This window comes from Ixodes scapularis, unplaced genomic scaffold (genome assembly GCF_016920785.2).
Source record: "Ixodes scapularis isolate PalLabHiFi unplaced genomic scaffold, ASM1692078v2 PGA_scaffold1__304_contigs__length_218370807, whole genome shotgun sequence".
Taxonomy (NCBI): Eukaryota; Metazoa; Arthropoda; class Arachnida; order Ixodida; family Ixodidae; genus Ixodes; species Ixodes scapularis.
This window is the reverse complement of record NW_024609846.1, coordinates 101,268,879-101,413,057: the sequence shown is the minus strand read 5'-3', so window position 1 is coordinate 101,413,057 and position 144,179 is coordinate 101,268,879. Positions and strand designations below refer to the sequence as shown.

The 144,179-nt window shown below is 44.0% G+C and overlaps 1 protein-coding gene across 1 annotated transcript; it reads left to right on the top strand.

Moving 5' to 3' along the window:
* The first annotated feature begins 41,262 nt into the window (after positions 1-41,262).
* Positions 41,263-133,966, top strand: LOC115317762 (endothelin-converting enzyme 1-like). The gene is made up of 19 exons (XM_040217923.1): positions 41,263-41,392; positions 43,287-43,334; positions 68,264-68,425; positions 69,785-69,874; positions 72,642-72,838; positions 75,946-76,029; positions 83,377-83,507; positions 93,599-93,824; positions 100,000-100,098; positions 100,153-100,230; positions 107,056-107,168; positions 107,271-107,329; positions 107,967-108,018; positions 110,760-110,831; positions 115,219-115,346; positions 120,324-120,385; positions 120,484-120,573; positions 122,587-122,663; positions 133,816-133,966. Exons 1-19 carry the CDS (start codon positions 41,263-41,265, stop codon positions 133,913-133,915), a joined length of 1,998 nt encoding a protein of 665 aa, XP_040073857.1. The 3' UTR covers positions 133,916-133,966.
* Positions 133,967-144,179: the final 10,213 nt, after the last annotated feature.

Genomic DNA, 144,179 nt, shown 5'->3' with positions numbered 1-144,179 from the left:
TGCTGTTATCGCCGAACATATACACTCCTATTATATGATTTTAAATCTCAGTTTTCTGTTGACAAGGAAAGGTTGGCGCTTTCCAAGCGTGGGGACACTTCATAAAAACAGTGTATTAAGCTCAAATCATTAGGACATTACAATCAAAACTATACTATATATATATAAAGTAAATATAATGAAGACAGTATTCAAGAGGCAATTGTTTATATTGTTTTATTTTGCAAACCTGCGGTACAATTTGATATTGAAAATATTTTCCTTTAAAAATAATTGAACCTTTTAAAACAACCTTGTTTTAAAACAACAACTCTTGAAATATTTTTAATTGGAAATCTGAAAAGGAATCTTTTTCCAGCACTGGCCAATCAAAGTGTAATAATTATAGAATTGGTACTTTCTGAAGCCAGAAACAACCTTGCAGCTTTCTTAGTGGCCCCCTTGAATATGAAACAAGCCGATAAACTCACATGAAAATAGGGAAGATTTAACAAGAAAAAACAATGTGATGTATGCATTTCAAACATTTTAAAAGATGCAACACTGCAGTTATTTAACAATTCTAAAAAAATATATCTCAAGATAGGTATAACAAAAAAGGGATATGAAATGCACCAAGCAAGATACTGGGCCATAAATCCAGTTTTGGCAATAAAGAAAGTATGAAGGCGTACCCAAAAGTAGCTTGGGGCGTTCGTATTAGCAGCATTCGCCTCCAGTAGCGCTAAGCAGTACCCTTCCTGAGTCAGTTTGCCCACCAGGGTCGTCTGCTAAGGATCTAGCGGCATTTTTTCCCCAAGCACTTCAAAATCATTCCTCGTTTTTTGCAATGTCTAACGTGGAGGACCTTCCACATTCACAAAACTATTTTCTTTCAAATCTTTTCATACGGGCGAAGAGAAAAAGTGACACAGGCCGAGGTCCTAAGAATAGGGCAAATGGAGAATCGGCGTCGTGCCATTTTCGCTAAAAAAATTGTTGCACTGACAGGGCAGTGCGTGCTGGGGCATTGTTGTGATGGAACTATCATTTCCCCTTTCCCTCTATCGGAACAATTCTTTCTTACTGAGTTTCGCAAGCGTCGCAATATTCCCAAGTAAAACACCTGATTAACGGTTTAATTAAGAGGAACAAACTCGAAGTGAACAATGCCCAAATTGTTCTATATTTTCATCAGTTGAGGAGGTTGAGGGTCGCCCTGAACGAGGTTGGTCGGCGATCAATAGTAACTCTCCGGTCTTAAAGTGAGAAAACCACTCGTAGACTTACGATTTCTCATTAGCACCTTCTTTGTAAGCTCTCTGAGTATTACAAGAGTTTCCGGCACCGTTTTTCGTAAAAGAAATCAAAATTTCAAGGCCGCATGCTGTTCCTTCATATGAGACATTGCAAAAAAAAAAAGACGAATGATTTTTAACCGCTTGGGGAAAAAAATTATAGCGGACAATGCCGGTCGGCAAGCTCACTCAGAAAAGGTGCTGCTAAGCGCTGCTAGCTGCGGAAGCTGGTACTACAAACGGCCCGCCCTCAGAAATTTAATCCGGTTACTTTTGCGGCCACCCATCTTTTCAAAACAAAAAAAAAAGATAGTAGCCAGTCAATTAGGTTCGATATACCTTAACCGAAGTCTCTTGGTGCTCTGACAACATTAAAAGCATTGCCATTTTAATGTTGGCAAGCATCGTCATTACCAAAGAGCGTTGGAGGCATCGGAGAAAGCAGTATAGGCAGTGTGCGATGGCCAGATGCTGTGTTTTCTGCCTTCCGACCATGGAATGTGGGCGAACAGTTTAAACAAACTACCGCAACTGTCTGACGAAATTCTCGGAGGCCTGTGCACGCTGGCGACAACCTCGTCGAAGCAGCGGAGCAAGTCCTACGCCTTCGCTGTGGAAGCTTACACAGTGTGGGATGTCACCAGCCTGTACACAGGCCTCTGAGTTTTGTCAGACAGTTGCGGTTGGTTGCTTAAACGGTCCAGATTTTATGGTCAGAAGGTGGAAAACACAGCTGCTGCGCCATCGCACACTGCCGTACGGTTGTCCTTGATGCCTCCACCGTGTACCGACAACGCTTCCTGACATCAAAATAACGACGCTCTCAGTGTTGTCAGACCACCAAGCAATTTTGCATAAGGTTTATTGAGATAACGCAATTTTCTCTGTAATAGACCCTTTCGTAATCCAATAAAGCAACATTGGCGGTCACCATCTCTTGGGCACGAAGCCTGTAATGGCATCAGAGTCATTGCCCAACACTGACGCAACATTCATTCTCGATCCATGCCAAGCCGAGCTCACGGCGAATGCTTGCACAGCCCTTGTGTCCAATACATGCCCAGAGTGTGGGCCTAAACAATGGCGGACTTCGATAATTGGTGCTGCAGCTACCATACCCTTGTTCACCACTAAGCTGAGACTGCGGTGGAATCTATGCCCTCGTTAGACCAGTCATACTCCTCTCTTTTGCCTCGTCATCGCGCTCCCGGCCATACCCATGCGCGGAGAGCCGGGTCAGGTGATAAGAAGGAGGCAGCTGCTTGGTCCGGCAGGCGCGTAGCTCCCACTGTAGTCTCAGCTTAAGGGTGAACGGAGTATATATGGCGCACACTTTTGGAAAGGGTTTATTCAAGGGTTGCTGACAAGCTGTAAGGGACTGAAATACAAATGACAGAACCACATGCTGCAGTATTTGCTACACGGGGCAGGGCCTCAACAAGCTGCAAGCCCTGCATCTTTTTGCCCTATCTCCCTCGTTTGTATATAAAGGAAATAAGTTATTTGCCTTTGTTATTTATATTCACTCGTCTCCTATTTTTGAAATACCTAGCCTTTTTTCTTGTCGTAGGAAACACTGGATCCCACCACTGCCACCATGTCGTGGTCGAGACAGGTTAACGACGACAACTGGTTTATTGCATACTATATGCCGTCTTGTGGGCTGTCGGGCTGGTGGCATCGATTACACGATCGGCCTTTTCTGCCAACCCTCTTTCGCGTCTTTCTGCTGGTGCTTGCCACATGAGGTGCTGCACTCGGCGGTGGGCTGCAATCTTGCTCATAGCAGTTCTAAATTACTGTAGAAAAAAAAGAAACATGGTGACAAACCTGTAACAATGTAGCGAACAGAGATGTTTTAGACTGGCTTGACAGGAAGAAATTTTTTTAACACTTTGACATCGCAAGGCAAACACAATTTTGAAATTTCAGGGCCTAAACCAATTAGCACGCCCCACCAAAGGATTGATGTTTCATTCCCACCACGTGGCCATGGCCTGACAAGCAGCTGAAATCTCATTTTATCTTGAAGTCGCAATAGATGCAATGGACTTTTTCCACATACCGGCGACACCATGTGGTGGCTGCACCAACTAAAAATTGAATAAGTGACTTGCGCTACCAATCGATAATGGGAGCTACGCTACCACTTTCATCGCTCTCTGAGCTGTGGCGCGTGCGCGACGGCATGCGAGCCACGCGAGCAGTACGAAGGTACGCTCCTGGGAGTTTCGTACCTACCCTAGTGAAAAATACACCAGGCCGAGGGCTGGTGTGACTTGATGTTACACCAGACTTTTTTACAGACGTGATTTGGGACATTTTCACATCAGCAATCCGGTGTTCTCGTGTGACACCAGATATCTAGTGTGCTGGTGTGACACCAGCAATCTGGTGTTCTGGTGTGACGTCAGGTTTTTTTGTAGTGCGATACCAGAGCACCTGTTGATTGGGTGTTGCTTTACTCAGAAAGAAGGCTACAATGATAAGTTTGACAATAACGCTGATGTCATACTTACTTTATTCGAAAAAAACAAAAAACGACAACACTAAACCTTCGGAAGCTGTACTGTTGTAGGGAGTTGGCTAGTGATTTTTTTTTAAAATACGCTGCACAATAAAATACGGCAAAAAGAATATCCTTACCTCATTTCTGCAAATTCCCACGTCAAGATAACCTCCTTTCGTCAAGCCAAGCGATGTTGAAAACCAGTGTTGCTGCTCGCGCTGAGAAACTTTTTATTCCACCAATTTATGCGAATTGCACAACAGATGTGATCTTGGCGGATCTTGAAGGATCACGAAAGCTAAAGAAGAACATATTTTATAGCCTTTTTTAGTTGTCTTAGTCACTAATATCATTTACGACTGCCTGCACGCAAATATTGGATTCGAAAGTGACCACACTCTGCCGTAACCTGCAGAGAAGTGGTCATTCCGGTTGACATTTTGTCCAAAGGCTAGTCACTCGCTTTTCGGGGTAGTCAAAGTCCTGAAACTGTACTTTGACTACCCAGGGTAGTAATTTTTTCTTAGAGTGTAGGAACACGTAAAACAAGCCACCCCACAACGGTTTCGTCCGAAAAGGTTAAAAGCCTCAGCGAAACACGTAAGTACCAAATATCAAATATCAGATATGAATAAAGAAACCTTTTTCGTTATTGGACTTTGTTGCTATCTTTTAGATCATTGCATGGTTACTCCAGCTCAGACAAGTTTTCCATTGTTTCCAAAACTTCCGGAAAGGAAATTGTTTTTTTCGTAGTTTTTTTTTCGGCCTTAAAAAATACGAAAACTTTTTATCCCCACTTCCACACCTTTACAATTCTGACAGTATCATGCACCAGCTGCAATGAACAAGCTTTCCTCTCTCTTCATGGTAAAGGGCACTTTCATCACTTGGTTGGAGAAGCACAATGTTGTGCAATAAGGATTCGTAAGGAACAATACGGCACCCCCAACCAGTGTCTGAGATGAAAGGGTACTCAGCGTGGCAGTCGATATCTTCACAAACAAATAAGGCAAGATATCTCACGAGACTTTCGAGAGCAATCTTTTACTCAAAATACTCAAGCAATGATGGCAACAATAAAGATTTGAATAAACCCTTTTCATTCGTTTTTTTTTTAGGACAGTAAAGTTGGAAGTAATGCCACGAGAGTAACGGGTTACTTATTGGTGTAACGGTCTCTTCCGCTAAATAAAGGTAATTGTAATTGTAATTAATGACAGTATTTGGCTTTGAGTAATTGTAAATGTAATTCCTTACTTTTCTTATTGACGTGTACAAGTCTAGTGTTAGGCCAGCGGAAGAACCTTGGCATTCTCCTTTGGTTTGTAGCTGTCTAGAGATTGCGGCTTTAATTCAGTAGCTTTGTGACCGTTGGGCACTTTTTCATAACGAGCAGCTCAAAGGTATCACCTGGTAGGCAATTTAAAAATTGCTCAACTCGTTCAGGTTGAAGCACTTCGGTTTTAGCCTTCCGGCTCGGAAATATTGCATGCATCTTTTGTGTAGGCCACACATCATTCTCTAGATGTATAGACCCGGGTTGACAGCTTGCGCTTTGCCTAAAGGTTGCGTCTTGTTTGACGATCGAAAAAGTCTTGGGTTCTAGTTTTACAGAGGTGCTGTGAAGTAATTTCTTTCTCATGGATTTCTTACCACGTCTAGGTGGTGTCAATCAAGTAGAAAATGATGTTCCCAAGCATGAAGGTACTACCCCAGTAATTACGGACGCTTACCCTCTCGCAGATTTCGCTCCAATCTGAGAGTCCTCTAGAGTACTATAAATGAGACCACACTGGTCTCACTTAGCGGGCCGTGGGGGAGCTGGAGCGCCTTCGGGGGGTGTGGCAGAAGTTTAAGCCGTCCCAGGCTGCACACCAGCATTGACCCAACGTTTTGCATTCCGATATGGAACCATTAATGGAGCCTAAGCCGCTAACACGTTGAATCGATTTAAATATCTGATATTGGGTCAACGGTGACCCGGGTTTACTTCCATTATTATTACAAAATCGGTGATGGAATTTATCCAATGAAATACCAATATCTCTAAGCAGAATTACGCCATGATTTTCAATATTCGATCCCAATAATACTCTAGGATTTCCCATATAGGTCGCCAATGAGAGGTCAAGATATCCGATATTGCTATCGAATGGTACGCCAGGATTTCCGATATTGGTATCTAATATTATGCCGCGATTTTCGATATCGTATCACGATTTTGGATAGTGATATTAAATGATACGCCATTTTGGTGCAAAACTCTTAACAAATAATAGTCCGACTTTTTCTATTTTGTAATCGAATCACGAACCGAATTCTCCGAAGTATTTATCCAGTTACATACCAGTTTGTCCGAATGCTTAATTTAGCGGCTGGAAGAGGGGTAGTGGTCGTAAACATAACTTATCAAACTGACCTGTCCTTTTCACGAAAATAACAAGTTTATTAAAAAGCGCGACGATTTCTTTTCTGCCATTGACAGTTTTGACGTGAGCGTTGTTGCACTAACCGAGACATGGCTCTCGGCAAAAATAATAGATACAGATTTGTTCCTTGGACATAAACGTTTTAACACCTTTCATCTTGATATGAAAGTAGGAAATGGTGGCGGCGTCTTAATTGGAGTAAGTAATAGTATAACATATCCTTTGTTGTAAATATTAAGAGTTTTCTAGAGATAATTTGGATATGTATTACCGTTAAACTTCAGAAGTGTCTACTGGGATGCTGTTTTCGTCCACAATCCTATGCTGCCAATATTTTTAATTACATCGTTATATGAATTTAATTACAACGCGCTTTCAAATTACCTCTGCTATTGATGGGTGATTTTATTTACCCTATTTTTTTTTGCAGGCCGAGTGGAGCCGATCGTCTAATTCATTGTCAGTTGACTCTGCCAAGTTTTAGAAGTGCTTCCCGATTATCTTTTGCTTCAAGTAGTTCATAAGCCAAAAAGGATAACGTCTACTGCATCTAATATTTAAGACCAACGTCTGTGCCTAACTTAATCGGTTTAATCAGTTATCTTTAGGTCTTAGTGATTATTTAGCATTGCATTTCACTGTATGTGCTCCGTTGAGTCAAAAATCAAAATAAAGTTATTAGAGATGACAGCAAAGCCACCTTCGATACCATTAACACTGAATAGGGACATTTTTAGATGCTTTGTTCTAGATATTCTGGGAACGCTGTGTTGAGATCAATTGGACACTTCTTAAGAAAAGGTTACTTCAATTACTAAAAAATGCAAACCACTAAAAAACAAAATCTCAAATCCTAATTCTCCGTGTTCCAAAAGAGCGCGCCTCAAGTTGACCAACAAAAAGAAACGCTTATTTTAAGCCGCCATGCTGACATCATCGTGTCCTGGCCGATAGCAGAATTATTTAGTTGCTGATCACGGTCACAAAAAGAGCTGTTCAAATTGCTAACCTTAATTTGTTTGGTCACTCTACTCCAGTCGTGTTATGAAATAACCATCGTCAATCTTGGAATATAATGTCTCACTGTGGGGGGGGGGGGGGGGGGGATAGACCCTCCATTATCTCATTGAAATCACCGGACGGAAATTTGATTTATGTGTCACTACGTGCTGCAGTGTTTCAGCAAATGTTTATTACGTAAGTTTCTAACACGCCTAACAATGCCACTCCCACTTATCATTTTAACTTTCTTTCGTTAAGGTATCTCGTTATGATTAGTGCTGATGCAGGTTTAAATATCCTGAATGGTCTGACGCTGTCTTCGGCAACCAGAATAAATAAAATTAACTCAAAATTCTTCAAAACTACAGCTCTTTCCTAGTTATTTCACATATATTGCAGCAGTCCATTGGAACTTCATTTCTACTAAGCGACTGAAATTTTTTTAAAGTAATTGCCTTGCACAAATCTGGTAATGAGCACTGTCTTATTAATATAGGCCTATCTCACTAACCACTGCTTCCTGTAACATATTTGAACATGTAATTTATACAGAACTCGATAACTTCCTGGATACAAATTTGTTATTTTCACCAGTTTAGCATGGCTTTAGAAAATACTTTTCTTGTGAAACACTACTAATCTCTATCATTAACAATTTTCGTCCAGCTCTTGGTAGGAATCTCAGGTTGACTGCATCCTGTCAGATTTTTCAAAAGCTTTCGACAAGGTGTCACATAAACCTCTGTTGCTTGAGGTAGGTAAACGTAACATTGACACTAACGTGTGTAATTGTATTGTTTTATTTTTAAACAATCACTCACAATTTGTAACGTGTAATGACGCTAACTCCGTCACTTATTCTGGTGCACCTCAAGAGTCAGTCTTACGTCCCTTACTTTTTAGCTTTACATTATTGACTTGCATACTTGTGCTTTTTATTCAATCAAAGAATTTGCTGTTGACTGTATTATTCACCGTGTTATACGCAGCGACTCCGACTCACAAAAACTGCAATATAATTTAGGTTCGAACTTGCAGTGGTGTGAACTCTGGTCAATGCAGCTTAATACTACCAGATTGAAAACGATGCGCATAACACGTAAAGTTAAATTCTCTGCTACCTATAACCTTTATCACACCCCCTTACCCTTATAGGTTCATAGAAATATCTCGGCGTTCCTTTGATCAATATGGTGCCAAGTACTGCCAATAATAGACAATAGAGTGGAACGGCAACAACGTTTCAGTGATGACGGCTAACATCCCACTACTATTCACCCTGCAGCTCCTGCGCCTGGTCTATGTCGGCGGCGTTACTTCCACCCACACGGCGGAAGCCATCGCATCATCTGTGGCAGCGGAGATGCCCCCGCTGATTTCTCTGGCCGACGCGTTTCGTTACGATGACTTCGACTCTGGATCACTGGCGCTCCTTTTTCCGTCAGTGCGGCCACGCATGAAAGCCCTACGGGCATCGACATCAAGTGCACCGGTACCGCTATGGTGCCAGGAACCATAGAGTTATTATAATGTACGCTAGAGGTTCAACTGGCGCTAGTGTCTATGCGACTTCCGGGAGGCACATTGAAGCAGACAGCAACCAGTCTACTTTTGCGGTGCTCCTGTGCATTCCTATGGAAAAACGCACGTGCATTTTGTCTCTTCGCCGGAAACTAACATGAATAACTTTTATTATTTCGGTTGTACCGGATAGTATGTACATTTATTAATATTGTAAAAGTGTAATTGCTTTAATTACAGCATTTTTCATTACCACTGAACGATGTTAAGCTTCGCTATATTTCAGGCCCGAACCTATGTTTCATGGCAGGTATGTAAAAACAAGCGACGATTCTAAGCAAACTAACGATCGAAAAGAATGTAGAGTGTGTTCAAGGTTCGCTAGCAATGCGGTGGCGCTTATATATTGCTAATATGCCCGTCCGGTCACTCTATGAAAATGACTCCGTCGTGCATCTTTACGACGGTTAAACAACATTCGAATGTAAGAAATAACGTATGTGGACCGCGAAAGGCATGCCTTTTTATTATCTTTTATCGGGCACCTGTTTTCCGACTTTTCCTTATCTGCAAATATTTAGAGCGAGCGGTTGATGATTTGAACCCAGAACATGCATCTTTGCACATATTCGTGAGCAGAAAGAATAAAGCAGTACTCATTTATTGCAGATCTGACTATATTACGTGGCTTTCAATTTATTTTGATCGTCTGCATTCACAGGACGTACTTATCCAGTGGTACTGCGTAGTTCTTGCCGTCTCTTTTGGTTTTCCACTTGTCCTTCGTTCGTTTGCACGTATAACCCCCATGCTGAAAGCGCCGACGCCGTGTTCGCGATAACAGTGTCCGACAGTGCTCACAAATACACGTACGAAGCGGTTTAAGCACCGTTTTTCATGCCACACATTTCAAATAAAAACACAGTAACTGACTAATTATTTCGTCTGCGTAACTGAGAAATTTTCGAATGTGCCCAGTACGTACGAATTGTTTGTGATATTTGCTCTTATAATCAAGCGCAGAGTGAAAATGCACTCGCTTTTTTCCATAGAAATGCATTACCGGAAGTCAATTTCGGACTGGTTGCTGTCTGCTTCAATTTGCAGCAGCACACTAGCGCCAGTTGAACCTCTAGCGTACATTATAATCACTCTATGCCAGGAACGCGTCTCCGACTGGTGTGTTTACCGCGGCCAAAAAAGTGGTCCCTTGATTTCCACCTGATGACGTCATAGAAGTATCATGTTGTCGCCGGTCGCGACCCTGGCGGCGTTTCAGCAGTTGTGGTATATTTGGCAGACGCTTGTTCTGTTGCGGGTCGCTCTTTACTGTGACAGTTCACGGAAGCTAGAGCCACCGGAATTTGAGACGCCTGGGACGCCGTGACGACAGCGACACTCGCGTTCGCTCGTGCTTTTCGCCAGCAGTTCTACGGCCAACCGTCAGGATCGCGACAGGCAACAGCATGACACTGCGGCTTCGGTGACGTCATTTATTGCCACTTTGGGACCACTTTTGATGTACGGGTGGGATAGGACGCTAAGCACACCAGTCAAAGACGCGATCCATGCACCATACGTACCGCCTACAAAAGCTGCTGCGCGGGAATTTTCTACCAGTGGGCACGGCAACAGCGTTTCAGCGATAACGGCTATCATCGCATTAGTATTCACTGTGCAGGTTAGTAAGAAAGGAAGCTCCTGTTCAGTTACAAGTGACTGCGTTTGTCTCGTAGTGTTGCCGTGCCCACGGTCGTGTTTAAAGCGTTTTCTTGACTTACTTTTGCTACTCAGTGGTGACGTTGAACGTAACCCTGGCCCCAAGTCTAAGATGGAGGCAGAATCGTTGTCGAAGATAGAAGCAATCGTTACCCAGTTACACGCCGGACAGGGAAGCGTTATAAATGTACTAAAAGAAATAAAAAATTAACGCAACAACAAAGATTTAGACAAGGGTGGAATCCGTTTACTCGCACATAGCACTTCTTCAGCGTCGTTCGGACGATGCCTAAAGTCGTTCCCGTCGATCTAACCTGCTTTTTTGTTGGGCTAGAAGACGTGGCCAGGGGAACATGGGCCGAGTCGGTGAAACCTGTTTTGGACGTGTGTAACGATAAACTTGGCATACAGATTAACGCCGATACAATAGGCAGGACGCATCGGATTGGCAGGTTTAACCCAGATAAGGAAAAACATATTGTCGTAAAGTTTCCTTTCTTTAAACATAAGAAGCTGCGCTGCGGTCATCCTACAAGCTAAAAAATACAAACATTTCTGTTGGCGAGGATTTCCTGAGAAATGTGCAGCTTGCGAGAAATAAACTGCTAGGCTTCGCCCGTACACAGAAAGGTGCTTACAAACATCGCGCTGACAAACTGTTTGTAGGTGATAAACAATATATTTTAATTATGAAACTTGCCAAGTCTATGAAGCTACCACCTAACTAGACACACATAGCTTTGATTAAAACTGCAACTTCGAAGTTAAAGAAAATCAATGATAAAGAAATACAAAGTTCACTCTCAGTTTTCTTTACTAATATAAGACGCGTTATTCGCAATTGCGATGATCTGTCACCAGTTATTGATGCGTCATCTAGTGATGTTGTTGCTCTAACTGAAACATGGCTTTCCAGTGCTGTCCGCGATTATGAACTTTTTTATTGTACTGAAAGTTATAGGTTTTTTTCGTTCTGATCGAATTGATAGACGTGGAGGCGGGGTTTTAATCGCAATAAAAATTAACCTTGAATGATATCATGTAGGCATTGCTACATCACCAGAACTCGTCTGCGGGCGTTTGCAGTGTGTCTAGAGAAATGTTATTGTGTGCGCGTGCTATCGTCCTCTTAACGCGAGCGCAAACTTTTGCTCCAAGTACACGATACTTTAAATACAATGTTGTCTAGATTTCCTTTTGCGCCCATTTTAATGCTGGCTGACTTTAACCAACCCCTTATTGATTGGACTGATGCTTTCCCAATAACTCGTTGCAATTCGCCCGCTTACTCCGATTTTCTTGATATTTGTTCTGAGTTTTTTTTTCTCAACTTGTTACTGAACCCACTCGCATTACCGATACTACAGCCACTGTGTTGGATCTAATTCTTTCCACTGACCCTAGCCTCGTCTCTTCCGTAACCCACTTACCAGGAATTAGCGATCATTGCATTCTACACTTCAACTTGCATACTCCAGAGCGTATTTCGAATAAAACTACTAAGCGATTTTGTGATTATAGTAAGGCAAATTTCGATGTAATGAATAACAAGTTAGCTGTCTTTCTGGGTGAATTGCTACTTTCTTTTTCAGAACGTTCGGTTGAAATACTTGGGACTTGCTTAAAAATAAGGTAAATTCTCTAATCTCATTGTTCGTTCCATGTAGGTCCTATCTTTCTAAACCAGAATCTCCTTGGTTTAATGTCACACTGAAACGTCTTTCTAATAAGAAGAAGCGTTTTTTTTTTTTCGTGCTGCCACGTCCTCTGCCCTTAGCTTGTTGGGATCTTTACAAAGAAGTTTCGAGCTCCTATAGGAATGCTGCGAAAGAAGCCAAAACGATTTTTTAATGTAACCTTACCTTCCATGTTATCCAATAGCACCAAGCAGTTTTGGAGTGTTGTGAACGGCCCCAAAAATACTGTTCTCTCACTTACAGGGAATGACGGTGTAGATATTCCAAACGAGCACTCTGCATCTCTACTAAATTATATTTTTGAGAAAGCGTTTTCTAGTGATGTCGACTCTGATTGCCCCACTTATCCTGTTTATAACTTATTTCCAATGGACCCGCTTGTTTTAGGGGCAAAGCTCCTTAGGGGCTAGCCATGTCCGTATGTCCGTCCGCCGTCCAGCGTGCCCCTGCTCGTGAGTTCAGCAGCGAGAGCAAGACAAAAAGGAAGAAAAAAAAAAATGAAAACACGAAGAAAAAAAAAAAATAGGGGGCTCTGAGATGCCATCCCATCTGTCTTCTTACAAAAAGGAAAAGGAGAAAACCACACATTCTTCTACTGACATGAATGAAAACGGCTCCATCGGCACTACCTCTGACCAAAATCAATATCAAGAAAAAGAAGAAAAAAAAGAGTAGGGGGTTCTAAGTTGCCATCCCATCTGTCTTCTTAAAAAAAGAAAAAAAAGAAAACCACACATTCTCCTACTGACATGAATGAAAACGGCACCATCAGCACTACCTATGACCAAATTCAGTATCATCAGCACCACCCGAGCTTCGCCCCAATCAACATCATTCACCACGTGGAGATGCGGTAATTTTTTGATTATGACATGATTTTTAAACTAATCGATCTTAAAGTTTCCTCGTCGAGTGGTGTCGATAAAAGGAGCTCTAAACTTTTTAAATCTACAAAACGTTAACTTTCAGTTTTTCTTCTAAAAATTTTCGAACAATCACTTGACCTTGTCATTTTGCCGGACGATTGGAAAATAGGAAAGGTGGTTCCGCTTCATAAATCGAGTAACAAACATAGTCCTCTTAATTATCGACCCATTTCCTTAACCAGCACATCATTTACTGAAATCTAGTTCGTTCCTTAGATTCTAATTTTTTTTTCACCCTCGCGACATGGTTTCCGGAAATCCCTGTCATGTGAAGCACAACTTCAAACTTTTAGTAATGATCTCTTTTCCATCCTTGACCGTGGATCTCAGATTGGCTGCGTCTTTCTCGACTTCAAAGCCCTTAATAAAGTATCTCACCAACTACTGCTTCTTAAACTTGACAAACTGAATATTGATCCTAAGGTCTTATCCTGGATTAAATGTTTCCTTACTAATCGATCACAGTTTTTTTACTACCAATGAGGCAGTGCCGTCACCTCTGGTGTTCCCCAGGGGTCCGTTTTTGGACCCCTTATGTTTGTTATTTATATTAATTACTTACCAGTGCGTATATCATTCCCTATTAGCTTATTCGCAGATCATTGTGTAATATATCGAGAAATTACTAACAACAGGGATGCCACTGGATCGTTTTTTTCAACCGCAACAGAAGATAAGACAGATGTGTTCCAGGATGCTTCAGGTGGTTCACTATTCTCGCAAATTCCAATTGACAGTGCCTGCATGACCTTCAACGAGGTGACCTACAACGAAAGAACGTATTGTCCTTTCCCTTCATACAGCAGCGTGGTAAAGTTTCATGCTCAAGGTCAAACCTACAGAGCAAGAACATCATTTTATTCCACCGTGACGTCATGTGATCAATGTTGACAGCGGAGTCCTTATTGTACAGATGTGTGGTGACAATTTGATGGAATTTAGGATGAGATATAATTTATTTAGAGGTTGAAGTCTTTTCGCATTCCTCGTGAGACATACAGGATATCAGGAAAGGGACCGCGGACAGTCCTTCATGGAACGTTTTTTTTAGCCCATTTTGAGCCCATCGTCCGAAACAACTACCTTCAGGGCAAAGTGCAAAACCTACGGCAAAGTAATTTCGGGATCAAAAACTTCCAACTTCAGGCTTCATCTCAATCGGCGTCGCCAACAAATTTGAGAAATGTATTGCAGTATGAGTACTTCTGTATTTGCATTTCTGCCCTCCCTAAAATGCATTCCTGTATTTGTATTTCAAAAGACTTTTTGCCTCTATTTAAAATGTATTTCCGATGCGGATTGCGATATACTTTTAGCGATATATTTCAGTATCAGCATTTTAGCTACTGTTTTAATGAATACCGGGATTTGTATTTCCAAATACATTTTTGAGTATTTCCGCCCAACCTGGGTGACGACGACTGCGCGATATTGTAAAATATTGAAAGCTGATTGGCACTTCATTGTAAGTGTTATCGTATTTATTCAATGAAGTCCCAATTACTTCCCAATACACAACAAAATTGGAATCCCATTGTAACTTTGTTGAACGTGGTATCCAGTTCATGCGTTGGGGTGCCAGTTACCATCCAATATTGGTCGACATTAGAACCTCGTTGGCACCACATTGGAACTTGTTTACAATTTATCCAATGAGGTTTCGATGGCTTCCTAATATTGGTAATGGATAGTGTGGGAACCACGGGTTCCCCGCATCCCTATCTAGGCCTAGCTCAGGCAGGCCGTGGGACGTCGCCACGTGGGGGCGCGTCCCGGATGCGAGGGCGAAGCCGTGTTCCCTGGTGGGCGGCTTTCCCTCGTCCTTCTCGGGTAATTTGCCTAAGGCACACCCCTCGGGATCATGACTTGGACGCGTCCGCCCCTCCGGGGAGCCACCTACATCCGACCCACCCTGGGCGCGTCCATTCCAGCAGGCTATATAAGACGGCCCTAATCCAACGGGCGGGACTCTCGCTGGGGGAGGCTCTGCTCGACGGAGCCTTCATATCCATATCTGATCCTCCCCCTCCGTGATACTGTCCCGAAGGAAAAATCCATCAATGTAACCCTGTTTGGCAGTCAATGTTTTCTAGTAGACCTGTGACTGTGCCTAACTGTACGTCAAGCATGTCTGATTGGCCAACAAATTACTCTGACCGACAGTCAAACTCCAGTCAGACTCCGCTTGTCGTCTTTCTGATGGTTTCCTGGTGGCAGTCGGCCGCCGCGAAATGCCATCAGGATGTCTTGGTGGTGATTCTGACTGTACATCAATTGTCTCTGACTGTACGTCAGAAAGCTTTGACGTGCAGACAAACGTACGGTCAAAGGATGTAAACGAAAAGTAATCTATGCACGAGAAAACGATTTCGGGACGTGAGCCCATAAAACCGCTGACGTTAGAGATATGACACGCAACCGACCGACAACCTTGATCAGAAGCCCGCCGAAGCGCCGAACACGACACCACGACACGTCGCACTTCGCTTCGCCGATAGAGGCTTCGCCGAGCTTTCATGAACGATCGCTCTCGACTCGTTTTGTTTGCCCGCTTGCTCCAACCTGTCGATCCTGCCCGGGCTCTACAATGTCTTATGTTTTAGTAGAATTTCTACTCGACAAGACCCAGCCTGTTGTGAGTTCCGACGATGTAAGGGACTTTAGCGGTGTAGTTGAAGACGGCAAGGTGTACCAGGTCTACTGGGCCGGTGACGCGCGAACAAAAGGATCGTTATACGACGCGAAAGTACTCTACATGGCAGGTGAGTAGAACTGAAGTACGGCGAGTGATGTACGAGTGCTTTGCATAACATGCTGACGGCTAAACTGCATTTGCAGCCGAAGCATCTCGTATACAACGAATAGTCAAATCGAGTTTCTGTAGCGGTGGCATAGCATTGGGGTTAAGGTGTCCGATATGTACGCATGTGGTCGCGGGTTCGATACGCGGTGGTCCTGCTTTTTTTTTTCTTTTTTTTCTCGAACATTTTGTTTTATCGGGGCATTTGGCGATATTTATGAGTGCGTATAGCTTTACTCTTATATAAATGCTGCCCTTGTCGATGAAATTCCCTTGGCAGTGGCAGTCTGATGCACCATCAGATGACGTCTGATGGTCCATCACGTTCCACCAAGGCTGCTGACTGGCAGTCAGTGTCCCAAATTACGTATCTTGATGGAATTTTCAATAGGGGTCAATAGCGGCAGCGCGGACTCCGACTGGTGATCCTGTCAAAAGAGACAGCGCCGTCACCTCCACCATTGTTGGCCTTCGGGCAAGCGTGTTGGCATTGCAGTCAATAAACACGTTTTTATCCGGACCCAAGGAACCTTCTCTGTTTCTAAGTGGTAACCCCTCAAGGGGAAATCCCACATCTGGCGCCCCAACGTGCGGCCTGTCCGGCGACTGCAAACAAAGCAGCACTCTCGCAATGACAGCGAACCAGGCCGATTTCCGGCCAAGAACTTCGTGGACAGAGGGAGAGGCAAATACCCAAAACACGATGCCACTCAACGGCTTTGTGGCCACATCAGCCACGCTCGGACACAATGAGCAAGTGTCCTTAAAGCCGAGCTTCCCTAATGGGTATGACTCACAATGCCTGGAATGCAACCGCGGCACTCCTCGGAGCGCGCCAGCCTTCATCGCTGAGCCAAGCGCACCCGCGACTTTCGAAGTCAACACGGGTCCGACGAGACAAGAGACAATGACGCAACAGCAGGCAAATGCAGCCTCTTACAGCTTCGATCTCTTAACCTCAGACTGGCCGTCAGCTTCTCCGCACGGAGATAACACTGACGCCGTCTACGAGCCGCAGCACAGCACAGCTGCTACAGGCGCAACGAACCACTTGGCGGGCCCATACAGAGGGAACAACCCGCCAGCCGCACATGCGGAGAGCGATTCTCTCAACAGAGAAAACACGCTTGGCGCGTATCACCCCCTGCGAGAAAACGCAGCTCGGGTGATCGAAAGCCTGACGGGCGCACTGCAAACAGCAGTTAGGCCCCCGCCGCCGACACGGCCACCGGTCAGAATCCCTATCCCGACATACCAAGGGTACGGAGACCGAGTGAGTGCGACAGACTTCCTCGAAAACCTGAAAAAGTACCAACAGGCCATGGGAATGTCGGACCACGAGATACTTGAACGCATCTTGCCAATCTCGTTGGTCGACCAAGCGGCGCGGTGGCTCCGTCTAACCGGAAGCCAGCTGTCGTCGATCGAGCAGTTCCGCAAGACATTTCGCCAGGAATTCCTCCCTGCAGACTACGAACGCAGGATGAGGCGAGAGCTCGAACAACGGACCCAACACCCAGACGAGTCACTGTTAGAGTTCGTTAGGGCGATGCAAGAGCTCTTTGAGCTAGCAGAACCCTCAGCGCCCAATGCAGAGCGGGTAGAGCGAGTCATTAGACAAACGCACCCGACTTTTGCGGCATATCTCCGAGGCAGTCGTCCCCCACCGCCAGCATCAGCGGCACTCGAGCCGCGCTGCGCGTGGAACGGTGACGCGGCGTCCCGAGACAGGAGACACGAAGCCGCCCACTACGCAGACGAGCGAAGTCGAAACATGTACGACATATCAGATCGTGCGCTCGACCCCTACTCCTATGAACGGCGGGCAGCAGAGACTGCGCCGCAGTTCAACACTCGAGATCGGACCACAGAGTTACCGACGCCACGGGAGGAAACGCGGCCAAAGCGTCCAAACACACAGGACGAAAGGCGCGGCGCACATCAAAGCGCACGACAGGACTCAAGAAAAGTCCCGCAACAACGATGCTTTCGCTGTAACAGCGCCAACCACCTGGTTCGACAATGCCCAGAACGGCAGAACCCTGCTCCCCAACAGTCGGGAAACGAGCAAAGCCGCCGATAACCAACCCGGTGGCTCAAAACGGCACGGAGCGAGAGACTCTTTTGCCTACAGCCTACAGAATAGGCTTTCCGACCGGCACGCTAGCGCCATTCATAGCCCTGACGATTGTCGGTCGGACGTTCAAGGCACTGCTGGACACAGGAGCCAGCGCCTCGCTTTTCGGCGACGAAGTGTTGACCCACCTCCAGCAAAACTCAGCGCATATGAGGGAGGGCAACACAGCCTTTCGACTCACGTGCGGTACCGCCAATACAAGCGGTACTGTGCGGTTGGTTGCGAGATGGGAGAATCGAGTAAGACGGCAACGCTTCGTTCATCTTCCCAGTCTTTCCGTTCCGATCATCCTGGGCAGAGATTTTCTCGCCAAAACAGGGATCGTGATCGACGTGAGTAGCGGTGGCTACCGAAAGGGCACATTCGCACCTCTGAAACCCTTCTGCGAACCCCCAACGCCAGAAAAAACACTGGTTAATGGGGCAGACAACAGCTGCCAAAACAATGCAACAGAATCACAAAAACCGGGTATCAACCCCTCAGCAGGTACCCCGACGCGGTTGCAAACAAGCGCCGTAGCGGCGGAGGTCACCCCCCCCCCCCCCCCCCCCCGCGCCCCTGCTGACTAAGTCATGCTGCGGGTCAGGGCAAGAAAAAGCCCGTTTGTCGAAATTATTGCGACGCTATGACGCCATGTTCACAGAGCGTCCCGGCTGCACAAACGAAGTGCGACACCGGATCGACACGGGCGATGCGCTTCCTCGGAGGCAAAACGCACGACCCGTCAGTCTGGCTAAACGAAAAGCCATCGACGTCGCTTTGGACGAAATGATCGAGACCGGAGTTGTCCGGCGGTCAAACAGTCACTGGGGATTTCCCGTTGTGCTGGTCCCAAAAAAGGACGGCAGCTCACGGCTCTGCGTAGACTACCGCCGTCTAAATGACGTAACGCGGAAAGACGCATATCCCCTTCCGAGCATTGACTCGATCCTTTCCAACCTCGGCAGCGCAGGGTATTTCACAACCCTGGACGCTAGCCGAGGCTACCTCCAAGTTCAAATGGAGGCAGGTGACGAGGCAAAAACAGCCTTTCTGTGTCACCGCGGGCTTTTCGAATTCACAAGAATGCCCTTTGGTCTGTGCGGAGCGCCAATGACGTTTCAACGCTTGATTGACCGAGTACTGGGAGAAGCCAAATGGAAACATGCAATGGCCTATCTCGACGACATTGTCGTGAACTCCAACACCTTCGAAGATCATCTACGAGATCTGAAGGATGTGTTCGACAGGCTAAAGGCTGCGGGTATCACTTTAAACCCAGAAAAGGCCCAAATAGCCGAAACCCGAATCAACTTGCTTGGGTTCACGCTCGATTGCGGGCGCATCACGCCAAACCCCAAGAAGCTAAAGGCTATCCGGGAGTTTCCGGCGCCGACGGACGTAAACTCGCTCCGTCGCTATCTGGGAATGGTAAATTTTTACCGCCAATTCATCCCAAACTGCGCATCACTTCAAGCGCCACTGACACGGCTACTGAGAAAGACTGTGAGATGGAGTTGGGGTCCCGAGCAGGAGGCGGCATTTCGCTGCACCTCTAAAGCGCTCGAGGACACAGCTGAACTAAAACTGCCCGACTTGAACAAGCCTTTCGTCATCCAAACGGACGCGAGCAAACTGGGCTTGGGAGCGCTCCTGCTCCAAGAGCACGAGGGAGTGCTTGGTCCGGTAGCTTTTGCTAGCCGCTCGCTGACACCCGCTTAGGTGAACTACAGCACATGTGAACAAGAGTGCTTGGCCATATTATTCGCCCTCAAGCGCTTCGACATATATGTCGACGGGACCACGTTCACGATCGAAACAGATCACCAGAGCCTAATATGGCTGTCCAGACTTCGCGAACCCGCAGGACGGTTAGCGAGGTGGGCCTTGCTACTGCAAAAATACGACTATGTCGTGCGGTACAGGAAAGGCAGCACAAACGTGGTGGCGGACGCACTGTCGCGAGCCCCCGTAGACTGCGCAAATCTTTCCGCGAGGACCCAGGCCGAGCCAATGGCAAACCCCAAGCCACGCGGAGCCGAAAATCAGTCCAAAATGGAGGCAACACCACAGACCTCCTCGGACAAAAACGTGAACCACATAGACGCAGTGAGCGGCGCAGTGGGGATCGTGTTCAGCAAAGAAGAGCTACTGAAAGCTCAGCAGAATGATCCGTTTTGTCGAAAGGTGATCGACGGACTCTCGAGTGAGTCGGACTCTGTGGAGTCGGGCGGCGCGTCCGCCGGGCGTACGACTGCTGGTATTGCAGTAAACGCCGAATGTCGGGATGTATCTGGTACTGGTACTGACACGCTGGATCAATATCTGCTGAACGCCGACGGGCTCCTGCTGAAGTATATCCCATCTGAGAAGGACACAGATAATGTGTTCAAGGTGGTATAGTGCCAAAAAGTCCGAGGTGCGCAGTAATGCGTTACTATCACGACTCGCACTTGGCCGGACACGCGAGTGGCTCCAAGACTTACACAAAGTTATGCCACATCGCAACCTGGCCGGGCATGAAAAGGGACGTATTCCGCTACGCCCGCACGTGCCACACTTGCCAAAGCTTCAAACCAAGAGGCGGCAAACCTCCGGGCCTAAGGCAGCCGATCCACAGCCAAGAACCATGGTCTTTGGCGGCTTGCGACGTGGTCGGGCCTTTACCAAGGAGCCCCAAAGGACACCAGTATCTATTGGTTGTCACTGATCACTTCAGAAAATGGGTAGAACTTTTCCCACTACGAAAGCTGACGGCCCGAGCAATCACTGAAAAGCTCATGGAGGTGTTCACCCGATTCGGGTTCGCTGAAGCTCTTCTAACAGATAGAGCAAGCTACTTCGTCGGGAAGGTATTTGTGGACGCTTGCAAAGCGCTGGGCATCAAGCACAGAACAACCACACCCTACCACCCACAGGCGAACATCACGGAGCGATGTAACAAAAACATCAAACCCATGCTGGCATCATTTGCCGAAAAGCACCGCGACTGGGACGCATACATTCCCGACATTGGGTTCGCTCTCCGTTCCACTGTCAATCGTTCGACAGGCTTCACCCCCGCCTTCCTCACATTTGGGAGAAAATTGCCGAATCCAATGGACTGCGTCCTGGGGGCAAACGCTGGGGTGAGCGACGCACAGTCGAAACAGACTGATCATGCGCGCACGCTACAAACCCGGATGACGAAAGCTTTCTCGGAGGCCCGTCGCAATCTCGGGGTAGCACGAGCTAAACAAAAAGCTCAGTACGACCGCTCTCGCCGGGATCTCCGCTACAAAGTAGGCGATCTCGTGCTCAGACGAAACCATGTTCTGAGCGACGCCAGCAAAGGCTTTTCTGCTTCACTGGCACCAAAGTGGTTGGGCCCGTACCGAGTGCACGAAGTATTTTCACCACTCGTGTACAAGCTGACTGAGAAGAACTCAAAAAAAGTAAGCGGGCCTGTGCATGTCTGCGATCTCAAACCCTACAACGAAAGGGAAGAAGAAGGGGACGAACAATCGCAGCCCCCGCAGCAATATGCACGCAAAACGCGAGACAACGCCGACGATGAACAACAGGCCTCTCGCTACAATCTGCGAACTCGGAAAAACTAATATCCGAAGTTTTCGTAGAGGCAGCCCCAGTAAGTGGCGAAATGTCACATTAAGGGAAGTGCCAAGCACAATGCACCTGCTGCCTTCGCGAACGCGCCAGACATCATTGTTTTACTGGCAAGTGACCTAGATAAAAGGTCACCTCAGCGTTCGCTCCCGGATCAACCCGTAGGGGAATCCCCCGAACTACGGCATCCGAGGGAAAGGGTAGCATAACGGCCATTGGTCAGTTATTGCCACCTACGCTCACGTGTCCAACACGTCACCGCAAAAGCGCGGTGCGAGCGTCGTCACAAGCGGTCGGAGACCAAGTGGTCATTCGACCGCAGTACGTCCCCGCATCCACGAAGAGGATTCCCAGCCAGCACAGGGCTGTGCGCCGTTCGGGACCTGCTGTTTCCTGGCCACGGCGGTTCAGCGGCGTTCATGGACTACGGCCGCGCGGCAGCCCCACTACCCCAGCCGGCCACGGGCCGAATCAGGACCTGTCGTCGTGCGCGTCGGGATCGACATCAGGTCAGGGACTGCCCGCTCTTCTTCAACGGGACTCGTGCGGTGGTCAGACAGCTCGCCGACCAGGGACCAGCCGTTCCCGTTCGTCTCGTGACCAGTCCCAAGGGCCCCGCGATCCATGTCTACCAAAGACCCTACGCTATGGTGAGCGAGCTACGGCAACGCAGGGAACGTCACCGAAGACGCCACTTATTTGTTACCCCATGCATGTGGGAGCCGGCACCGCCGCGTTGTTTATTTTTGTTTTGTTGTGTTTTGTTTTCGAGAGTCGGTAGGTTAATATTTATTTTTCTTAAACCTACCTCAGCCTTAAGGAGGGGGGAGTGTGGGAACCACGGGTTCCCCGCATCCCTATCTAGGCCTAGCTCAGGCAGGCCGTGGGACGTCGCCACGTGGGGGCGCGTCCCGGATGCGAGGGCGAAGCCGTATTCCCTGGTGGGCGGCTTTCCCTCGTCCTTCACGGGTGATTTGCCTAAGGCACACCCCTCGGGATTATGACTTGGACGCGTCCGCCCCTCCGGGGAGCCCCTACATCCGACCCACCCCGGGCGCGTCCATTCCCGCAGGCTATATAACACGGCCCTAATCCAACGGGCGGGACTCTCGCTGGGGGAGGCTGTGCTCGACGGAGCCTTCATATCCATATCTGATCCTCCCCCTCCGTGATACTGTCAATAGCGGCAGCGCGGACTCCGACTGGTGATCCTGTCAAAAGAGACAGCGCCGTCATCTCCACCATTGTTGGCCTTCGGGCAAGCGTGTTGGCATTGCAGTCGATAAACACGTCTTTATCCGGACCCAAGGAACCTTCTGTGTTTCTAAGTGGTACCCCCATAAAAGGGGCAAACCCACAATAGGATAAAGGGGGTCATTCAAGGCCTCATTTTTCCAAGATATTCCCAATATCGATTCCAGAAAACACAAAATGGACCGATGATGTCCTCTTTTCCCAAGATATTCCCAATATTGGCCCGATGGCCCGTGCTACCTGGGATACCGGTGAAAGGTGGGAGACGTCTGCTTCGGAGTTCAAGGTCAGAGTCAATCCGTACCTCCACCAAAAAGTGTTACCATGAAAATACTTTTTTTATACATAGATTATTAGCGATGGCTGGAAATATAATCAAGTTGTTGCTGTAAGCTTCAGAGATTGAAACGTCATCTTCGAGAAACCTGTCGGCGAAGAATGTTGTCTGTTCAATAGTCGTGTGGCGAAAATGAGCAGCGCCGACATCGGTGTCGAAAGGGACGCCGGAACAGTTTATACAACCGGTTTAGCGGACAAATCAAGCCGCAGGCAACCTTGGACGCGACGGAGGATACGCAGACAAACAGGCAAGGGCTGGCAAGCGAAATTCGCTTAAAAAATCCTGAAAGACAGCGCAATGTCCTGTGTGCCCCCTTTTGCTCACGCAACGTCTACTACGTGATACTAATGACAGCGAGAGAAAAAGAAAGGGTATTGCTGTGGTGCAGTTACTCGCCTGCCCCCGCCCGCTTGCCTGCGTCTGTTTCGTTGCCTACGTAGACTGCCACCTGTTCCGTGGCTATGCTGTTGGTTCTATACGGTTTGCAACAGGTATATTAGGTTGGGCTAGTGCTAAAGTTTCCACACCACTTACTGGGGGCCATCGCGGGTGACATATTGAACTCACACGAGTGCTCCGTCAGTGTTCGGTTGGGACTCGTGTTCTGACCAATTGAACAAGTTTACATTCGAACGTTGAATCAGCACTCGTGTCGAATATGTGCCCGCGCTGACCATCGGTAAGTAGCATGTGAAATTAATTACTACGGCTTGCTATCACGGTCCCTATCAAAACGCCTAAAATCAAAACACCGAATTATGAAAAGGCCGAACATTGAAACACGGAAAAGTTAAAATGCCGTAATCTCAAATCGCCGAAAAGCAAAACACCGGAAAGTATGAATGGTTAAATATAAACTTAAGCTTAATCATTTCTGGGGAATCAGATATGTATCAGCTTAGTTTGCGTGCTTCTGATTTGTTTTGTGCAAACTATATTCTTTCAGATGAAATTCATGCAGCAATCAATTTCATTATAGAAAACGCTTCGCTGCCATCACATAGTCTTCCGTGTGTCATTCACATCATATTGTACTGCCACGAGGTTTCTAGCGCGTTGTACAGCAAAGCATTGATGTCAAATTGAACTAGAATTTTATTTTTGCTATCTCTAGCGCATATCAGCTGGACAAAGGTGTTCTGGTTGGCCGGAAATGAAAGCACCACTGCACAGTCCCTACAGGAAAATGCCAGACCAGTGCGCAATATTAGTTTTTTTGGTGGCGTACGAACGGAATCAACGAAGCCGTGGTTGTCTTTTATTTCCAAAAAGGAAAAAGAAAAAAAAAAAAAAGAAGAACAATTTAAGTGGAAATTTGATGGTTTCGTTTACGTGCTTGACAAAAAAACAAATGGGTGCAAGGCACTGCTAGATGTGTGAAAAACAAATGAGTGCAACGCCAGACTGATTACCGACCATTACGAAGATGATATTCACAAAATTGTTTCGAAGACAACGCCTAATTGAAGTTACGCCCGGATGTCTGCAAGGTAACGATTCTTCGCATGCGAGAAGAGAGATATGAAGGCTCTTACGACATGTTCAGGCGAGTGTCCAGTGTAGATTCTACAGCAAGTCTCGGCTAGTGTAGAAGCGTCTTCGAAGTAGCATGTATCCAAGGAACGAAGCCTTGCGCCAGCTGGTAAGAAGGAAGAGTAAAGCCGACTGTCCACGCAAACGCTCACAGCAGCTTACCATCGAATCCGAGTTCAGGACCAAGATGAACAGGACTACCTGCATTGCGACTGCACCTGCAGTCCTGAAGCGACTGACTGAAGCTACAACATAGTTGATGGATGCTAAGATTGTGTCGCCGCTCTTTGAAGAGATGCACACATTTCATGGTTTTTGTTCACGGTCGCATGCATCCTCTTGTCTACCGCCTCGTGACGAGATGAACCTAAGCGGCTTACGAGGCGCTTACCGAAGAAATGCTTAATTCCGCTGCAGACCTTGGACTTGCATAAAGTTCGAAGATTGCGAGCATGGACTTTGAATTTACAGCAATCAACCCAGCAAACACACTTCTCCCGTCGTCGAAAGTGCATGGTGGCATGTTCCACCTATGCCTTTCAATAAGGAGGAGAGTACAGAAGTTAGGACGGCTTTACAAAGGTGATGTGGATGGTTTCGCTATCAAAGCTTCGGCAGCTTGCCGCTTTCTCGTTCCTGCCAATCGAAGTGCGAGTGTGAGAAGTGTACGCATGTTTCAAAGAACTCTCCTCACAACAAACATCTGCGCTGGGAATTTAAAAAAAGCGGGACAAAGTAGACGTCCCTGCCTTCTGGCGAGGAATGGCACGCCATTCATCAGTTTGAACAGCATTAAACAAGCGATTTTTATTTTATGTGACAGAACAAAAAAAAAATTGTGTCCTCTGGCTTCTCAAGGGAACAAGGGCGGTTGGTATTCACCGTCATATTTTTGTAGTTTTCTATATTTTGTGTCATAGTGTTCGGCCAATTGAAGAGCTGTTTTCCTTTTTTCATCTTTCTGCTGTGTGACTTCTTGGCGTTTTACTTTTTAGGCTTTTTAGTTTTACGGTGTTTCGATTTTCGGCGTGTAGATAATTAGCCATATTAATTTTCGACATTTTGAATACCTCTCTTCCTATCTAGGTGGTGTTGACTTTGCCCCTTTCTTTATTTCTCCCGCTCTCCACAGTGTCAGGTGGAATATGTGCACAGACAAATGAAGACATTCGAGCTAGACATCACGCGCGGCATCTGGAAGTTTCCACAAAAGGCCCATTGCACCTTTGAGTCAAAAAATAGGAAACAGGCAATGTAGCTACTTCTGCAGAAACGCAGCGCCGGACATCATCTTTCTTGTCATTTTGGGCCTTCTACAAAATGAAGGCGAGGAACATGGAACAACCTCGCTCACTAATCTCGCGGCATAAGGGAACACGTAGCTATAGCCTACGGAAGCCCATTGTCAGCCAACATGTGTTTACACGGATGTGGAGAAATCGGACGGTCATGATAATGTCAGAGTGGAAGTGCTTTTTCATTGGTCCCCATGGAGCTTTGTTCTTGAAAAGGTTGGGAGTTGTATCTTCTCCATAAAAACAACTATTTTTTCGTTCGTGATCACTCAAGCATTTTCACTTCGTGAATACAGTGTATTCGAGCAGAAGGTTTCAATCAGACCTTTGAAGATCCGTGGTGAGCGTTGTGGTTACTTGCCATACAAAACTTTAATGTGAGTACATTCCTGAATATTCAGTAAATATAGTGTAAATTGAACTGGAATATTAAACATAGCAAGCCGCTTTTGTCCGTGTATTGTTAGGCATTATATTATATTTAATTTGCGAAGACAATATTGCCTGAAAAAGATTCGAGATTCGCTCATGTGTAATAGGTTGCAAACAACACGCAGTGGGGAAAAACAGCTGGCGTTCAATAACCGAATCTCACTAACAAAAATGGGCATAAATGCAAAACTCAACAAACACGTGAACTCGCGACTGTAACTAATAAAAAACGTGTACCTAAATCTTCCCACAGAATGGCGACTAACCAGAAAAAGGGCTCTACATCCCCTTTCATATATGCACTAACCTTAGAATACCAACAGAAAGCACTTTTCGTAAAAAAAAAAAAACTAAGAAAAACTGAGCCCTTGAAGTTTGAACAACGTATCGCCTTCAAAACATTCGCGATGCTAGCTCCATCACACACGCGTCAGTATCTTAGATGCTTAAATATCACAATACCTGGTATTTGAGCATAAGGTTTAGACTCTTTTCACACAGGCCGGGTGTTGCATCCATACTTAACTTTCTGTATAATGCCGAAGATGCGGTAGATGTGGTGATCCTTGGGCTGATTATTATTTTATTTTTGTACTTAATGAGATTTGCACAGTTCAATAAATAAAAGTAAAGAATTACATTTAAAATGACCAAATATTAAATTGTAACTTGTTACTGTTACAATTACCCTCCCATATAAAAAAGTGACCCTTCAAAAAGTAACCCCTTGCTTTCACGGCGTTACTTTAACTTTACTTCCTAGGGTAAACAAGAATTGGGCGCCGATACGCAGTCCAAAACGAATGTAGCACGGAACAGCCGCACAGCAGCACACTGTTCTTTAGGTAGATATGAGGCAAGGCAACAACAGCGAATTGCGACGTGGCCACAGCTAACGACAGTCAAGTAGGGAATCTAGTATTTAACATTGTTAATAAAACGTTCTAAAAAGCTGTCGACAGATATATATATATATATATTCATTTTAGTTGGTTTACGGGGACTAGAATAGGCAATAGGTTCCTCGTCAAAAATACGCATTCTACCGACAGCCTGCTCTAATTTGTGGGAGGGCATCACCAACAAAAATGATCACAATCTTAATCTGGTCACAAAATGCTGGCGCAAAACAAAAGCTGACACCGATATGGGCACCCTGGAGTTTTAGAAGAATAGGTGAAGAACAACACAAGATTAAAAGAAACATTTGCATTTCCAAAAGATGAGAGGTGTGCTGATACGTTTTGGGCAGCATGCTAGTTACTGTAACATCATTTCCAGTCGATTTCCATGTCGAATTTTATTTCACGGGAGTACGCCCCTGTTGTGACATTGTACTAACTCCAGAAGTCACAATAACCAAAGAGGGCATTGCTGATTGTCTCGAGCGTTTGGGAGGCGCGCAATCGTTTGGTATTTTCGTCTTCGCATCTTGGAAAGCAAAGAAAGAGTGAGAGGACGGAAAGAACAGGTGCGTATCCGTTCGTTACACCAAATAGCGTGCACTTCGACAGTTCTCTTTTCGTTGTTATAAGAAGTCAACATTTTTACCTTAAGAGCTTGCAACCCTTATGTTGTTTGCACCGAGGATCCGGATCTTTATATAGATGTGCTTCTTACAACGATGTCGGTGAGCAAGCTCAATTTTGCAAACAGTCAAATCACGAAGAAAAAAAGTCGAAGTGTCAGGCGGCGTCAAGAAAGATTTTGAACATTTGAAGAGGACTGCCAGGCACTGCGTTTTGTAAGGAAAGGTGGCTATGTCATTCCATTTAAGCTCATCTTACAAACAAAATTTTCTATTTTAGTTTTTTTTAAAGTTCTCGTTTTCTTTCCAGTGTGACTGAAAATGAAATGTGAGGAGCTACAATCATAATTTTACATAAATAAGTAAATAAGTTACTTTACAATTACTGTGCAAAATATATAAATATTCATCGTACTTGGCACAACAAAATCTACACACAGCTGGCCCATTACCATTGTTGAGCACATGGAAGTTCACCCTAATATTTTGAACGGTGTCTTTCGTGCTACGGACCGGACGGTTAAAACGTATCCAGAGCAAACGCACCTCCCGTGTTTTGAGAACTAACCAAAGTGTGCACCAGGGTTTTTACTGCGAAAGTTATCTGCTAGTGAAATAGATTGGATTCTGCTGGATTTCCCCTTTCAATCAAGTTTCTTTTTTGTGCTGACAGTGGTCAAATGAGTAGCGAAGAATCCCATAAATAAAAAAAACGCTCGCCTTGACGCTCAAAAATATATTGTACAATAATAATAGACCACCAGAATTTGCAAAAACTCTCTTGCGTTATAAACTTTTGTAGCTCTCTTTTAGATTTTTGCCGGATCACTTCTGCTCAAACAATTATTTCAATGTTTCAAAAACTTCCGGGGAAATAACTTGTTTCTCTAATACCTTTTTTTTTCGGCCTTCAAATATTCCGGCAAATGTTTATCCCGACTTCTATAGTTTCGCGATTCTTACACTATCCAGCATCTGTTTCAACGACCAAGCTTTTCTCTTTCTTCAGTGTAAAAAACACATACTTCGCTTAGCTGGAGTAGCAAAATGTAGTGCAGGAAGAATTCCATCCAGTGCCTTAGATGGAAGGGTGCTCAGCGTGAACTCTTGAATAACCGCCCTCCCTCTGCTTCTTATTTGAGGACAGTAATGTTGGATGCAATGCCACGAAAGTGACCAATTACTTTTTGGTGTAACGGGCAACTTCTGTATAGGGATAATTGTAATGGTAATAATGACAATTAGGCCTTGGGTAATTGTATATATAATTCTCTATATTTCATAGTAACGTGTACAAGTCTGGTGTTAGGCAACCGGAAGAACCTTTGCATTCCCCTTCGGCTCGAAGCTGTCTCGGGCTTGCGGCACTCCTTCGGGACCTTGGCGACCGTTGCACACTCTATGATAACGAGCACATGAAAGGCATCATCTTTTAGGCATTTGAGCAACTGCTCAAGTCGTCCACTTTCGGGCATCTCAGAGCTTGCCTTCTGTCAGAGGGATATTGTGTCTGTTATGTAGGCAACATATGACTCTGAATATCTCCACCCGGGACGGCAGCTTGCACTTTGCCTAGAGCTTGCTTCCGGTATAACACTCGAAAGAGACTTGAGTTTTGGATTTATTTATTTATAAAGTAATTTCTTCCTCATGGGCTTCAAACCACGTCCAGGCGTTGTCGATCAAGTCCAAAATGATGTTCGCGAACATGATGGGACCATACCAGTAATTATGAGTGCTTACCGTCTCGCAGAGGTCACTCTAATGTGCCTTTTGCTATAAGGTGCTAGAAATGAGGCCAGGATAACGTGGCTTTACGACGACCAGAGCGGGCGCTGGGGGAGTTGGAGCGCCTTCGGCTGGTGGGCCAGAAGTTGAAGCCGTAACAATGTGCACACCAGTATTGGCCCAACGTTTCGGATTGCAATATGGAATCAATATTGGAGCGCAACCAGTACTAATGTTGAACCAATTAAATTTACAATATTGGGCCAATGACGATCCGGGGTTACTTCCATTCAAAATCAAATATTGGGATTCCAATTTATCCAATTAAATGCCGCTATATCTCACCAGTATTACTCCATGATTTCCAATATTGGATCCCAATATTGCACCAGGATTTCCAATATAGGTTCCCAATGAGAGCCCAAAATATCGGATATTGGTATCGAATGATACGCCAGCATTCGGAAATGAGTATCCAATATATTTTGTATCTCAATATTTTTCTCATTATTATATTACGATTTGATGGCGACGAGAGATATACATATTTTTTTTATTTTAGTTGGTTTAGGGAAACTAAAAAACAAGGCAATAGGCTCCTCGTCGAAATACGCATTCCACCGACCACGTGCAATAATTTGTGGAAGGGCCTCACCCGCAAAAATCATAATTTTTATCTGGTCACAAAATGCTAGCGCAAAGCAAAAGCTGACAGCGATATGCGCACCTAAGAGTTTTTAGAAGAATAGGTGAAAAACAACACAAATTAAAATAAACTTTCGTTTTTCCAAAAGCCGACAGCGGTGCTGATAGCTTTTGAGCAGCATGCCAGTTACTGTCACATCACTTCCAGTCGATTTCCGTGTTGAATTTTATTTCACGGGAAGACGGAGCCGTCCGCACTTATTGTGACATTGCACTAACTGTCGTAGTCACTATGTCCAAGGACGAAATTTCTGATTGTCTCCAGCTTTTGGGAGGCGCGTAATCGTTTGGTGTTTTCATCTTTGCATCTTAGAAAGCAAAGAGAGGGTGAGGGGACAGAAAGAACAGCCACGCATCTATCCGTTAGACCAAATATCGTGCACGTCGACATTTGTCTTTCTGTTGTTGTTGGAAGTAAACATCTTGACCTTAAGACCTTGCCTTATCTTGTTTGCACCGAGAGTACGATTCTTTAAATCAGCGTGCTTCCCACATCGATGTTTCGTGAGCAAGCTGCAAGTTGCAAACAACCAAATAATGAAAAAAAATCGAAATGTTAGGCGATGTAAAGAAAGGCTTTGACCATTTGAAGATGACTGCGAGGCACGACTTTTTCTAAGTGCAGGTGACTATGGGTTTCCAATTAAGCTCATCTTAGAAACAAACCTCTCGATTTTAGTTTTTTTTTAATTCTCGTTTTTTTTTCTGTGAATAAAAACGAAATGTGACAAGTTACAATCACTATCTTGCCTAAATAGGTAAATAAATTACTTTATAATTACTCTGTAAAATATGTAAATATTCACTTACAAAATTACTGACAAATGTAACAGACTACAACTAATTTCGTCATTTGTAACGGTTTACGTGCAAGCATGGTCTGAATGCTGTTTTCTTGAACTGAATTTTTCGAAATGTTTAATTTTAATGTGAGTTACCCCTCGATCTAACGACTAAATAAACGTCAGTAACATTTTGGAATATAACAGATAAACATTCTTGTGGCTATAGTTTCGTTGTAATATAAGAAATAATGTTTAATGCTTGCGAGCACGTGTCATAATTGAGGACACTGAGTGAGGAAATATTTGTTGGCGAGTACCTCATAAAACACATTACCTGATTTCCGAGGTGTGAATGTACTGCATACGGTTCATTAGGCAACTGCATGAGTCCTTTAGTTCTCACGCGCCCAGGAGATCAATAAAAACTTCGATAAATGTAAACAAAATTTCTTCTAAATTTGTATTTTAGCCCTAAAAAACGCAAATGGCGAAGCGCATGGCTTTCATTACATGCGGCGCCACCTTGAGGTGTCGCCTCAAGGTGGCGCCTTAATAATAAAAATGCGCAATGGAAATTAAGGGTTCAAGAGAGTGGATCCTACGTACACCTCCAAGATACCAGAGCCATCAACTTTTATTTTCTAAGTGACTCACAACAGACCAGTGCGGATCACATACTGCGCATGATTGCTCAGCGAGTGTTCGGTTGGTGTTTGATCAGGAGGAACACAATTGCCAGCCATACGCTGACGCAGCACTCGTGTTTCTTGTGCTGATGGCTGCAGGTGACGTAAAAACCCCAGCGCTGTGATCTTGCTATCATAAATTGTCGACGGGACCCGCACCCTGCTGGACCCCACCTCCACTGCTAATGAGATTAAAAGTACTAGGGAGCATGTTCCTGATTGTTCAGGTTTAGTCATAAAAGGTTTAGACAATTATAAGGACAATGTGAACAAGTCACATGTAAGTTGGGCGGTTTGCTATAAGATTTGCTCGTAGCGTAGCGCTCGCTTCCGTCCCGTGGGTTTTAGAACAGAGAAGCAAAGGCAATCGGCCCACCACGAACCACGACCAGCAGACGACCCTAGCAGCTGAGCAGCTTCAGAAGACAAAGGTTTGTGTGGTGTCGCGCGAAGCCGAGACGGGGATGGGCCTTTCTAGAATGAGTGGCTGCAGAAATCGAACTGGTCATCGTTCTGCGAGGGCTTCGCTTCACCGGCATGAACCTCACGAGTTAAGTGAATGTCGTCAGTTTTCCGAGGGCCACTGAGCTGTACAAAGGACGAATTTCAGACATTGGCCAGCGCAAAAGGGCAGCTGCCGCGGGCCGTACCCTATCGAAATGGAGTTTTGTGAGCTTTAAACTTGATGTCATCGACAAAAGCGTGCCAGTTGGTGTCCCCTCCCAATTGAAAAACCCGGCAAAAACTTCCAGTGACATCCGGTGAAAAGAGGTCAAGTTTCCCTCGTTTTCATCCGAAACCAGCCTAGTTTGCCAGTTCTTGCTTTAAGTTTTGCCGGTAGCCACTCTCGGTTACCAGATTTTGCTGGAAGTTTTATCCGCTGTCACTCGTTTCCCACTTACCGAACTTCAATGAAAGCCGACGCGAGGGGAACGACTAAAGCCTAGAGGAGCCGGGGACTGGGTGCGTAATTATGCCAGAGGCGCGTCTCCACGATCCCTCTCTCCCTCGCGTTGGGTCTGTGGAGAAAATGTGAGGGGCACGTTTTGCTGTTTCTTTTGGAAAACCCGTTTTTACGTTTAGTTTTACGATTAACGAACATCTCTTATCATTCCTTATCTGGTTTACTACCGAGAAATAAACCTAAACATTCTTGAGAATGTTTAGGATCGCCAATCGAGTTATGAAATATAATGATAGCTAATCCTGCGAATAAATATTCTAGTTGTGTATCGATACATCGTGGTGTTGTCCTTTTTTGTGTGTCGCGCTCTTAAAACGATGTTGAATTTGCTCTCTACAACCTTCATTTATTTCTCAACTACCTTCGTTTCTTTTTTCTCTTTCTTCCTTTGCTATCAGTTTTAGTTTATATATATATATATATATATATAGGTGAAGTAAGGTAAATATAAAAACAATGGACCGGGAAAAGTAAATAAGTCAAAGATGCCTACTGTCATAATTATTAATTCGAAGTTTATTACGACGTTTCGAGCGGAACCTCTCCTCATGAGGTAGCGAGTGGAGAGCCCGTGAATGTTTATATACTTCTAAAAAAGTAGGAAATGGAAACAACGTTGTCAAAAAAGATAGTACTTCACACATAAAGGAAAGCGAACCAAAACTTGCAAATGCAAATGCAAATGCAAATAAAAAAAAAAAAAGACCGGTTGGCGAAAAGATTCTTTACGCCCGCACAAAAAAAAAAAGAAAAAAAAACGGTTACCGGAGAGATTATTCACGCTCGCACAAAACAAAACAAAAAGCAAAAAAAAAGCGCAAAAAAAGGTGTTTGAAAGTTTTTGGTTGGGAAGGGGTCTTGAAACCAAATATAGGTCGCATGTGACCACCGACGCGCCCAAATCCCGAGGCATTCCTTTGCGCCAGAAGATCGAAGTTTGAGGTGGATTAACACTTTTTTTTTTCCTTAAATAAGGAGTGGTAGGATGTAACAGTCTATGCCTGCCTGAGATTAATCACTTGAGCCACATTTATTTGTTTTGGAGGTTCTCTTCGGACTTCAACGTATTAGGATGTGGTTTAAAAATCGATTGTTAAGTTTGAAGATCTACTAGTATCTTCGGCGTGTGCATCTCGAGAATCTCAAGGACGAAGAGGATCAGCTATCCAACGAGCCAGCTGTAAACTAAACAGCCTTCCCGGACTTTCATTATTGCCCTGGTTGAAGGTATTAAATTCATAAATAAAATATGATTTGTTTTGCTCTTTTTCAATTATGCGCTGAAGCCTGATTCCAAAATTACAACTGAAAAGTGCTTGATTGAGTGATTAGAAAGTGATTAGAAAAAGACAGGTGTTTTGAGAGCGGAAGGTCGGGGAGTGTTTGTGTGTGACAGTTGTGGTTGTTCAAGCGTAGTCCGAAAGCCAGATTAGTCTCTCTGACGTACTGTCAACTGGCCACTACAACGAGTTTCAATTGTACCAAGATTTGGACAAGTGTGCACGAAACATGAGGCTCCGCGAGTACTTTCACGACCGCCAACCGAATCCTAACCAGATGATCCTGACCAACCCAGTAAAGCAATGGAAGCCTAATCCGCGAAGCGATAAGTATCTCGACATGTACATTGACATCACGCAACGCGAAATCATTTCCGCTGTGAAGAGGCAAAGACCGACAAAATATAACCTGTCTCGGTCAGAGAATGAGGGGCTGTAAAGACTCAGCGCCAGGGCAGATTTAATTATTAAACCTGCAGACAAGGGCGGCTCCATAGTTGTTATGAACAGACAAGATTATCTTGATGAGAGCGTTCGTCAATTGAATGACACATCATTTTACCGCGAACTACCGACAGACCATACACAAAGTCTTGAAACGGCCATCATAAAGAAATTAGTAGTTCTAAAGAAAAGTGGCAAAATAACCAAGGAGGTTCTTAACGCCATAAAGCCATCCCACTCCAAACCCGGTCGCTTTTATCTCCTTCCTAAAATACACAAGATCAACAACCCCAGGCGACCCATAGTGTCAGGAATAGGTACAGTCACCTAACGCATCTTGAGTCTTGTCGATACACTAATCAAGGACATTTCTCTAAAGTTTCCTTCGTTTGTTAAGGACCAGCCACTTCCTGCAGAAAATTGCCCCTTTAGACATTCCGGATAACGCTTTTCTCGTAACCATTGATGTGGCTTCCCTATATACAAATATACCCCACAGAGACAGAATTGCGGCAGTGATCAACGCGTATGAACACGCTCATCACACACTTGACATCAAGGGGGACGTCCTTTTGATTCTGATGAAACTGGTTTTGGAGAACAATCACCTTGAACTTTAGAATAGGAACTTCCTGCAGACCAACGGAACGGCTATGGGAACTAAGATGGCGCCCAATTACGCTAGCATATTTATGTCAGAACTGGAAACCACCTTTCTCGCCAAACGGGTTCGTCCGTTTTTTTTATCGTTCCCCATCTCAGGGTTTACAAGATGTCGATTGATTACCAGCTCGCCTGCACTCTCTCACTGCTTACACTCAACCGCTCTTTTACACAAGATACATCGACGACATATTCATGATCTGGGCCGGTACTGAAGACGAACTCATGAAATTTATCGCCGCCTTCAATTTAGCTCACTCATCGATAAAATTAACTCACTGCGTATCACAAACGTACATAAGCTTCCTGGATGTAACTGTGGAAATTGCTAATAAAAAATTAAGTACGAAACTTTACAGAAAACGTACCGATAGACAACAATACCTCCATTTCAACAGCTGCCATCCTCGACACTGTAAGACTAGTCTGCCCTACTCTCAGGTGCACAGATTTAAGCGCATATGCTCAGACAGCAACGACTTTGAACAAAAGGCTCAGGAACTTAAACGCGTACTAACCCAGCAGAGGTATCCAGCAATTGTAACCGATGACGCTATAAGCAAGGCAAGAAATCTCGAATGCTCAGACATCATTGGCAACCGAATAGAGCGCCCTCAAGAAAGCAGACAGTCTAACCCTATTTTAACGTATAAAGGCAGTCTTCCAAACATCAACAACATACTGAGCAAAAATTACAATCTTCTGTCACAGAGCGACCGCCTCAAAGATATCTTTCCCGCCGCTCCTCAGGTCGTCTATCGTCGCGGCAGGAATCTCTAGGAAGTCTTAGTTAAGTCAAAAACTACCACTTCCGCAAGCCTAGGTTGCCGACCATGCCGAAAGCCCAGGTGTAAAGTATGCAAGCACTTGTTACAAAAAAAGAACGCCACGAGCACAAATTCAGAGTTCACGTGGAACATAAGGGGTAGCTACGATTGCGGCACGTCAAACGTGATTTATCTTCTGCACTCCAATGTCTGTAACAAACAGTACATCGGACAGACTAATCTGGCTTTCAGACTACGCTTTAACAAGCACAAATGTCACGCACCAACACTCCCCGACCTTCCGTTCTTAAAGCACCTCTCTTTCTAATCACTCAATCAAGCACATTTCTGATCCAATTTTTGGAATCAGGATTCAGCACAAAAATTGAAAGAGAGCAGAAAGAATCATATTTTATTTATAAGTTTAATACCTTCAACCAGGGCTAAATGAAAGTTCGGGAAGGCTGTTTAGTTTGCAGCTGGCTCGTTGGAGAGCTGATCCTCTCCGTCCTTGAGCTTCTCGAGAGGCACACGCTGAGACACTATGAGATCTTCAAACTTAACAATAGATATTTAAACCACCATCCTGAGACGTTTAATTCCGAAGAGAACCTCCAAAACGGATAAATGCGGCTCAAGCGGTTAATCTCAGGCAGGCATAGGCTACGTTTCCATGGATGCGACCATGGCGCATCGAATCGAGATGTGACCAGTCACGCGCCCGCGATCCTCCTTTCCCTTCCTCGTCTACCCAATCATAGGCGGTTAATCTCGATCCGATTCGCTACGATCGCATCCATGTAAACTCAGCCATAGACTGTTACATCCAACCACTCCTTATTCAAGGAAAAATCCCCCAAAGTTTTAATCCACCTCAAACTTCGACCTTCTAGCACTAGGGAAGGTCTCGGGATTTGGGCGCGTCGGTGGTCACATGTGACCAATGTCTGGTTTGAAGACGAGCCACCCCTTCCCAACCGGGAACTTTCAAACACTTTTTTTTTGCGCTTTTTTTTTTTTTTTTTTTTTGTGCGAGCATAAATTATCATTTTGCTAACCGTTTATTTTTTGTGCGGGCGTAAATAATTTTCGCCCACCGTTCTTTTTCTTTTGCATTTGCATTGGCAAGTTTTGGTTCCCTTTCCTCTCTGTGTGAATTACCATCTGTTTTGATAACGTTGTTTCAATTTCCTACTTTTTTAGGGGTATGTAAACATTCACGGGGTGTACACTCGCTACCTGATGAAGAGTGGACCCCGCTGGAAACACGTCGTAATAAACTTTGAATTACTAACTCCGACAGTACGCATCTTCCACTTATATATATATATATATATATATATATATATATATATATATATATATATATATATATATATATATATATATATATATATATATATATATCTTGTAGGGCTCGGTGCTACTGCTCAAGGACCAGCGGGGCAGATCTCAGAAAACATACCTTTACTTTATGCTTGCGGTGAATGATCCCCTGCAGCCCGAGTCTCGACCGTGGCTCGTGCGCCGAGTGCGAGTTTTTTTGCGCGGTGATGGGCCACAAAGCCCACAATATATATATATATATATATATATATATATGTATATATATGTATATATATATATATATATATATATATATATATATATATATATATATATATATATATATATATATATATATATATATATATATATACGAAGGCCGGACTCCGACCGAAACGTCGAAGATTAAATCGTCCGTTGTTGCTGTTTTTCACTAAGGGTTTTTTTCTTCTCAGTTTTATACCCACGCCTTCGGCCTCCCGCCATCATGCCCGTTATATATATATATATATATATATATATATATATATATATATATATATATATATATATATATATATAAGTGGAAGATGCGTACTGTCGGATTGACAGTACGCATCTTCCATATATATATAGTATTAACTTGTTTTGTGGACTAGTCTACAGCTAAAGCAGCGATTGCCAAACTAGTTCGTTCGCGACGAAGCGACCATGCGCGCAGCGCACAGGTGCATGCTTGACCACTTGCATGTTGCGCCAATCGCGTGAGCAGAAATGAGTGCGCTGTTAGCGCCGGTTCTTGGCCTTGCCTAGAAGAGTACAGAAACTAGCTAACAACTAGCGAGCCGCACCTCCTCCGCTCGGATTAGCAGGTTTTAGTGAATGGTACATCTCAAACATTGTTAGCCTCTCTCATATACTTTGGGAGAAATATTGCATCAAAATAGTGGCCCTGTAGTTCTTGTCCTTGACACTAAAGATGAAGATCATTTTTTCATCCAATGTAAAATATATCGTAGTTGCCCTTTAAAAAGGTTTGTTCATTTTCTTGAAATGCAGAAGTGCAATACCTTTACTGTTTTTTCCTTCAAATCACGGCAACAAATTTTTCAAATGCCGGAGTCGATATCAGGTCTTTTTTGTTTTTTTGAAAAATATCATAAAATAACTCCTTTTCAGTTCAATACTAAAACTAAGCCGAAACCCCCTTTGTGAAGGCTAACAAAATGTTTAGTGCGCAGTGGTCAGTGTTGACAGTAACGCGTTTCTTTCTTCCCGTAACTTGTAACATACTGGTTACTTTTTTTCAAAACAGTAGCGGGTAACGCACTTAACTTATTGCGAGTAACGGGTAACGAAGTTAAGTTACCTGTTCCGTTTTCTTCCCAAGACTTAAACAATTTACACTTATATTTGTTTCAAGTTTCTAGGCCCTAAGTCAAGTGAATTTCTGAGTTTTTTGCGTCTTCGTTAGTGTCTTTTCCTTGCGAGTATTTAGATAAAACCGTAAAAGGATAAATTAAATATGTGCAGTTTGTACATGGACGTAATGTTTCTTAAAATATGGCGTTACGCATACCTGCACCGTCAAAAGAGTCAAACATCTTAATCCATAATTTAAAAAAGTTACGCAAAATTAACGTGCGTTACTTTTCATCGGTAATGGTAACGGTAAAGCGTTTCTTTTATTACAAAGAAAGGTGGGACGGTAACGCATTACTTTTATTTGCAAGTAACGAGTAACGTATTTAGGTACATTTTCGTTTAAGGTTTACAACTTTGGTCACGGTATTTTCAAACGCAGGTTCAAAATAAGGTCGCGAAAATACGTAGCATTCTTTGCAATTCAATCAACGTTACTAGAATGCACAGTTGGGAAACTGCCGTAGAAGCCTGAATTTAAAAAAAAATGGCTCCGTCCAGTACTCAAGTTCCGAACTAAACGCGATCGCAACGCCGCCATTTCTCCCGCAGATGCCACTCCAGGAACTTCCCGGCATCGCGTATTCGTTCAGGTCGAGTGGCGCGAGGGCAGATGGCGCCATCTTGCAGTAACCACAATATCGCATTCGACAGCGTCCGCTGTAACTCTTATATTGTGGCTTTGATCTTTTTTGGCGCCAAAACATAAACTGTGGAAGAAATTTCAATGTAAGAAAAATTTATATGCGCACCAGTGCGCGTTCTCACTATGAACCAGGTCATAGGTGATGCATGCTCCGCACCTAAGTTTACACGACTCAGTGATCACTCGGGCCGCCGCAGCCGGCGAGGCAGGACCACAGAGTGACCGTATTACACCATGTCCAAGGACAGGCAAGTCAGTTGCACCGGGCCGTTGAGCACCGTCAGGTATTGGCAGGACTAGCGCCGCAGGAACTCGCACTCCCCAAGGAGTAACAGCTGACACTCCAAAAAAGTGACTAGCTTTCGTTGCAGGTGCCATGACAGTGACCGCGTCGCCCGTTGGCAACGCTGCCGCGCCTTTGAAAAGCAACGATTGCGCCATAAGACCCATTCGGCCATCGCCATTACAAGGAACGTAAAATACCCTCAGGGCCGACGACCCTGATTGACATAAGTGATCGCACCAGCGTCAGGGAAGGCATGCGCCAGAAGGCGTGAAAAGTTTTGCGCCACATTGCACTCCGCCATTACGTGGGCGTTTGTCTCCACTGTGCTGCAGTTGGAACACACACCTGAGAAAATAAAACGCCATCAGACTGGACGGGTTCTCGCGTCACATAAGATAGTTAAGAGGCTCTTAACAGCTACGGTGGGCGCTGAAGCCATGACGACGCTGAAGCCATGACGATGCGCCTCTCACTACGTTGAAGAAACGGGCGACGAACCAGGGAACACCTGGCCCGCGAAAAGTATCGGAGACGCACCTGCAAACCCCCGTCTTCCACGCGGACTCACCGCAATCAATCACCGAAGTTCAGACGGAACCAGGTTGGGACACGCTACCTGAAGTCATTGGTGAAACATGGCTGCATGAAAACAATATTAATTGTGCCGCAAAACCTTGTACACTTAATATTCATGAAAACATAACTCTCCTGCAATTTCGTACTAGTTTCCCATCCAATGTCCCACAAAAATAGCTTTTCCCGCTTGTTGCTTCGCAAGAACTTGCTTCCGAAAAGCTCGTGGTGACCACAGTAAAGAAAATAATTAAACCAGTGAACAAAAGGTTAGGGCGCGAACGAGCTGGTGGTGATTAAGCATTTGACTGAAAATTCCCAGAGTGGAACGAGAAGGTACGGACGAACACAAAGTTTCAAACACAGCTTAAATTTATTCGACAACGAAAGTGCTCATTTAGGCATCAAATCCTACACAAAACATTAGAGACGAGAGAGAGAAAGAAAGAGATAGAAAGAGAGAGGGAGAAATGGGGAATCCCACGCCGCAAACATGATGCCTGTATAAGCCCTTTCGTTGTCGAATAAATATCAACTGTGTTTGGGACGTTGTATCTGTTTGTCCCTTCTCATTCCAGTCTTGGAGTATTTTGTCAAAATATTGAACCGCCATCATGGTACCTCGAGCTCTGGAGTTTCGGTACTCTGGAAGCATTCACTGACTAACATTAGCCATATAATGCAGCTATCATTTTTCAACTCGTCGCTGAATGGTGGCGCTCTTAGCGTATTTAGTTCGGTCTCAGTGGACGCCACAGGTCCAGGTCTCAAGAATGATTTTTCACAATTAAGTGTTATAGTAATATTTAATTCAATACTCTGGCACTGAAGTGCAGAGTTGTCAGCCGCGTGCAGTGACAACCTTGTGAGGCACGCAGCTATGCAATGGTGAACAAGCGAACTTCCTGAAATACGAGCAATATACACATGTAATCCGTTAAACAAAATGCTTTAAAAGGTTCTCTTCACGAAGACGGCTCTTTCTTTAACGAGCAATCTTTTTCTATATTCCTCAGAAATTATGCGCAGACGTGAAATTTGGTCATCGAAGCATAAGTTCATGATTCCTCATGCTCAACAGCTGTTTGCAATCTGGGCATTATGTATGGTTGTTGAATTAGCTGGACTCAGCGAAGCAATACCATCATGTGGTGAGTATAAATATTTACGTTGCATATTTTTTTTTCGCGCTATATAATACTTCGACAAAGTGTTTAAATAAGCACAGGCAGCCGTAATCACCTCTCGTGATTAACTAGCGCTGTTTTAAAGTCAGTATTGCGTCTATTAGCATTTGCGAGCCAAGCAAAAAAGTTGGCGAATAAAGAGCGAGTAGGCCCTGCAGTATTTACAAGTGCGAGGCAAGCCGCTGACTATCTTCTCACGAGTAACAAGCGGAAGAGGCATAGAAAGATAGGACCCGGATGCTTCGTACTTAAACGCCACTACCTTAATGGGGATTTCTTAATGTAAGAACTAATACTTAATTATCTATTAGCAAATATAACACGTCATCATGAGATTCGGATTTCCCAGACAAAAAAAAAAGTTCTACAAAGAAAATTAAAACAAAAAAAGCAAAAGGGAGCAAAGACAGAGGCTGCATTGCCGGCGATTTTAACAAATATGGAAGTGCAAATTAATGTGAACTCTCTCGTCGGCCAGCGCCTGGCTGATATCGTTCTAGCGGCATCTCTGAACTCTGAACATGCCCATTAACACCATGTTTGCTGCTCCGATTCGTTTTAGATGTGTCCAACAACGTTCCAACACTGTAATTGCTTCGTTAGCGTTGACGGTCAGCTGTGATAGAAATCGTCCATGGCGCTGTGCCGCTAGCCACTCGTCGTTGAACAGCCGTACCCTCTGTCTAAGTTTTATCGGTCGATTCCTAAGTCGCTTATGGTTACTAAGCCCTAAACATGGGTGGTGAATAGTTAGCTCTGATTACCACGACATACCACGTGATCATTTTAAGAGGTGAAGTCAAACCTCGGAGGTTAATAATACTCTAGTAACGTCTGGCAAATACGGCTTAGGGTGTTTCACCAGAAAGTGAGAATACTATAAAATGAAGACATTAAATAAACAAGTTATTTCTCCTAGATAACGCCATCGACCGTAGCAGATCTAAGACTACGAGCGTTAAACGACAATTACCAAATTAATGCTAGAAATTAACTACTGAAAAATCCTTCATTTTCGCGCGGCCCCCTTTTATTTTGGGGGCGAATTGGTTACAAAGGACATAATCGTCACAACTAAATTTCCCGAATTTCAGACGCTTGCATAGAAACACTTCAGGATCGAAATTTTCACGTCCACTTAAATATCGCTAATTTTTTAATGCGCGAAATTCGCTAATATTAAGGGTTTTACAGTAATTATATACAGAAATGTTTGCATTAGCCAGCACATTTTAATAAGTTAATTTTTGCCTGTTGGCAAATTTTGTCATTTCTGTTACAATTCAGTGAGCTATATTCTGCTGCGATAAATTCTCTAGCATATCTGTTCCGTAATATAAGACTCCATTGCCGGATAGCAAATCTTCGCCAACCGATCTGAGAACGTCGCATAATCTGAAATCACGTGGTCATATAGGTCATGGAGCTGGGCGTCACATTTGATATATCCTCAGGTGTGCACATTTAGGCACAGTCTTTACTTAGTTTCCGTATGGCTGACGGCAGACAGCCTCACATCCTTATGAGAATTGCCACAATAATAAACGTACAGCATCAAAAAGGGTGAAAACAGTCGGCAGACAATCAACGAATATCTACTTGGAATTTGCCAGCTAAGGAGATTATGGCAAAAGTTAGTAAGAAGCTTCTAGTCATTAATTCACGAATAATCACCTTATACCCATAATTTGACTTCCGCCGGCTGCAGTCCTTACCTTTATCCCAAAGAAATTGTTGTTTTAAGTTTACTTTAAAATAAATATATCAGTTGCCATGGTAACAATTCGCATATTTTCTGCTAACTATTGGATCAATGTTGCCTCTCGTCCAAGTATTTATTACGTTTTTATTTCACTAGGTGTTCCCGAAAAAAATGTATGTCGCACAGACGCCTGTAAACAAAGAGGTGAGAATACACACTGACATACGTTGGGTAGTATAAAAATATGAAGTATTTTGTTATATATTGTAGACGTGGTGATGACTTTTTAATTAAATTATTATAATAGTAATGTTTCTTAATGTGATGTTTAGTAAATTGCGCGCCACTCTGTAAAGACGAAGAAGCGAGGTAGGGGTCCGGAGGAAGAGACTGGGGAAGTGATGAATACTCAGGTTACTGAATCCGGCTCGCTCTGGGGGTCCCAAAATACGCCTCGACGCAACAGGTCATCGGCATGATGCCATGCCGCACTCTATACGAACTCATAACACTACAACTCACAACGCGACAAGACATTCAAACAAGAGTGGCAGATCATATCCCTCATATACTACGATACCGCAATACTAGAGACAACCACCAGAGTCGCCCCCATTGGACGCCCTGCCCAACATCCTGGCAAAGCTACTACCGCGGAACATGGACCCAGACAGAAAGAAAAAAGCCGCGGAAATTTCGAGCGCGCGGTCTTACAAAACGTTTACAATCCTTAAAACGAGAAGGAGCTTAAAATTTATTTTAGATATGCGAGTCTCAAGTCCGATACCAACACAGGGAGAATAGCATATTTCCGTGCGCCAAGTAGGCAGCGCGGCCGCGGCCTAACTGCGAAGTGTTTTACCTGAGTGCGTCGTTTCGTCCAGTGTCCGTATGTGCGCCGGGGTGCGAGGCTATATGCGGGAGGCTGAGCTCTTTTTTAGGATATTGAAGGTTAGATTTTCAATGGAATACCTTAGCTCGTTTAGACGTAGAAAATTTTATCACGATTTAATCGATGTGTTACTGCCAGTACCTTTTTATAGATCAATTTACAGTGAAGGCCCCAGCCTAGGTGTGCTAAAACGTGTAAAGCAGATGCCAATAAGACCAACTGTGAAGACCTTTTTCTTTAAGCTGCATTGCGGTGCACTGCCTGTGAAGACCTGGTTTGAGAGGAAGGGGATAGGTGTACCATGATCCATAAATTGTATTCTTTGTAAAAAACCAGAAACTATAAAACATGCCTTCATCAATAGCTGGGACGCGGTTTTCCACTGGGATATACTTCAACGTGCTTTAAAAAAAAAAAAGAGCTACCAATAACTCTCCAAGGCATTCGTTTCTTACCTGTGGAAAACGAAGGCAGGGTTCCGTATGACATGTTTATGGTTCTTGGTCTGCACAGCCCCTGGAAGAACAGAATGGCAGTACGCCACGAACCCCTGAATCTCCGCACTGCCAGAAAACATTTTATTGAAAGTGTGTCGTACATTAGAGCAGTTTTTAGGGTACAACCGGAACCCCCCGATTGGTTGTCAATCCTTGATGAACTTGTGTGTTTGAGGCGATTTTAATGTAACCACTTTTGACATAGGGTGGAAGGCGTGTTTTAGCAATTGTGCTGTAAGAGCTTTTTATAAATGTCAAAGCAGCAATAGAGAAAAAAAAAAAAAAAAACGACCGTGGCCTAACGGTTATCGCACTTGTATCCCACGCGAAGTGCCAGGGTTCGATTCCTGGGAGTTACGCGTCCTTTTGTTTATTCTTGCAGTTTAATGTTCTGGTGAATTCGAGAACTTTGTCGACGCTTCGTTCGGGATTTAGCAAGGATTTCCGCACCGCTCACAAAACTCACGAAGAACACCGAGAAGTTCGAATGGGCCGAGGAGCAGCAGCAGGCACTCGACGAGCTGAAGCGAAAACTCCAGTCTCCTCCTGTTTTTGGACATTTTGATCAGGAGGCTGAAACCGAGATTCACACGGACGCTAGTAATGCAGGACTGGAGCGGTACTAGTTCAAGTACAAGAGGGCACCGAGTGAGTCATCGCCTGCGCAAGTCGGACGCTGTCCAAACCGGAGAGAAATTACTCCACGACTGAAAAAGAATGTATTGCGGTCGTATGGGAAATCACGAAGTTCCGCCCGTACCTGTACGGGAGCCCGTTCCGCGTAGTCACGGACAACCACTCGCTCTGATGGCTTGCGAGCCTCAAGGATTCGTCAGGACGCCTCGCTCGATGGAGCCTCCGACCACAAGAGTTCAACATGACTGTGGTTTGCAAGTCAGGACGCAATCACAGCGACGCTGACAGCCTGTCGAGGGTTTCTGTCGAAGCACCTTCCGGCAGCAGTGACGACAATGACTAGGAGTGCTTCCTAGGAGCAGTGAACACCGACGACATGGCACGACGTCAACGAGACGATCTGGAGCTGCGCGCCTTAATCGAGCACCTGGAAGGGTGCGGGGGTACCGTACCGCGTATTTTCTCACGAGCCCTGCCGACCTTTGCCATTCGACGAGGTGTACTCTACAAAGAGAACTTCGGGGACAACAACTCACCCTGACTGCTGGTAATCCCGACCGACTTTCAGGGGGAGATCTTTCAAGCATGTCCACGACGACCCGACGTCCGGACACCTTGGTTACAGCAGGACGCTGGCCCGTATTCGTGAAAAGTATTACTGGCCCAAGCTCCCCAAACCTGTCCACTTCTACACCCGATCATGCTACGAGTGCCAGCGACGCAAGAAACAACCGACAAAGCCGGCAAGTTTCCAGAAGCCAATCGCCCCGCCAACCGCACCATTCGAGCAGATCGGAATGGATCTACTTGGTCCTTTTCCGCTGTCGACCCTAGGGAATCGTTAGACAATCGTTGCCACCGATTATCTCACATGGTAGTCCGAGGTGAAAGCCCTTCCATCAGGTACGGCTGTTGAAGTCGCCAAGTTTTTCATAGAGTTCATCGTCTTCCGGCACGGCGCCCCCGAAGTCCTAATTACAGATCGTAAATCATCATTCATGGCCCAGCTGACGCAAGAGATTCTTTGTCTTAGTAGCACCAGCCACCGTCAAAGCGCTGCGTACCATCCGTAGACAAATAGACTGACAGAATGGCCGAACAAAACCCTCGCCGACAGGATCTCCAAGTATGTCGACGTACAGCACAATACCTGGGACGAGCTCTTACCCCACGTCACGTTTGCCTACAACACGGTGGTGCAAGAGACCACAGGAGTCACACCATTCCAGCTGCTCAATGGCCGCAAAGTAACTACGATGCTGGATGCAATGCTGCCCCACGAACCTGATGACGACGACAGCGGCGACTCCCAGATCGTCACTCAGCGGGCCGAGGAAGTCCGACAGCTCGCCCGACTCCTGATTCAAGACCAGCGACGCGTCAACGCGGGCCGCTACAACCTCCGTAGCAGGGATGTCCACTTCCAGCCCGGAGACAGGGCGTGGGTGTACGCCCATCCGTCGCCGCGGCCTCAGTGAGAAACTTTTTGAACGGTGCTTTGAACCGTACAAGCTACTTCGTCGCCTCGGGGAGCTGAACTACGAGGTGATGCCCGACGGAACAAGAACATCATCACGCCGCCCACCACGACCTGAAGTCGTCCAGGTCGTGCGCCTGAAGCCGTACTGCGCTCGATAGGACTATAAACCTTATGTGTTTCACTTTAGTTTGCCGTTCTTTTTATGTACTTTGTTTTGTTTTGTGTTGCATCGGGGCGATGTACTTTTTAAGGGGGAGTAATGCCGCGCGCCAAGTAGGCAGCGCGGCCGTGGCCTTCATTCCACTTCCGGCTGCCGAGCGCGACGGACGTGTTATCATGTGCTCCGTAGGAGCGGTGAAAACGGCCGCGTCAGGCCGCGGTATTTCTGTTTCTGGATCCCCCGACGATTACCAGGTTATCTTGCCTCCGCTGCCAAACGGATACGTTGTGACCAACGCAGTCTTCCTGCACTGTGATGTGAAAGGACGTCCGTACAAGATACAAGATTTCCGTCAAGAGTTGCAACGGCTGGATGTGATGAAGGACCTGGCGGCTGCCGGGCCCCATCAAATGAACCACGTGTGGTTGCTGAGGCTGCACTCGCTGGCAGCAAAGCAAAGGCTGGTTGATGCGAAAGAACTGACTGTGAAGGGGGGCCGCTGCCTCGTCATTGACCCAGCGAGCTTGGCGGTGACACTTAAGCTGCACTGGGTCCCATACGACGTTCCCAACGTCCTTGTGAAGAAAGAGCTGGAGCGCTACGGCAAAGTCGCCGACGTCACCAGAGAGCGATTCCGGGAGAAGGGGTTTGAGGCGGTCGAGTCGAACACCCGGATCGTGCGCCTGACCCTCCAGGAAGGCAACACTGTCGACAGCCTCCCCCATGAGCTCCGTCTGGAAGGATGTAAGGTGTTGGTCGTGGTGCCAGGACGAGCTCCGCTCTGTCTCCGCTGCCGGCGTAAGGGTCATATTCGCCGAGATTGCCGCATCCCTCGCTGCTCCGACTGCCACCGCTACGGCCACGACGCAGAGGACTGCGTCAAGACGTACGCAACCATGGCGCGTGACCGAAGCGAAGACGACCACTCCGACTTCCTCATGGACGTCGCGGAGGCAGAGGAAGCGGTAGGAGGCTCTTCGCCGCACTTGCCTTCACCTCCCGACAACTGTGGGTCCCCTGCCCCTGCGAGCACCAGCCCTCCTGCTACCGCGGCTCCACGATACGCGACGGAAGGTACGCCAAGTGAACCAGGAACGATGGCCGCGGACAGCATGAACCCAACGACCCCAAAAACAGATGTCACCCACCCCGCAGCACGCGAACCGAAAGGCGCAGGTGACAGCGGTTCTGACGGCGCGGCGACCAAAGACTTGGATGAAGACACGACCGATGGACAGCCCCCCAGGCGACTCCGAGACTCACTGTCACCTCGCAAGAAGTTGTCACAGAGCAAGACACCAATACAAGGTCTTGGAACACCCCTGACAGCAAAAAGAGTCGTGTAGCGAAATCACTAGTTCTTTCCGACGACCAAAGACGGAGGGAATCGAAGTCAGGACGACGAAGGATGGGGGTCAGGGTCAAATGGCTTGGTGGACGGGGACTGCGGGCGCGGCTGCTCGTGGGAGGGATGGAACGGTGTCGGAGAAGATAGACGTTACCACAAGTGCTCCGGGTATGTGTCGTCACTACGCAGTTAAATTACAATCGAACGCTGTCTCGTCGAGGCAACACATGCCGGTTCTTGTAAGCACCGTGTTTTCCGTCTTGCCTCCTCTCGCCCTCTAATGCAACTCGCAAGGTCCCTGCGTGTGGGCACGTTAAACGTGCGGGGCTTATGTGCCCGACGCCGCCAATATCAAGTAAACCGCTTGCTTATCGAGAAAGATATGGATATTGTTGCGGTGCAAGAGACGAAGATGGAAAGTGAGGCCCAGACGGAAAGCATGGTGCGAATTTTTGAGGCGCGATACGACGTTTGCGTAAGCTACGCCGTTGGGAATTCGGGCGGGTGTCTTTTGTTATTAAGGAAGTCTTTAGGGACCGTTGAACAAGTAGTTAGCTGTGAGTCTGGCCGATTTGTAATGTGTGATTTTCTTAGTTCTAGCTATAAGTTTCGAGTCCTGTGCGTTTATGCACCCACCAGAATGAATGAGCGCTTAATCTTTTTTGAGCATCTGGAACAGTATGTACAAACCGACAGACTAGTTATTTTTCTCGGCGACTTTAACTGCGTGTGTGCACCGCAGGACCGTTCTAACAATATCCGGTATAGAGACGCGAGCACAATGTTTTTAAGCGACATGATCGAGCAGTACGGGATGGAAGACGTTGGTCACTCCGTGTCAGGAGCGTCAGGTGTGCGTTTTACCCACTTCCAAGGGGCCAGTCATGCCCGCTTGGATAGGGCCTACGTTTCACTTGATCTCGTCAGGGCGTGTAAGAAGTACACAGTAGAGCCCGTGTCGTTTAGCGACCACTGCCTCGTTTCGTTTATGTTGTGTGCCGCTAAGGAAGCTCCCAATAAGTTTACATGGCACCTTTGGAAACTAAATTCGCAGCTGTTAGGGGACGAATTTTTCGTAAAGGGAGTTCGAAAAAAGCTCAGTGAACTGGGCGGCCTCGACGAAGGTTTCGGCACACGATGGGAATTGTTTAAACAAGAGATTAAGATGAGTGCAATCGAGCGTTCTAGTTTGATAAAGCACGTCGAAAGGAAAGAAATAAAAGAGTTAAAAGGCCTGTTAGACCAGCTAGTGCGCGAAGAGTGCTTATCGCCGGGTATTTTTTCGGATGACATCAGCAATCTTAAAAAGCGGCTGGAAGCTCTCGATACCGAACGGTTTCAGGGAGCCATGGTGCGGGCGCGTTTAAAGCGGTTATCGCTTGGAGAGTTGCCAACAAAAAGAGCCTTGGGCATAGAAAAGAAATATGCAAGCAAAAATGAAATAAGTGAAATCTTTTATCAAGGAAGAGTGTCTGGTGATAGAGACGTAATAGAAAGCGCTTTTGTCGATTATTATACCCAACTTTTCAAGTATCGCACCCCGCAGAAAACGGAGTTTAATAGTATTTTTTTGCCACTTATGCCAACACTTGAGAATGAACTTAAGGAACGATTAGAACAACCGATAGAGTTAAGTGAAATCGAAAGAGCTATTGATAATTTGCAACAAGGTAAATCGCCCGGCCCGGATGGTTTGGGAGGGGACTTTTATAAAGCGTTTAAAGAGGACGTTGCTCCTTTTTTGCTCGGTGTTATCCGCGAGGCTTATCACCTCGGCTTTTTGCCACCATCTTTTTTAAGCACACATACCGTTTTCATTCCGAAAAGTGATGACCCCGCGAAACTTCGTCAAGTCAGTTCTTATCGTTGACTAATGTTGACTATAAAATTTTAATGAAAGTCTTGGCGGAACGTTTACAGTCTGTAATAGCTAAGATTGTTGGCCCGCATCAAACATGCGGCATTAAGGGGAGAAGCATTGTAACCAACGTCCATGTGGCACGCAGCATTTTAGAGTGTTGCGATGCTATGGAGCGCAGAGTGGCGGTACTGCAAATTGATTTCGAAAAAGCATTTGATAGAGTGTCCCATGAAATACTTTTTTCTATTTTAGAGCATGTAAACGTAGGCTCTATTTTGATTGAAGGTCTGCGTATGGCGTACCAGAACTGCGCCACCAGACTCATTGTTAACAAGCGGGTCAGTGACCGCGTTCCCCTTTTTTCTTCAGTGCGGCAAGGCTGTCCACTTTCACCACTGCTTTTTTGTATTTATCTAGAACCCTTTTGTTTAAGCGTCATACGTAGTAACCAAATATGTGGCTTCAAATTACAGGCCCGTGAAGTTCGGATCTTGTCTTACGCGGACGACGTGGCCGTTTTTTGTTCGGATAAAGAGAGTGTTAAAAAAGCCGTAGAGTTAACTGTGACGTTTTGTGAAAACACGTGTAGCTCTGTCAACTGGCAGAAGTGTCTGGGTTTCTGGCACGGCGACTGGCCCTCCACGCCTCCGGTTTTTGAGCGCATTGAATGGTCTGTCACGCCGGTGCGCTATCTCGGCGTACCGTTAGAGTACTACCGCTCCAGCGATCAGTTTTGGCGCGAGGAAACGGAAACTTTGCGTGCAAGGACTGAGAAGTGGAGAGGAAGTGCCATGTCTATTTTTGCTCGCGCAACTATCTGTAACACCTTTTTAGCAGCAAAGCTGTGGTACGTACTACAGGTGATACATTGTTCGCGAATTAACATACAGCGTATGCATCGGGTTTTTGCTGTTTTTGTCTGGAGTTCCTCCTGGGAAAGAATGTGTCGAACCAATATTTTTCGTCGGGTGAAAGACGGAGGGCTAGGCCTCACACACATGTTCATAAGACAACTGGTCAACAGATTTCTTTTTCTTCGTGACCAGAAAGACCCTTTTCTTAGGACTGTTATTCAGTTAAGGCTATACAATGTTTTGCCAGAGTTTGTAGTTGCGTCGTGTGATGATTGTTTTTCTGGTGCATACGGCTATTTTAAGGAAGTCATCGGTGCGTACCGCTTTTTAGCGACGCGTTTCTCTTTGGATTATCTCGCTGAGGTTTCGCGTAAACGTTTGTCAAGAGATTTGATTGATTTGTTATTTCCTGTCCCGTTGTACCGGTCCAGATACAGTGCAGGCCCGGGACTAGACGTTTTAAAAAGAGTTAAAAAGATGGTAGTTCCCGCGAACGTGAAAACTTTCTTCTTTAAGTTGCACACTGAAACCCTGCCCGTTAAAACATGGCTTATCGCTAAAGGCGTACCAACAGCATGGTCAGAGCACTGCGTCCTCTGTAAGCAGCCCGAGACAATAGAACACGTATTTATCGACTGCTGGGACGCGGTGTTCTTTTGGGATGTTCTGCAGAGAACGCTAAAAAAGGACTTACCCCTATCGCCTCACGGCATCCGATACCTGTCTGTAGATGGAAAGGGCACGGTGCCTTATGATTTCATAATGCTTTTAGGCCTGCACAGTATTTGGCAGTGTCGTCTTGCGGTGCGTCATGCCGATATCAACGTCCGCCCAGTGCACAAGTACTTTGTAGAAACGGTGTGTCACTTGCAGGAAGTGATGAAAATGCAACAACCGTTACCTGAGTGGTTGCCCGTTCTTGAAGAGCTGGCGACCATTAAGGATTTTTAATTTTCGTTTCTATTATCGGCCAGGGTGGCTCTTTTAGCCCTTCATTGATGTCATTTTCTGTGTTGTAAAATTCAGGAAATAAAGAAAAAAAAAAAAAAAAAAAAAAGCGCGGCCGTGGCCTTACGGTTATCGCGCTTGCCTCTCACGCGAAGCGCCAGGGTTCGATTCCCGGGAGTCACGCGTCCTTTTGTTTATTCTTGCAGTTTAATATTCTGGTGAATTCGAGAACTCTGTCGCTTGTTCGAGGTGCGAATGTTCTAGTCGCCGAAACTTCCAGGTCGATTTTTCCAGAAGCCAACGCGTGTACATAAGGGGCTCCGTGTGGCGATTTGCAGTCAATCTCGCCCCAGCGCTAGAACCTGCTGTTACGCCGACTTCGACGCCCGCGACGATTTGTTTTCATCTTCTGTTTTTCCTTTCTTTTTTTTTTTTTTTTTTGGGGGGGGGCACAAGTTCGCCTTATTAAACGTTTAGTTTCTTCAGTTATTCTTCGCCTCATCATTCGTCATTCCGGACAATACCTCCCCCCCCCCCCCCCCAACAACGCAAACACGTAGTAGATTATAATAACCCACCAGCCATCGCAGCCTTAGAGGAGCAAGTAATTTCCCTAGCGATAGGGGTGTCTGATTCCAAACGCACACCCAGCCCCCAACATTAACAACCTCAGACTCTTAACATGCCCATCGCAGCTACGTACCCAACCAAGTCAACTTTTATACACGCACCTTCCTCACTTTCATACTGCTACCCTACCCTTACCATCATTTGCGTTTAGTGCGCACCAGGCCACGTCTCAATGCAGGGTACAGCAAGAGCCAACGTGTTGGCTTAAGTTCCAGTTCCTGTGCCCCCTCCTCCCCCCCGCCCCCCGTCCCTTTCGCTGGTCTAACCTATACTCTCCTAATACACAGAGAGTTGTCAACAAAAAACAGGCTCACGCTACTACTGCCATAACGCGCCGACCTTAGCCGAGCCGATACACCACTCATCAGACAGGTGTAGACATTTTCACTGCCATTCCAGCACATCCTCCAAAGAATTTACCGGCCCCCCAGCCGTCCCCGTTGACAGAACTATAGGATCTACTCCTCGAAGCACCACGCATACTGAGCCTGCCCCCTGAACCCTCAACTTTCCTTTTTCCCCCTCACATCACCAACTGGAAGGAGTGGTTTTCTCCATCTCCAGGAATTGCGTGACCATTGAGGCCCTCACTGATCACGCTAGGACCTTCTCGGCGCAAGTTCCAAAAAGAATATGAGAACCTGACGCCACTCAAACACCTCTAGGGCACCATGACCGGGTTTTTCTTTATGTAAATAAAGTTGATTTGCTCTCTCTTATATTATGGAATATTTTCAGGAAGGGCAACTTTACCTCCGCCACCACAACTCAAAGCACTTTAATTATTCATACACACTACTGTGTGATATATATAATTTTAACACTTACCATTCTTGTCAGCGACGGACGAGATATTTACTCAATGATGTTCTTAATCAACACCACATAAAATATTCTATGTCTAAAAACACCCTCTTCTTTCTTCATGGAATGTCGACATCACAATCAAAAGGGACAAATCAATAGGCGCTTACTCCGAAATTGACCTTAAACAGATGCCGCCGTAATAACGGCCGTTCTTGAACGCCGGCGTCTGAAACCTCTGACTGCCTTGCCGGCTCCTGGTCCACTTCTGGTCCCCCGGGTTCTGGGTCGGAAGGTCCATCGAGTCAACCTGGCGGCCTTCCTGGGAATCCACCGGGCCGTGTCTGGAGCGAACCTGGTCCCGATGTCGACGAGCCGTTTCTCCCGGAGTCTCGATGACTAAGATTCTTGAGCCCATATTGGACGTGACCGTGCCTGGTGACAACCTTTCGGCTTTAACAAAGTTCTGGACCCATACTTCTGCTGCGAGGTCCCCGGATGCTCTCCTTTTATTCACATTGTCATGCAACACGGGGCGTGATTGTACACATATATCCAAGCGTGACCGAATTTGGTACCCTAGAAGTAGTTCTCCGGGGATGTACCACCTGGTAGGGGCGTACTGCGGTAGTTGATGAGGAATTATGCCAGCTTTTCTTCTAAATCTCCCTTTTTCATCCTTGCGAGGCCGTTCTTAATCGTTCCAACGGCGCGTTCCGCCAGCACGTTAGAGGGGGGTGGTATGGTGCACTGCGGAGACGGCATACATTGTTACTGTTCATGAAGTTTTCGAAGTGATGGCTTATAAACCAACACCCATTGTCTGTAACTACCGTTTTTGGGAATTCAAATCTGCTAGATATCTCTCGAAGTTGGTTTACTGTTGCTTCGGCAGCAGGGTTGGGCAGTATCGCGATACAAATGTATCGCGATATTATTTCAGAAATACATTTCGTATCTGTATTTCTGTATCGCGATACATTTTTTGCACCAGTATCTGTATTCCTGTATCGAAATACATTTCGATACAGGAATGTATTTCCTGTATCGAATACATTTCGATTGTTTCTTTGTATCGCGATACAATCAGGATGAAATGTATTTCGTTACATTTCTTGAAAAATACCCCCCCCCCCCCAAAAAAAAAAAAAAAAAAACAAGTGCGAACGTATTTTTTTTTTTTTTTACTTTTGAGGGCACCAAAGTCAAGAAAATGCTGGTGCATTGTTACTATGCTGATCGAGGTTCCTTTTGATTCTGCAAACTATTTTTCTATGTGTACTCTTCTCTCTTCTGAGAAGTGTTGCGTAGTCGGAAACTCGAACCAGGTGGCATGCCAGGAGTGGAGTCAGAGCATCTTCTGCCGCAGGTTCTTAAGTAGGGATTTCTTGAGTCATTGTTTGCTGGCATCCAATGCCCGCTGCTAACTGTCTCTCTCGCCTCAGCGTACAGAGTACACCCAGCCGGCAAAGCTGAGTCACATTCCGTTGCAGCACGAGCCTGGCGGTGGTCGACTTGAAATAGCAGGAAGACTCACGCTGTGAAGTTCAACACATATTCGAATGCATCTGGGGCTGCGCCCGTAACATTTCACGGCTCAAGGGTATACGTCATCAGCCGACGTGAACGCGACCCGCTGCTCTGGTGATCCGAAACCCAGAACGAGGCCAGAAGTGACCTTGCTGTGCCATCCCAGACTACGTTCCCGCGACTCGTCTCGAAAATGCCGTTTCTCGGACAGCTCGCACCTTTGCCGGCAATATCAGCTCGCTATCCACGAAATCTCTGTTTGGATAATGCTAGGAAAAACTTGAGGACTGCAATCCGTGCGTTGGTGGCGGAGGGTCGGTAGTAAGGAACTACAAAACAGGGATGCTATCGTATCGTTTTTTTAACCGTAACAGAAGATAAGACATGTATATTCCAAGATGCTTCAGGTGGTCCACTATTCTCAAAAATTCCCAATGACACTGCATGCACGATCTTCAACTAGGTAATCTAAAACGAAAGTACGTATTGTCCTTTCATACAGCAGCGTGGTAAAGTTTCATGTTCAAGGCCACACGTACAGATAAAGAATACTAGTTCATTCTACAGTGACATTGTGTGATCAAGGTTGACAGGATTCCCTCCTCAGACAGACAGGATATCATGGAAGGGACCGCGGTCAGTCCTTCATGGAACGTTTTTTGGGGCCCATTGAAGACTCCTTGTCGTCCGAAACCACTACCTTCAAGGCAAAGTGTCAAGCCTACAGGAAAGTAATTTCGGGATCGAAAACATCCACTTCAAACTTCAAGCTTTATCTCAGTTGGCGTCTCGAAAAATTTGGAAAATGTATACGCCTCGCAAGTGGGCTCATTTTCGTCTTCTGCACATGAGAAAGGAAGTAGCGGTGACGTCAGAACGCCGAGTCCTGATTGGCTGATCGCGACCCCCTATTGAGCGTCGTCTGCTCCTATGCAACGTCGTCTGCTCGCAACATCGTCTGCGTCTGTCTTACCTTTCCTGCGACTTTCGGAGCGAACTCGACTTCGCCTTTAAGGGAGGGCAGACGAAATAACTCGAGCGGTACGTTGTTTTGGTCTAACAACTAGCAGACGCGCATCAAGGAGGGAAGTCAAAGGACTCACTGGCGAGGTGTCCCGGGGCGCTGAGGTTTGTTTGCTTAGTGTCCGCAAGTTCCCTCCCAAATACTTTTTACCTCCATTCGTGTGCGGCGAGACCCCTCACTCTTTTAACGGCGCCGGTGGGTTGGCGCAGTTAACGTCGTCTGCTTTACGTCTGCTAGTCAAAGCGATGGCTGCTTTACCTTTCCTGCGTCTGTCGGAGATTCGCCGCTTCTTCACCGGCGAGAGTCACCGTTGCCTCGGGAAACAAGGAGATAACAAGAGGAAGAAATTGACCTTTTAATCTAAAATTGAGGTCAGCGATCAAAGTATAACACGGGAAGGGTTCACAAGGGTCGCGCGGGCATATTCCATTCAGCACGTCAGCCGGTCGTGGGCAGACGGTCGCCGAGTCGCGGAGTGCCTGCTAGGCCTAACTGCCCAGCTCGTTTGGTCGCGTTCGGTAGAATCGTCGCCGTTGGAGCTTTTCCCCGGTGTCTGTGGATCCAGCGTTCTTGTTCGTCGTGCTCTGTTTCAAGTAATTTTTACTTTTTTTTTGCTGCTTGAAGTCAGGACGCGTGAGAAGCTCACGTAGAAAAATAAACGTCCGTGGGTCGTCGCGACCGCGACGCTGTCGGCCATGCTGACTTGATCGTAAGAAGTGCGTAAGACAGCTTCGGAGCTGTCGTAGGATTTCGCCGTAACCTGCGCAAAACTTACGAAAATTTCGTTTCGTGAATACGAATTTGTTCTTAAGTTTTGTCTTACGCACATTTTTGGCGTAAGATCGTTTCGTGAATCTGGCCTCTGCACTTCCGAAAGTCGCAGGAAACGTAAGACAGACGCAGACGACGTTGCGAGCAGACGACGTTGCAAAGAAGCAGACGACGCTCAGATAGGGGGGCTCGATCAGCCAATCAGGGCTCGGCGTTCTGACGTCACCGCTACCCCCTGCGCAAGGAGCAGACGAACTTGCCCTCCGCATTGCACTATCAGTATTTTTGTATTTGTATTTCTGCCCTCTCTAAAATGTATTCCTGTATTTGTATTTCCAAATACTTTTTGCCTCTTTTTAAAATGTATTTCCGATACGTATCGCGATACATTTTTACAGATGTATCATAGTATCAGTATTTTAGCTACTATTTTAATGTATTCCAGTATTTGTATTTCCAAATACATTTGAGTATTTCTGCCCAACCCTGTGAATCAGCAGTAGTGATTCGCATAATAGAAACTTTCATCCACTTCGAGTGTGAGTCAATAACAATTAACAGTCTTTTGTCGTGAATGGGCTCCGCCAAGTCTATATGCAGTATCGACAATCTTTCGTTTCTGGCCATTTCACTGTTGAGCACTTGGGGGGCATTGGGGCGGCTTTTAAGCACTCTTGACAGTACTGCTCAGTGGTTCCACCTCACTGTCAAGTCCGGGCCACCAGAACGACGACCGATCCTTCCTCTTCATGGCAGCGATCCCATGATGTGATTCGTGTAGCAGTATCAGAATCTCCTGGCGGCCCTTGGTTGGGACCACGAGGCGCTGGCCAGAGTAGAGTAACGCCTGGTACACAGACAATTCGAGCTTCCTGTAAAAGTACGGTTGCAAGAACGACCAACTTTCTGGCAACACATCGGGTCAGCCGTTTTGAACATACTTCATGGTTTGTAACAACGTGACGTCCGTTTTTGTCAGGCCTTTCAATCGCTGTGCGGAAATAAAGGTGTTATCTACCTGGGTCATCGTTAACACGTATTCTGGAAAGCTCTTCCCGTAGTGGCCCATGCTGGGGCATTGGCAGGCGACTCAATGCATCGGCGTTCGCGTTTTGTTTCCCTGGCCGAAATCCAATACTGTATAGAAAATCGCTCAGCAGCAAGGCCCACCGTTCAATCCTCCCGGATGCCAGCAGCGGAATTGGCCGGTCTTCCAGTAGCAGGCCTACCAATGGCTGATGATCCGTGACTAAGATAAATCTGCGGTTCAATAGATTGCCCGGAATTCGGTGACGCCAAATACTAAAGCCAGGACCTCCTTTTCCAATTGTGAATAATTTTTGTCCGCTGGCGTGAGCGTTCGAGACCGAGACGTTATCGACTCATCGATACCTTGAGCTTTGTGCGACAGCACGGCTCCCACTCCGGTGGTTGACGCGTCAAATTTTAATCTGAGAGGCATGTCAGGGTCGAAAAATGTTGGGACCGACGACGTCAGCAAGACCGCTTTCGCCCTTTTCGCGGCTTCCTCTTCCCGCGGCTCCTAGCGCCACTTTTGATATTTCCCGAGCAGCTCGTATAACGGTGCCAAAAAGGTAGACATAATGGGAAGAAACCGGGGGTAATATGTCAGCAGCCCCAGGAAAGAGCGCAGCTCGGTTACATTTGTGGGTTTTGGTGCCTCTCTGATAGCTTACAATGCCTTCTCCATCGGGTGTTGGCCTTCTTTGTCAATCCTATGGCCCATGTAAGTGATGTCTGGTTTCCTGAACTGGCCATTTCGATCGCCGAGGCTTGACACCCATTTCCCGGAAACGCTGCAGCACACGCCTTAAATTGTCGGTTCCTTGTTGCTCTGCCACTAGCTAGAGCATCGTCTAAGTGCACCTGTACTCCCTGTAGTCCTGCCAATATGCTTTCCATCTTCCTTTGAAAGATCAACGGCGCCCAGGCACTTCCAAAGGGAAGACGCTTAAAACAAAAAAGCCGTCGGTGCGTGTTGATAAGCGTTAGTTTCCTAGATTTTTCGCCTAGTTTTACCTTGGTGTAGGCGTCTCGGAGTCCTGATGTGCTGAATATTGACCCGCCTCGCAGCGAAGCAAACAGACCCGCTGATCGGTAAAGGATATTTTTTGGTATTGCATGCCACGTTTGCCGCCGGGGTTGCCCAGTCAAAATCGGGCTCCCCATTCAGAATGACTGGCAGGTGAAAGCACTCTCGACTTTATTAACCGATCTATCCCCTCGGAGCCTTTTTCGCAAAGAGCGTAAGGTACTAGCCCTGCCTTTATAAACTTGGGCACAGCCGCGTTTTTCTCGTGCAGGTATACTGGTGCTCCCTTGATGGTCCCCAGCCCAAGCTCAAATAGGTCTCTGTACTCGATCGTAAGGTTTCCTGCGCCGTCCGGTGGTGCTGGAACGACACTTGACACTGTGGGGTCGAGCAAGCTCAACTTTTGAACCACTTCTCGACCGCAAAGGCCTAGTTCCTTGCAATCCACAACCACCAGTGACGCCGGTGCGATGACGTCTTGAATGGCCGCTCTCATGTGTAGCTCCCTGAGAACAGGTAGCTTCCCCAAGTAGCACCGAAGTCGCAGTTTGCTTTCGGACAGCGCCGGCCAACGCTCCTTGTGCTGATGGGAAACCTCATGCGAAATAACACAAATGGGGGAGCCAGCGTCCTCTTGCATAGTAAGGGGCACACCATCCCAGCAGATCTGTCTTTCGACGGGAGGCTCGAGTCTTGTATTTTTACAGGAGTGTACACAGAAGACAAGTCCAATTCTTCTTCGCTTTCCACTTTGGCTACGGCTGCTACTGCTGTCTTCTGTCGACCGGGCGACGAAAACTCTTTTTTTTTTTCCTTTGGACTTCTTTGCAAAATGCCCTTGTCGGCCGGATCTGAAGCACTTGACAAACGTTTGGCGGCACATCTCCCGTGAATGGGATCTGTTCCCGCAACGCTCGCATTTGTTTTTCATCGACTGTTCAAACTTTATTTTCCGGTCAACCGATTTTCCCGCCATTCTGTTTAACTCGGCTTCGGTCTTCACCTCGTTCTGTTTCATACTCTTTACCTCTCTGGTGGCTATTTCGGTCGCGGTCGCCAAATCTTCAGTCTTTTGCCATGCGAGATCTCGCTTTGACAATAGCTGCCGTTGAATCATCTGATTTCGCACTCCACAAATAATACGGTGCCTTAGCATTTGGTCTATGCTGCCGCCGAAATTGCAGTTATCAACTATTTTCCGCAGTTCCTCGAAGAAGTCTTTTACAGACTCGCCTTCTTGCTGCTGACGGTTGAATAATATGTAGCTCTGCGCGATTTCATTCGGCAGTTGAGCGTAGTGTTGACTGAGAATTTCTACAAGTTCTTTGTACGCTAGTTTTTTTATCTTCCGTGGGGCATACAATCTTTTTAATACATCAATCGTCCGGAAGCCCAACGCAGCCATCAACAACGCTCGTTTCCTCTTGTCTTCCGTAATCTCATTGCCCTCAATATAGGCTTCCACTTGAATTCAATACGTATCCCACTTATCTCGAGTTTCTTCGAAGGAGGGAGCTTGAAACACCGTCGTCGTCGTCGCAGTTGTTATTGCTGTAGTGGCCCGCTTGTGCCCGTCGTTGCTTGCGTTCACCTCGACGCAACTGTTACGTTTTCGTCCGTCGCATAGGCGGTCTCCGCTGCGCGCTAGGATAAACCACTCTGGTCGGTTTCCAGTGCATAACAAAAGTTTATTCCCACGAGCCCCAAAGGCACAGCCCGCACTTGGGGGCGTCACAACAAAAGTGTGTTATCGCTTGATAACAACAAGTAACATCTGAATAAGTAACCTTGGCGGATTCCACCGGAATGATGACGCTGCAAACTACCATGACAACCAAAGAAACTAACTTGGTGATCCGGCTAGGTCTGCTCCAATATAAATGACCAGCTAACGCAATACCCATCTTCGACAAGTATGTTTGTTAAAGAAACCCACATCACTAACAAGCAGTGCCTGTTCTGCAAATTAAATGACCACCTAGATACGGTGATGATGATGCCAGTAAAGCCATGTTTCAGTGGCACGAGAAATAAAAAAAAGCGTTCGGCATTCTCGTCTAGTACACGCGCTGGAACGATGTTCCATGTTTTTCAGGAGATTTCAAGTTCTCCAAGCTGAACCTGAAGGACGCATACCCTACCAGCAGGTTGAAAATTGAGCCTGAGTCCCAAAAGCTTGTTACCATCAATACTCCAATAATCTTTTTAAATGCGCCATACAACAATTCAGAGTGACCTCAGCTACTGCGATCTTTCAGAAATAAATGACAAACCTCCTGCAGGACATGACCCCTCGTCGGTATTTCGACGGTATTTTGGTGACAGCCGCTATGACGAAGGCCGCCTGGAGAAGCTGGAACGAGTACTCGTGCGTCTGGATGGAATAGGACTCAAACTTAAATTGGAAGGATGTACATTCGTTTTCCCCGAAGTTGAGTAACTGGGTCATATTTTCAAAGCGGGAGGACTGAGACCAACGCAACGAACGTTTGATCCCCTTATGAATGCTGCTCGATCAGTTGACCTCAAGAAGCTCTAAAGCTACTTAGGCTTATCAGCTACTACCGCCATTTTCTTCCCAACCTGTCAACAGTTCTTTTACCGCTGTATCACCTTCTCAATGCTAACGAAAAGGCTCGAGGTACACCTAAGCACTTCTTATGAGCTGTGAATGCAAAAGCACGCACGCCGCTCTCCGCTCTCTTCTTTAATCTGTGACGTACAACGCGCTGACATTGGGCGTGGCACGACGGAGCCGCTGCCTCGAGGACACGCAGCGCCATCGGCTGAGAGATCGTTAAACTGTCATGTGCCTTGTGGCGCGAGCAAGGAACAGACAGCAACGTAGTTCCCAGCAGAACGAACCACTTGGATTATTCCATGCGCCGTATACGCACAGTACAACGGATAAGAGGCAGCAAACCCGGGCATGTGTACAGGTCTGTAAGCATGATAGGTCAGTGAAAACACAACAGTGCTATAACACATTGAGGATGACACCACACAAACTGACACGGAGCGGCCAATGGGAGCATCGTCGACGCGCGCAAGCCAATGGGACCGAAGCAGAAAATTCATCAGCTTAACTCCGCTCCTATTGGGATCGCGGAAACTAGGTGCCGTTTTCGCGCTTCGAACTGATGACGTCGGCTTGCTCCATGGGGCAGTTAATGCTTTCGCATTAAGAATGGCGAAGGCAGGAAGCATATGATAAATAATTGAAGATGAGTAACGAGTTCTTGACATCTGCTTAAGTGCTTCAACACTTCAATACAAGAAAGGTTGTCATCTTCAGCTGTGATGCATATTCTTGTGGATTTGGTGGTGTCCTCACTCATCGAGACTCAAGGGAAGAGGACTGCCTCATAGCCATCACCTCCAGTAGCCTCCAGCGAGCTAAGTTAAACTACACACTCTAAAATAAGCCCGTGCGTCTACTTTTCCGCACAATACTCGGAGAGCCAATCGCCGCAACTTACGGAGGCAGCTCAGCGAATGCCGATGCCGAAACATATGTTTAGACGAAAAAATGCAGTCTGAGTTGCGACATTAAGCAATGCAAGCGTGACGTTTTGTATTGGTTAATAGCACAACTCAGGCTGCGTTTTTGGGTCTCAATATATGTTTCGGGCATCGCCCTTTGCTGAGCTACCTCTATAAGTTGCGGTGATTGGATCTCCGAGTGTTGTGCGGAAAAGTAGACCCACGGGCTTTTTTCAGAGTGCAGCCGGCTCGAGAAAAAAGCTTCGACGTTTGTCTAAAAAGTGCAGAAGGTTTACCAGTACCTCTGTGGCAATATGTTTGAAGCTACCCCTGTTTACACACATCTCCTTGGGCTCCAAGGTACGAAAAAAATCCATCCCAAATAAAAAAAATCACTATGAGTATTACGCTGGGCTCGGACGCTATCAACGTATATGAACTACAAGCTGGTATATCCGCCCGGCTCAAGCAATGTTAACGCCGGTGCCTTAAACCTTTTGCCGTAGACGAATTCCATGCTTCAAGACCAGCGGATGCTTTAATCTTGAGGGGAGAGGGGAGGCGTACTCCGAGTTCTCTCTGCTGCAGTTGTTACCCAGGATACCGGAAGCGACCCAGTATTGTCACGAGTGAGATTCCATGCGGTCTCCCATCAACCTTCCGGGAGGACCACAGTGGTTGCCGTTTCAAACTAAGCTGAGTGAACACAGCGTTCCGGAAGACTTCTTTCCCTGGGGATTAAGAGTGTGTGTTCCAAAAAATCTGCAAGACTAACTGTCCAAAGCCATCCAGGACTGGAGAAGATGAAGGACATCGCACGCAGCCATGTCTGGTGAGATGGACAAGAGAACATCACCACAAATGTTTAATATTGCCGTGAAGGCCAACAACATCACCGTTCCAATCAAAAAGTCGAGTCGACACCATGGACATTCACAGAACGACCGTCCTCCCGACTACATATTTATTTTGGTAGACCATTTCACGGTCATTGCTACCTGTGTTGGTGGGCTCATCTTTAAAGTAGGGTGAAGCTATTCCGGAATTTTCAGCCTCTGCTGATGCTACAATAGGGTGCCTCTGCAATTTCAACAGTTTGGTTGCAGAAAACGGTTTATCTTTAGTAAACAACCAAAAAAAATATTTTTTTTTGGCCGCAACGGATTTTGGCGTATGCTGATGCTGCCTTATCACCCAGCATCCAACGGAGCCGCAAAACAAATTGTACAAACGTTTAGTGGAATGCTGAGGAAGGCATTTTCTGAAAATTTGAAGACCGAGATTGATCGGTTGCTTCTCCTATGCAGAAATGCGACCCTACCCTATTGATAATAACACTTAGCCCTGACGTGTTATGGGACCTCCTCAACGCTTCACACCTCTTCAGCCCTTCAAACCCCTTCACTTTTCCAGAAACCGTCATCCCGTCAACCCTTTAGGCGCCAAATGATTGTGAACCATAGACCAAAGAGCAATTTAAAAGTTTATTGGAAATTTACATGCATGTTGTAACTCAAAAAGGCGATAAGAGCCAACGGTTGCTCAAACCTAGGCACAAGCAGCTGTAGACGAAATCGATCAAACCAGATAGGAAAAACAAACTTTTTTGTCCCAAAATTTATATCTCAATGTACTCACAATGTCGCTGAGTAAATTCCTGAGATGCACAATAGCACAGAAACACACTGTCAGTAGCGCGTTTAGCGAAAACCACGAACGCGGAACCAACATCCGACGCCATTGAGAAATCCTCAGCAGAGTCCCGGTGTTGTCTCTGGCGTCTTTTTTGCTCGCTGGATATTTGGAAGCCGGACGGACGAAGAATTACGAAGAACTGCGAAGAACAGGACACTGAAAGGCCTTCTTGATCCGCACACCCAGCTGCTCTTGAAGGTAGGTCCCACGCATTAGAAGGGGAAGCTGACACTGAGCGTCCGTTCGTTGTTGTGCCTTTAGTCTGCGCTCGTTGACGGAGGAAAAACAGGGCGACCAGGTTCTGGCAAAGGATGTATTTCGACTGACTAAACAGGTTTTCTTCAAACAAAAAGCAAATCGTGCCCCTCCCAACTTTTCCACGCACCTTGTTTCCGTTGTAAGCAAGGACTTTGCGACGAGAAATACTGGGGAAAGGCGGAAACTAGGAAAGCTAAAGAAAAAAAACAACACAACAGGTTTTTTTTGTTTTTGTTTTTTTTGTTTTTTTGCACGCGCGCCCGTTTTATTTTTGCTGGGACCGTGCCACGACGGCAAGGGACGGGGAACGTCTCCTCAATTTCAAGACCTCGACGCGCAACCCAATTCAAAATGGCGAAGCGGCTTCCTCGGCTGAAAAGATCCTGAAGGGTTACGTGATCTCTCCCACAGAGCCGTTAAAACCATTTTGAGGGGTGTTGAGGTCGTGGAAAGGAGTGGGACAGACCCCACAAGCCTCTCAAAAAGCTAAAACGGATCCTTTACGAATTCGTATAGGGTACGTCAGGCCCTTTAAACAATTTTGATGGACGTCTCAAATACATCAAACGTTTTTGATGGGTACGTCAAAACATTTTATAAATTCTGGCGAGTCCAATAGACGGATTTTCAACAAGGTACTGAATGACCTTTATAAATATGCGTAGAGGTTGACCAGTTTAACTCATATCATTCTATGGGACAGAATACCTACCTATATCAAAACTTGTCTCCCCGTATTCATACCGGAACTGTATGCGTACGTAACCTGCATGCCTATAGATTTTCCTCTATGCACCCAGGTGCGCCTCTTCAAAGGATGGCATAAAGCTACGAAGCAGAAACCGCTTAAAAAGAGTGATCTACAACCGACAGAAAGAAAAACGAGATTATCAATAATAAAATGTGCGACGAAAATTAGAACGAGAAAGTATGGATATTTGACTTCTATTATTTTAATGAATATATCATACCGGTACACCACACTAACTTTTACCTCAGACTTGTTTCTTTTCCGAGTGCGTCTTTGCTGATATGGCTGTAAAGTTGGAAAGGGGTGTTACTTTGACACTTCAATCACATACCCTCGTTCGTTCTTTAAATGCCCCTAAAGTTATCAGGGCCACGGCAAAGGGGTACAGAGAAGTCTGTGTAAATTTCTACGCACGTCTTTTTTTTTTTTTTTTGCTTTAAAACCTTGAGCATCTGCTCAGAAGAGCGAAACGGCCAATAACTCAGAATATATCTTAAATTCAACGACAATAAGTATTGTGTAGTTATTGAAATTGCATGCGAATAACATGTTAAAATTTTTCACGTCGTATCTACTCTATAAATCTATAAAACGAACAATAATAACCGGTTTTTCCCATCCACGACAATGACATTTGGCGTCTTGTCATAGCGCTCTGGTGGTAGAACGTGTTCGACTGTGCCAGCGTTCTAAAAACAAAATTTAGCAAATCCAGAATTCAAATTGATTAGTGATCAGACATATATTTATCAAAATAATATACATACTGCCTTGTAATCCCCCAAGGCCTAATGTATCTAGATATAAAGACATACGAATATCTGTACACCTAAATGAAATTGGAATCTCGACTCCGTCCTAAACCCAGGAAAACCAAAACTTTCACCGTCACTGCGTAGTTTTTGGGAAATCTGGAGATTTTTGTCCGAGATTAAAACTGTAGATATGTTAGTTTTGTTTGCCTTATACACGTTTAGATTTTTTAAGAGCTCATGCAAATGAACATTGAATATGAGATACTCGCAGAGGGAATATGCCAAGTGAGATTTCAAAATTCCATTGGGTATACCTGTATGACATACTGGCCTGACGGTACAGCAGTAGTTATAGACCACCGGTACGTGGTTATAGGCAACCGGTACGTTATACCGGTCAACAATATAAATATACCGGTACCGGTACGAGGGAACCGGCCGCTTAGCTATATGATTTATTGTTCCCTGTATCCCTTTACCAGCGTACCTGTATCTCTTCACAGGCGACCACCAAACCCCTGTGGGGGGCCGGTATACGATACCGGGTGACCTGTACCTGTTTACCGGAAACCGGTATTTGTATGGGGGTGACCGGTAGGTTATAACGGTGACCAGTACGAAGCTGTATGTAACAGTATAAAGAAGTACAGGGATTATCAGTGGGGAAAGCTCGCTCGCATGCAGTAGTTCAGCCAAGATGCTCATGGGCAGGAAGCTAAAGAAAACCCTAAACCTGATGTACACGGACATACGGAAGGAAGTACTTTTGAGGCAGTTCAAACAAAAGCTACGCTGTGATCAAGGACCGCGCGAAGGAGCACTTCAGCTCGGGCAGACTCTTTTTGCCCGATATTTCAAGAGAGGTTCTCGTGGATTCATAGAGTTATGCTGCAGCCATCAAGTTTGTCAACAGTACAATTAAAACTCAGTAAGGTTACTCGTTGTGACCGCCATGGTGATCATTTTCAAGAGCGACTTCTTTCACACGGGTCAACAGGAAACAAACTGCACGGGTTCGACATGTTTTCCGGTGAACAAGGTGCAGCACGCACGACATAGTGTTCTGGAGTCAGATTCGTCGGCTAAAAGTTTTTTTAAGAAAACGTTCTAAGAACACTGCAAGAAAATGTCCACATCCTCTGTCTGCAACTCAGAGAAGTACAGTGATCCGGTACAATAAACTAACGAGAAACTCGGTGAAACTTTATCACCAAAAATTTAGAGCTTAATATGATATTTGCTTTGAGTTTTAGGAGTCAAGAAGTTTGCAAACTGTAATATTAAACAGGAGAGGAGCCTTATGATGATGCCAGTTAAACCACGCTTTGGTGGTTCGTGGAATAATGAAGTCTTTGTTATAATTGTAAAGTACACGCTCTGGAACGATGCCCTATGTTCTTTCCTTCACCAGGCTTCCTTGGGTAACTTCATAACAGTTCCTAACTGTTCTACGTTTGTCACATGCATCACAGAAAGAAAACAATTGAAAGATAGCAATCCTTACTTTCGGCGCACGATGCTTAATTATTGTACAAAGGATTGCAAGAGCGCAAAGAAGCTGAATTGTAAACATTATTCAAAATGATTTGAAACAGTAATGTCCGACCCACGCTGCATAGCAATGCTTAAAAAAGAACTAAATCTGATGCGAGAAAGCAATTTCTAACAAAACAAGTGCTACAGTTTTCTTTCAATGCAACTGACAACAATAAAGTGGACCATGCTAAAGACTACTAGAAACGGCATATTCATCGTGTGCTCGTCATGTGCTTGCAAAAGTGAACTGAAATGGGTTGCCGCGCTAGATCGTCAGTTGACGGCGGTTTCAAGCTCGTTCGCCTTTTCCTCTTTTTTGGATCTGTCCTGTGTCTTCTCTGTTTTCTTCGTCATCTTTCTCTTGCGCTTTGAAAGGTAATAAATTATAGTAAGCGCCATAACCCTCCTCCCCTCGCGAATACTTCAGTTATCAGAAAGGTCCAAAACCCAGTTTAGGCACAACAAAACACAGACACAAAAACAGACAATTTCAAGACGCCTTCTTCGCGCTTGACTGAATCCGGGGGCTGTAAATCACTCATGAAAACACAAAAATTCAGTAATCTAGCACTTTTTCGAGGAGCTTGATTCCCATTGGCTCGTAGCGTTGGTAGCTTTCATACTTCAGATAAAGCCGAACGTACCATTATAAAGTCCTACAAGCAGCATTGTAAGAAGCAGAATTCTTTTAAAGTTTTGATTAAAGCATACTCCTAACACATTCGCCTCATTAAGATATTCAAACTTGTCTTAATCATTCTGCTAAACTGGTGGTACATATAGGCGTGTAGTGTGCGCGAAGCATTCAAAACCTCCCAAAGCTACCCGTAACAAAGCAAAACAAATTCTAACGCAGGTGTAATGCACACAGGACACATTCTGTGAACCCCAGATTGGTTGTAACAAGCGTACACACGTAGAACGGCTGCAAATAGTCGATTTGTTTTTATCAATACACAATCATCAAAGGACTACCCGGGTTTCTCAGAATGATGAGGGCAGGATGTTTTGCTAAGTTGGTTTTTAGGTTAGTGACAGAATTAAGATGCTTTCGTACGTGTCCTGGGATAGATCAACGCACACACAAAGTGAACGTCAGGATTAAAGACTAGTCCTTTTTCATCATTTTATATTCTAGTAGCTGTTTAATAATCCATTTCTGTGCAGCTAAATTGATACTGGACAGTATGAACGCCACCGAAGATCCATGCACTGATTTCTATGCCTACGTGTGTGGAAACTGGACAAACTCCCACAAGATTCCTGATGACAAGGCAATCCTAGGATATCATCACATCCTTACTGATAAAGCCGAGGAGGACATAAAACGTATGTTTCCCTTATAGTATTCACTTCACCCTCTTTTTATAGCTATGAGGATGGGTTGTGATGATCACCATTTATTGGATTTCATTTCTTTGCCACAAAATACCGATACACTCTATGAAGACAAAAGTAGTGGCGGAAGTCGTGTCTTTTTATATTCACGCGAACAATTATTATACCAAGTAGCGATATAATATTTGTACAACATACAATGTAAGATCTTAAAACGTAAGATCAATTGCTGTTTTCAGGGTATCGCAGTGCTTACCCAATGGAGATATCTGCCTCGGGCGCAATTTAGTCGTCTTCTTCCGCTCATCTTTCATTTTCCACTCACACTACAAACCGGCATTGTGTGAATATTCATGAGTGGTGTGTGGTACGATGCAGCACCTTATGTAATTTACATGGATATGTGTTGCGGACTTATACACAGACGCATATGTACGAAATGAGTAAAAACGCATTTCATGTAATTCTCATTTTATACCTCAGTCTAAGGTGTTCAATACTTATCTTGCAATTATGAATCAATTCTAAGTAGCCTAGCTTCCACTTTTCTTGTTCAGACTGCTAGCCGGCGTTTCGCTAGAGACGCGTATTTAAATTTTAGGAAAAACTTGTCTGCCAGTAGCAGGCTTCCCGAAGAACCCGTTTTTACTTCATCTTTCTAGCATTTGCTACCTTCTTCTTGTTAAGACGGATTCACGCTTCAAATTGAATAAAAGGATAATTACTGCAAAGGCTGAGGAAACCTTAGAGTTACACTGAGGGCTTACTTAGAGCCGTGAAATAAGCTGCACTTCAGATAGCTTCAGGGTAACAAGACTGCATTCATTTTGGTTTTGTCGATTATTGCTGCCAGTCATCTTAAGCTATATCTTATATCATAAAATACTGTTTTTCGCACTCAAGTTTTGGTCTACGACGGAGCAAATCAATATCGCCGGAGCATTTTGGTGCCGTATCTAAAACTTGCAAGTTTCAATTCAGAAAAGAAACTGTCGCCCATCGCACCCTCTTTGCACTATGAACCAAAATGGCGGAAGCGACAAGTAGATCGGCGAATCGTGGGCGATAATCTAAGCGTATCCTTATTGAAATAGAGAAACTTATATAACGAGCTAGCGTAGAGTGAAAAATAATAATGTAGGTGCGTATTTCGATTGAGTGGAATCACCATCCGGTGCACAAGTTTACAAATATATGCCATGAACCGTCATTCATTCCCTGTGAAGCAATAAAAAACATTATGAGGCTACCGATTTATTGAGAGTTCCGATTACCACATTTCACTAAAAGTTCATAGTTTCCTAAACCAAATAGATGATATTGAACTAAGCATGTGCCTTTTCTATTTAGATATTTTATTGAACGCCACGACTAAGGAAGATGAGCCGCAGAATGCAACTGATAAGGCTATTCGCGCCTACAAAGTCTGTGTGTGCGAAAGTACGTATCTTTGCTTTTTTTATCAAACAGTGAATTCACGATAACTTTTTTCTACACATAAATAATAGACGTTCTTGCGTATTTCACAGTGCTATATCTACGCAAACAGCTCAAGCTTGTTTAGGCCGTGTCTAACAAAAAATAAACGTAACAGGCGTACGTAGACCGAAAATTGGATGAATTGGACGGCGGTTGTTTAGGTTGTGAAATGGAGCGGGGAATTCACGTTTTGTTACAGCCTTGCAACGGGTTTGCTGGGAGGGATAAAATACGTGTTCCACCTTAAAATACATATAGACAGCTTTGTATAGACACACTTGTATTCGCAGTTATATATGGGCAGTTATATATTGGCAGTCTATATAGGCATATAGAAATATAGGCAGAGTATGATTATACTTTATATATTAATAAGAGGTGTGAGTAATGTAAAATGTTTTTTCTCAAATCGAATTTGAATTGATTAGAAGCCAAAACTTTCAATGTAAAATCCAAAGTGGATATCAAAAATGTTAATAACAAGACATGAAAACAGCATATATCAGGAGAAGAAAAAAAACTACAAGTTTATTATTCTGAAGAACACATGGAACTAGGAAAGGTTAGCGCGTCTAAAAACAGTGTTACGACAACACTCAAACGACTAGCGTAAGAAACAGCTACCGATGTGTCCACCCATTCACTCGCGGAAATGCAGCGAGCTGGATAAATTGAGGGCTGTGGCTCAAGTTTGAATTTGGTGACGTCTTACGTCACCTAGTCCTGGCACCTCGCTTAAAGCCGTGGGGGCGATGGGCTAAGGGAAGCGTTGAAGAGAGAGTGAGTAAGCAGTGGAAGCTGGTTGATGTTACGCATTTTTGAAAAACCGGAGACGGCGGGCGAAAAAAGAGACAACACACAAGGCGTCTCAAACGCAGCGACTCACTGTGTGTTGCCCCCTTTTTCGTACGCCGTCTCCGGTTTTTCAAAAATGTATAACGAAAGAGGCCGGGCTCATTATCGCATATTATATGTACTTTGATCATAATTTGCCCTATTATGGACGTTGCAACCAAGAAAACGGTCTATAGTGCACACTAATACTTACGTTGCGGGTATGTTTAGACAGCGGGAAGCTAATCAGCCCCAATGGACGTCTGGTGTCTCCGCTGAAGAGCAGACATTTGTCCGGTAAAGTCCCACTGCTAGCGTGTTGTCTTTAGTGTGCATCCCACAGATATATCACTGCACGCCGGTGTGATGCTCGGTCAGATCTAAATGTGCAGGGAAGGGGATTAAGCCCAGGCATAGCATCCTCTACACTCACAAAGCCTGGCAGTTCGACGACGGAGCCACAGGGTGTCCGGTCGCAGATTTGGAGCGCGAGGATTTGGTAGCAGAGAGAATTTCTCGAAGAACCTGGTATTCAGCGCACAGCTTTTGCAGTGGCTAGGATACAAAACATGGTTCTCAAACCCGACGAGAAAACAAACGATAACGCGAGGAACGCCAGGAGCACGAGCGGACATTTCATCACTCGGGAGAAGTATGTTTCGGCCTCTCGCCGCAGCGGGGCGCCCATCCCCTGGCTTTCCTCTCATCCGTTGTCTGCCGCTCTACCTTTTCACTTTCGGCGGCCGCGTCTCGTGGCGATCTGCCAGGCTGTGTCAGTACAGAGGAGGCTATGGCCCAGGTCAACGTGTATCCTTGCTACGTCGCGCTTGCACTCTTAGCCACCGATCCCTCATAGTGCACAAAGCTGGCTGCAGCAGGTGCTGCAAGGTTCCTGGAATTTGAAATATCAATATGCGTGGATTCTGGGTTTTCGTCGAGCGTACCCGAGAAGCCGGGAGCATGACTGCATCCTTCGAGGAGCACATGAAATGAACTATGCTTTTACGGTTCGTGTCTTAGGCGCCAGTTTCCGGGTTGAGCGGCGTCGGCGTCGGCGTATTCGCCCGTTGCATTGGGACGTTTCCCATAATTACGTCGGACGTGACGTCACGCATGACGTCACGAGGGTAATATTTCTCTCTAAATTTGGCGGGAAAATGTTTTGCTGAATTTTGAGGGAAATGGTTTCGCTTAATTGACGGTGAAACTTTTTCGACAAATTTGGCGGGAAATTTCTCGCTAATTTTAGCGGGCAAATTTTTGCGCTAAATTTAGCGTGCATATTTTTTCTAGCGGGGCACATTTTCCCCCAGTATTAAGCGGGGAATAGTTTCTGCTAACTTTAGCAGAAAAATATTGCCGCTAAATGTAGCGGGGAAATTTTTCCACTAAATTTAGTGCGAAACTTTTTCTGGTACATTTAGCGGGAAAAGTCTCCCGCTATTTTACAAAGTGATTCCTTAGTCTAGACTGCCGTATATGCATGCGTTGTTTAGATCCAACACAGGCCTGTAAGGACTAGTTCGTCATATGAACTGCGTTCCTGAATAAGACCTATGCTTTGGCCTCCGGTCCTTATATTCGATGCATCGAAATATTTACGATCTCGAATGCAGGATTGTGACAATCGAATCAAATTATTCGGACAATCATTATTCGATTCGAATTTCATACTGAAATGTGGTCACACCACTTTTTTTATTTAAAATGGGGAGATATAAATCCGGTCATTAAAATTCGGATGAGCGCATCGACAGCATGGAACACAAAAGGGCGTAAAAAACTAAATTTATGTTATTCGGCTTAATTGTATCGCAAACTTTCTATAAACATTAAGTTTTGCTCAAGATATATGTGTAACGGGCACTATTTGAATATTTTATTTATTAAACAGCTGTGGACGAGGGAAAAGAACTTGAGGACCTGCTGCAATTACTTAAGGAGAAAGGTTTGACCAAGTGGCCTATACTGAAAGGGGAAGATACACCTTATAAAGACTACAATGGGCTACTCAAGAAAACAGGCTTTTCGCAACTAATTGATTTTGAAGTGAAACGGGACGCTAAAAAAATTGAAAAATATGCGATATACGTGAGTATTGAGCACCTTTTGTCCAAACCCTCCCGATGCTTCTCAACGCTTTTTACACGCGAACAATGCCGCTCGACATGAATGCCGCATTGCAGGCGCTCGAGTTATAGGAAGTAAAACAGAACAAAGTGTTCTCAACTAACGAGTCACGTGATAGAGAACACGGAACCCCCGGAACGTGGGGGGAGGGGGTCGTCAGATCACTCTGGCGGCGCACTTGATATCCGAGAGACCGTTTTGCTATCCCCGAACATCAAGTAAACAGCGGCAAATCGCTGCCTTATTTTTTGTACGTCCCGATGGTCGCGCTATTTGTATTCGGGCTCTACCGAGTTCCGACACTTTAGAGATTTCGCGTGACCAATCACGAGAAAATGCGGCTATTGGTTTTAAAAACCACACCGACACATGCGATAGTATTGAAGATCATATACACGAAAATGGGGTAACTGTGTATTCTACGCTTGCGGAGCAGAGTACTGCCACAATCTCTTAATTTTTACCTCATGTATTACGGAGGAAGCGACCGTCGGTCATGCAGGAGACACTGCGGCCGTCACAGGAAATAGCGGTTCACCCCGCATGCGCCGTTGTGCGTCAAAAGTGCACGAGCGCGAGCTGCGTCGTCGCTTCCCGCGTCGTCAGCTCGTACACCGCCGCCATGAAACAGCCCTTGCGTTATAAAACGAACGCCATTACACACGTCTAAGTGGAACACACAATGTTCAAAGGTTCAAAAGGCCTCTTGTTTGTCAGACTTCCGAGTAAAAGCTACTTTTCGCGAACCAGGAGCGAAAAAAATATAGGCATCGGCCTTTACCTTCAAAGTTCTATAAGGCATGCAACACAGTATATAAGACGCGATCTCTTTAATTTATTTAGAAGACTACATACGGAGACTAGTATAGTACATGTCACGTGATATGTATATATATATATATATATATATATATATATATATATATATACACAAACATTCTCGTGGCGGAATTGGAGAGTCGGCTCCATCCAGATCGTTCTATCGAGCCAGATTTCTACAGTCGGATTTTCTTGGCTCCAATTCATTCTAGAGAGGCTGACTACATTAATGATATCCAATCAATCATTTAGTTTTGGGGTTTACGAGTTGGAAGCCGTCCGTGACTTGAAAGCTGGCGAATATTGGTGTATACAGCATAGCTGCCTATGGTCATGGCTTGGCTACGGTCACCGATGTGCCGCTGTTGAGTATGAGATTAAAGCTTAGTTAACTTAACTCTGGCGCTCTGGCACACACATTGAAGCTCGGGCTTATTATGCTGAGCTAAAAGAGGAGGTGTTACAATCGCGTGAACGAGAGCGGTCCCACGATTCAATTCACAGAGAACACAACCTAGGGAGGAGGGGAAGGGGGGGGGGGGGGGGGAGGCGGGGGCAGCAACGCCACCTTGCACTTCTAGGGTAAGACAAGGAAGTTTCTGTAGACGCTTCCTTCGCCAAACGTCTGAGCGAGCGAAAGTGTGCGAGCAAGGATGGAAGAGTGAGAGTAGTTTGAAATTAAGGGTGCAGCGCCGTGTTTACACAGTTTGCAATGTGTACACTCTTTTGCACACATGTTCATTTTTGGAGAGTTGAAAGTCTATTATTACGTAAGTCCAGTGCTTTTATACGCATAAGAATATGTAGCAAATAAACCTAATGCATGTATACACCACGTCAGTACATGTTTTCAGTGCTCCGAGTAGTTACAATTGTTAATTATATTATTCGTTATTTCTCAAGCTCAACCGAATTGCCTTCCGCTGGCTTTCTCGATACCACCTGCTTTACCAAACTGAAGGAGTCAACGGAAAAAAAGTACAGGCCTACAAAGAACTTATTAAGAAATCTGTGAAGCTCTTCAGAAACGACACAGATGAGAACGGGGAGGAGACACAGGAAGTTTCCGAAGAAATTTTGCAGTTCGAGGCCGCACTCGCAAACGTAATATATTTACCTTTCCTCTATTGGATTGAAAATATATTATTTTTTAAACTTTTGTCTAATGTCAGCTCAGGTGATATTTGTTTCAATATTTTGCAACGGGCCCTCCTCTGTTTTTTTGTTTGTTTTGTTTTCATTTCCCGAGAACAAGAGTAGTATTCATGATATTTAGTACAATTCTACGCGTCTTATATTTGCACCAGAGTTCTAGGTATACTGTATAAAGCGCGCACTTTTACCATTTGGCGAATACTGAGACACAACAGAGTTTCACAAGCATCAAATTTCAGGCCGGTCCTACAAAATGCAAATTTATGAGGCTGTCGATGCTTTCTACAGCATTTCAAATCCTTGCCTATGTTAAGTGCTGGTATATTTGTCATGAAGCTCTGAGGTAAAGCAAAATTTATCATAGACATAATTCAGTTAAGACGGCAATGCTTATTTTAGCTTGCACGTTATCACAATCACAATCAGTGATTTCAAGACTCATGAAACATTTATGAATGATTGATTTTTACAATCAGTCATTTATGACTGTTTCATGAGTCTTGAAATCACTGACTGGTTTAAGCGCATTAAAAACTTTGATTTGCATAACATATAGACGAGTAAAACAGAAAACTCACCAGGTGAATTGCAAGCTGTGATATGTTGACGTAAGAGAAGAGATAAGTTATATTACAGCCAGTGGACATGATATCAAATGTACAGTTCTCAGGAGAAACACATTTTCTGATAGTTTCTTTTTACTCGGCAAAATATTGTTCAAAGTGTGTTCAGTTGTCAAAGCAGTGTCGTAAATCTGCACACTTATGTGTAACTTATATAGGAGCAGGGACTTATATATTAAATTTCTTTTTTTTTTTTAATCCGCTCGTTGTACATTCTGTGTTTTGTAAAATTATTCCCTCTCACTGCACTCCGACTATGCAAACGATATGTGTGGGCGTCTAAATAAGAAAGAGGGAAACGTTTGGGCACCCATCCCAAACACGGGGGTTCTCCAGGCGTGATTTTACGACAAATTAAATAACTAGACAGAAAAACAAAAACTCTAACCAGTAAAGAAATACTGTGGGGTAGATGCCAAGCGCATAAAAATGCAGACCCTCATTCGACTTTCATTTTTCATTCTTTTTAAGCTCACCTTAACAAGCGTAAGCAGTAACTTGTCATCACTCTACAACGAAGCGAACATCTCCATTTTGTCCGAAAAGTCTCCAGAGGTAAGCGGAACGCGAACTTTAATAGTCACTTTAATGACAACGCGTTTCCCACCTACTTAATGGGAAAGCACATTGAAATCCTTTTTTCTATATGTATGTTTGTTGGGATAAGCCGGAACCCGTACAGTACTCGTACATCTCGATTAACGAGCTGCATCTGGACGTGACAGAACAACGTGCACTTGGTTACATTGAAGGGAATTATTTTCCACGTACTACCGCAAAATAGCTTAATAGATCCCTTCTAACTTTCGTCTAAGCATTTGGGAAGTTGACCCGAAATAGTGTTCTTGAAATGAGGGAGAGAGATGCGAATCATAAAAATAAAAACAAAGATTAGTCTAGGCTGACACTCCGGGTTGGCTCATGTTTGCGAGAGAGGGGAAGAGGTGACTAAAGGCGAAAATAAAATACAGACGGAAGAGATATAACATAATACACAATACAAAAGACCACGCGAGCACACACACACCACTGCATATAGTAAATTTGTTCTACTAACGGGGGACAAAAACTTAGCTAGCCGAAGAAAGGCAAGGAAGCTTTTTATAGAGGCACTGGCTATGCGAAATCTATAATTTTATTGCACCAAGCCACTGGAAATGATCACTAAGCATCATCACCAAATGTAAAATAGAAATTGGGTACTTGCTAACAATATATAAAAAAATCAAGGGCCATTCTGCTCTGCGAAGGTGGATGACCAGCGAAGTTGTTTCGCACGGGACACAGAACCGCCACGAAGAGCCAGAGAAACTAGACACCTGCGACGGGACCGTCACCTGACGGAAACTAGACAAGCGCGACGGGACCACCAACCCGGGAGAGCGAAAGGAAAAGAAACTAGGCATGCAAGCGCTTAGAATGGCGACAAACTTAGGGCGGTGCGAGCGTAGACATGGCCGACGCGGATCGCACAGCGGAAAATCTTTTAGAAACCTTTATTATCTACCTGAGAGGCTATACTGATATTGAAAATGATGCCTATTAATAACTAATCTACTGAATAGACCTAATGTGAAATTTGCCAAGCATCAAGGAGAATCCAGGGAATGGTGTTTCACGTGCCACACGTGCCGGCGCCGGCAGCAGTGACAGTTCTAAAGCAAAAGACTAAAACAAATGGCACCTTGCACGCGCGTTCCTCAAAGCTTTATTTTGGTCATTTACTTCGAATCTTTTATACGGGAAAGTCGTGCGCGTGCGACATGTGTGGCGGCGAGAGCGCAGATTTTTTGTTCACGCATACGAAAAATCCAAGGGACCCTAGCCATAAACAGCTTGGCTGTAAAACTCGATTTTTTCTTTGTTCCTGCGCATATGACCCTTCCTGCTTCTTTAAAACTGGAATGTTGAAATACGGTCATTTGCGCGCTTCTCATTCGCATGTCGTCTACGTCTTCCTTTCCATCGGAAATTATAATTAGGATTTCGATCAAACGTCATTTCATGGCACCAAACATAACTCGACCGAGCACTCGACAATACATTAATCGAAATGTGAAGGTCAGTTGCGACGAAAAAAATTATCAACAGAGATACCGTAGATTTCTGTGTCACTGGAAAATAGCGCGCAGATGATGGAAAACTTATATGTCTGTCATTTGCAGGCTTTGTCCACGATATTTCTAGAAACCAAATAGCGGCCTGGTTTATCCATGATGACTCACAAAAACTGTTTCATAAATGTCATTAATGAATGTCAAAGATATGTAACTTGCGAATCGTGTGAATTCCTTCTCCATCTACATCATTTTAAAGGCAAAAAAAAAAAGCACGCGTTCGCGCGCAATTGCTTCCTCTTCTTTTTGCGGGTTGCTTCAATCTTTTGTTACATCATCGTGATAGGCTTGAGGGCATAAAAATAACCAAACATCAAGTGTTCAGTACCTTTTTTAAAAATAGGGAGCATATGGGTAGCAATCCCGCTCCCACAAAAATAGAGCCAGTTCTGGCCTACCTGCCCAAAAATGCAGACGTCTCACAGTTGAAACCTATTCACGCATGCTCGTTGTCACCTTGCATATGTCAGCTTGCAAAGGCTACCGTAGCTTACGCAGAGCTGAAGCCCTGGACAACTACCAAAACAAGCGACGTCATCTTCCGCTGTCCTTGGCTTACCTGATCTGTAATTTTTTCCTCACGCTATGCGAAAGTTCTACCTACGGACAAGTTGAAGCACCTGAGGCGAGCTCTCGACGTTGGGAAACAAGCAGTCAGGCCGCTCGAAGAACATAACAGATAGATGCGGATTTACAGAATTGCCGTAAAGAGAGTCGCTGGATGCGTCTACAATTTGATATCTGTCCTAAAATCTCAAGTACCCGTCGAAAAGGTGGACGATTAGAAACGCCATATATGCTTGGTACATAGCTATAGTAATATTATAGAATAACATGCCACGTGAAAAGTGTTACATCAACTTTTTTGCGCTAAATTTAGAAGAAAAATTTTTCCGCTAAATTTTGCGTGACGTTAAGTAAAGGAAAGTGACGTCACACATGACACACGTGTGACGTCACGAGGGTAAATCTTTCACGCAAAGTTTTCCGGGAAATGTTTCTGTTAAATTTAGCAGGGGAGTTTTCCCGGTAAATTTAACGGAAACATTTTCCCGCTAGATTTAGGGGCAAAATTTCCCGGGTAGAGTGGCGTCGCGTGTGACGTCACGAGGGTAAAATTTCCCTGCTAAATGTTCTCGCCTCATTTAGCGGGAAAATTTTACCCTCGTGACGTCACATGTGACGTCACGTGTGACGTCATTATAGGAAACGTCGCATAATGCAACGCGCCGTTAAGCCGACTGCGACGGCAACGGCGACGCCGCTCAAGCCGGAAACGGGCACCTAAGAGATGTGCTCTAAAAGGATGTCACAGATTTCTCGTTTACCGCTTCTCATGAGGGCGCAAATATAGTTTCTCCTCGGTGACTCCATGGTTAACGCAGATACATAGGCGTACCACATCTTTCATACAGCTTGTCACGTTTTTGATGGGTCCTTGACTTCTTTGTTCGAAGGAACTCATCTACTCCCTGCCGTCTGTGTTGGTTGCCGAGTTTGTAACGTCCGCTTAAGTTCCTTCACGTAGGTTTCCCAAAACGTAAGGACAGCCTAGCAGTTATCAAACCAGTGCCTCGCCGTACCCTCCAGTAAACACTAGACGACCTAAAGGTGCTATGCTTCTTAACGAGCCACACGTTCATAGTGGTGAAGACCGTCCTCAACATCGTCATGGACATCGCGAGGGACTAGAGTTGGCTTGCGAGGCCCCACAGGCAAGGTCAGGACAGGTCACCCTCCAAAAGAAATTGTGGACTGCCGAACATAGAAGTTCACTGAATTCTTTATTTTCTGCTCGGTCTTGCCAGGCAGAAAATTAAATTCAAGAGCTTTCTTCGCGACAAGGCGGCGCAATTGGATTTAAATGACGAGTTTCCCATAATGTTGTTCGTGCGTTATTTGCGCCCCAAAAATCTACTACCGATGTCGTGAGTGACAATTGAAGAAATTGTAGAAGACGTAAGAAAACTGAAGACTTAATATGGCGATCGAGCTTCTACGTGTCAAAATAAAATACAATAACTGTCGCGAATCTCAGCATAACATGAGAATCGAACACTAACGTGTGACTGCCCTACAGAAAAAAAAAAAAAAAAAAAACATTTGAAATTTAAACGGGTAGCAAACTGGTCGACCGGTTTGAATTAAACGGGTGGCAAACTTGTCGGTCTGTTTGGATCAAACGTGATTATGGGATACGGGAACCCATTTGAAACGGCACCCGTTTGATACGGGTGCCCGTTAGACCAGCCACGTGAGCACACATCTGAACGACCACTCGGATGGGCAAATTATTTAATAGCCCTAAATGGGTATCGTCCGGAAGGTTGGTGATCAAACTTAGTTAAGACATCCCGAAACTCATAAGCCTATTTATAACAGGGAGGAAACACGTTGAAAAAAATGCGCTCGCCCAGGTGCTTGCAAATGGGCAGGAAAACAGACAAAAAAATTGTTTTCAATTCTCATGAAAGTTTATTACAGCCTATTCTGTAGACAAGTAGAAACATGCAAGCGATCTGTGAAATCTGAAGAGGCACTCTAAGCGTTTATACAACTGAGAAGATTGCAAAGCAAACAAGAACGGAAGTAATTCTAGACTATAATGGCAGACTTTCGGAAAACTTATTCTCCCGGCTGCCGCGAGAACAGACGCTGCATAATTCTATAGATAATCTCGACGTGTAACCGGGGGAGAACGGTCAATCGTTGCCAACAAGTATGCAAGAATGCACTTACCATAATAACAGCGGACTTGAAAGATGTAATCCAAGATAATTGCCGACACGGTCAAAGCAGGACAACCGCACAAACACTAAAACGAGAAGGAAGGCTCCTTAAAGTTTCAACACGATGCGGCGCACAATCTGTCATTTGCCGAATCCAACAAAAACACAAGAATTCCTGAGTCCTTTGAAGAATCGCTTGTTGCCGATATACGCGTAGGAGTTTCCGAACATTCGGTGCACATCCCTTACGTTGTCGAGAGACATCCTAGTAAGACCGCAGGGAAAGGCGGCAGATCGAAGCAGGCAGGACAAACGCAGTGTTGCCAGATGGCCCCATCAAAAACCGCCAAACGGCTGGGAGGTATAGCCCAAATATAGCCAAAGCCGTAAAAAAAATATAGCCCAAAATAGCCGAGGCTAAAAACAATGATTTTTAAGCCTCATATATTCACAATTTCTCACACTCCTGCAATACAAGCTACAAACCTTGTTTCAACCCTCAGATGCACCCCCTTTTGTGTACATTATGTTACTTGTAAATTTTTCAAAAAAGCTTCGGGAGGATGAAAATCCGTACAAAACTGGGCCTTCCTTCGGTTTTCAGAAGTACAAAACAGACAAAGACAACTTTATTTTGAAGCCCGGGAGATATAATCATACAGTAAAAGAACAAAATACAAAAGCAGAACAGTCAGAACACTGGGTGTTTCAAACCAGACTACCAATATCTCAGGTCCTTACAATATCCCACCCGCCTCTTTTTTTGTGAAGAATATTAGTGTCACCCATTCATGTTCATGTTATTTCTGATTGTGTTCTCCTTTCTTGGGGAGGGCAGCGACTGGAAGGTAGTCATGCGTTTAGCGGTGAAACTGTGGACTTCTCATTTTTACAAACTTGGGTGACTAAGGATTCTCACAATGGGCACCAAAGCAGCATTTGGAGAGTTCAGTCTACGCCCGGGCAGAGCCATATCTGTCCGGGTTGAAGGCGCGCTACCGGACCTGTGGTAATAGTGCAATCTGTTTGGTTTGCTCCACTGCGCTGTAGGGAGACCGCTTGAACTCTGCTAGCATTGCTTCACTACACATTGTGAAAACCCCGAAGTTTGTAGAAGTTTGAAGCCTTTCTCCTTCCTCTCTCCTCTCGACTAGCCAAAAGAGAAACACATTTTTTTTTTGAAACTAATTAAAAGTTTGAAAATTAACTAGCCGAACCTCAAAGTTCGGCGTCGAACCAGAGGTTCGACAAAAGTTAGCTGCATTCTTAGAAATAGCCCAAAATAGCCACATAGCCAACCACGAAATTTCGACGTCAACTAGAAAAAAATGTAGCCCAATTTGGCTACATATAGTCCAATCTGGCAACACTGGGTCACAAACGAAGTTGCAACGGACAACAAGCAGACAAAGAAAAAAGCGACTGCCAACGCGCGCGCTGCCGGATCTTGCTATGCTTATCAGCGTGCAGCGTCGCCTCCCATCTTTCTGGTCACGTGACAGAGCTGGCCTGAGAGGAGGGAGGGCGCGACGCCGAGGTCAAGGCGCAGGACACCGGAACCCCCCCCCCCCCCCCCCCCCCCCCCCCCTTTACCAACCTTCCCCTCAAACAAGGTGGAAAGTTGGGCGAGTTGGTTGATGGTCATATTGAATGGGTTAAAACAGCGCAGAAAGACGAAGGACCAGTAAAAGAAAACACACAGACACAGCGCTGACTTACAACTGAAATATTTACTGCTGCACCATTCAGCAAGTAAACTTGAAGGAAGACAAACATAAAAGCAATCGCCCCGAAAACACGTCATCTTCCACTCAAGCCGACACGTGGCTACACGTATTTCCCCGCCTTTCTGATAAAATTCATTTCATCACTAACTAGAGCAAGTGATGGAACACTAATACACTTGCCTGCGTCATGGTTGGCAATAAAAAAAGCTTCGTCAATCTCCCGAGCATACTTATTTTTATGTCGGGCTAAAATCTTAATTTCATTAAACATTGGAGAGCACGCACATCTGTCACAGTGGACCGCTAGGTTGCCAGACGGGGAGGAGCGTTAACGACCGGGCGAGAGAACATTCTCTGTCCTTACGCTCCTCCCCGTCTGGCAACCTAGCGGTCCACTGTGACAGATGTGCGTGCTCTCCAATGTTTAATGAAATTAAGATTTTAGCCCGACATAAAAATAAGTATGCTCGGGAGATCGACGAAGCTTTTTTTATTGCCAACCATGACGCAGGCAAGTGTATTAGTGTTCCATCACTTGCTCTAGTTAGTGATGAAATGAATTTTATCAGAAAGGCGGGGAAATACGTGTAGCCACGTGTCGGCTTGAGTGGAAGATGACGTGTTTTCGGGGCGATTGCTTTTATGTTTGTCTTCCTTCAAGTTTACTTGCTGAATGGTGCAGCAGTAAATATTTCAGTTGTAAGTCAGCGCTGTGTCTGTGTGTTTTCTTTTACTGGTCCTTCGTCTTTCTGCGCTGTTTTAACCCATTCAATACTTCCCCTCAAGCATTCTATTAAAAAAAAAGAACTTGCGGTTGGCTTTTTGTGCACGATAAGGAAAGAGGGACATTTAAGACAAACAGACATGCAGTCAATGCTAGTGGAGAGAGTGCACCGACCGCTGTACACGCGCTTTCCTCCTCTCTTCGAATTGCCACTGCACGCCGCGTTTGCAGCCTCGGAAAGTAGGCGAAACGCGCGCATTTCAGCACGCTGGAACGTTGGAAATGGCGTCGGCCAGAAGCTCGAATTGCGCCCGAGCCAAAAAAGCACCCAGTGAGAGCTCGTAATTTGACTGCAGCAACGTCGGGCTTGCTCTCGCAATGCTCGATGTTCTTGCAGCCACGTGTTCGCGCTTTAGCTTCGTTGAGTCTTGAATTGAGGTGAAATGGAGCAGAAGGGGTCAAAGCTCCCACATAAAGTACAATTAGCTCCATTGCTATTTCCACTCTGATATACTCCAATGGCCTAACCATTTTTTATGAATCTTGACATCAGTTTGCAGAAAGATAATCCTCCTTGTGTTTTCTTTTTTATAATGGCATTCCAGATTGAATGGCTGCAAATACTCAATAATGTGTTTTCAATCGCCAATATAACCCTTGAAGGAAATGAACCAGTAATTGTGCTGCATCCGCAATATGTTTATGGTATCGGGAAAATTCTGAAGAACACAAGTTTGTAAGTCATTGCATTTTTATAAATATTTTCCGCGCCACGAACATCAAGGGAAAAATTTAGATACATAGAAATTACAACAATTTGAGGGGTAATAGTGTACCTCATGTTACGTTATCCTCCGAGGCATATAGGTAACAATACATTAGCCACGCGCACTTTTCCTGATAGCATGACAATTACAAGAGTTCATGTTTTCCACAGAGGAGGCTTTTTTGAAAAATGCATAGCTATAGGCCTATATATGTGCTTATTTCATTTTCGTAAGTTTTATAACATCTGACAAAAACGCTTCAGCACGCTTTTCAACAAGAGGTGTATTTGCAATAAAGCAATATGGTTTTCAAAACAGGAAAAAAGGTCAACCGAAATAGCGTTATTTGTTATATCGAAGTAAAAATAATGAATTATTTTCAAAATAAACAAATTACCAATAGAACTGAAATATTTTTTTTTTATTTAAAAAAAGCGTTTGATTCTATTAAGCAGGATACCTTGATTAGTAAACTGTCGTTTTATGGAATTAAAGGTGTTTCTTTAGATTTGAAACTTAGTTACTTGAATTGTCAGTTGCAATGCACGTGTTTTAATGGATTTTGGTCCGTCCGAATAAATTTTATATGGGGTTCTATAGGGGTCTATTTTAGACACTCTGTACATTAATATTCATAATAATGATACTGTATGTATGCGAAACAGTACTAAAATTGTTTTGCATGCCGACGACACAAGTTTATTTTTTGTGGTCCATTTTTACGTGATCTTGAAATTACTGCTAACACGTGGCTCAACGAATTATCGGACTAATCAATTCCAGTTAAATTTTACGAAAAAAATATATGCAATGCTTAAGCCACAAAGTAAACCTGATGATTGTGAAATGATTTTAAAATTCCGAGAATCTGATTGAGCGAATCAACATCTATAAATACTTAGGATTTATTTTTGAAGAAAATCTAAGCTGGACACCTTATATGAATAAAATTCACGCGAGAAGCTCTAGATATATTAGCATTTTATACAAAATAAAACAGATTTTTTTTAAATTCTGGCTAAAACGTCAGTCGTGCTATACATTTGTGAACTTTCATCTTTATTACTGTATATTAGTTTGGGGATCAACAACTAAAATTAAATTGATTGATTGTTTCTTCTGCAAATATGTCGTACGTTGCATTGAAAACCTTCAGCTTACTGAACACACAGCACTCTTCTTTTTTAAACTGTTTTGTAACTATCAGTAATATATTCCTCCTTAACTTCCAATGCGTATCTATATTGAAAACAATTAAGAGCCAGTCACGTTTCTCGACGCACATTATATTAAATAGCAATACAATCTTGGGCTTTGGTCCAGGACAAATTCTGGACATCATCAATGAGCATTTTTTATATGGGTGTCCTTAAAAAAAATTACAACCGTTATGGAAATGATTTCAGATTGTGCTTCGAGACACAGCTTCAAAAATATAATACAACGGTACCTTCTGTGATGTCACGTTGAGTAAATACTTAGATATAATGTTTTTACTGTGTGCGAGTTGTAATGCGTGGTTCATTTTGCCTTTATAAGATGTTAGGGCAAGCACTGAGGATTGTATAAACTCTGTAAAAAATATGGTGTTCTGATTGCTGTGGATGTGCTACTACTTCTTCTTGTACATTTTAATGTGTTGTATGTTTTTGCATGCTGAGCAGTGTAAGCTGGTGCATCAACCAAAATCAATGTTCTTTTTGTTGTTTTTTTTACCCTAGAACTTGTGTCTAAGTGGCACTACTTCAAGTCAGTAACTTTCGGAGCCCCCAGGAGGGGCTCCGAAAGTTACTAACTGCCTCCAGTCTTCCGGAATCTCTCTAGATTGCCGGGGCCGTCCGCGAAGAAGTTCACTGGGCGCTCCAGAGGTACCCGTCACCACACCAGAGGAGCCAACGCTGAGTTACGCCGCCATGGCCCGTAGACTGCCGCCTGCTACCCGCCAATACCAGGCGTAACCCCAACGGGACGATCTGACGCCGCTGTACCCTTGCTGGGAAAACCCGACGTATGGGGACGGACGAATAGCGGTCGCTGTGCTACCAGTGCGGGGAAGCCGATCATATTTACCGCCGTTCCCGCTTACCGGCAAATCAGACTGCGCACCTTCCACCCAAACGACCCCCAAATACGCTACGTTGAGCGACTGCGGGAGATTGAAGGGTACCTCCAACGCACTCAGTCTTTCCCTACTGCACCTTGCCGCGCGTCCCGGTCGCCATCACCACGACATTCAGCTTCGCCGAAGCACGGACCCTATCGTGGGAGCCGGTTACCCTTGCTCGCCGGAAAAACTAAGAACGGCAACCCCTAGAAGTGGATTTGCCGTAGACCAACGACATAATGAGCCTAAAGGACGCCGGAGACCTCCCACGCGACCGACGTCATGCATCGGAGCGACGCTACTACAATGGTGTCCAAGAGCCTCAACGGGACGTCGGCCACGAGACATTGGCACTCTTGGACACCGGAGCATACCACTCCGTCCTGAGTGGGAGGCTTTCACGCTACCTTCAGAAAGTGACGACGCCGTGGAATGGCCCGCAAATATGAGCCTCCGCAGTTTACCTAATAACTCCGTCAGGAATGTACAGTCGGGGACAAAAGTCTCCAGGACACGCGAGCTGCGACTGAAACGCATTGCTCTGCCATCTGCCGGTGGGTCGCCTGGTTTCGAGATCACAGAAAAGCGCATGCGCGTCCTACTGTGCCTGCCAACATGTGCGCTTTCCCGCTCTTCTGCGACGCGGCGCCTAACTCGGAATCGGGCGCGTGGTACCGCCTCGGAGATAACGCTTACTGACATGGCACATATCAAGCAAGAAGTCACGGCATCTCAACTGAGCGATAAGCTCAACTGGTTATAAAGCAAGGTACGCTGACACGGCGAAATGCGGCGAAATGCCCCAGGCGGTATCTCGAGTTTCGGAATGTGTAGCAGACGCTCGTCAGCTGCCAGCGCAATCTTCGAGGCGGTACCACGCGCCCGATTCCGAGTTAGGCACTGTGCCGCAGAAGAGCGGGAAAACAGACATGTTTGCAGGCAGAGTAGGACGCGCATGCGCTTTTGTGTGATCTCGAAACCAGGCCACCCGCCGGCAGATGGCAGAGCGATGCGTTTCGGCCGCAGCTCGCACGTCCTGGAGACTTTTGTCCCCGACTGTACACTGCGCGTGTTGAGACCCATGGTGAGCCCTGCCCCAAGAATGTCGTCGTTTTGAAAGACTGTGCGAGGGACATTATCCTCGGAATGGATCTTCTACGTGAGTACGCCGCCGTAATCGATCTGGCAGCAAACCTGTTGACACTGGGAAAACCTGCCGAAACACCGGAAGAACCCAACGTCACGTCCTCGAAAGCACGTGAACGTACCGCCATGGTCAAGCATTTTCGTACCCGTCGGGACAGATAAAGCTGCATGCGGCCAAGTTCTGCTCGAGGGAAGTGTCCAGTCGTTTCTAGAGAGAGGAAGCTGTGTAGTAATAGTAAAAACAAATCTTCAAAGTGGGCGTGCTATGGTCCTGGTTAGAAATTTTCCACAAGAGCCGCAACAGCCCCCGGAAGGTATCGCGAACTCCGGAACTCAGCTGCGATCGCTGCACCTTCTGAAAAGCCGATTTCATCGCAGCACGAGAGAACATCGCCCTCCGAACTTCACATTGACCCGAAGCTTCCGGCCACTGAAAGAAAATGACTGCTTGACTTTTTGGGCGGACTTGGCAATTGTTTCGCCACGCCAGGGATGCGACAAACAACGGTGGCGAAGCACCGCATCGATACTGAGGACGATGTGCTCCTTCTGCTCCAAGAAGACGCCCCGTATCACGAAGACGCGCATCGTTACTAACGACGATGCGCCCCATAGAGAATCACCGTACCGAGTCTCCTTGAAGAGACTCGGTACGGCGATTTAAGATCAAGTCCAGAGGATGATTCAAGATCAAGTCCAGAAAATGCTCAACGACGACATCACTTAACCTTCAAGATGCTTGTGCGCGTCCACAGCCATCTTTGCAAAGAAAGACTAGATCTGTAGATGCTGTGTGGACCATCGTGTTTGAAAAAAAAAAAAAAAATCCCTGCCCGCTATCCCACATCGACGATACTTTAAACCTGCTGCTCCACTTCCGATATCTTTCGTCGCTGAACATGAAAAGTGGCTACTTAAAAGATTGAGGTCAACGATTGTGACCACGAAAAAAACTGCCTTCGTCACGCCAGACAGACTGTACGAGTTCAAAGTGAAGCAGCCACCTTCCAGCGTGTCGAGGACACTTTGCTGGCAGGTCTGAAATGGCAGGTCTTCCTCGTCTATCTTGACGATGTTGAAGTACTTACACGGGTTCTCGACAAACACCGTAAACGATTGCGAGCCGTGCTTCAATCTATCAAGACCGCCGGCCTTTACTCAAGCCCACAAAGTGCCGGTTTGCCTATGATGAACTAAAGTTCCTTGGCCATGTCGTGAGCAACGATATGCGTCCAGACCCCGATCAGACGCGTGCAGTAGCTCGGATTTACGCCTGCATCTGACAAGAAGGCGGGAAGCAGATTTCTTGGACACTGTGTGACTACTACAGGCGGTTTGTTCGAGACTTCGCCAAGCTGTCAGCACCGTTGACGCACCTCTGAACGGACTCAGTAACGTTTGAGTGCAAAGAGAAACACCAGCGGTCATTCGATGAGTGCAGACGAACACTCCAGACGCCCCCGATTCTAGGCCATTACGACCAGTTCGCTGAAACAGAAATTCACACGGATGCTATTAACACCAGACTCTGCGTAGTACTGGTCCAAAGGCAGGAGGACGCAGAGAAAGAAATCGTCTACGCAAGTCGGACGTTGTCTGAGGCGGAGAGAATCTACCAAACGACTGAAAAGGAGTGCTTTATTGTCTTCTTGGCAGTAACGAAGTTCTGCCCGTATATGTATGAGAGTCCTTTCCGCGTCGTCAGAGGCCACCATTCGCTCTGCTGGCTCAAGAATCTAAAGGGGCCTTCCGGACGCTTCGCCCAGTGGAGCCTATGGGACTGCAGGATATCGATATGACCGTAGGTACAAGTCCGGCCGGAAGCACAATGAGCCGATTGCCTGGTAAGGGCCCCCGTAGAGGCCGGTTCTGCCTGCACCAAAGACGACGACGATGAGTGCATTCTTGGCGCTCTGGATGTCAGCGACATGGCAGCACTCTAACAAGACGACCTTGAACTGCGAACACTTATTGTGCATCCAGACGGACAAGGAAGTCCGGTTGCCCGTGCTTTCATACGAATCCTGCCTATCTTCTCCATTCGACAGGGGGCGCTGTACAAGAAGACCTTAGACGACGGCAACATAGCGTGGTTGTTCGGTATCCACTCCAGCCGTTGAGAAGAACTGAAGGACTTAAAAGCGCGAACAACACGGACTACGAATACACGTACACAACACGAACTTGTGCTAACTTTCAACCGCTTTATTTGAGACAGTCAACCGAGTACACACGATCGAACAATCTTGTCTATCTTCTCAACTCACTGGGATAAAAGCCTCATATAAGCACAAACAGAAGGCAATTTTTCAAGCAGACGTTATCAATTCAGCGTGTCTACACAAAACTACCAAGACAAAAAAACTCCCTTTTCATTTTGTAAAATCGAAGGCGTGCTGACGCAGTTGTCACCCGAGGACTTCATAAAATACGCTTGAACTATTTTCCTTTCAGTCTAGTTATCTGATCCTTAAATACATTTGAGTAGTTCTAAAACGGGATCACACCCGCACCGCACTGTACTACAATATGTCCCTCAATTTGTTACGAATCGCTAGACGAACCGCTAGCATCTATGGAAAAGCGCATTTTGAAAGACCTCAATGAGATGCATGTGTTTAAGATTTTTAGAAATGTAGACAATTGTTTGGTTACTGTGAATGATCTCCCGGAGATATACGTTTTAATGACCTTCTTTGAAACGTCGTCAAATTTTTTGACGCCATGTCGGACGGATTACAGTTTATTCGGGAGCTTGCCAGGGACAAGTGCATTAAGTGTTTAGACCTACAGCTTACTTTTATAGGTGAACACGTGTGCTAGTTGTACGAACCGCGTTCAAGAGGAACCTCTTGTCTTTTGATAGCGCTCATTCTAAGCTAATACACCGCGATATTGCTCTCACCTGTCTTCAAGCTGGTCTTAAAGGGGCACTGAAAGGATATTTATGCTCGCCGATGTTTTTAGTAGTATATAACATATGAGAGCCCAACTACCCAGAACAGAATTTACGACTCGATATTCGGTTTCTTTCCGCCCGAAAACCGCCGATTGAGAACTGGCAGATTTGAGTCGCGGTCACTTTCTTCTCCGTGGTGATGGTCCGTTTTCTGAGGTTTAGACACAGCCACCAAATTTAATCAAGGTCGTGGGTCATTGAGGGCACACACCCAACATTCAAATTATAAAAAAGATATAAAACACAATTTTGTGCCTTCCAAAAAACTGCAAATGTGTTGATTGAAAAACAAATTGCACCAAGAACCGAAAAAAAATGTTGTGCGTTCACTGCGTAATCCTTGACATGGCGTCGTATGGCGTATCGTGGGACTCGCGGAATCGAGAGCGTTGGCAGCGGAGGATAGGGCGTGCGACCCCTACTTCAGAACTGTCGCTCGCGGTACCGGTAAAGTTGACTTGATTCGAAAGACAAAATTTCTGAAAGATCAAAACAATTCGTGATCATTTCGTACGACACGCCCGACCACCAAGCCGATTTGCTCAAAGACATGACTCGGGCAGTTGTCCCCTATTGGGGCTCGCAGGAAGCGATTTGTCAGAACGATTATTTAAAGCTGTAGAGTAGTTCAGTGGTAATAAAGAAAAGAATAAAGTAGAGTAGCTCAGTGGGAGTGGTGTCCTCTTCACACTCAGCGGACACAGGTTCGATTCCAAAATAGGCACACTCTTTTTTTACGTTTTGCGATCTTTACATTTCTCTTTTACAATTATCACTGAAAAAAAAAATGCCGTTGAGGAAACGTCCCTAAACTAAATGCTACGGGACTCCCTTTTTGACACCAACCAATTCAATGTTGTCACTTTCTGCAAGCTGCAAGGAGCATATAAATCGGGTAGCGTTCGCTTTCCGAGGTGCTCGGAACTGTTCTGCAAGAATTGCTGCCAGATATTTTTGTCAATATCCCGTTGATCTTTCGGAAACTTGCGCAGACTCTGCCGCACAATGCCACTTTCGGATGCACAACTTGTGAGACAGCTCTTTACGCAACATCTTGGGAACATCCTTTTTGGAGCCGATCACTGGCATTCGCCACGGACACTCACTACTTAATTCCAACTCTTCATTGCACAAAATATCTCACCTTGAAGTGCAGAACAGCGAGTCGAACTTACAACTGCAAAGCAGAGTTACAATAAACAATGCCCGCAACGCGGTGATGTCGTCAGCTGCGCGCGGCCAAAAAAAAAAAAAAAAGAAATGCGCGGTTTGGTGTACTTGCGTTACTTCCGGCACTCTCTTCTTTATATTTCTCCGACCTCCATGCGCGGGTTCCGGTTTCGGTGTCGAGCAGTTGCGTTTCTTGGCTTTATTAAAACTATGCGTGACTCTGAAACAAAATATTAATTGGGTAGTGTTCTGACCCCATATTAAACCGCTTAGCGAAAAAACAAATTTGGGGGGTGTTAGTGTCCCTCTAAGAAAATCTGCCATCATCCTTTAAATGCTTGCTTTAAATTCAGGTAGAATGCTTAGACAGAAAGACGATTAACAGTTGAGCGTGTTGGTACATGCTTGTACTTATATCAACTCGCACTTTGGAATAATACTTGAACACGAAGAAAGAAAGGACAGGAGAGGACAAACAGCTGACTACCAACGATGTTTAGTGTAAACGTCTTCCTTGCGCGTTTGCTTCTTCATTCAGTGGTCAACGTATAGCACGATCAACTTATTACGTAACTAAACCTATCGCACTAATAAATATTACTACTGGTTCATTCCTACAATTCACATAAACTTTGTCTTCTTTTTTCCCTAATGGGCGTGTCAATTAGGCGAGCCTGCCAGGACGTTAGCCCACTTATTGAATCACGCTTGTTTAGGGGAGCAGCGAAACAGTGTTATGGCTATTTCCGGGATTGTAGAAACCTAGAAGCGGATGGCGGCCGTAAGAGGGCTAGGGCACGTTGGGGAAGAAGAGCTCAGGAACTGGGTCGAGCGAGAAAAGAATAGACCTGTTGCAAAACGTACAGCGGCACGACGGCAGGAAATCACGGGAACCCTCGGTACAGATCACGCGCTTTCACGTTGCGCCTCCGCGACTGCGCGCGCTGAGGCGCGCGCAGTCGCGGAGTCTGGTCCAACATCTGATAATGTTGGACCGGACTTCATGAGTTGCGTTAAAATCTGAAGAGAAGTTTTTTTGTTTTTTTTTTACGACGCGGAACGTGAGAACAGGTTAAGTAATTTGGCCATTGAACGTACATTTCGTATAGTGTCAGGATATATTTTTCTAGCTACAAGAAAAGAAGTCGGATCTCGTTTTGTATTTTTGTAAATGGTGTTTTTAGAAAATTTAGTAATTAAATGTGAGCTTTTAGTTGAACGGGCAAGGTTTGAAATAAGTGAAAATTGTCTGGGGAAATGAAAACTTATTTTGTTTATTATTGAAATGTGGAGTTGTTGGAAAACTATTTGTTTTGATACCAATCCATACTTGTCAAACGTGTGCGTGGGTGCTAGAAGAAAGTGATTGTAAGTGCGCGCGTAAGGCGGCCATGACCATGTATCAACGGCGTCGTCATGTGCAGAAATCTTCATGAAATGTAGCTTTTAAAAGTAGGGGGAAATGTCAAGATCCTCCTTCAAATGATTCCGCCGCGGCCGCGATTGAAAACGAAAAAGATTGCGAAGAGGGCTGAATGGGGAGCATGCGACAGAACGGGCAATTCGAAGCTCAGCACGGACCGCGCCGATCGGCCTGTATATCGCTCAACTGCTGCCGCTGTCAGCGAAGCACTGAGTCCCGCGGTCCGGTCGACGGAACCTTTGCCGGACTCCAACAGGTGGGGCTGCCATGCGCAGCTCCTTGCGAGGTTTGCGCTACGACCACTAACCACCGAGGCGAAGGCAACCACCTCCACGAGGACGTGCCACGGAGGACTCGTGAGCCGAGCTTCACCTCAGGTTCCTATGTCCTTACCGAGCATTAATTAGCGCTGAGACGCATACAGGCATTTCCTTGTCGTACTTTCTCTCGGGATAATTGTCTCTTTCTTTTCCGACGGTTAACATTTATCTTTTTTATGATACCAACACTTCTGCTAATCCCACAATTCACATGGTCTTCTTCTTCCTCTTCCCCAAACGGACGTGACAGTCGTAGTTAAAGACTGAGCAAGGGTGAACGAACTGGGGTATACTTTAGTATGCGTCTAACAAGCGCGAGTTCCGGATGATCAAATTTAAAAAGAACACGTACGGACCTCAGACTTACGCCCGGCACGAACACCTGAACAGCAGATTTGAAGCATATACCATCGAGTGCCACTAAATAAGAACAGCAGATTTGAACAATACACTATCGAGTGCCACTAAATAAGCTACGCTCCAGGGTAACGACACTTCGCCATATTGTGGCTTAAAATTATGGTTGCCAGTTATCTCAAACTTTACCTGAAATCACAGGAAACGCTTTTCCGTTTTTTGCAAATGTTTAAACGGTTCGCGACAAAGCAAAGCAATATTACATGAGCTTCCTAACACCGAATCTAATGCTGACGAAGTCGCACTTTTAAATCATGGTGATCAGCAGTTGTGTCTGGTTTAAACAAGCACCAAAATGGCGGCGCCCACAACAATGTCGCGGAGCGGAGTGCCGATAGACTAAGCGCAGCTCAATTGGTGGCTCTAATCATTCATTCATGGCATAGTCGTGCTAATCCTTGTCGTTTGCAGAGTGTCTGGCAGTAAACGATCAGTCATAAAAGTGCTGTGCTGAGTAAAAATTGATACCAGACTACAAATATAATTAAATGTTTATGTGCGCCTGTTTATTTTTCTCGCAGATCTACGCTGTATAATTACCTATACTGGACACAAATTCGGACACATGGATCTGTGTCGTCCAAGAAGTTTGGTCAGTTAGTATCTGAATTTGACGAAGAGGCATTTGGAGTAGAAACAGTCACACCGCGTTGGAAGACGTGCCTCTCGGAAATATCAGGCGTATTGAAACATGCCCTAATTCGTCTTTATGTGGATAAACATTTTGAGCCCAACGCTATACACACTGTAAGCCAACTTTTCAAAATTCCTCCCAATGCCTTCCGTGAACGATGCGCTTGACATGTGACAATTGTTTTTATTTCAAGTAAAACTATCTTGTATTGTAAAGCTGAAAATGTATTAACTATATGAAGTCTAAGTCACGACACATTTTTTAACGTGTGCCCCATACATCAGTCAAAATATTTGTTAACGTATATTCTTACTTGCCGTAATAAATAAAATATGTCTGCATATAATGCGGCAAACTTGGATTTCAATTTATTATTAGTAAAAAAAACATAGGTGAAATCTCCTTTAGAATTAATTGTTTTGATAAAATCCTACACGTTAGTAAAAATCTGGCAGTGCTATATGACGAATTGCTACAAAGAAACAACCTCCTCGTAACGGAGAATGTTGCCCAAACGTCACTGGGTTGTGGCTAATGTGGCGCAACGTTAACTCACATAAAAGAATGTAACTGCCACGTTAGAAAGGTAACATTATCGGAACGTAATCTAAAACATCAGCATAATTTAAAAAAAAACACTTAAATTTAACGTTTCTCAACCTTCTCAACCAACAACGTTATGAGAACGTTGCCAAAAATGTGATGGAAATAAAAATTAGAAACTGCGAGTATACGTTTTACGGGAATAGGTACAATAATACATGTATGATAATACTAATAAAACGTAACTAAACTATCTCACAGTCAGTATTATAGAGTCTTGGTGGCAAGTAAATTAAAGTTAATGAGCAACAGAACAGCACACTTGTTGTGCGAGTTTCCATGTTCAACTGTTCATGTGTTGCTTTTTATCTCTCGATGTATACTGTCCCCAAGACTGATGCACAAAATGTCTACAGCTTTTCTGGTCAATCATCGAATCGCGGTTAAAATGTGCGTTGATCCGAATGCAGTCAAGCTTTTATTTTAAACTAAACCTGGAATGATAATTACCATCTTTTAACACATGCCTTGCTTTCCCAGCATATATTAACTCCGAGTTATGCTTAGAGCGGTACAGGGACAAAACTCCCAAGGAATTTCATTCAGTTTCGACTGTGCCTTGTTCCGTTCAACTTCTCTCGTGCTTGCCTTTTTCTAAATATTTCCTACGCATAAAACGGAATCGGCAGAGACACTTAAAACTGCTTACGGATGCACTGGGCACACCTTTAGTCAGCAGGAACCGTGGAACCGCCCTGGTGTATGGGAAGCTTGTTCGTCTCCCACTCCGGAGGCCCGGGTTCAATTCCCACCCAGACAGAAATGTACGGAATTTTATTTTCAAAGCCATTAATTTATTCTATCTAAAGAAATCTCCATGAGGAAGTTTTTGCAGCCAGTTGGAATATAGGTGCCGTTTCTCTGCTACAGACAACGAATCTTCTGATAAAGGCGCACTCTCGGTCCTGGCTCTCTTTCGAGAGGAAACCCATTCTTCGTCATAGTCACTTGTCGTGGTATCTTCACTTGTTTGTAAAATGCAAGCAATCCTATAAGTTGAGGTCGGTTACCGCAAAATGTAAGAAGTTCTGGAATTATCTTTTTTTAAATCCAACTTTTCAACCATAAAGCAAAAAAAGGCAACAAAATATGTCTCTGTATTTCTCCAACGCAAAATACTTTGTGACAATCGAGGTCAGTATTGCGCATGACTAGCGAACCTAATTCGAGCTCGTAGTTTGAACAAATTAAAAGTTTTCACTCGGGGCATGGCAACAGGTATGCCCATGTGTTTAGGGACTATGCACATCTAGTTTTAAAAGGACTAAACGAGCTATTGCCAGAGTACAAGAAACTACACACTCCGGATATTTTGGCCAAGGCAAAACACGACGTGCGTTATTTGTTTTTTGTTTTTATTTTTTTTTAAACTTAAAGCGTTTGCTTGTGTCAGAGTAATAAATCAAACAAAATTACATATTATAGCGCACTGTATTTTCTGTTTAAGAGTGGGAGCTCGCCGGCATACAGTATTTCAAATGGTGTACATGGTGTGTGCCTTTAAATGCAGATTGGGAAACTAAGGGTTAATACCTCACGATTCGGCACTCTGGTCGAGTCTTGGTACATTTTTTTTATATTGTGGGAAAAAACAGTGTCGTGCTTGTTACAGAAAATAAGTAACGAATTAGCGCTTTCCGTTAGATTGTCAAAAATTAAGGCGTTACTGAGATATGTTCTCGTCTTCGAAATGTGTCACCTCCAACTCTATCGAACGTGCACTTTTGACTGTCTTCTAATTTCAGTACCATTCGGCGGCGGTAAGCCACGGATGCGAACTTCGACAATTAAAGAGTTAGAGAGTAATTTCATAGCGCTTATTTTATTTTTGTATCAGATTTGTAGCATATATATTCTTTAATTCTGAATAGATTGTGTCTTTTTGATTAATCTCTGTGAAGGATTTTGAAATAATGCCACAGAAAAAAACAAAAAGTATTTACCATTATAACTTAAAATACAGAACGCGAATAAATTTCTTTTTTTGTTGAAAGAATATAAAATTACAGGAGGACACTTAAGACCTCTTACATGTAGGAATGCGAAAGCCTACGTATGCGTAGCTGCGTGCCCTGGTATCCTCCGCAGAGGCCGGCCGAGCAGCCTCTGCGGAGGCCGGCCGGCCGGGCTCTACAGAGTGGCGCCGCAACGCGCGGGCCGCATCCAATCTGGTGGGGCCAATCCGTTACAGCCATTCAGGCGCGTGGGAGCCATTTCAATAGCCTTTCCGCGGCGAGAATTTCTTTGCCATTTTTTTCGCGGTTCTTACGCACAGGGAATTTTTAGGCCGTTTCTCGAATTTACGGAAAACGCCCGCTCCGCTTCATAAGACAGTTGATGCTTTCGCATTTAAATCTTATTTAAATGCACTGAGTAACATAGTTTGTTACATGATAGCGTAAAGTACTAACAAAAATACTTTACTCGGCAGTCTTTTCTATATCTAAGAAGTAAATTAGCATGTAACTGAAAAAGTAGCACGTTATTATTAACGAGGCACTGTTGTTAACGCATTATTTTTGTAACGCTCCATTTACAGGAATTACAAAAACATCGCTCAATGGTTCAAACGATAACTTAATATGAGCACATGCCACCTATGTTCATCCCCCAGCATAGAAAATTGTTCGACGATTCGTCAATACAACTTGTATTCTCGCAATGTACCTGGAAAAAAGAGCATGTTTAAAAATCTGCAAGTGCGTGCTTCGGCACATTGGTAGTTTAGCACCGAGTTGCAGTAAACAAAACCTCGTCTCAATTGTGAGCTAAAAACCTATGCTTCAGGTAACGCTCATCACGATATTAGGCACTGGGTAAAATCGGCCATCTGCAATAAAACCTTATGTCGAAGACTTTAATTCACGCTCCGCCCATCAAAAAGTACGGCGAAAGCGCCCAAGTGCGCGCCTGATTTCGCCACCCCGCCCATTCCTCCCGCACGATCAATTCCGTCTGTCATAGCACCTTCACCATGGCAACGAATCGTCTTCTTTAGGAAAGAACGCGCGAACGCGGAGTGTGAAGCCAGTCACGGCAGGTGCCAATTTCCGAATATCGTTTGCTATGCTGCGTTCAACTTCAAGCCGAGACTGTAGTCACTGCCACGAGCGCGGGATTACGAGGTCGCCGCTTTCAAACTATCTCCCGCAGTCCAAGCACTCGCGTGTGAAATGCACTTCCCAAAGCCAGGAGCGTGGGCTAGATAGCGCTTGTAGCTTTAGCTGCCGTCTCATCTTAATGGTGAACGGGTGTAACACGCGACAACGCAAGCCAATATTCGACGATCTATTGTGGAGGATGACGCCGACGGCAGGTCGCGTGGCGAACTCTTGGCAGTTCCAACGAGAGTTGGTGCATGCTCGGGCCTTTGGTTGTATTAATGTTTCCCCAGGCGAAACGAGGGGTGAACGCGGCCAGCGCGATCTGCTCGGGAGCCTGGCTTGGAGTTTAAGCTTGCGTTGCTGCGTTGATGGAATTCGCAAGATGGCACGGGTGTAGCAGGCTTCAGACGCTGAGTTCGAGTGCACATCTAAAGAAATTCGGTGACTATAGCCACTGATCTCTACTACGATTTGCAGGGTCGCTGATCGCTCCTCCGCAAATGCGGCCACCGGTCTTCCACCTTCAGTCGCTCTATCTCGGTCAATCATAGACAGTCACTATGGTCACGATCCGTGGGTCATGTGAAAACAGACGCAAAGGTCACAAGACCAGAGCCTTGACAACACGAAGAGCAGCATATCGTTAACGTTTTTGTTACTTATCGTAGTGTTTATTTTGTATCGTCCTCGCTTGGTAACGGTCGGGTGCAAAAGAGCTAGTGGACATCGATTCTTTTTTCAGTGGCCGAGACTACGGTACAAAAAGCGAAACTTTTAGTCGAAAGAAAAGGCACAAAAAGAGGAAAGTTTCAAACTCAACTACTTTCTTTGCTTCCACAAATCCTCGTACATCATAAATTTTAGGCCGACTACACCCATTGCTGAACTTCCACAATGAGACCTACAGTTACAACAAAAGAACAGGTTACCAAACAACAAACACACCCCTGTATCCCGAACATGGTAAATGAAAATATACACAAAAAGTAACCTCTATTTATTCTCCCCTAGTCCCCCGCCTTTAGTCTGAGAAACAAATCCAACCTTTACGAAGAAGGACTTGTAGCTTTCAAGACTGACCTTCCATAGACCCTACCCTGTTCTTCACTAGCTCGTCTTACGAGAGCAACATCGACAAGCAACTGTTGTTAAGTTCGAACGGGGATTTTCTTAGATTGAAACGCGTGAGATGTGAAACGCTCGTGCAACGGGGGGAGGGGGGGGGGGGGTGACAGTACATTCAGTTCGTCTGAATCCCCCACCTCAAACATGTATATGGTTGCAGGCTGAGATTGGTAAAGGTCAATATATCAGCAAATGAAACCCTGCTTCCGCGTGTGTTTTTTCGCCTGGTGACCTTCCATCACGTAACTCAAATTTGTATGCTCCCATTTGATGGGATAGATAAAAAAAGCTTTACTCAATTTAATTAAATAGGGTAGTCATAAATATACAAATGTAACGTATATGTAACGATATGTTTAATTTTTGAAGTGTAATGGGAGCGAGTTTTTTTTTTCACATATAGAACTTGTAACGTAAACGAGTTCCAAAAATCAGAAGGAGTGAGGAACGACCTTTCGTTCCTTTTTTGAGGAACGCGTGCAACACTGCATAGAGATCAATGACCATAGCAGACGGGCTTTGTTCTCTGGAAGGCTACGACATTGCAGCGAGATCAGGTGCGGACTTGGGTTCCTTCGCCGTGCTTTTCAAAGGGCGGAACGTGAACAAAGGTAATTCGAAATAAGGACTTATTGCAGATGGGTGATTTTCTCCGGCGCATAATATTTTGACGAGCCTTAGACAAAACACATGTTTTTTTAGCCATTTTTCTTTTTGTTTTATGAGCATGTGATAAGGTATTAAATTGCTTATGTTTCAACCCCTAAGAGTCGAATGAAATTGTCTTCACAACCTCGAGCGGTCAAGCTCGCTTCAGTTGTAAAAGGTTTCTTGTTGATGAAAGCTGTTTGCTGAGCCACCTAGATATTTTTGGTCTCGCTTTTCAAAGCGCAGTAGCTTATTGACTTTCTTGGTTCTAGCGAAGAATCCCTACTATTGCATCAGCCTCGAAGAGTCGTAACCTTTAACACGTCTATTCGCAGTTCGTATAATGAGTGCTCGATGTTTCTGAAGTGCACTGGTAACGGAGGCTGGTAAAGCTACATGAGGCATCCTTTTACACCGGTCTCCGTCAATCATTGTGTAAATTCAACTATGTTCATTAGAAAATACTTACTTTTATATTGTTATATTCTCCGGTACTAAATCTTATATGAACCTTGCTGTTCCTCGTGAGAAACGCTTGAGCAGTGCATAATTATTTATTCTCTCCGAAAATATAAGAACGAAAACCTAAGTTGTTGGTCACCTATTATAAACAATGGCTGAAACGTGGAGTTAATGAATATAAAGTGAACAACTCTGCCGTAATAGAAACTGTACATTCTGTTTTTTCTTCCCTTGAAATTTGCACAAAAAAGTAAGTCGAATATATAAAATGCACAGGACAAACTTTATCTGACGAAATAGTGGTGAGTACACCTTGAAGAGTGTTACTCATTTCTTTCTCTACCAGGTGAACCACTTAGTGGATGCCGTTAACAGTACTTTTCAAGAAATGCTTCAAAATAATACATGGATGGATTGCAGTACTCGTGAGGAGGCATTAAACAAGGTACCGAAATCTATTAATATTTTGATAATCTAGTAATAATGTCATTAATTTCAGCTTCAAAAAATGATTCGTAAAATCGGTTATCCTTACTGGATTCTCAATGACACGCATCTTGATCAACTTTATGAATATGTAAGTGGCATTACTAACATTACAGTTTAACCTTTTTTTACTGTGGGTAGAAACTCCTTGTGTCTTATAAATGTTTTCACTAGTTATCTTGGCAAATTGTGGTGTTATAAACATTAATAATGAGCAACTACCGTACTCATCATATTGGATTAACAAATCATATTTAGCAAATTATAGAATAATGGATAACTACGGCTTGCCCAATATATATTGGGCGATTTGATTTAATTTCTACCAAATTGTAGGGGGAAAGGAGAGGGTTGTTTGGTAGAGCAATACGGAATTTAGATAAATATTCTCTGTGTAGCAAATCTTCAGTTTTGTAAAAAAAGAAAACTAGAAGCCATTAGGATACCTTTTTTATTTACAAATATTCCGTAATAATTTATAAAATATTATCAGTCTAATGTTATGTTTTACCACAAAGAGGCCAAAACACGATTGAAAAAAACACTCAAATGAGATTTTGAGGCATCCCACTATGTAGCACTTAAATAATTTTCTATCAAACATCTTACCCTTTAAAACCGCAGTTTCATTCACCGCCTCAATTAGGCTACCACATCAATATAAATATTTCATTTTTGTCTTTGCTTCCATTCGCCAAAGAGTTAATCAATTAAATCACCCTGCTATGCTCATTGGGCGCGTAAGAGAGCCGTTCACTGTAGGATACATATAGTGTAGCCACAGTATCTTTTTACACTGTAGAATTAACGAAACGCCTCCGCATCGAAAATTCGTTTTCCGAGTGTGTATTAACGCTGCGTATTTTACCTTTTGAAGTTTGAAGGCGTTGTTCTCTCCTTGTAAGACGTCAGACCAAGAACCTTGCTGAAGTCAACGGCGGACATGTTTGGCGGCAATCGAGTAAGCAATGCGTGTACCTTGTAGCGCCTTCTCTCTATGAGAACGGCGAGCAGACGACGCACTCTCTGATATGCCTGCTATTTCGCAACTCCATTCCGCCACTCGCCCTCACGCGGACGAAGGAGGAACCAGAGGAGCGGGTACGGCGGTGGAGACGGAAGAAGGGACTGTCGGCCTTGGCGCTGCTGTTAGTGGATGGATCTGGCCGGAATGTTTCTGAAAAATGCTGTTTTAACAGAAAAAACGAGTGCGTTAAAATATAAATTATTGTGTTCAACTTCGCAACAGCGTAGCTCAAAGAAACCAGGATGCCTAATTTCCTAAGGACTTTGTTTTGTAAATTGCGAATTTTGGGTCCTGCGGACGCCAGCTCAATCCGTCCGCAACGTGAAGACAAAAGCTCCTGTGAGTAGAACAAAGCCCTTGCGCGCGATCTACGAAAATGCTATTCTTCACGAAAGTGAAAGAGAACTGCTTGCGCATCGGTATCTCTAGCAATAGACATCGGGAATGGGCTCGCACTTTGTGTGCTGTAATGCCGTAACAAGGAGCATGACCGTTTTCTATAAGAAATAGAATATAACAGAGTATGCGTACTTGCTTTCGCTTAATCACAAAGGCAAGGAAAGAAATGCTCGCGGCATCTTTACCCGCGTCTGGGTTAGCCATCATATATACAATAGCGGATGAGGACAAGAACATAAAAGGGACAAAACAAGCGCTACTCACAACTGGTAATTTATATAGAAATATGAGAAGGAAGCGTGGAATATGATGAATGAAAATTATGAAAAAGGAAAGAATGCAATGATAAAAATTGACTAAATTATATTAAAAATTATACGAAATGAAGAAAAAATAAGAAGCACACAGAAAAACAACGGAAGGTAAAAGTAAGAATAGTTTAAGAAAAACAATTAATGAGGACTTAAAAAATTAAGAAAAGCGGTTGAGGTGGACAAAAATAATGAAACGAACAAGTTGAACCAGCCGTTCGAACGAGTGCTTAAAACGGGCGCCTTTGGCGAGTCGGGTCGCGATGCTGCGAGTAACACGGTACACAGGTGTAGTATCCGCTACATTTGAACATTTATTTTAAAAGAGTATGAAATAAAACTTCCATACATGCCGATGGCGTTCAAGTGTAGATTTAGCATAGTGCTACCGCAGGCTACTGTGTTCACGGCAAAGCTTCTGGCGTGCGCTTAAAATCATTCTTCAATGGTGCAGTGCGAGCTTCCCCTTGTAATGTCGCGCCGTACTGTAGCCTGAGGTCACGCTGTAACCATGACGCAGGTTGATCACATGTTGCAACGAACTAAAACAGCGACGGCGTGCCAGTGAGTTAGGAACCTCACCACAGAGACATCAATACTGCAAATGCTGCTGTTCCGGACCTTGGCGATCACCCTTTATCCCTCAATTTTTATAGCACTGGTGTCCAAGCGCAGCGCAAACACTCAAATATATTCATAACCCTCAAAAGTATTTTGCCTCTTATAATGACGTGAACCGCGCCCAAAACGTGCTCGCCCTCCACAAAGCTTCGCAAAATCTGCAGAATTTCCGGAACTTTTAAACGTCAACATGCTCTTGTTCCTAACGCTTGTCAAGATATCTGTCATCGATGATATGTGACTGCCTTGACCGCTTCGCATTTTCAAAACAAATAAAAAAGTAAGCGCACTCACCAGCGTTAACAAGCAGGCAAACGGAATATTTTGTCAAATCTATCCCCGTCTCTTGTGCTATCTTGGAACCATAGCCCTGCCGTCTACCAGGGTGTTCGCGTTTCGAATACTTCGTTTCACCTTACACTTGTAAAGAGAGAACGCTCGGGCGTTTTGGAGCCAATCAGAGCCACCGAGGCGAAGCACGTGACAGCGCTTACAAAACGTACAGCGGCCAGAGCGTAACTCAAGCAGTTTGAGACAAGGGCAAGGAGTAAGTTGATCCCTTCTTACCCCGAACCTTCTTCTGTATGTCACAGACGTCGCTATCATTCTCTGCCTAGAAGATAAGCCTGCCACTCAAATTCGAACAAAAGTGGCTTTCCTCTTTTACCCGTCCGTGAATTCGACAGCACTGCCAAATCGACCCTTTCCGAGAAGCGTTCTGCGCACGCGCGAGCGCCCGATGCCAAGCGGCGGAAGTCGGCACGAAAAATCGAGGAAATTCGGAAGTAGGCTGTGGATCAGCGAGTAGAACACGTAATATATAATTGCGTTAAACAAAAAAAGAGAGCGGATGGAAAGAAAAACACGACGTTTAGGTGGACGCCACGTATGCCCCTCATTAAAATCGCGTTGGGCACGCGCCGCAGCTAAGAGAGCGAAGAAACTGGTAGCGTAGCTTCCATTATCGATTGGTGGCGCAGGTAGGTCACTTCTTCGATTTTTAGTTCGTGCAGCCACCGCCTGGTGCCGCCGGTGTGAGGAAAAGGTCTATTTAGTCAAGGGGAAGGGGCCGTAGCGTTCCAGTTTTGAGAACTTATATTGAAACGAAGTATAACAGCGCCTAGCGGGAGAGGGTAATTCAAGTTAGGTGCATCGCTTACTCGGTCGCCTGCGAACCCGTACGCCGTTGACTTTGGACTTAGTCATCTGCGAACACCTATTGCTGTTAAAACCCTCTACTTGGCGGTGCGCCAGTACCCTCGAGTTTAACTTACGCAGCACATAGTATAAATCTGAAAGAAATTTTAAGAATATTTTATATTTCAAATATAAATCCTAAACAAATAATAAATTGTACGGCAAAATGCAAAACATTAGTTTCATGGTAATTCAAAATGGCAACTAGACTTTCCTTTCTCCGGGCTAGTGCCTTCAGCAGCCTTTTCAGCCAGGAAGAAGCTTATCATAGCTTTTAAAGAGGTAAAAACAGCGAAAAAAAACTAGTTCAATTCATTATTGTGCTACTTAACATAACGCTTAGGATTTCTTGGCAAAACGTTAGTTACAATCGCAAGGCATGAAAGGAACGTATTTGTTGTCCTCTTTATTACTGTCTAATACCTGTCTTTTGTTCACGCTAAAAAAACACGGCGCTTTCTTCTTTATAGTCGCCACAATAAGATAGGTGATTGCAGAGACGTCTGTAACAAAACAAGTAAAAAACTTGATGAGTCAGTCAATGTAACGTCACAACGCCGTGTTTCTATCTACAATGGTTCTTTTGGGATTGGATTTATCTCAATCAAGGGAAAACTTTATGTTCTCCCTGTATCGCCTTGAAAACGGAAGGCAAAATAAACTACAAGTATTATTATTTTATAAGCAACAAGTGAATACCGCATTTTTCGAAGTTTTGTGCATGTCGCACCTCTTAATAAGTATGTTTGAAGAAAACAATTTAATACATATAAGTTGCGAATTTGTATAAGTCGCACCTATATGTTTGTACAGTCGGCGCAGCGAAACTGCTTTGAAAATTTTAATATAATAATAATCTTTATTTTTCGGGTGCCCTAAAACGGCCGAGCGGCCTTCTCTTAGGTACACCAACTCGTACAATAAAAACTCTTAAACAAAATTCCTACTCATTAAAAAGAAATAGATTTGCATATACACTGACGCGCTATGAAGTGACGAAAAGTTCGTCCAACTGACAGCGAAACGCAGGCAGGGGTGTGGTGATGTCAACTTGAGGTGGCACAATGCTGTTATACAATGTCTGTAAACGAGAAAGAGGTGACACACGGCATGGTGAGCAAATATCAAAACAGGTGAGCTGTCTCGACGCACGGAAAGGAACATGGAAATAGATTTTACTAATAAGCCATGAAGAATCAATGGCACCATTAATGATCTTATGCAGGAATACCAAGTCAAGGACTGTTCTTCTGTGTGATAAAAGCTTCAGCGAAAATCTATTCAGTAAGCATTCATAGTCATAATACACGCGTCGTCCAATCCATCTATCATAGACAATTCGAACAAATCTTTTTGCATACGTTCTATGATCAAAGCCTGTGTCACAGAAATTGAATTCCAAATCACAGAAGCAAACTCAAGCCTTGAAACCACTAAGGATTGAAAAAGATGTACTGAACAATGGGGCTTTTTAAAATGCTTGGTCAAACGCGATATAACTCCTAGAACTTTCATTGCAGAGCTGACAACAAAAGAGACATGATTTTTAAAAGTTAATCCGCAGTCAATGAACACACCAAGATCCCTTACAATTGACACTCGTTCAATCGGATTTCCCTCAAGATGATAAGTGTTATTTATGATCGCGCGGCGTCTGCACAAAGATATCACTTTTGTTTTTAAAGGATTAAGAAATAACTGATTTTGTTTACACCACTGTGCTATATTAGACACATCATGTTGTATCAGATCACAATCTAAATGACAGTGAACACTCTTAAACAACTTGATATCGTCAGCAAACAAAAGCAGTTCAAAGTTCTTTACACATGACGCTATATCATTTATAAAAATTGAAAACAGTAGAGGACCCAAAATTGAACCCTGGGGCACGCCTGATATTGAAAAAACTCTTTGGAATAACTGTCAGCGACCCGAACACTATTTGATCGAAAAGACAAATAACTCTTAAACCAGTTACACAATTCTGTACGGACACCATACAGATGCAACTTGGACAGAAGCAACACGTGACTCACTTTATCGAAGGCTTTTGACAAATCAAAGTATATTGCATCTACTTGTTCTCTGTTTAAAACAAACGGCACACAGTAATCTAAAAAGGTACACAAATTTGTTTCCACAGACCTACCCTTTAAAAAACCGTGCTGCAAGGGCGTTATTTTTTGACGGAAATAAAAAGTCATCCTGCTATGCACAACAATCTCAAAAACCTTGGAAAAAGCACAAAGCAGAGAAACTGGACGGTAGTTCGCAACTACAGATGCGTCACCGCCTTTTAAGATAGGAACAACAACTACTTTTTTCCAGAGCGAAGGGAAAACGCCTGAACTGAGTGACATTTTAAAAATGTGCTTCAAAATAGGAATGAACAGCTGACCGCAACCTTTGATAACAAAACCTGGTACACCATCTACACCAGAAGAAAACTTCGTTTTTAACTTTCTTATCGCCTCGGCAATATCAAGAGAGTCCACTCTTATAGAACTCAAAAAATCGTGACAAATCAGCTCCTTATCCTCCGGTAGAACGGATTGCTGATTGTCAGAAAAACATTTGGCAAAATAATCAGCGAAAACATCTGCAACTTCATGAGGTGATGAAACATAACCCGGGGCGTTATCTGAACAGGCACGTAAGCAGATGATAGGACTAACGTCACGTGTATGTTGCTTCGTGAACTTCCAGATAGTCTTCGGGCGGCGAAACAAGCTATTTTCTACGCTGTCAAGATGCATGCGTTTATCGCGCTTGAACAGTTTCTTCGCCAAGGCCCGAAATAAACTGAATTTGGTGTACATAAGTGAAGAGCCGCATTTTTTATAAAGACGGTGGAAATGTTCTTTCTTGACCAAATAACATTTTAAATCCCTGGAAAACCATTCAGGATATTTGGATGGCTTTGTTGAACGCTTCGGTACAAAAGTGTTGATGGCATCTTTTACAATTGTCGTTAGAGTCTCGGTAGCACGATCGACACCAGACATGGCGAGAACGTTAGAACAGTCGAAAGTTTCAATATATTTATACAAGCCAAGGTAATCTCCTTTTAAAAAACTGTAAGCTAATGGCTTTGACGATATCCGCGACTTCCACGAAAAGTCCGCATATATGTACTTTGATCGTAATATCTGCGCAAGCGAGAGCAACTTAATAAACCCGTCGACCAATCTAACGAGAAATGTCACCCCCGTTAAATATTTATGCAGCTTAGGTCAATACATCTTGAAACAGAGAGCATATAGGTCGCACCGTTGTCTAAGACGCACCGACGGAAAACTGTATTCGTTTTGAGAAAAAATATTCGAGATATACTAAATATTTACGTGTTTTCTTAAAGGTGCCTAACCTTTCCTTGAACGACTCATTTGTGAACGTATTGCACAGTCTGAAGCAAAATCACTTCATTAAATACCTTCAAAATTTACGTCAACCATATAAGAGGGAAGATCAGTGAGTATTGGTATTATACACGCTAGTTTTGGTCCATTGTTTGTTTTACATAGGCGTCACTTACGCAATAACGTTCCACTTTCTTCATGAAACTTTCTACAGGTGGCACCCTAGTCCGGCAGAAGTGGGCGCGTATTACAATGGACTGGTAAACGATATCAGTAAGTACAACCTTTCTTTAAAATCATACTTTAGAAATTCCAGACATTAACCAAACTGGTGAAAATTTTAGAAATTTTCAGATGTGAAAAGAAAATGTCAGCTAAGCAATCTTTTGTATTTTTATCCATTGACGTGCAAGTGATAGAGCTATCACCACCATTTGTCATTTGTATTGCAATGTAGCATATTTGTATCTCAATATATTTTTTACTCTTGCGTGAGCACTGAATTGTTCTGGGAGGTGATTTAATTTCTCAAAATTTTAAAAATACTACTCTTACTGGTCTTAGTTTTAAGAGTTAAAAGGTATTTTTATAGCGACCACATCGAGTGCAAGAATGTCTCACGTCATGTATTTAATCGACTTCATTCAGTAAAACTCAAGCCTAGTACAGTTATTAATTCATGAAAATTAAAGGGATGTAGTAATTATATTAGTGAATAAAACCACGTTCTAATAAGCGGTTTTCATGAACTCCCAAATTGATTCCATGCATAATTTACTTGTATTGTTTTAAACAATGCATGTAAATATGTTGCTGTATATTACACTGTTTATTAGCAAGTATACTTATCTAGAGCTTCATATATAGTTTGGGATTATTACTAAAATGACGCATACAACCTATGTTTCAGCTTTCTCTGCTGGAATACTTCAGCCGCCATTTCTTCAAGACGATATTCCTTCGTAAGTGGCGTCATGAATTCAATGGAATTTGTTATCGAAAGGCTTCTTTTGAAATTAAAGTAGGCTTTGCTCTTCACCAAACGTCTCGAAAGCGCCCTTAATGAGAGCTGTCGACCAATGTCGACTATTTAAAATTAAATAAAATAATTAGCGAGGCTGCCCTGTATAGGAATAATTGTAATTTTCTTGTCTTTCTTTTTTTCTTACGGCCCTTGGGATGAAAAATATTATAGACGAAACGGGTTCTTGGAAACAATTCTTCAATGTAGCAAACAAATTAAAATTAAACAGAACAAAAATGTATGAAAACAGAATTACCAATCTTGTTAATCAAGATTGAGCTGTGTGGTATGATTTCCCGCAAATTATCTACATTAGTTGCAATAACAATATCACTTGAAAATAAATTTATTTACTTATGGAAAGCCCCATATTATTTATAACAAAAACAATTTCTATACTCCCGAGTTGGGCAAGTTGCGAGCTCGTTTTATTTATTCTAAATACAGTTCAGGCGAGAAATGTGGCAGCGCTCAGTGAGTTGTGTAATGCAAAATGTTTCTTGCAAATGGAGACCGTAGTGCTGGGTGATTTCTCTAAAATTTATTCTTCTCCTACAGCGAGCTTGACAAGAATGAGTCCTCTCCCTGTAATGCGAGATGCATAGGGTGACACAAGTCACCAGGCTCGATCAAAAATGGACCGCAAAAATCGACGCTTCCACGTACCAATCAAAACGTTTCATCAAAGGTGTATTTTACAGGTCGGTGTTTTTTGTAAAATTACAAAGCGCAGCTCTTTTTCTGTAAAAAAAAACTGTCAAGAAACTTGACAAGATGTACGGCGGGCGACCACGCAGACGACTAAATCAAGCAGCGAGGTGTGTTTGGCCTCCGTATTGATAGATGGCGCTACCTTGTTATTGCGACGGCTCGTCACCACCATGGTTTATTAAAATGAACATAATCCTTTTAAATGTAGCTTTGGTTAAAAAATGAATGCGGACATTAAAAGCAAAACCTAAAGTACAAAAAACGTCTGCATAAGCTAGACGGCGCTTTCGCTGTCAACGGATTTCGTCTGCCTGTCGTCTGCTTTCTTTCGCTGGTCGGCTGCACCTTCGAAGGCTGCTTCTGACGCCATATATTAATACGAACGCCAAACACACCCGGCTACTGGACTTGGTCGTCCGCGTCGCCGGCCGTCGTAGTTTCTTGGCCCTATATTTTACAGAAAGAGAGCTACGCTTTGTAATTTTACAAGAAAAAACGACCTGTCAGATACACCTTTGAGGAAAAGCGTAGATTGCTACGTGCAGGCATCAATTTTTACGGTCGATTTTAGATCGAGCCTGGTCCCTTGGGTCACCCTATATACCACGATTATGAAGAGCTCATTTGGTATAATATATATGACATTGTTTTCTACTACCCCACATGTTTTAATTCTTTTGAAAGGTATCATTCTAGCAAGCCTCATCCTGGCAGTCAAAGCTTCGATAATAAGCCTATGCTTGTCTAATTCCTGCTGAAAGAAACTCTGCTGGTGCGCGAAACGCACATAGGCTCATAGTAGAAAAACCCAAAGACAAGGAGTTAAAAGGACAGAACAACACCGTCTGACACCAGCACAACAAGGATTTCAAAAGAGAGCTAATGGTTTGTTTTTGACGATGAGTCACCACGTTTTTGTTGGTCTAGTGGTTATGTATTCACCGGACGCTTAAGACTGTAGACGTGCACGTGTCCTTCTGCTTGATGCGTTCAAACGAGGCGCTTGCTGATGACCAGGGGATACGAAGAGAAGAAGAACGACTGTGTCTAATTAAATCCTTGCTGTGTTGGTTTTGAGATGGTATTGTTCTGTTCTTTTAGCTCCTTGTCTATGGGTTTTTCTACAATGATTCGTCACCAGCTCGCCTGCGTCTTTACTTTAATTTCCTTAGTACATAGGTTGCTATTTTGAGACTTGTCGGAACGTTTTATGCGGAGATATACGAGGATGTTTCAAAAAGTAAGAGTAAGTTAACAATGTTTTATTAAAAAAGCACTGTAGGCGTTTGAACCCCTTGGGAAGTTACATTCTTAGAGAAGGTGATATTTTCCAGTAGATAGCGCGACGTGGTTAGTAGGAACGGTAGCATATACGAAATGGCGGCGTCCCTAAATGTTTGCAACGTTGAGGAGCAGCGAGCGTCATCCAATTTTGGTGATCGGAAGGCGTGAAACCTCAAATAATTCACAAAATTATGCCTCAACAGCGTGAAAATGCCTGCATTAACGAGAGAAGTACCTATGAGTGCGTTGACGTGTTTATAACTGGGCAGACATCAATCCGTGATCGGAAACGATCATGTCGTCCTAGCACGGCCGGGTTGTTGCTGGTCACTGATTGATTTACGGCCATGTTTAAACTCCTCGTACCACTCGTGCTTTACTCTCAGTAATGCTTCACGGTGCGCAACAAAGCCATTTGTTAAAAATCGCCCAGTCCTAAAACATGGCAAGCAAAAGGAAAACTATACGTATGTGGTTATGAGTTGAACAAAGGAACGGCACGAATCACCCAAGAAAGCCGGAAAACTGTTCTTATTTTAGATGAGAAACAAAAAAGTATGCGGAATTGAAAACAAGTAAAAACCTAAAATGCGAAACCCTTCATATGGCGTTTTATGTTCCAAATCATTGTGTAGAAAGTTAACACGTGCTTCTAGGCTTGCATCTAAAGCTTTATTTTTTCAGATCAATCAATATGGGAGCAATTGGAGCGGATATAGGCCATGAAATTTCTCATGCTTTTGATAACTCCGGTAAGTATACCTTGACATAGTTTGGGACTTTGAAGTGCAGTTTAGTTCTGTTCGCGCCTTTTAACCTTTTGAGAAACTAGATTTTCCTGTGAACAGAATAATTAATTTATTGATAGTGCATTGAATTGTAATAGCTCATTGTTTACAATTTACTTAGCGAAGCCACTGATCATATTTAGAGTTAGATGCAGCTGTCTACCAGTTTTGGGCAAAATACTCTATAAAATTATTCGAGTTAATTTACAAATACATTTTTCATAAAACATCTAAAATACCACTCAAGTTACTTGAACTGAGTAGAATACAAATACTTACGAATGTAATTACACTACTTTTTTAAGATTTTATTGCATAATTTGTATCGACGTCAGTGACAAACACGATTGCACAGTTGCGCAAATTTGGTTTACCGGAATAGTTTATTAGCACGTAACAGCACGAAAAAAAAAACATTTTAGTTTTTTTTTTGTGCCGCCAAACTATAAGGAGCAGGATATTCCTGATACATGTTGCCAAACATTTCTAGGGTAATAAAAAAAAGTGGTCGCTTCAGCATAGTGGCATCGCGGAATATAACGTCGTGCGGTGCTCCTTATACACATCGTTCAACTACAATTTATATTATGTTTATGGCGAGTTCTAAAAGAAACGAACTTGAGATACGGAATTTAGTCAATAGAGAACGAAGAGTCCACATAAGAGCGAGGTCACTGGTCGCACCTTCTTCAAGTAGGCTGCGTTTAAGGGGACGCTATGTTGGTATTTTTAGAGGCCATTCTGCTCGTAATTTGTTTGCTGTTCCGTTCTCTGCTGATCGCGTTCACTAACAGACAGTGTTCGCGAAAACAATAAATGCAAAACTAATGAAAAAAAAAAACCTCGACGTTTTATTCTAGCAAAATCAAATAAAGAACAAGCAAAAAATAACGCGTTTTTGGGTGTTTACTTCTCATTTTCTTCTATTTATAATTTCCTTGGTACTGAATTGTGTATTGTTCGCGTGGGCTGTTTTCCGTTGTGCGCCTCAGTGTGGCAATCTTTACTTCAATAAAACCACCCCTTTTGTATGACGACCTTTTTTTGTGGTGGGGGGGGGGGGGGGGGACTCTAGGAAACAAAAAAGTGCCCTTGAGAAGGCGAGGGGAAAAACTTCATTGTACGAACTTTAGGTTAAAATATGAGTCAAAATCGGCGCAAAAGCGATGCCTTCACGAGCTCGATCTAGGTCACCGTAGCTTATCAAAGTTAGCAACGGGATTTGGTTGCTCGAAATATTGTTAAATTTTGCTCGCGCCATGCCCACGCCACTTCAGACCGAAACACTCGGAACATGGCGGAATGTCAAAAATATACGTGAATAATGAATACCAGATACACAGAAATGTAATTAAAATACAGTATCAATTACTTTCGATCAAAAGTATTTGCAAGAAACCAAGATACATCAAAACATATTCGAAATACAGTAGCTTAAGTAGAGTATTTTAGATAGGCAAACTCTGCTGTCTATTCTCATTTTGACATTTTGTACAATGTCCCCTCCAGCACGGAGCCCGTGTGATGATGGAACCATTCATTGAAAACCCAGAATTGTTCCAGGTTCTGTCTGTCTTTTTCTTTCGCGTCACGACCACTCGTCGTGCTTCCTTCCCGAAGCCGTGTTCGTATTCAAGTCTCTATATCCCAACATCTTCCAATTTTATACTATTATTTTACTCTTTCCCTCAAAAGATAATCAAATCAATTTTGAGAACGTATTGAAATTAAGCGGCATTTCACTTCACTAAACTCTTCCTCGAAATATCGCAATCCTGAAATGGTGATTTCAACGATACCGCAGACACTTCGCGTAACCGAGAAGAAGAAACTAGAGGTGAAGAAAAGATTGTACAAATTATCCATATAAGCGCCGAAATTTGCTCATTCTTGTGGGACAAAAAAGCACACCAATCGCATCACCCTCGGTTAGTAAAACAACCTCAAAATAGGTGAAAAATCGTAATAACATATATTTGTTTGCCCTTCAGCCGGTCTCCATTTCCAACTGAGCACCGTCAATAGCGCCACTGTACTATAAAGAGACTTTCATGTTGCATTATCCCTTGCTCGTGTGAATCAGAAAGATAAAGCTATGTATTAAGTACTCTTTATTTCAATGAAAAAAGAACACTCGATAAAAAGATTGCAGTTCATACTCTACACTGGCGCGCATCAAATAAGGCAGTCGAATCAAGGGAGGACTAGGGACAACTTAGTGTCGTAAAGAACAAGCTGCTACCGGACATGACCTTTCTAAGGTCCTCCCGCTGCTTGTCGGCATTTGCTAAGTTCATCTACGCCCTGTCGATGCGCTCCAAAGGCGAACGTGGTTACCACGATGTTTTGCTCCTGGACTACCTGTCTCTTTTTCAAGCATCTTTTTTCGGCCGGAGGATGTTGAACGTCCTGTAAGCAGACGTCGGCATTTTAGGCTGCCTTCGCTCACCCTCACCCTCAATGCCACACTCGCCTCAGCCCCTCACCCACCACCACCCTAACATCTACACTCAACCTAAGCCCCTAACTCACACTCACCCTCCACAGTCACACTCACTTTCAGCCCTCCACTCACCCTCACGCACTCACAGCTTTTACGGCCCTCACGCCCTCACACCCCTCAAATTCCTCACTCGCCCTCACACTCAAGAATTTTCAAGGTTCAGTGACTAACTCACCCTCACCTCACCTGTGAAGATGAGGGTGAGTGAGGGCACTCTTGAGTTTGGTTTGTCTAGGTATGCCGCCAACTAGCAAAACGTCGCCACCGGTGCCTCGCTGTCTGGAGCGGCGCTCGAGCGAGCTCCCGACCATTCCGACTCAGTTTCGTGTTTACTCCGAAAAGTAACGAAGAAAACGGCCAACCTAACTCTAGCTGCGCAAACCGCACTATCAAACGGCGCCGAGCAGCGAGCCTTGGCTCACACTAACTTCTTCTTTCTCACCCGTCACCCAATTATCAAACCGCACCAAGCATCCGCGCGGCGAAATTATTGCGAGGCGAGCGTCGACCCCATTTCCCAGGATATGCCGCGAGAGGTCACAATACCCGCTCGACTCCTCACAAATTATCTATGCCTTCAAGTGAAATATCGACTCACAGAGAAGTCATAATCTCACACAAACCACACACGAAAACGCACGCGCTTCATTCGAGCTCGGATCCCTTACTAACTGATGCTCCTCACTGCCCTCACGGCGATCACACCCCTCATACACTCATATTCCTCACGACCCTCACGCACTCCTGACCCTCGCGCGCTCACCGCCCTCACGCCCCCCACGCACTCGCTAGCCTCACACCCCTCCGGGTCCTCACGCCCCCATGCACTCATCCCCATCGCGCACTCACTAGCCCCACATCCCTCACGCACTCACGGTCCTCACTGTCCTCGCGCACCCATGCTCCTCACGCACTCATACCCCTTACGCAATCACGGTCCTCACAGCCCTTATGGCCCTCACACCTCTCGCGAACTCACGATCCTCACACACCCTCACACTCATGAATTTTCGGGGTTCAGAAACTCGCTCACCCTCACTCCGCGTGTAAAGAAGAGAGGGAGTGAGGGTGAGGGAGGGCCGTCATGACTGAGATTTGCAGAGGTATGCCCAGAAGACCCCATGGGAAATTTGGTTCTCAACAAGCTTGCACAATTCAGTTTTCGTGCATGTGCCGGTATATCTTGTCGTCTATGATTTCCAACGCTTTTCGATAGTTTATTTTGACGTTGCTTGACTCTGCCCTAAAAGAAAGGCAAGAAAACTTGCCTTCTGCCTCACCGCTTTTCCAGAAGGAGAAGCCGAGTCATAGTGACACCATTTATTGAAAGCCGAAATGCGGTGGCCTGCGCCGTCATGCTTGCACTCTCTCGGCTTTTGTTCGGTCTGTCACGTTCATATCGCGCCAAGAGGCTCCGGAAATATAACGAGAATTTAGCAATGATATAACTGAATTACGCGTGCTTCAGCGCGAACTGAGTCTTGATATAAAACACACACGTAAATATACAACGTGCAGAACAAACAGATATCAAAGCCATACGGTAATGACAATGAAAGCAAAGTTTCTAGGTCGTGTTTAAGAGGAAATCTGTAAAAAAGCATTCGAAAACGCACAGGATGAAATGGCATGGGAAAACACTTGCATGGGATTGATCGGACACATGTTATCAAAACTCTTTACTATTAAATGCCCCCCCTTCCCCGCGAACTTCCTATCTCAGCACTGCATTAACACTATCACCGCCTATGTACAACCTGATTCGCACTTTTTGCTTCATATCTGCGTTTAGAAAATGTAAATTCTGACATATACTTATATAGGTAATGTTGCCTGTTATGCCACCAGGAAGCCAATATGATGCTGATGGAAAGCTGAGGAACTGGTGGACAGACGCCGCACAAAAGGAGTACCTAAACAGATCTGAATGTTTTGTACAGATGTACAACGTACCTGTAAAAGAAGTCAACATGACTGTAAGTGACGTCCAAACATTCCTTACCATTATTCTACATATTAGTGAATGTGTTACAACAGTAAATTATAACTCGGTACATTTTCAGGTTTTCAAAAACACGCTCGAAAACTCGCAGTGTCTTAATAATTTCGTCCATTTCTTATATACTATTACGTTTTAAATCATAGTTTTGTATTTATTTATCTATTATTTTATAATGTAGTATTTAAAAATTTTATCAAGCAGAGTTTCTTACATATATATTGGAGTTCAAATTTTATTTGGAATAGATATGACACACTGAAATTTACACTAAAGTCAGGGAACTTTGTCTAAATACACCAACTTAACTCTCATGTTATGGGGACACAGAGCCGGTATATAAGCTGGTTTCTCCATATACGTAAAGGACCTGCATTCACAAAGGACTTATATGCATACAGGTTTCCTTGTGTGCATAGAGTAGCCTATACGCAAACATGTTCACCAATTGAAAAGGCATTGTACAATCTAGCTAGGTGAAACCGTTTTAGAGGACACACGCAAGGTGAATTTTTTTTATTATTTATTTATTTATTTATTAGAGTACCTACATCGCCTAAAAGGCATTACAGTAGGGGGGGCACAAAAATAACATGCAAAATATACATCGTTATACACACAAAAAAAAGAAGAAAACACTACTAGACTTATAAAGACTAAACCATATGAAATTTTAAACAATTGATTGAATTTTCTCAAAGAACAGCTCTGTCATCAAAGTTTCTACAAAGTCATTAGGAAGCTTATTCCAATCCTCAACAGACCGTGGAAAAAAAGAGAATTTAAAAACATCAGTTCTGCACTTATATGGACGGATCTTTTTTGAATTGTCAACCCTTAAAGACACATAAGCAGGTTCTAGAAGATGTGTTGATTTAGATATACCAGTATTATTGTGGAAGATGTTATGCGGAAGTTTTAGACGAAGGCACTGGCATCTGTGCCTCAGCGGCCTCCAGTCCAGCGATGACTTCAGTTCAGTTACACTTTTCTAAATCATAATTTCCCGTAACAAACCTTGCAGCACGGTTCTGTATTTTTTTCAATCTGCTCCTCCAAGTTGAACCTATAGGGGTCCCAGATTGTACACGCATAATCAAGAACTGATCTAACAAGTGAAAAATATAAGGTTTCTTTCAGTGACGAGGAGGCCAATCTAAAATTACGTTTAATGAAACCTAGCGATCGACTAGCCTTGGCGGTTATATGGTCAACATGTTTATTCCAACTTAAATTTGACGAAAAAATAACTCCTAAATATTTAGTTTCATTTAAAAGGTAGAGGGGCAATCCACCAATGGTGTATGAAGATGGGGAGAAATTAGTTTTTCTTGTGAACCTGATATAGACACATTTCGATATATTCAAAGACATACGCCATTGAAAACACCAAGCTTCAATCCTATCCAAATCACTTTGAAGAGCAAGGGCGTCAGCATTACATGAAACATCTGCGTACAAAACGCAATCATCGGCATATAATCTTATTTTAGAAGAAACTTTTTCGACCTGATCATTAATGAAAATTAAAAACAGGAGAGGTCCGAGTACCGATCCCTGTGGGACACCAGATGTAACTTGGACTGACGGGGACCGAATCCCATTAATTACTACAGACTGTTTCCTGTAACTTAATAGTCACCTATCCAAAAAAAAATTTTGGAATCAATGTTCAGTTTCCGAAACTTAAACATGAGGAGAGCATGTGGAACCACATCAAAGGCCTTATTAAAATCTAAAAATATGCAGTCGACCTGTTTTGCCCTATCGAATGACAATGCCAAGTCATGATAGAATTCAGTTAACTGAGTAGTGCAGGATAAACGAGAACGGAAGCCATGCTGAGCTGGAGTAAAAAAATTAATTTAGGCAAGGTGACTCATGAGACTGGTGTAAATCACGTGTTCCATGACTATACAAGATTCACTCGTAAGAGAAATTGGCCCGTAATTAACGACTAGATTTTTGGGACCAGGCTTGTGAATCGGGACAACATTTGCAGTTTTCCAGTCATGTGGTATACACCAGTCTCCAAAGACACTGTAAATATAATGGTCAAGTAACGGGAGATAACATCAGCACCGGACTTTAAAACAGTGTTCGGGATATCATCGGGACCAGACGCTGAACCTTGCCTTATTTTGGTTAAAAGCTTAGAAATACCATGCACGTCAAAATAAATTTCAGACATGCGAACCACAGGGTTAACCGTTACTTCGGAATGATCATAATCACACGTAATGACATCCGAAAATACAGACCTAAAGTAGTTATTAAAAGTGACAGCCTTTAAGTTGTCATCGGTGACAATGTCACCACTGACACTCAAAGGTGCGACGCCCACGGTATCCTTACGATTTGATCGAATGAACTTCCATAACTCCTTCGGGTTCTGTTTAAGCTTAGTATTTAGCGTCGCGAAGTAATTTGCTCGGGACGAAGTTATCGCATGCTTGAGGGCAGCTCCTATCTCAATTAATTTTCTGTAAGATGCAGAGTCATGGCGTGTGCGGTATTGTTTCAGGGCACGTTTATTTTTATTTGTTAATTTGCGCAATTCAGAATTAAACCATGGTTTGTCACGACGTCGCTTGGACGAAAGAATTCTAGATGGAACGAAAGTTTCAACAAGGGTTGATAATCTCGTTTTAAAAATGTTCCACAATAAATGCACGTCACCCGATACGCTTAATTCTTCGAAAGCCGGAAAATATGAACTTAGGTTATTCGATAGGCCAGTATAATCACCCCTATCGAATAAGTACACTTTCTTAGGACGAAACGAAAAATAATGTTATTAACGATAACGTGATTAAATTGTCAGTTCATAAATCTAAATGTGTGTTTCTTTATATAAATCTTGAGTTAGGTGTGATAAACCTCGTTTTTTTAATGTTCTGGCTGCAATGCACTTGCAAAGACCATGTTCTTGCGCACACCTGAGGCGCAGCAAAACGCTTAAAAGACCATTGTAAAACAAAATAATTTGCTTCTTTTAAACGCCTGAGTGCAATGATCCACAAAACAATACGTGCTGTTTCTCTTTTATGTAAAAATATTCGAAAATTACAAAAAAATACACTTCACTTTTTTACATTTTTAAGAAATAAAAAAAAATACATTCTAAACAAGCCTTGATAGTTGCATTCGACGTATCCTGGAGCATACGCACGATAAATTTGGTTGAGATAGGAAAATAATTTTATTAGAAGTACAAATGCGCTCGGCGAACGTTCATTTTTATATTGTATCATGACGTTATCATCATATATGACAACCAATATATTTAACCGGTCATTCTGTCTTTTTTGAAATAGCCTTTCCGAATTGATCAGAACACCCAAAAGCAGAACAAATGTGTTTATTGTTCATTGCTCTCTCTTTCTTTCCTAAAACAATACATAAGTGAAACCTTTCTTGAAAAAAATTGTTTCCGACACAGCATTTCTTCGTAATTTAAAGGGGTTGTGTGCGCGATTCTTCCATTACCTTGGCAACATCGACTGAAACAGACACGCCCCTTGGGGAAAGAGGAAGGCATAGACCATGTGATTTGCGGGAATGAGAAATAACATATATTACTTAAAGAAGCGGAAGAATGAGTATGAGAGAAAAAAAAGTTAAACGCCGGAAAACACCGGAACAAGCATCCGCAAGCGATTTCGAAGGCGCGTACTTGCGGCAGTTTTATGTTGCAAACTACGTCGTTTGAGGCAACACCAGCTAGACAACAGGCCTCCACGTGGTCTCCTCTCCCTCTATGAAAAATCATCAGAGTCGGATCGCGCTAACTTGGCTATTGGACCCGACCCGACCTACAACGCGCCGATTGGACACGAGCCCCAGCCGAACACTGACTCATCACTCGTGCTTAATCTCACGTCTCGATCGATCTGACTGTGATCACGCGTGCGGAGGGCCTCTGTCTAGGTGGTGTTGGCAGAGATCTTCCTCTAAGCACCCCTGTAATTTCGAAACTACTCGCACTCATAAAAACTGACAAGCTAAACGAGCTTCGCTCGTTCAGCACTCCACTGACGCCGGCAGTCAAGTTTGTTAATATTTCAAACCAAAGCTGGAGAATCAATCTAAGAATACATTTGAAATCACTAATTAAATCTTGATTACTTTCTTCTCAAACATAAAAAAATATTGTTGATTAAAATACTATCACGGCACGGAGATACAAATTTACAACCAACCTTTCACACGCCAATCATCTCCCCAGCCAATGAGAAATGTAAGCACCTTGTAAGCACGGGGCGGAGCTTAGCCAGCTCCTACCTCCAACTTTTGCAACTAAATGGCGTCTCAGGGTGTAAATATTGCGCAAACAAACAAGAAAGTATTTTCGTGAGAACATTATTTAAAAAAAAAATACGTGTCCCATCTATACCCTTTGAAAAAATATGTTTTCTTTGCCGTGTTCTTTTAACGGCCTTAGAATAGAATATTTTGAAACAGTCTAGGCACATGCTTGATAGAGTAGCAATATGCTGATATCTTACCTTAATTACTCAGTATGAGACTTGAAAGAAAGAGAGAGAGCGGTGACGTTATGAAAGACAGGGAAATTGAAAGTTAAAATATCTAATAAAATACACCAAAGAGGGACAAATGGCTAAGTTACTGAATGTGCCAAAATCGATGTTGGACCTTGGTCCGATTCCTACTCACGCTAATGCATATTTTTGTTTCACATGCCTTTCCGCATAATATAAAAAAGTTGAACCAGACATTTTTCGAGTAAATCTTCGTATTAATCATTCCATTTGTGCCACACACGCCATAGCTCTTCAAATACTCGCACTTTTGAGTTAAATTCTTGCACAACTTTCATGAAACGAAGGTTTGATGAAAGTTGTGTGCATTTTTATTCTTAAAGGTATGAGTGACTACCTCACACCTTTACTACGCTGTTTACAATTATATAATATAGTTTTGCTTCTTTCAGCTAGACGGACGTTTTACTCTCGGTGAAAACATTGCTGATAACTCTGGTTTAACAGCAGCCTATCTGGTAAGCAGGTTAAACAGTTAAAATAAAACATTGTGTGAAGTGTATATATTCAGGGTAAAAATAAATCTCATAATCTTTTTTAACACATCCATTTTAAGGCATGGAAAAAATTCAATGATACCGAACAACTCCTTCATGATCTAGAATACTTAACGGGAGACCAGCTGTTCTTCGTTTCGTATGCCCATGTAAGTTTCATCTAAAACGTCTTCTTAGATTTAACAAATTACAAATATATGTAATACTCCTAGAAGCCTTGTATGATACACTGTACAAATGTTTCTTCTTCAGCAGTACTTTTTGGCGACATGACCCTGAAGCACCCTCCAGTGGCATACCATTACCAAAACCCCCAGCTAGCTTCTCCCTGGTTTAAAACTCTCTTAGCTGTATCGCACCTAACTTTAGGGAGGCAGAAACACATGTAATTGAAGACGTTGAATGTTACATAACCCCATCAAAATCTTAAGTGGCGAAAAGAAATATCGTCAACACGTTCTTCCGCCGGATACTTCAGAGCCCTTATGCAATATCTCTTGCCAAAACCTAGCTCATAGAAAGCCAAGTGAAAGAGTATGTAGGGTGCATTTATTTTTCACAAATACATATTTTTCTAGAAAGCGCCGTGATTCTACACAAATGGGTTCTGCGCAAGTGATTTATATTGTCCGGGGGACATTATGTTTAATAGAGAATGCAACTTATAAATGACTACTTCTCGCGTATTCACCAATTTCTTTTTTATTCAAATGTTTTATGGATCATGTTTATATTGAAGAAATGAAGGAAATCAATATTGAATCACAGCATTGTTTTTCAAAATACTAGATCGAGCATGCAGTTTTAGTTATTCATTCTCAAGTTTTGTTCTGGAATCTTTCGATACTGAAACCAAATATGCGATGCCTGCCTGTAGGACAACCCTCGTTTGACGCCGGATGGTCACGTGTTAAGGACGAAATTCGCGTCCCTATTTTTGTGGCAGCGCGCAGGAGCTGATTGCAGTCGTTTTTACGTGGCTGGGGAACTAAAGCGATAAGCCACCTTCTCTGCCGCGACATGTTGCGATATCACAGAAAAACGTATAACCCATAGGTGCAAGTCCGGTTCAAATCATCAAAATGTGAATGTTTTAACCCGCTGTGACGTAAAAGTGACGCCGATTAATTATTAACACGTGACCCGCCGGCATCATACGATCATTGTCCTTCCTGCTGGCATCGCGAGTTTGGTTTCAGAATCGGCAACTTTTTAGAACATACTTTCACATTGAATAACTCGAGCTGCGTGTTCGATCCATGATTTTTAAAAAAAACTGGGCTGGACTTCAACATTGATTGCCTCGATTTTTCAATATAGACATGTGCCCTAAACCGTCTAATGAAGAAAGTAATTAGTGACGTTTTGTTTATTATTCAGCTATTGCATTCTTCCCTGAACCTAATGTACGCCTGGCCGTATGACTCACCTTTCGAAACTGCATTTGCGTATCTTTCACGAATATTTTGAGAAAATATTTTATTCGATAAAAAACATCCTGAATAGTATACTACAATGTGCTCCTAATAACTGCACTCTAAGAATAAGACAGCTTAGGTGAACTTTTGCTTCAGACTCATGCTGCGCACGTACACATGGCTTGCACGCGACGTCATCAAAGCCTGGTCATTCAGTTGTTTTCGCGGCGAAAAACAAAGTTGGCGATGCGAACATACGCCGCTGAAGACATACTCAGCAGCAAGGCCATCACAATAACCGCTGTATGATGTAGTTGCTAGTCATGTTTATATACTCCTAACGGTCAGCTAGGTGCACGGGACAATGTGTAATTTAATAATTGTGCTATATTAGTAATCTCGAAATATATGTTATGTACACTTTAGGAATAATTACCCTTGTTTCATGAAAGCTCACAATTAGCGTACGTTAAGTGCGCTGCTGTTTTTGAGTGTTTATATGAACCGTTTATCGTGTATCGTTGACAGAGCAGATCTGGGGCTTTGATTATTCAGCTTTCCTATTCATGCAAATAGCATAAGATAGTTTATACAATTAGTAATGCGAGGGATTTTCGAACGTTCTCATCTCTCAAAATGTGTGTATCGTTTAATAAGTTACCAGGATAAAAATATTAAAAATTGCAATATTTTATCAATTTTGTTTTGTTAACACTGTGTAATATTGCACCTTTGTTTTCTAAGAACTGGTGCACGAACATCAGGGAAGGAAGGCTGCGACATGATATCATTAATGACGTCCACAGTCCTGCCAAATATCGGTGAGAAAATCCTTGTTGGGGAGGAGTGTAATCCTGAAATTTGTTTTACGATTTTCAAGCACAAAGAAATTATATTTCATTCTCCTCTATTTTTCTGAAATATGTTTTTATATTGAATTCAGAAGCAGTGCATTAACTGACGGGGGAGGGGGAGAGATAGACATATTCGAAGTCAGCTATGCTTAAATGTTTTTCCAAGAGCAGCATGCTGTAAGCATCGTGGACTGACACACCTAGTTTTCGCATGTTCCTTTGTGGAATTGTTTTCATATATGCTAGAATGTAGCCGCCGCCGACGCTTTTCAAGAAGCCATAGCTTACTCTGGATGAACCCGACGATTCTCAAGAAGCCAGAGCTTACTTTTTTGGGTACATATTTTCTTGAACCTCACTACTTCAATTTCATAATATGCATATCATTACTAAAAAAAAACTTTTGAGTTATAAACCGATAGTCGAAAAGGTGAATGATAGAGGTTAACGAGGAAGATAATATTTTTTTGCTGAAGCGCAATAAAACAAATAATTCAGTTGTCGCTGTAATCTTAGCCTTATGAGTGGGCCATATACACGAACGCATACCTCGATAGGAAGGTATAGGTAATTAAAATTGTTCCGCAGGCTGTGTGTCAACATATTTTCTCGAATTCCACCATATTGCGCGCTTAATTCAACCAGAAGTCATATGAGCCACAAAATGAACGGGGACGAAAAAACGCTAATACTTCATAGACGGCGCCCAATACTAAAACCGTGAAAACGCCGCCATGTGTGCTCCCGTTCGTATTTCGAAGGATATACGTTCGGCACGATCTCATTGTTATAGATGTGATCAGAAGCCAATAAAAGAATGCGTCCGTGTGGCCACTACGTCATAAGCCTTTGTTGAAATATTTGTGACGTACGTCGCAAATCACTTAAGGTTGTGAGGATAAGATACGCATTTAAGTGTAAACCCCCCCCCCCCCCCCCCCCCGGCCCGTTCTGAACACTTTGTATTCGCTGACAGCTTCAACCGAAGGCACTGAAGCATCGAAATCCTACCTTTTTTTTTATTATACGAAGCGATTGAAAACGGTGCCGGGACATTACCCTCAAAATTCGAAACTTGGGAATTCAGTATTTGTGAAGTTAAGAAACAATTTCCAAATACCGCATTTGAAGTTCTCACGCGATCCGCGCCAGCGCAGTGACGTCAAATTTTGCTGTCTCCTGCGAGTCGACTTTCTTTCGCACCTCTGCTCCACGCTACAAAGCAAAGCGTCGTTGCCACCGCGACCCGAAGCGAAGAGGTGAGAAGCGAACAGAAGGGCGCCGGCGGACCGAGAAAAACCGGTTTCTTCGTCCGGTTCCCTGACTCACCGATCATCCTCCGCTCGAGTGCCGCCAAGTTTTCCGAGGGAGGGTAGAAATCCAGGAGGCGACATCACACCGGACTTTGATTTTTGGTATTTCAAAAAGAAGGGCCGTACTGTCTTCGCAATTGCGTTAAAAAACATGTGTTATGATTTCCGTTCTTAAATGTTACAAAAACATCATCTACAAAGCTTCTAAATTTTATGATTTTTGACGTCACCAATCAAAAAAGGGAGGAGGTGAGGAGCTGTAGAGAAAAACACCCAAAATGAAAAGGCGCGCGCGCGTGCGGGGAGATATTTTTTCGCGGTGCGCTTTCTTTTTTCTTTTTTTGCCTGTTCATGACTACAATATGCATCGTTTTAGATAATAAAAAATACCCTGTCTGTGGGTATTTTTTAGGGATGCCGCGAACTTTTTTCGAATCGAAGTTTCGATGATCGAATCAAGCGGTTCGAAAGGTTCGAAAGATTTCGATTTTTCGAATTTTCTATATCGTAAAATTCGACGGAGGTCGAATTTTCGAACTTGTTAAGCTAAGAAGTTCGACGCTTTTCGAACCGTCGAACTTATTACGCTAAAACATTCGATTTTTTTCGAACTTTCCAACTTATTGCGCTGCAAGGTTCGATGCTTGTCGAACTTTCGAACTTGACTGACCAAAAAATTCGATGAATTTCGAACTTTCGAACTTATTTATCAAGAGAATTCGAAAAGTTTCGAACTTTCGAATTCTGAAAAGTCAGAAGTTCGACGACCTTCGAACTTTTAGGGTAGAAGTTCGACGTTCGTCGAACTTCGAAAGACCGGCGGACGGTTTCATTTGATTTCAGGTAGTGGTGTACATTCGTAATTTTTTTTTCTCGAACTTTTACACGCGGTGCTGCGTTTCTTACGAAAGACAATGTCGTTTATTTCAATGTTCTGGCATGCTTAGGTTTAAAGAAATAAATCCCCGAAGGGGCGAGGAAGGACGACGGGTTTTTGACGATTATCGTTTGTGCCAGATTTGAAGCACGCTGCAGCCGGAGCTATTTATGGTAGATATGTTATACTTTTTTAAGAATGATCTATGTATAGCCTAGGTAAGTGCCGTCTTAAGATGTGATTATTGTTATTCAACGTGAGTTTCGAAGAAATGTCCAAACATGTATCTGCATGCAATTATGACCTAAACTTGATATTTATTTTCGTCTAAGTTGTTTGAGGTACCGCATTTAAATTAACACCACAGACAGTACATATCATTGCCATCTGCAGAATACAAAATAATATATTCATTGTTTTTTCACGTTAAGGAATAAATTAACTCATGGGAGAAGATTTCTAATAGTGTTCAAGTTCAGCACGTCATTAAAAGAAAACTTTTTTTTTTCGCTTCACGTTCCTGGGACGTGTTTCTTTTAGCCTGTACACATTTTGGTAAAATAAACTTCTTTCGAAGTTCTGAACCTCTGAATATGCAAGAATAGAACACTTCCGACGAATTCTTGATAGTTTTTTTTTTTCCTGCTTTTTATTCCCGCATTTATTCTTTTCTTTTTTTTTTTTTTTTTTTATACTATCGGCACAGGTGTTTAGGTCGAAAAGACAGCTTTGAACTTCCGAACCACTAAGCATGTGACGAGCAGTGCCTTCTGACAACGAGTTTCTAACAATGACCATCTACGCAACCTTTTATGCAGTGAAGAGCGACAGTAGCTATACATATGCATAAATAATTTCAGATTAAAATAAGCTCGACCACGCCCTCTTTCCCCGTATTGTTTTCTTTAACAGTCCGAAATACCTGCAAGGGGAAGGAGGCTGAAGCACCCCCCTCCCCTCCCCCTTCGCTACCCTCTTTCCCCCGTTTTTCCTCTTTCGACGCCACTTGTATGGTAGAACGCTCCTCGACCTCGAGTTGTGTCGGCTTTTGTGCTTTTTGCGAGGCGATTCCTCCGTCCCAGAAAATAAACCTCCAGGACAATTATAAACTTCACCGGATCGGATTACTACCAGCGTGCAAGGGGTGGCGAGCTAGTTTGCCACGTCGCATCAAGGTTTTTCTGAGCCCCAACCTCCTGCTCGCCCCTGGCCGTTTCGAACTGGCTGAGTCTCGTAAAACAGTGTGTTCGTGCAATCACTACTGCGTGATGCAGGTTGAAGACCCCCCCCCCCCCCCCCCCCCCCCCCCCCCAGGGCTGGCGGTCACAATTCTGCACTGGCAAATATTCTAGCACGTCCGGGACACTCGTCGCCTCATTTAATTGCCTGACCAACTTCGCAGAATCTAGATATCACACCCTAACTTTTCTAAACTTGATTTTGTGAAAACCAGTGAGTCGTGAAAACGTTATTTGAAACTGAAACTGTGGAAAAACTTGAAAATCGGACTTCGACCTTTGAAAACTTGGATTGAAGAAAAATTCAAAATCTTCGAAGTTTTTTTTTTTTTTTTTTTTGAATTTAACGTTAAAAAAGAATCGAAACCTTCGAACTTTTCGAACATTATGCAAAAAGAAATTCGAAATCTTCGAATTGTTCGAACCTCATGTCTATAAAAATTCGAAGCGTTCGAAGTTTTCGAATTTTTTTTACAAAGAATTTCGAAATCTTCGAATTTATCGAACCTGAAGTAAAAAAATATTCGAAATATTCGAATTCGAAATTTTAGAAACCGTGAGAGCTTCGAAATTTTCGAATTCGAAACACCGCTGTGGTCAAAAGTTGCGAATTTTTCGAAATCGAACCTCGGTCGGTACGAAAATATCGAAATTTTTCGAAATCGAACCTCAGTTCGCTTCGCAAATATCGAAACCCTTCGAAATCGAACCTAAGGTGGTTCGCGACATCCCTAGTATTTTTTATTATAAAACGAGCACTGACATCCCTAAAAAATGTCAGTGTTCGTTATTATAAACGAACACTAACATACCTAATTTTTTTTTTTTTTTTTTTTTGCCAGGCGGTTTATTATGGTGTCAGGAGACTACCCAGTCAATATTTTGCTACGGCGTCACATATATCTTTAGTAAAGTAAAAGAAGACGCAACTGCTCGAAACCGAAACCGAAACTGGACTGCGGAGGAAGACATATAGAGTAGGAGGAAGTTGGCTGAAGTAACATTGCAGTACAGCTTTTTTTTTTCTCTCTCTCTCCAATCAACGTTTTTGCAGCTTTTTAGAAGTCACAGGAGTTGGGTATCATTTTTATAGTCTAATTTGAATACTATGTGTGTTTTTTCGATGACCAAAGACTTGGATTACATTTGGTGGTTATGTCGAAACCATAGAAAACAGCTCGCGACTATGGAGAAGAGAGTGAGCGTGACTCAAACCAGCCAGTTCTCGATCGGTGGTTTTCAGGGGGAAAGGAAAACGAATTTCGAGCCGCGAATTGTTTTCTCGGTAGTTGGGCTCTTATATATTATGTGCAAATAAAACCCTTGGCAAACATAAATACCCAGTCAGTGGCCCTTTAAGAAAACAGGACGTGCCAAATCTCAGGCGTCTTCATTTTGATTCGCAGCCAATCGCATTGCTGCATCAGATGATAACAACGTCAGAAGACAAATCACGCTTAACAAGCATCATAACCCTGTTTTCCTGCGTCTTTCGGTGTCTCTGCGGGGAGAAAGTCGTCTGCTTCTTGCGCGGGAGTTGCGGTGACGTCAAAACGACGCCGAGCTCTCATTGGCTTCGATCGAAAGGATAGTGGGTAGACCTCAACGCTAAAGGACTTGAGCTCTACCCAATATTTCTAGAGCGCAGCTCTTAGGCGCCCGTTTCTGTGTTTTGCGGCGTCGGCGTCGGCGTAACCGCGCTAAACTTAGCGGTAAAAATGACGTCGCGTAACCTCAACACAAATTCAATTCCCCGCTAAAGTTAGCGGGGAAATTTAGTTTCTCCGCTAGATTTAGCCGACAAATTCAGTTTCTCCACGAGATTTAGCGCGAAAATTCAGTTTCTCCACTAGATTTAGCGCGAAAATTCACGTCACCTCAGCTTAACTCCAATTATATTTCTCGGTAAATTTTGCGGGGAATTGAGTTGGCGTTGATGTCACGTGACGTCGATTTTCCAGCTAAATTTAGCAGAGAAACTAAATTTGTTCATAAATGACGTGACACCGAGTCATTTGACGTCATTTTCCCCGCTAAACTGAGTTGGTGTTGGTGTCACGTCGCTTCAGTTTTTCAGCTAAATATGGCGGGAAAACTGTGGGAGGAGGAGGAGGGGAGGAGACAGGGGGGGAGGAAGGAGGGTATGCAGGAGGAGGAGGGGAGGATATGAAGCAGGAGGAACGGAGGCGGAGGAGAAGGGAGAAATCGAGGATGAGGGGGAGAAAAAAAGGAGAGAAGAGGAGGATTATGACAGGAGGAGGAGAAGAGAAGGAGAGGAAGGGAGGAGGAAAGGGTACGGAGGAGGCGGAGGTGCATACCCTCTCCTCTGTACTATCCCATCCTCCCCCTCAAGCGCTGCGCTCTAATATCTCATTGCAGAGATTTGTAAACATCTTTAATTTTTTTCAATTAGTCAATAAGAGCTGGGCGTTCTCACATCATCGGAACCCCTGTGCAAGAAGCAGACGAACTGGCGCCCGGTAATTGCAATACACCTGCGGCTGAAGCGGAATCTCAACGTCATGGAGTTGGAAAAAACAATTTAACGGAAGCTGCTTCTTTTTTTATTTTGTCTATTAAACAAGATGAATTCATTGTTTGCACAAGAAAACTGAGGCCATAAAAAATATTATCATGGGAGGACGTAAAACTGCATGGGGGAAAATAAGTTGCGTCCCTATCGTGACTTTTTATGTAGTATTTTGCGCATTCTTGTTGCCACTGTTAATTTTTGAATTACTACAGAAAGTTTTCGCTGATAATAATTGAAGCCGATATACAGTCTCTTTTCTATGAAGCGTGGGCACACGACGGCGCCAACTCAATGATTGGCTTCAAAGTCACTGATTTAATATAAATTATAGGCCGAATCTCTAACGCATCAATTCAGTCTTAGCAGTGTTAGCGTTCGTCTGTAGTGTAATGGCTTTAAATTTTAAACGCACGAACACAGACTCAAGCATAGTCATGCACGATTCATCACTATGGTAACAACGCGGTAGAAGCTAGGTGCAAGTTGGACCAATAAACCATGTTTTTTGTACCAGGTGATCACGCTCTCTCTGCAAACATTCACGCAAAGAGCAGGATCAGGCTATGAAAGGTGGGCGACTGAACTGGTTCCGCCAACATGTGACTGGCAGCACCCTATAAGCGCAGTTGTTTACAGAAGAAAAAACATTCCTGCGAGTAACTAAAACCCAAATTAATATAGATCATAAATGAAACCTTTTAACCACCCTAGTGATGCTCAAAGACTTCAGTAAAGTGAAAATGAAAAAGGCAGATCGCCAGTGGCCCCTTTTACACAGCCACATTGAAAATAATTCAGCAGTCCAAGAAGACCTACAAAAACGCGTAAACAAAGTTAATGAAAACTTTGTGCCTGTTAAAGCGTACGCGGTGTAAAACGCTGTATTCTTGTAAACGGACAACATAGAAGGATTTGGAAATGAGAAGCTAGACGCAACGAACAGTTGCTGTCCTTGTAGAATCGAACATACGAAATGTTGTGAACAACCAAGCCATCTCAATTTTTTGGTGTTAAATTATTTTGTCTGATTGTTTGTATATGAATTGTACTGAGAGTTATAGTTCCCGATAATATTTCCCCCTGTTGCTCGTAATCCCGAGGACTCGAAGCTTTAGAATACCTCTCAAGAGAACTGACACGTTTAATCCTCAACTGAAAAGTGCCATAGCACTTAAAGGGCCTCTGACACGCCAACAAAATATTTTTTTTCATGCTAGGCGTTCAAATGGTGTCTCAGGAAATCACCGAAAAAATGTTTCATTTTAGAGTTGCGTAGTGTTTTTATATAAAAAAAGATAGAAATGCGATGCCCGATTCAAAGTGCCTGCCATTGCCCTGTGACGTAACAATGTACCGCAAGATGTCGGGGCGCTCAGAAGGGAGGCATCGCCGGAAGTCACGTGAGTTGTATCGCTCCTCGTGCTTATTGTGACCGCATGTAATATTTTTCTATATTTTTGTTATTCTCCACACTCCGCAAGCAATCCAAGCAAACGAGGTTTCTTTTATTTGCTTTTCATCGCATAATGTTGCTCTAAAGGTGGAAGAAGAGGAGTCAGTGAACCTAGTAAACAAGTTCTACTCATGTTCAAGAGAAAACACGTGCTTTATACTTGACGTTTACTTGTACTTGGTACACTCACCAGTTCGTATTCTCTGGACGGGAGGCATCTTCAGCCTGTAGAATATCCGATGATTCGACGACCTTGGTGTCTGAACCTTCACCAATGCGATCGGCCGTGTCGTATGCTAGCAATCCTAATTTCTGCGAACGTTCTAAAGTTTTTTTGTTTTCGAAATTCGATACCTTGTCTTGTGCCCAGTACGGCTCTGTACCATCGGACTAATGGCATGCACTCGTACACTGGCTTGTACTCGCAACGCTTTCATCTTGACCTCCATTATGTCGATCCACTGACTCTTCGTCCTCAAATTTTACAACACACAAACTAACCAACGGTGCAGCAATAAAAAGCTAGTGGAGCTGAAACTTCGTTTTCTACGGTCGCTCGTAAAAAAGACAAAAATTAAAAAAAATGAAAGCCGTTTACAACTCCCTGTAACGCCGAATTAGAGCGCAGCTCTTGAGGAGTAGGCGGGAGGGTACTGAGGCGGGGGGGGGGGGGGTCATGTGACCTCGGGGAGGGGGTTACGTGACCTCAGGGAGGGGATCACGTGACCTCGGGGGTTTTACGTCACTTCGGGGGTGGGGTCACGTGACCCCCCCCCCCCCCCCCTCCCCGAGGTCACCGAAGGTACCCAAGGTCCTCCCGAAGGCACCCGAGGTCCTCCCGAAGGAACCCGAGGTCCTCCTGAGGTCCTCGGAATGGGGGGGGGGGGGGGGGGGGGGGTCGCGGTTACGCTGACGCCAACGGGGACGGCGACGCCGCTCAAGCCGGAAACGGGCGCCGAAAGCGCGATCCAAACCAACGCTTCTTTTTGCGCCTGTAGGTCGTGCGGCTGCGGATGTGACGCATTTCGTGGCATTTTTGCTGTTTCCGGGCGCGCTTTCTGAGTCTGAACCGTGCGCTTTGGTTTGGACGGGCGAAACTTCGGCACGAGCGCACAAGCAAAGTGCAACTGCGACAGACTGGCCGTCCAGACGGCGAGAGAAAGAGAGAGAGAGAGATCGCGTTGTCATGTTGGAAGAGAATAAAAGGGGGGGAGGAGAGGGCAGCCAGACGGCGAGAAACACGGAGCCGGAACTAGCTTGCCCTCCACCGATTGTCCGGGACACAGGAGCGCCCTACTACGTCACCGCGCGTTTTCGTGCGCGTTGAGAAAGAAGTTGAAATCAACCAACTTTTTTATGCGCGCCCGGAAGGAGCGAAGAAGCGGCGCGACGTCACGAAAATGCGTCACATCCGCAGCCGCACGACCTACAGGCGCAAAAAGAAGCGTTGGTTTGGATCGCGCTTTAGAGCTGCGCTCTATTAAAAAGTCTAAGGCACGGTCGTGGAGAGCACGAGGAGTGAAACTCACGTGATTTAGGGCGAACCCACATTTATTGGCGTAGGTTGATGCCTCCCTTCTGACTGCCCCGACACCTTGCGGTACATTGTTACGGCACAGGGCACTCGCTGGCACTTTGAATTTTTTTGGCGTGTCAGAGGCCCTTTAAGGAAATCGTTGATGAGCCTAATTTGTATGAATAGCAATAAATGTTTGGCGGTTGCAAATGCTTGCGTAAAAAGATTTTTTTTAAAAAGATTATACGAGAAAATCGGGTAACTTACGTTTTCTCTTTTATTTTGCGTTCAATCAACACATGCTGACTTCTGTCACTTTATATGATGTCAACTTTTATACAATGTATACGTATCGAGTCCCCCTGAGACTGGTCATTTTCGTCATTTGACTTGTTTTTTAAAGGAACTGCAACAATTGCAGGGATTCGCTTAAATAATTGTGGGAGCTGCTACCTTTACCCCTTTAAAGTAAAGAACAAAAAATTGCTTTTGCCTGCATGCCCTAGTTTTTTTGTTTTTAATGCAGAAGATTGAGGTTTTTGGCCCCTCTTAACTCCTTCACCATCTTCCGAGTCGCTCATACGCTGTGACGTGCAAAAAGGGCGCGCGGGGTTACGGTGAAGCTCTCTCACTCTAGAGCCATCAGTGAGCAGCGAGAAGCTCACCCGCTCGCGACCACGTGACCCCGTGCTTCCGCCGCGCGATCAACATGGCCAAAGGAGGAGAGTGCCAACGTGCTCGTCCAGGTCCGGCCGTCCGGCTGTCTTGAGCGCTGGATATCCTGAGCTTTCCAAGTACCGCCATTGTTTGATCGTGCCACGGGCGCTCCTATTAGTCGCCGGCGACGCGCCGCCGTACAAAACTATAATAGGTAAGCGGCGTCTGGCAGCTTCAGGAATTTTTTTTTTCAGCTGTTGACAATCGACGACGATGCTCTGCTAGCCTGTCTAAGAACGGTTCTGAAAACTACAGTCAGGAGGTTTCAGAATTATACTTGCACAGGCATGCAGCTCATTGTCGTCGTTGGTCAACAGTGAACCAAAATTTGAGGAACTGGAAGTTGCCAAACGCCGCTCACCTATTGGTGGTGACGCCCCTCCATTTTTGGCTCAAATGCGTTACAGCATGAACTAGCTGGGCGGTACTGGTTCATAAAATTCAAATTCATCCAACGCTTTACGGCTGTCCGGCTTCTGGCGGCTCCTCGGGGTAAAAAATAGAACTGATGGTTTCGTTTACCTCGAATAGATGGCGCAGTGAAACTCCGTATAATAGGGTGCCAACATGTTTGTCTGTCTCAGGGTGAAGACATCCATTGTTGCCCTGGATGTGTCAGCGCGTGACGCTCTCGAGCGCTCGGTGCGTGACTTGGGCGGTAAAATGGCGTCTATGCGTTAGCCAAAGCTATGCGCTCGAGCTGACTGACACCGGATTGCGCGAACTTCAAAATGCATAAAAAAACGATTGGGCGGAAAAATGGTTGAGATGTCACCACTCAAGCAAAAGCGCGCGTGTGTATGAAGGCACTCTACCGTATAATGGATGATACCAGATTTTGGACACATTTACACTGATGTTGAAACGATAAGATTTATAAAAAAAAATAACTTTTATCGAGCAGGTAGTTTCACAAATTGTTTTTTTAATCCCCCTTTGCGTCACGCGGCGTGGTTCTCATGGCCGCCGCTCGCAGCTACAGATCGGAAAATATTTTAATTTTCGCCTCGAGATTACGCGGCGGAATAGCAACGTTTAAAAGGAAGGATATGTGTTCTCTGTCCTTTTGTGACAAGATAAAAAAAGTAAAAATAGGAGGTGTCAATTCTTTAAACGTTAAAATCGTTACACATCTCCTTTAGAGAGGAAATACGAGAAATGTTGAAATGTACTAACCGTACTGATCGAATGGTGAGATGATTCCAAGCCACTGATCTAACAAAATTTGGCGGCACTGCCAAAGTGTTTATCGGCATGATTTCTTCATCTGCAAATTTTGACTGTTTTCTTTAAAAAAGATTGGGCAGTTTGGTGTTTTGTTTTATAGTTGAACGGAAGCTTGCAAAATGCGCTGTCATCATTTTGAGTGCTATATTTACACTATCTTTTCAAAAGCCCAGATGTATTTCATTAGAATCATCAGTGCGCTTTAGGATATTTTCTAGAGCCTGAATTGCATTTCTTCTCTCCAGAGTGAACCTTCCATTGGGAAATTCTCAAGCTTTTCTGGATGCATTCCGCTGCAACAAGTCTTCACCCATGAACATTAAAAATAAGTGCGTTCTGTGGTGACCAACTGTAGGTTCGAAATAAAACTTCGAATTGAATAAAGGTGAACTGTATAAGCCCATGATGCCTCACACGCACAACTGTTCAACTCACTGACACTGCAAATACGAAAACTGTATGTTTGTAAAAAAATATAAAAAAAAAACACTTAACGGATTAATTTTCTCAAATATTACATTTCGGGTGAGTATTTCTTCACTGCAACGCGCGGCCTCTCTCCTTCCAAGCTACGCACTTGGAATTATAACCGCGCATGGTGGTTGCGTTTTAAAAACGTTTTGTTTAATAACTTTCGTCTTTGGCCTATTTTAAAACTGAATACATTCCCGAACACTGACCTTGCTCTCAGGTTTAAGTATCAGGTGATACTTGTATAAGTGCCTCTTCATCTCAACCTTCTAAGGATATATAATTATCATCCCAAATAACAGTACTTTAGGAATTACAACTATTAGTGCCGTATTATGGTGGCTACCTTGGGTTTTTTGTTTCGTTACTGCAAGAATACTGGCTACTTTAATATTTACTTTTTTTGCATCGGCGTATGGTTAGTGCCTGCAGTATGTCTTCGAATCGTCTCAGTTGTGTGCTGCCCAGAAGGCACAACTCACCCGTTTGTTTGGGGACTTAGGCCCAGAAATGTTAGCTAACATTATAAAAACCACAGGTGTAACCTAATTTTTGGCATTTTCTCGCGAAGTTAGGCACAAAAAAACGACATGAGAGAAAAAAAAAAAAGAAAAACAGGCAGTGAAACTTAGTTTTGGAACTTGATCGGCCATATAGAGCCGAAGTACCTAGCTGACAAGTGAACATAAAATTTGGTCATTCCTTGACTTTTTTGAGCTTTCAGAGCACCAGACACTAAAACGAACGACACATTTCGGTTCAAAAATTGTTTGGGATTCTAGCTACATATCGTGAAGAAGAGAAAGACGAATATACCAGGGTTGCTGGTCAGCGCATTTTGCCTTTTTTTTTTTTTTAATTGCTCTCTTTTGTTGTTTTGCGTTGTTTTCTCAAAGCCGTTCACCGGATAGTCTTCGGGATGCCATGGACTCCAAGCATCAAATCGAGACTGTTATGCTATCACTCTCGGACAACTAGCTGCGAATCCAATTAAAAGTTTCTGACAGCAGCTTTTCTTTTTTTTTTTTTTTTTGCAAACAACAATAGACTGAGGCACTATGCTGCACCGTCGTTGTTCGTGCACCGTCCACCTGCAGTTCCAGCAGCGGGTGGATAGTACAAGCTGCATGACACGCGACAATCGTCGGCGTTCCGGCACACGCCCTCTGACAAAGCAATCAACTTAATTTGAGAAGACGTCCAGAACACCCTTGGTCAATCGGTCGTATGATGCGTGAATCTTAATTAAAATTTGCCGCGTTGATTCTTGACAGTAGTGCGCAGTAGTTTTAATTTTTTAATCCGCCTTTAGATTGCATATGAGTTTCCGTTTTCTTCTCCAAGAACACTAAAAAAAAGTAGATCGGTTCATGCACCGCGACCGCGCTGCCCGCCCTGCGCCCGCAATCAAGGGTCAATTTTGATGCAGCGTGCTAGATCTTCATTTTCGATCGCTAACTTTCTGACGAATGCAAACTAATGTTTCTAATAGTTACTATATATATATATAAAGCAACGCACTAAATTAGGAGCAGACACGTTACCCCCCAAAAAGTAACTAAGTGTTTTCTACAAAGCGGTTCACCGGATAGGCTTCTGGATGCCATGGACTTCAAGCACCAAATCGAAACTGTTATGTTATCACTCTGGGACGGCTAGCTGCGAATCCAATTAAAAGATTCTAACAGCGTTGTCTGCTCAAAAAGTAACTAAATACGTTACTCGCTACCGATTCTTGAAAGAAACGCGTGAGTTACCTTAAAAGTAACGACTTACTTTTCACGTTACTTCAACGACCAAATACACAATTGTTTTTGTTTCATGGTTTATTGTTTTCTTTTAAGTCGTCGTTGCACCTAAACAGTGGCTGCCTCCCGAAGTTTTCATCAGTTACGTTTCCCCGCTTCCTTGAGAATCCATCTCTGGTGACGCTGAAGTGTCGTTCTACCGGCACGCTTGAAGGAACGGCAGTGTTGTGCTGCAGGAAGAACTGGTGAATCTTCGGGAACTGCGCCTTCACTAAGGACAGCGGGTAATGGGTTATATGCCTTCCCGTGTTGGCAACCTCCGGGCTTTGATTCGGTCGGTACCCGGTTCTAGAAGGTTCAACCAACGAACCTAATTGTGTTCCATGGGTGAAGGACATTCTCAGCTGTAGATTTCAGTAGAGCAACGTTTATCGCTGGACATGTCATTCGAACTGTTCGACTTACGTGTTCAGCAATATACGTTGCAGTTCTGGCATACTCTTTAGTTGTTTTTTCGGGTTGTCCACCTACCGTTCTCGCAATAGCCGCATACTCAGGTTAGAATAAAAACAAGGCCATTTAATCGGTGTAGCACACGTTACTCCTCACAAAGTAACCAGATACCGTTACTCGTTACTTGGCCTTAAAAGTAACTAAATACGTTAGTCGTTACCAAAAATAGTAACTAGACAGAAGTAACCCGTTACTCTTAACGCGTTACGTAAAAACAACTTTCTCTTCTTCGTAACGTTCAGCGGTACGAACGTAACGTCGCGCGTCTTCGACCGTCGTCAAGTACCAGTGTTGCCGTCCTTCTCGAGCCGGCACTTTTGGTTTCGCTGTAAGCCCCCGAAGCAAAAATTGACAGAAAATGCCTAGATTGATATGCGCAATACAACAAAAATACTTTAAAATTAAGGATGCTACCTTCATTTAAAGCTTCCAATAACTTTGGAATGTATTAAATGAAGAGGAATTACTTTGTAAGATTATCTCAAAAGAGGAGAGTTGCCTGCACAAGAGTTTTGTCTCAGATCACTCGTGCAGGCAACTCTCCTTATATGTTGTGGCAACCTTGTGATCTAGGGCGTGGTACGAGTTTGCCTGCAAGTGAAATCGTCCTTCACTATTTTCTACCGAGAGGTGGCAAAGTGCAAGCCGCCAGGCGGGCGCCACTCCGCCGCTGATGAAAGGTAGACTAGACGGAGGAGTATGCGTGGTGTGCTTTTGGGTCGCGGCGCGCGCCAGCAACACTCCCTAAATTAACACGTGTTGTTGAACCAGGTGCGTCGTGTCATTCCTCGGGAGTTCGCCGAGTGGCTAAACGTCGTTAAATACGCTTTTGTCGGCCTAATCCGTAGGGCCCTTTAGGTCATTCTGAAGTGGAGGGGGACAAAAAAAGGTCAAGCGGAAGGGCTGAAAAAAAAATGCACTGCAATTCCCTCAAGTGAATTCAAAAAGAAAACAAGTGTAGTCAGCCATGATTATCTTCAAGTGTAACACATTACTATATAACAAACAAATCATGAGCTCCGTTCGCAGGCATGCATGGGCGCCAGTGTAGAATTTCCGTTGCTGCTATACTCCGTTTCGAACTAAGTCCAGACGTAGCCGATGGTACACTGTTAGCGAGTCCCGTGTATTTGGTGAATATTTGGGGTGAAATACACGCTATTTGGGTCATTTCATGTCAAACGTCCCAGACGTTGCGCTCGACCACCTTCGATTTCTAAAAAAAAATGCGTGGCCTTTTGCATTAATGTCCGTAACCATGCCCTAAACTATTTTTGACGCAAACAATCTTTTGATGGCGAGAGCGTGGTTTTAATTTTTAAAATTAGCGTGAGGCTAGGTATCACTTCATAATTTATGAAAAACCAGCTTTCTTATGAAACACCCAACAATATATTTTTATAAATCTGCTTAGCTTTCGATTTGCGATGCAGGTGGGCTTGTGCAGTTTTGTTTAATTGAAATATATATATATTTTTTTAATTTTGACATTTTTGTTATTTTATTAAAACTATATAATTGCTCCGGGTACCTAATAAAACTTTTTGAAGGTTGCCGTGCAGGTATACATTCCATAAAAAAATGTTTAAACCTCTCAGTTAAATATCTCTCAGTAAACAAAAATCCTGAAGTTGCAAAAAAGTGCGCTTTGACACATAAGCAGCCGTTTATTTTACCCTGAGGTGGTTCAAGTAAAAACATAAAATATGATGGGTTTGAAAGAACGATCTATTTTCTTTTGATTCTGAAAGTTTAATCAAAGTAATTTTTGTTCAAATTGAGAAAACAATTTTTTGGGAATTTGAACTCTCGCACCACAACCCAGCGTCGCTTCTTAACGCCTCTTTGCCGCACGGCACGCCACCGGTGACGATAGCTGACACGATTAGGTCCAATTTCCAAAGAAAGAACGGAGCTTGCTGCCACTTTCCCTCGTCCGTCTTTCCGGCTGCAAGGAAAGAAACGGCGGGTATCGTGTAATAATCGCAGGGGCCGCCAGTGCGTAGCCATAGCAGGCCCGTTGTGCCCTCTGTATTCGAGGTAGGGATGCCGCGAACCACCCTAGGTTCGACTTCGAAAGATTTTGATATTTTCGAACCGAACTGAAGTTCGAATTCGAAAGGTTCGACATTTTCGACCGTAGGAAGGTTCGAAATCGAAAAAAATTCGGAACTTTCAAAAATCGTGGAGTTTCGAAGTCGAAAAGTTTGAAGCTTTCACGGTTTTTAAAAGTACGGGTTCGATTATTTCGAATATATATTTTACTTGAGGTTCGCGAAATTCGAAGATTTCAAACTTTCGTAACTTGAAATCGAAAGACTCGAATGTTTCGAATTTTTATGGATCTGAAAATCGAAAAATCGAACTTTTCGAATTCTTATAGATACGATGTTCGATAAATTCGAAGATTTTGGATTTCTTTCTACATAAAGTTCGAAAAGGTCGAAGGTTTCGATTCTCTTTTAGCGCTAAAATCGAAAAAGAAACTTCGGTTTCGAATTTCTTTAAAGTCAAAGTGCGCAAAGTTCGAAGTCCGTTTTTTTTTTGTTCCTCTACCAGTTTCAGTTTCAAAAAACGTTTTCACACCTCACTGGTTTTCACGAAATCAGGTTTAGAAATGTTCGGGTGTGATATTCAAATTGCGCGAAGTTGGTCAGGCAATTAAATGAGACGACGAATGTCCCGGATGTGCTGGATTATTTGCCAGTACAGAGTCACGTGTGCAGATCAGTAATTGTGGCCGCCAGCCCGGGGGGGGGGGGGGGGGGGTCTTTAACGTGCATCACGCAGTAGTGATCACACGAACGCACTGTTTAACGATACTCATCCAGTTCGAAACGGCCAGGGGCAGGCAGGTGGTTGAGGGTCACTTGAGGCTCAGAAAAACCTTGAAGCGATTTGGCAAACTGCCTCCCCACCCCCTTGCACGCTGGTAGTAATCCGCTCGAACGCCGCCCGAGTGACGTTGGCATATAGTAAGTTAAATTTAGTTTGTACATGATGCACGATCCTGAAACTGGGAATGAAATTTGAAAGAAAAAGTGTAAAAAGACAGAAAAAAGGGGACAGGACAATGTCTCAAACTCAGCTCAGGACAACGTCTCAAACTCAACTCAGCTGAAAACTCAGCTCACGAATAGCGTCTCAAACTCAACTCAACTGAGTTTGAGACTTTGTTCTGTCCCCTTTTTTATTTCTTCTTACATTATTTCTTTCGAATTTCATTCCCAGTCTCGGGATTTTGCATAATGATCAACATACACCAGCTCGCCTGCACCTTGACAATTTTTTAGTTTGTAATTGTTTTGGTGATTTATTTTTAGAGACGGAGGAAACGCCGAGCAGAAAGCACAGAAGCCGACACAACTTGAGGTCGAGGAGCGTTCTACCATACCAGCAGCGTCGGAAGAGGAAAAACGGGGGGGGGGGGGGGGGGGGGGGGGGCTCCATTCTTTCCTTCCCCCCCCCCCCCCAAGATATTTTGGACTGTTAAAGAAAACAATACGGGGAAACAGGGCATGGTCGAGCTTATTTTAATCTGAAATTATTTATGCATATGTATAGCTACTGTCGCTCTTCACTGCATAAAAGATCGCGTAGATGGTCATTGTTAGAAACTCGTTGTCAGAAGGCAGTCCTCGTCACATGCTTAGTGGTTCGGAAGTTTAAAGCTATGTCTTTTCGACCTAAATAACTGTCCCATTGGTAAAAAATAATAAATAAATAAACATAACAAATGCAAAAAATAAAAAAGCTGGAGAAAAAAAAACGATCAAGAATCCGCCGGAAGTGTGGTATTCTTGCATATTCAGAGGCCCCGAACTACGAAACAAGTTTCTCCTACCAAAATGTGTACAGGCTAAAAGAAACACGTCCCAAAAAAGTGAAATAAAAACCTAATAATAATATCTTTCTTGTTTTTTATGACGTGCCGAATTTGAACAATATTAGAAATATTTTTCCCCGAGTTAATTTATTCCTCAACGTGAAAAGAGCAATATATACATTAATTTGTAGTCTGCAGATAGCAATGATGTGCACTGTCTGCGGTGTTAATTTAAATGCGATACATCAAACAATTTCGACGAAAAAAATTACCAAGTTTAGGGCATAATTGCCCGCAGATACATATTTGGATATTTCTTCGAAACTCGTCTTGAACAACCATAATCAGATCTTAAGACGACACTTACCTAGACTATACATTGATCATTCTTAAAAAGTTTAACATCTCTACCATAAATATCTTCGGCTATAGCGCAAAGAATGCGGCACCACATGTAAAAATGCGAGAAAAAAAATTACGAATGTACCTTACCTACCTCACCGCTTAAATCCGAATGAAACCGCCCGCCCGTCTTTCAAAGTTCGACGAACTTCGAACTTTTATCTTAAAAATGCGAAGTTCGTCGACCTTTTGACTTTTCAGGAATCGAAAGTTCGACAATGTTCGAATTCTTTAGATTAATAAGTTCGAAAGTTCGAAAATTATCGAATTTCTTAGCGGAGGAAGTCGAAAGTTCGAAAAGCGTCGAACGTTTTAGTGCAAGAAATTCGGAAGTTCGAAAATCATCAAATTTTTTTGTCGATGAAGTTCGAAAGCTCGACAAGCATCGAAATTTGCAGCGTAATAAGTTCGAAATTTTGAAAACCGACGAACGTTGTAGTTTAACAAGTTCAAAAATTCGACTTCCGTCGAATTTCTCGATATGGAAAGTTCGAAAATTCGAAATCTTTCGAACCGCTTGATTCGATCATTGAAACTTCGATTCGAAAAAAGTTCGCGGCATCCCTAATTCGAGGGCGGCTCCTCACACTCCGAAACGCGATGCCTAATCGACGGGCGGCATCAGGCGACGTGGACTTCTCCATGGATTAGGCGACGTGGACTTCTCCATAAATATATCTTACTTCTCCATGAGAAGTAAGATATATTTATGGAACAGTGGAATATATTTTTCCTAAAAACCACACAGTATTTGGATCACTATGTAATAAGTATCCTAAATATTGGCATGAAGGACTTAAAAAAATGATAATTTTAGCATTTCTAATAGCTTTGTTACAAACTATTTCGTTGCTGCAGGTGACTGTAAAAATTCTTATTGACAGCCCTGTAGGTAGATACTGCACAAAAAAAATAGTTTCAGGCCATACAACTAAATATCGTGCAAAAAAATAGCTAAATGTGTGCAGAATTGCGTTTTGTTTTCAAGAGTCGTCAATTCTGCCTTGAGGTGGCCCAAAGAAAAATACGAAACATGGTGACTTTTACAGAAGGATTTATTGCCTTTTGTTCTTGAAAGTTTAAATAAAATAATTGTGTTCTAAAGAGGAAAAAAGAACATTTTGAAGTTGAGCTTTCGCGCCGCAACCTGGCGTCGTTTCTTGAGCATCTTCTCTGCACAGCACGCCACCGTCGAGCCTGGTAAAGCGTGCGACGGTCTGTCACGGTGTGCGCACGCAGGTAGATAGCAGGACCTCGAGTTGTCGGGTACATCTTGGTGGGAAGAAGCTTTTTCCCACTCTAGTTGCTTTATGGATTTTCCTATTTCGACTGTTTTGCGCGGCGGTGTCCTCCTGTGGCCTTCCACTGTCTTAATATCAACAGATGCTTAGCGCTGCCGGGTCAGAGCATCAACTGGTAAGCTTGCTATTTTTTACGTAGACATCGCAATCACTCTCTGTTGTCAACGTCTGGACACTATTTAAACAGCAACACAAAAGCCTCGTGAACAGCAATCTCAAACGACGAGGCGATGTGGTGTTAACGAATGTTGGCCGTTGGAGGCTCACGCATCGTTTGTGTTTAAATCGGCTTTTTAGCGGCATATTATGGCGTCGTTGCATAGTTCCGCTTTTAACCGCAGTATGCGTGACGGCTATAGTTTTCGCGGCGATATCGTCGCGTTTCCCTTTTAGGAGAAGTCCACGTCAGCGGATGACACCCGTCGATTAGGCATTGCGTTTCGGAGTGTGATGAGCCGCTCTCAGATACAAAAGGCACAACGGGCCTCCTATGGCTACGCACTAGTGGCACCTCCGATTATCAACACGATGCCCGCCGTTTTTCCCCTTGCAGCCGGAAAGACGGACAAGGGGAAGCGGCAGTAAACTCCTTTCTTTCTTTGGACCCAATCGTGTCATCACAAGAATTCCTGAAGTCCCCTTCACACCCTTTAAAGAATTCCTGAAGTCCCCTCAGAGCGATTTTCAATAGGGAAGATAGCATGTGTTGCCCCAGTACACAAATATGGACGTAGGGAGCTTGTTACTAAATATCGACCTATCTCTATAACAAGTGTTGTTTGAAAAACATGGGGAAACATCTTTTTATACTAACATCATAAAACGCATGCCTTGCTTAATCCAAGCCAGCACGACTTTCGGCAACAAGTTTCTGAAACTAGAAAAGTGACGTTGGGCGTTCCACAGGGGTCCGTAATGGGCCCGTTGCTCCTTCTTGTTTATATTAATTACGTATAAAAACATTACTTCTCACATGAGATTGTGTATCGAGAACATTAATATGTGCAAGGCACCTATTCATCACAACACGACCTTGATAGAATATACATGTGGTGCCAAGAATGGAAAATGCAACTTAGAAAAAACCGTGCACATATGTTTTACAAGAAAAAAAAAGTATATAATATTTAAAATATTGGCAGTACCCCCTTCAAGCCGAGTTTGAACTTAAATATTTAGGGGTATTCGTAACACCGTGCTTGTGTTGGCATCGACATGTAGGTTTTATTACTGCTAAAGCTTGTAAAATATTGAGATTGTTACGACGAAATACTAGGCGATTCCCGCAAAGTGCACGAGATTAGCTGCACAAGAGTTGTTTTAGGTTTGTTCTGGAGTATGCTTGTACAGGTTGGGACCCACAAACGGCTGTTGATAAAAATAAACTCGAGGCGGTTCAAAACATAACAGCCAGATGTGTACGGACATTACAGAAGATAACTCAGAATGACAAGTGGTAAAGCAATCTTTGGGCTGGAAATCTGTTGAAATAAGACGAAAGAAATGAAGGCCAAAACTATTATAACATATATTACCGAAAAGTTGGAATACAACGTGAAACTTACATCCCCCCTTTACTATATATCGCATCATGTTGACCAACAGCAAAAGGTACGGGAATACAAATCAGTTGACCTTGGATGTTGTTAAAATTGTGGACAATGACGCTTTTCTTTTTCAGCATTGTGGAGTGTATTCGTTTTCTTTCAAGTGCCCTATATTTATTGTATTTCTTAATATGTATGCACATGCGCTTCCTGAGATGTTTTAATATAGTGCTTGTGTATATAATTGATGTATGTATCCCCCCCCCCCCAACCAGTGTAATGCCATCCGGCGCTGTCGGTAAGGTAATAAATAAATAAATAATTAAGCGCATCCCATCTTTTTTTTTTTTTTTGCAATAATACTCCTTTCTGTCCTTTCACGAATTTCTAATTCTATTTAGTATAAAACTTGCGCCACGTTTTTGGTCTCTGTGTTCTTTTACTGTTGAAAAACTGCTAACGAGGTCACGCACTGGATCGAGTGAAGTTAGCACCTCGAACTCACTTGAAGCCAAGTGTGTTCATCAGAAGGAAGTCGTGCGGCACACTACAGAAATTACACTAAAACCGAAGAGCACTTGGTCGAAGTGCACTAAAATAGCCCTTTTGACAGGGATATAACTGAGCTCGTTATTCACTATTTATCTTCTCGTCTGCCACTCCGCGGAGAGAAGATGCGTTCTTCATAGATTAGGAACGTCAAGGATTAAAGCTAAGCCGCGTTGACTGGAAGTAAAAACGTCGCTGCATGTTTAATTTTCAATCCACCTTATGTGTTCCCGCGTGAGTCTTCAGCGCCGT

Bases quoted from the DNA above. Each gene is read 5' to 3' on its own strand.
- LOC115317762 (XM_040217923.1), top strand. From the start codon at position 41,263: ATGCGCAGACGTGAAATTTGGTCATCGAAGCATAAGTTCATGATTCCT. The intron at 76,030-83,376 runs GTAAGCGGAACG...ATGGCATTCCAG, and splicing joins TGTCCGAAAAGTCTCCAGAG to ATTGAATGGCTGCAAATACT. The intron at 100,231-107,055 runs GTAAGTGGCATT...GTTTTCTTAAAG, and splicing joins TTGATCAACTTTATGAATAT to GTGCCTAACCTTTCCTTGAA.